Below are 144,179 nucleotides of genomic sequence, written 5' to 3'. Positions count from 1 at the left end.
TAGGAATTTGATAAACATTGGAATTAGTTCTGCTGAATCAGGTCTGGACTGTTGGTCTGTGTTCCTAGCTTTTGTTTCCTACCTTCAGATTGATCTGGGCTGTTGTCCCTCCATAATGTTTGTAGCATTTTGTCTTAGCTTTCTAATGAATCTAATTTCATTGAATTTGGAGATCTATAACTCAAATTATGTCTTAAAAACCCAGCAAAGGTCAAGGTTATATTAATGCTGGAAATTTTCTATGTCATGAATCATAGGTTTATTTGGATAAATGAAGGTATGAATTATGTGTGATGAAGTTCTCTTCATTCTTTGTATCCTTTAAGATTTATTTGACAAAAATAAGACATAAGTTTGAAAAGTGTTGTTGTGGATATGTTTAAATGGATATAAATTGGAAAAGTGTGGAATTGGTTTAGATAATGCATGATGAGGGTTGAAATTGATACTTTTGTGCATAAGAGTTGTGTTAGCATGCTTGATTGGAGAAGGAAATTCCTCCCCTTGGTACCACCTTAGTGTAGTAAAGCTTACTTAATTATTTTATATATATGATATAAATATGATTATTTGATAACTTTTATATATTTAGAGTTTTAACAAAGAAATGGGTATTTAAGGTGTATGTGCTTTGAATTTTGAATAAGAAAGTTTTAAAAGAAAAGGAATTTATGATAAATTTCCTATATTGAGTAATTATGTTTAAGTATATGAGTTACTTAAGTTCTAAAGTAAGCTTACATGTATGATTTCATATGATAAGAAATTGTCTATGTTAAGTAATTATGTTTAAGTATGATTCTAAAGTAAGCTTGCATTATGAATTTAAGAAGACTAAAGAATAAGACAAGTTTTCTGATAAGTGATATGAAGAAAGAATTAAAACAAGGATTTTGGGCTCTAATATACTTAGTGTGAATTTGATGCGTGATTTGATTTTTATTCTATCTGATGAGCATGCTCGGCATTTGATGCCATTCTGATAAGAAGCTATGATCATATGCTAGACACGTGGGTGTCTTCTGTTCTGTTAGGGCGGACGCGCTCTATATATATTCTGAATCTGATGGCAACCTAAGGCCATTCTGAATCTGTTCTGAAAACTTATCTGCTTCTCTTTCTCCTAAGTGTATGCGAGCCCTATGGAAAATATCTGTAATACAATTAAACGAATGAGATCATATTATTTTAGTAAACATTACTTTGGAAATTACTGATTATGTTATCAAATGAATTTTCAAAACATGATATTTCGATACATAGTATTAAAAATAAAGAGTATATGTATTGGTATAATGTTTAAGTAATGAATTTATGATTTGAAAGAATTAAATTATTTATGTTAATAATTATAAGTTTATTTGAAGGAACCAAAGTATTTATGATGATAAAATGTCTTAAGTAAAGGATTTATGGTATAAAGAATTAAATTCTTTATGTTATTAATTACTAGTATACGTGCTATTTGTTTTGCTATAAATGGAAATGTATGTTGAATTTTAATGCATTTATGATTGTAAATAATTTTATGAAATTTGTTTTAAAGTAAGTTGCTATCGCAACTTGGTAAGTATGTGAATTATGAGCACCACTGAGTTTTATACTCAGCGCGTCGATTTTTATCACGCGTAGGTTGAAGATGTTGTTGCTACTTGAAGATTAGAAGAATAGTATCAAAGCAGAAGTGACTAATTTGGGAGTAGTCGATTGAGATTTATATAATGAAGAATTATGGCATGTATAATTGTTACATTTCCAGATATTATGTTATTTGAAATATAATTGAAGTATGTAATTATAAAGTATTTTGATGTATATATTTGGAGAGAAGAATAAGATTTATTAAATGATTGAATATGAAATATTTGAAGTCAGTTGATATGATTAGTTCATTAAGACTTGATAGATATAATGAATGCAATTAATTGATAGATCTAAAATACTATTGAGGATTTATTCAATTATGAAAATATAAAAGTGTTGTTATATTATAAAGATTATTTGGAGATGTTGGAAGTTTAGAGTTTAATTGGGAGTATTTTGTATTCACATGTTTGGCGAGCTCAGTTTTTAAAGGGATATTCTTACAATATTTCTGTAGGAATTTTCCCAATGTATATAAAAAAAAAATGCAAGGAAAATGAAATGAAATCGCTATTATAAAAATAAAAATAAAATTTACTCGCTAAACTTGTGAATACTCAGTTACTTCTAATTCATAATTTTAGTTTTATGATTTATATGTTAAGTTAAGACGGTGTCTCCGGCACCGAACGTGGCATCCGCCGTCGGGTCTCTCGGGACTAGGTGGCGGGTGTTACAGCAAATTTATAATAAGAAATACTTCTCATATAAAAGAGTAATACTAGTAACAAAGTGAAGAGAGGTACGGTATTATACTTGTCTTTCTACCTCCAACCATCACGCTTTTTTTTCCACAAAAACCTCCTTTAATGATTTTAAAAGGACAATTTCACTTCAAATCTCCCTTTCTATAACAATTTCTCTTTGACTAATTTAATCTATTAGACTTTCCACTTAATCCATATCTTCTATCCCAAGTTCTCCAAGACCTTCTTTACGTTCTTCCTTTAACTTATTTCCCGAATTATTTAATGCACGAACACTAACTAAAGTAGTAATCTTACAATGAAATAGGAATGCCATTTGAGGCAATTAATTCTAATTTCCTAAACGTAAATCTTATATCCCATAATATTCTTCTTATTTTATACTAAGGGTGTTTAATGTTTACACATTTTCTTAACTTACACTACAAAAAAAACGCACAATTGCGACCGATTTTTGCGACCGACTTAATTCGGTCGCAATTTTGCGACCGATTTGCGACTTATAAGCCACCGGTCGCAAAATTTGGCGCTGAAAGTTCCCGCGAGAATGGTTAATGATTTGCGACCTCTGTACTACGGATTTGCGACCGATTTTGCGACCGATTTGCGATTAAATGTTCTTCTGTCGCAAAACTTCGCGCGTAAAAAATGGGCCAAAGTTCTGAGACCGATTGGAGACTACATTGCGACCGATTTTTTGCGACCGATATAGTTAGTCGCAAATCGGTCGCAAATTTTGAGCCTAGTCAAACGACGTCGGCTCATTAAAAATTGCGACCGATAGTTATAACACTTGCGACCGATATGTCGGTCGCAAAATTTAGGGCTTTAAGCGTCGGGCCCTCTCTTTTTTCTTTCTTCTTCTTTCTCTCTTCTCCTTCTCCTCTCCTCTCCTCCTTCCGCAGCGCCACTCCGGCCCCTCCTGACACCGTTCCAGCCCGCCTGACGCCGGCAGCCCCGCTCGCTTTGCACTCCGGTCAGCCTGTTGCAAAAATCTGAGGTTAGTTTTATTTTGCGATTAATTTTTCCAATTTTTTTTTTTTTTCGATTTTATTTGTTTTTATTGTATTTATTTATGGTTGATTTTGTATATAGAGTTGCGATTAGAATTTTTTATGGTATTATTATTATTATTATTATTATTATTATTATTATTATTATTATTACTGTTCTTATTATTATTATAATTATTTGTATTATTGTTGTTGTTATTATTACTAATATTATTAATATTATTATTATTATTATTATTGTGATTGTTATTATTATTATTATTACTACTGTTCTTATTATTATTATTATTAGTATTATTATTATTATTATTGTTGTTGTTGTTGTTATTAATATTATTATTAATGTTATTATTATTATTATTGTGATTGTTATTATTATTATTATTATTAGTATTATTGTTATTGTTATTGTTGTTGTTATTATTATGATTAGTATTATTATTATTAGTATTATTGTTGTTGTTATTAATATTATTATTCTTAATGTTATTATTATTATTATTGTGATTGTTATTATTATTATTATTATTAGTATTATTGTTATTGTTATTGTTGTTGTTATTATTATTATTGGTATTATTGTTACTGTTGTTGTTGTTATTATTATTATTATTGTGAATGTACTTGTTATTATTATTATTAGTATTATTGTTAATGTTGTTGTTGTTATTTTTTTATTTTAATTTAACATATATATATGCAACTTAAATAAATTAAAAATTGAGAGTTTCAGTCAACAAAAAGCCGTAATTATATATTGTTACATATTTTATTTAAAAAACGAAAAAAAATTTAAAAATTGTTGCTATATATAAAATTAATAACCCTTAATATCCAAGCAAATAGATAAATATCATTTTATCATGCAAATTTGACTAAATTGAATTGAATAAAATAGAACGCGCCATTAATATTTAGGAAGAACGACATTTGGAGATACATTCGAGTGATATCGAGCGATAAAAATTTTAATTTTCAAATTACATTAATTTCTGCAATTTTACCGATGGGTGATAATGAAATTTAGCAACAAAATTGAATGTGATTAGTGAGAACGCCAAATTTTTTTCCTTATTCAATCTCTATTTTTATTTATCTTTTCTAAAAAAACATTTTATTCATTAAAAATTGCATTTTCTTTTTGCTTTAAAGTTCTATTTTATTAATATAAAATCTAGTAATCAATACATATAAAACTATTGTAAATATATAGTAGAATGATTTTTACAGTTGTTATTAGGAGAGTAAAACAATATTTTAAAGGTTCTAAATATATTGTGGTTGATTTATTATATATATTTTTTGTTAGGACTTTTAATGAAAAATGTGAAATTAACATTTAGTAGTTTTTCTTATTTCAACATTTATTTACTAAAAAAATTGTTGAATGTATAAAAAAATAAACTCATTTTATCCATCAAAATTTCTCAAATCTAATAAGTGATCTAATTTTTAATAACTTATAAAATACCTTTCACAAATTCATCAAAGTTTAAAATTGAACCGAAATAATTAAATTATTAAAAAAATTTAATCAAACTTTGATAGATACTTTAGTAGACCATTTCAAAGTCTGCAACCAGTTTGGAAAAGTTTCAAAGTTTCAAAGCAAGTGTCATTTCAAATATACAGAATATAAATATTATGGGATTGAAAATGAAAGCAATTTTCTTTTTATTATATAATATTTTACATTTTATTCAAGTTAATCGAAAAAGAAATATAAAAGAAATATGCAAATGCGATGTGTACTTAAGAGTTTTCAGTTTTCAATATATGCTCCAAACTACAAAAACTAATTGTAAATATCTTAAAATCAGTGTATACGTAGTTGATGCATAAAAACTAACTCTGTGAAAGTACTGAACAAAAATAATAACAAGTACAAAAACTAATTGCTCCAATTTTTTTTTTTTTTTTGAAGAATAATTGGAATGTATATAAATAATTTTTTGTGTGTTTAGGTTATTACATGTTCTTAATTATTGGCAACTCTTTCTTGAGAAGTTTTGGCTGTGTTTTTCTTTATTTTATATTATTGTCGTTATTTTTCTTAAATATGTTTTTGACTTAAAATGAATGATGAGTTTGGATTGGAGGCCTAGTAGTGGCCATTTTGCCTTTGGAGAATGTTGGTATGATATAGAAGTGTTTATTGATTTGTTTTTGTATTTGAGATTTAATTGTGTTGTGCCGAAATGCTGCCGAATTTTTTTTCCAAAAATTCAATATGTAGAATAGTACACTTACCTTTATTACAGTAGTCTTTGTATTCAATAAATGAACTTAGTGATTTTACATTTATATATAATTACCCTTATTATAGAAATAACCTTAGTTACTTATAAGTATTGTAAATTGAACATTACATTAGGTGCATGTTTTAAGGATGATTTAGACTAATGCAATTACATGACACGACCCTTTATAAACACATTGTTAATTAGGTAAAAAAAAATGCAAAATAATCGAGATTGGATGTACTGGAGGTTCGAGGTCAATGGGATATTAAGACAAGAGTTTCTGCAAGGATTGGAGGCGTTTATACAGTTTGCAGTTGGTAATCCCAGTTTTATGGATGGTAATAAGTTGAGGTGTCCATGTAATCACAAGAAGTGTCGAAATCGAGCCTTCTTAGACATCGATACAGTGAAACTTCATTTGTGCAAACATGGGTTCGTGGAAAATTATTACGAATGGATACATCATGGTGAAGCTCGAGTTGCCAGTGGATCAAGCCACTCCATTCCGGTAAGTTTAGAAGTTCAGCCTTATCAATTTCTGTATGGTAATCAATGCAATGATATGGTAATCGATGCGAGTAGAGTACAATGTGAATGGGATAATATGGAGGAATCGCCAAACGTAGCAGCACAACAATTGTTTGACATGCTAAGTGCAGCTAACAGTGAACTGTGGCCTGGATGCAAGAATCATTCAGTTCTGTCTGTTGTTGCACGATTACTACACATGAAAGCGGAGCACCATTTTTCAGAAAGGTGTTACGATGATTTTGTGCAGTTAGCAAAAGAAATGTTGCCTGAAGGCCATTCAATGGTTGATAATTTTTATCGGACAAAAAAATTAGTTCGGGGGTTGGGACTACCGGTAGAAAAGATTGATTGTTGTCGTAATAATTGTATGATATTCTGGGGTGTTGACTCGGAATTCAGAGAATGCAAGTTTTGTAATCTTCCAAGATATCAACGGCGAGGTCAAGGGACTGGTAGAGAACAAAAAGAGAAGGCTTTCAAGAAGATGTATTATTTCCCTCTTACTCCTCGCCTTCAAAGATTATATGCATCTAAGGCGACAGCTGAACACATGACATGGCATGCTTTGCATGAATATGAGGATGGTATAATGACTCATCCGTCAGACTCTGAAGCGTGGAAACATTTTGATAACATTCATCCTGTGTTTGCTGCTGATATGAGAAACGTGAGATTGGGGCTTTGTACTGATGGGTTTCAACCGTTTGGCCAATCAGGACAGCAATATTCATCATGGCCTGTCATTGTGACACCGTATAATCTACCACCGTCAATGTGTATGAAAGATGAATATGTGTTTTTGTGTGTTATTGTTCCTGGGCCTACTAATCCAAAACAGAAAATTGATGTGTTTCTGCAGCCTTTGATTGCTGAACTTAATTATTTATGGGAATATGGGGTTGAAACATTCGATGTTTCGACCAATCAGAATTTCATAATGCGAGCTGCTTTGCTTTGGACCATCAGTGATTTTCCAGCTTTTGGAATGTTATCTGGGTGGAGTACGGCTGGCAAATTGGCTTGTCCTCACTGCATGGAAAACACTAATGCATTTACACTAAAGAATGGAGGTAAACAATGTTGGTTTGATTGTCATCACAAATTCTTACCAGAATCTCACCCTTGGAGGAGAAATCGACAATGCTTTAGAAAGAACACGACTATTGTTGAACCCCCTCCACTTGTGAAGTCTGGAGCACAAATATTACAAGAAATTGAAGATCTGGGGCTTATGAAAGTTACAGCGTTAGGTGCAGATGAGGTAAATACAAGAATTGGCAGGAATAGCGGGTGGAAAAAGCGAAGCATCTTCTGGGATTTGCCATACTGGAGTTCACTTCTTATTCGTCATAACCTTGATGTCATGCACATAGAAAAAATGTGTTTGAAAATCTGTTCAACACTGTCATGAACATTGAAGGGAAAACCAAGGATAATGCAAAAGCGAGAGCAGACATGAAGGAAATTTGTCGTCGACCGGAACTCGAGCAATCTGTACTTACTGGTAAGTTTCCGAAGGCATGTTACCATATGTACAGTAAGTATAAATAATGTAAAGATTCAAAACTTGACGTGGGCCGTTGTTAAATCGTACTTATGCTAATATGGTTCGTTGATAAATAGGAAATATATCAATCTTCTGCGGCTTCAAAATCTCAATTTGACTGATACTGCAGTTGATGCAAAGCTGGACACGGAATTTGCAGAATGGTTCAAATATTATGTAAGTTACTTTCAATGTACACAACACGGAATGTACATTTATTAAATCTGACTCATGTCATTACTATTTCCCATAGGCTCGAAGCTCGGAAAGCGATATTCGTAACAGATTTATTACGGATCTGGCAAAGGGGCCATTACCGGTTGCTAATGCCTACTCTGGATACTTTGTAAACGGTTACAAGTTTCACACTGAGGGTTATGGGAGAAGCAGAAAGACAATGAACAGCGGTGTGTGCATAAAGGGATCAAACTACAGTGACGTGTCAAACGATTTTTATGGGAAATTGGTTGAGGTTTTGGAGTTAGAATATCCAGGCCTACCAATGAAGTGCACAATCTTATTCAAATGTGAATGGTTTGATCCTCCGCCAAACATTGGCACGAAGGTTCATCCTAAGTATAATCTGGTTGATATTAATCAAAGAAGAAGATATACAAAGTATGAACCCTTTGTTTTGGCAATGCAAGCTGCACAGGTGTACTATGTCCCATATCCATCGTTTAAACGAGATAGATGCGATTGGATGGCAGTGTGTAAAATCAAGGCTAGATCAGTTGTTCATGCACTTGAAACGAAACAATCTTCTTCACTCGCACTATCGGAGGCATTTCAAGAAGTTAGGGTTGAAACACAACTGATGCAAGTTGTTGAAGATTTAACAGATAGATTGGATGATGAAAGCCGATCTTATGTTGAAATAGGACCATCAGATGATGAAGAGGAAGAAGATCAAATCATCATGGGTTCCTTAGAAGACGAATATGAAGAAGAGGAAGCTGATGAAGAGGAGGAGGAAGCAGATGATATTCAAGACACTTAAAACTTAGAGCAATTTTACTGTTACAAATTGATAAATGTATATGTAATTAATATTATTAATGAAGAATTTCAATGGTATTAACTTTCTTTACTCATATTTACCACATGTTCTACAATTCATATAATTGTATAAATTCATTTTATCTAGGTTCTGATATCTGCAGTACAGATGGCTAGAGGCAGACCGTTTGATTCTGACGCGTCCGGCAGTGGTTCGCGTGGAGGTCATGGCCCTGGACGCACTGCCCGTGGACGAGGAGGGTCGATCCCTCGTCCTTCGTCAGGTACGTCTGGGGCTTCGTCATCTGCTCAGCGACCAGTACTGCCGCCATCACATCCTTCTTCAGGTACGTCTGGGGCTTCATCCTCTGCTCAGCGTCCAGTACTGCCGCCATCACAGCCTTCTGCTCCTTCCTCTTCTGCTCCTTCCTCTTCTGGACCAGTACAGACTCCAGCAGCTGCACAGTCACCTACTGTGCAAGGTAATCATAAATGTCATAACTGTCATTTTAATTATATATTAATTATCTAAAAATTTATAACATTTGTCATTTCTTTTGCAGCTTCATCAGATCCACGTATCACCCTCAGTTTGGTAGCGGGACAGTAAGTACTTATTCAAATTTTCTGCAGGCATATTTTGTAATTATATTTTGTACTTATTCATAACTGTGATGCTTTCGTGTAATTATATTTCACTTCTGTTTTTTTTTCAGCATATATCCGTCTTCTCGAGCAGCGAGGCAAATTTTGAAGATAATCAAGCTACAGCTGCATAAAGAAGGATACACATGGGATGCCGTACCACAAGAGGCGAGAGACTTTTATTGGGAGGAGTTCCAGGTACTCTTTGGTTTAAGTTATATCATCATTCAATGTTTACAATTCAAGATATATCCTTAGTGTTTAAACGCTATATTTCATTTTTTTTTGCAGAAACATTTCATATGGGATGAGGCCATTACGGCTATGCTGAAAGTAGCCTGGGAGAAGATATGCGCCGATCGATACGCTGACTTCACCTATAGGATGAGAAAAAGGGGTAAGAAGCAGCAATGCGTGTCTCAGGAGATATGGGAGAGCTGGCAAAAGGCTTGGGAGGATCCTGCATTCAAGAGAAAGCGGGAGATATTTGCACAAAACAGGCGCAGTGAGACTGGCGGTGATGGAGCAGGACCTTCGCGACACACAGGCGGATCTATATCTGCTATAGAGACAGCTCGATTATTAGTAAGTGAACTAGTCCCTTTACAAGAAATTGATGTTTAATGAAAGGACACTATATATATTAATATATCATGCATAAAAATTCATTACAGGCTAAAGAATTAGGTCGTGAGCCCACACCGATGGAGGTGTTTACATACACTCACACGAAGGACCACGATCGTAATACCTTTGTCGACAGGCGTGCGCTGAGCGTCAATGTAAGTAACAATGAATAATATTTACATTTACCCTCTAATCATTGCGAAGATGTACAAAGTTGAATATAATAAAGCTTGCAATTGCATTGATTAATTAATTTTTTGTTTTCAGGAGAACTATACTACAGCTCGGGAGCGTATTGTTACTTCTCAGACCGATGAATCCGAAGCTGAGTCAAGAATTGACGAGGTAGCGCTTTATCTCGAGGCTGTAGGGGGCGAGAAGAAGAGGAAGGTATACGGCATCGGGTCTCAGGCATCACAGTTTTACACTGGCTCAGCAGCTCACGCTTCTACAGCCAGCGCAGCACGACAGCCGGAGCACAGTGACTCGCACTGTGATGATGATATACGGGCTCAGCTTGCTGATCAGCAGAGACAGATTGCAGAGCTTAGAGCGCATGTGATGCGGCTGTCCGGTGAGCACCGTGATGGTACTTCTCCCTCTGATCCTGCGCCTGCTACAGACCGACATGTTTCGACGTCTCAGCAGCAGCCACTATCGGCTCCTGATCCCGATGCTGCAGACGATACCTTGGTCACCCCTCCTGGCGCTACATCACATCCAGCAGGTACTCCTCCCGGCGATCCGACATCGGGAGATCCGACATCGGATCCTGCAGATGAGCAGCAGCATATATAGATTTGATTTTGGACTTTTATTTTTTCATTTGTATTTTCATATTTTAATTTGTTCAGAACAATAAAAGTTACATTTTTATACTGTTCTTGAATAGGTTGTGTGATATATATGCATTTATGTCAACTTTCACAGGTGCAGAAATATTTTGGTTTCAAAATAATATTTTATTTTTTTTATTTTTTTTTTCATTTTTGCGACCGATTTGCGACCGATTTGATACCAAAAGTAAAAATTATGAATTTATTATTTGCGACCGATTTGCGACCGATTTAAAACAATTGCGACCGATATTCTGCGACCAAATTTGCGACTGAATTTCCAATTAAACCACGACCAAAAATTGCGACCGATTATTCAATTTTGCGACCGATTTTATCGGTATCTAATTTGCGACCGATTGTCTCATCGGTCGCAAAATTATTTTGCGACCAGTATTTTTGCGACCGACAATTGTCGGTCGCAAATCGGTCGCTACATGAAATTAGCGACCGATATTGGCCATTTTGCGACCGATTTGTCGGTCGCAAAATGGCATTTTTTTTGTAGTGTTAAACTTTTATAACTTTACCGGTTTGTATCTGTTTATACCAAGTGTTTAGAATCCAGCAATCAAGATTTCTAGTTGTATATACCAATTCAGTCCGTAATACCACCCGACTCAAAATTACATAGCTTGAGGAGGCAATATTTGCTCAAACTGCCCATTAACATACTAAGTTCTCGATATCCAACCATGCCCATACTCTACTAATTTATTCCATAATTACATTCTATCTATATTTATAACATATTATACCTTGCATGCTTAAACACTGCATAAATACTATCAGCATCAAGAATTTCACAGTTCCTAAGATGGTATTGGTGCCACTGCACTAACTTAGTTTGACTAGCAGGTATAGCTCGGCATTAGGTTTATCCATCCACGATATGAGATTTCTGTCATTCACTTATGGCACGCATCAAGTAAGGATACCTTCCTGCAGTTGAACAAACTGATTTAGATACACCTACTATGCATCACGCTCATGTTGCAATTGTTTTAAATCTTATTCACCCTGCCTATTATTCATTCATTTATTTATCATTTTCAAGATTCTTATACAATTCATGTTGCTTCTTAATTAAATCATGTCCTTGAAAATTTTCCAACAATAACATCGCTGAGGTATTGCACTCCTCCAAGTCTATCGTAAATGTCTATCACCTTCACATTGTAAAGTTTATACCTAACATAAACTAGAAATATCATTAAGGAATAGTTTCAGCTTTAATTGTGTTCTCGTCATATTCTGTATCCCAATTGATTCCTTCAACACCTGAGTCACCATACACCAGTCTTCACATGGACCTAACTACCGAACTATTCCTTTTTAACCATAAGGTATGTTGCAACCTGTCATTATCACAATATTTTATTCATTTTTTCGCAATTGCATCAATTACTAAGGAATTCAAAACAGGTTTACGTTGACTCCACTTCATATATCAATAATTCTCACCTTAATTGATACCTCAATCACTCCATGAGTAATTTAAACTAATAAATTATCTAACTGACACGCATGAGTTGGCGTTCCAACATAATTAAAATGTAATATTAGTCATCTCATTACCCGTCCAATAATCTTATAGTTTATGTTTTCAGTTCTCGAATACTTGTGTGTATTCTCTTTACTAAATTCGTTCAAATTTATCCCAAATTCACTGGTTTGTTCTTATACCAATCTGCAATATTCCAAATGACTAGTAAATTAAAACCCCGCTGGCTTATTAATAGATGAAAATGCTCCAAATACCTTTATGTTTTACTAAGATCATAATTATAACTTTCCTTTCTCCATCCAATAAAATAAGCAACTTACAAAAATGCACTACGTAATAGGAATTTCTTATTTTAACTATTTTGCATCAAGAGATTATATTTATTCACATTCATCATCATCTCAAGCTGAATCCCATGATTATTTACCAACTCTCATTCTCAGTTATTATTATCCACAACACTTGGCACTTGCACATAGTATATCTATAGGCTTCATATATAAATTCGATTAATATAACTCAGTAAATTACTATTATACCTTATAATAGTATTATTATTACCATTATTACTATTATTATTATTATTATTATTATTATTATTATTTTATGTCATATATATATATATATATATATATATATATATGCATGTATTATTATTATATTTTTTATTTTTTTATTTTTTTATTATTATTATTTTTATTATTATTTTTATTTTTTTTGTTCTGATTAGGACCCATACATTACTTACTCGGTATCTCCTATCCCTACCAAAATTTAGTTCTCAATATCATAGATTCATACTCTAAGTATTAATTCAACATTCAATTAAAATGGTTTTGCCAACCTAAGATCATTAAGACTCTTAACTAAATTTCATACTATATACAATAAGTAATCAATTACGACACAAATTTAATGCACCTACACATATATCTTATGTCAAGCACAAATTTTTAACAAATGAATAGATTAGTTGCTTCCATATCAAACTCAGCCAAATTTTCCTAAATAAGAACTAAAATAACTGAACATACTTATTAATTCCAGATATGATTAAAGTTAATCATTTAAATTAAAGATTTTTTTTTTTTTTTCGCATATAAACAGTACCTTGGATTAAAGCTAATAATTATCACAATCGCCTCACATCTATCGTCAAGCTAAAATCATTTTATTTACAATGAATTATTCATTCCTCTCTATCCCTTATATTCAAATTATATTCAAACTATACTTTTTCTAATATAATTAATGCCTAATATAATAGCGTTTCAATTCCAAAACCACTAATTTTCGTTATTGTATTCTATACGCATTTTCTTATACTTGATCCATAATTTAGTCTAGCTTATTAAACATCCTACATGTACTAGGATCTTAACTATACCCTACCTAATACACTTACTACATACTAAATTTTCACCGTATTACTTCCTGGGTCATACTATTTATCCCTTAATTGTACACTACCTTCATAATTCTGTTGACGATTCAATTTAATTACCCAACTTATCATTTCTCTACCACACACTCCTTTATATCCCTGAATGTCTTTAGGATTAGGTCTTTTTCTTTTATAGATACCTCATATAGATTCATAAATCTTCCACGACTTGTAAATACTTTTATTCACTATTAGCAATTCTTTTCTATCTTAGCAATAATTACTCATAGACTCTTGATTGTTTTCGCTTATAATTTATTCCTATACAAGCTTAGTGACATCAACATGAACCATAATTTTTCTATATTCATGAAATTCCAAAGTATAGAAATTCTTATCTTAAATCCCCTGATACATCATTACTCCTATTTCTATCAATCTTAATAACAATGATTCCTGATTTGTCAAAACTCTAAATACTATCCTCATTTAAATCATACTAATTTATACTCCTCACATTTCTGTAATTGATTCTTTTCTTAATATCATTACAATAATAGGACTAGATCCATTCTTGCTTATCTAATTCATTGGTATAACATCAATTCAATAATTGAACAATTATCCCTCCGATGTCATTCATCAATACGCTTAACTGTTATGGCTCACTATTTATATAACATAATTATCTTAATTTCTTAATATAAGTCATTTACTTCTTCTCGGATCATAGAATCTCTCATTGAACAATAGTCCTTATTTATAACTTACATAACATCTAGAATGCAACCATTATTTTAAATATAAAAAGGCTAAATCTCATTGAATTTAATTCATAATCATGTCTTATTAAACCATAAGGTGCCACAATCCACACAATATCCGTCACTAGGCACATAAAGATTAAAGTAATTTATCTCTTACTAAGAATCACAATTTACCTTTCTTATAACCACAATAATTTATATTATTCCCTATATTCATACACTTGAAAGAAATAGCTGATGAATACCACAATACACTTTACTCCACTAAGCAGTAATTACTTCTCATAATTAAAAAGCACTTCATATAATAATTCCAACAACATTACTTTTTATGAAAAAATCTCATAATCATTTATTATTGCAAATCACACCAAATCATTTATTATTTAAACCTTATAAATATTATTTATGTAATTACACCAATTAATATATATGTTCCATCCAGAAGAATGTTTACCTCAATAGTCATAATAAATTCCACCAACCAACATCACATAAACTTCATCAAATAAATATGCTAAAATCAATACTCTAATTAAATAGATCCTAATGTCCTTGAATCTGAATCATCTAGTTTTCTTATTAATTAACACCAACAAGTTATTCTCAACATACTCTTTCCGCAGGCACACATATACTCTCATTCGTGTATTTTCCTGTATATATTCCACATTCAACACATATTAAATAACACTAGCGTACTTTTATCATTTACTTAAACCTATTAATCATATATCACTTATCTTCTTACATAATTAAATTACATATGTTATTCCATAAAAGAAAATTTAAATTTTTGAGCTAAGGACACAGTTTCCAGAAAGAGTACACTGGTTGATCAGGCCACTGCACTTCCTTCTAATTTCTCCTGTGTTTCAGAGCTAATTAATTATTTTTTTTAAAATATCATTATCTATAGATATAATTACATTTCACCATTTATTTATTTATTTATTCTCATTAGTTACTTTATTTATGGTTATGCAACCGCCTTAGCGCACAGTGCGTCCACCTGCACTAAGACCGTCTCTTATCTAATGTCTCTCCTTTGTTGGTTACGGCCGATCCCAACGTAGGAGTTTTATATTCAATCTCCTATGTTCCGCAATTGATTCCTAAGGCCCAACTTATGCTCTGATACCAACTTTGTCACGACCCATTTCCGTGGGCCAGACCGGCACTAGGACCTGGGAGGGCTTAAGGCCCTAAAGCCCGTAGTAAACCTAATTTATTTAGATCTCACATTCTTTTCATACTTCTGGATTCAGGCCCATTAACTTAATTCACATATATATCCAAAATACAGTTCATATATTTAATAAGGACTTTTATTATTTACTTACAATCCAACTAGAATACAATTGCAGAACTCTACCTTTACATTTACATCATTATTTCTATCATTAATAGTCTTCTATAATAAGTGTTTCAACTCCATAGGGCTTTCCTTTCTTTCTATTACCTAAAAAAAATAGTAGGCAGGGGTGAGTGCCAAACTCAATGAGTAGGGTTAGATAACCCTCTCACCCCACACAATCACACAAATGCTAAAATATTTTAATTTGGTCACTCGTTTAGTTATATGATCATGTAGTTTGTCACACAAATGGCAATACAACAGCAATCACAATTATTATCACCTTCATATAATCACATCATGTGGAAATTAGTCAGTGGCGCCACCTGAAACCCCAACGAGCCGTCCTCACACATGGCTCGCCCTCTCATACATGTGCACCAGGGAACCGATCCCCCATACAGCCAACTGGTCTAATCCTCACATGACCAGTCCTCTTATTGTTTTTCCATTCTCTCTTTTTTTTTTATACCAACAGGAGGCATCCCGGTCGTCTCCATCAAATCTAGATTATCAGGCGCACACAACAGGAGGCCACCCTGCGGGCTGCGATCAAATCTAGATCATCAGGTGCGCCCAAAGAGGCTACTCTGTGGTTTCCATATAATCCATATCATCAGGTGCACACGGGGGCGCCGATCTTCCATTTACCCGGCCGACGGTCAAATTCCATATCATATCATATTCAAGATCCATATCATAGAGACCGTCCTCACAAACCCATGGTGGCCCACTTCATCCCAATTTCCACACAAACAAGGCACAGTATATTCACAGCACAAGTAATCAAATAATTTTTAATATCAACAAATAGTGCATCATAATATGGCAATTCAACAAAATAATGCATGATAACATTTAGCCGTGAATGCATGAATGCAAGCGGATGATACTAATTATTTAACACTACTCACAGTTATTTATTGTCCATAATAGGTTCCTCTTTATTATTGCCCGTTCTCAGCTTTGGTTTCGACATTCAGGAGCTTCGCAAGCATCTAGAAGGAAATTCTAAGTAAGAATTATAATACAAGAAATTAAATCCTTATTCGCTAAATAGTTAAAGTCAGTATTTAATTTATTAAACTATATAAATTCGGTACTCTTGTTTATTGGTTTATTTGTTTATCTCTTTCATATAAGTGTCGTTGGTAATTTAATGTTCCATAATAATGATAATATTAGCAACATTAGTCAGTGGTATTAATTATATTAAAAATTTTTGTTATTCCTATTTAATATTTTAACTAGTCCAGTTTTTTAAAATTCTCTTTTTCAAAAATTCCAACATTACTATCTCTACATATCGGACTGTCCTAATAATCACACATTACAGTATAATTGACTTATACCACCAATGTACTTTAATTGTTATTTTCCTTTTCTAATTTAATTAACCATAATTAACAATATCTACGTATTAATTTGATTGATAATTTGAAATTTAAGCATTTTTATTTTCTGTGAAAGTCTTTATTATCATTTAACTACTTAGAAGTCCGATTCTATATATGATATTCATATATCTCAATTATCTGTATTTAAATTCATAAAACTCCAATTTTTACTAATTCAATTAATCTTATATTCAATTAATTAATTAATTCGCGTTTTGAACTTTATACTGAAAATGAGTAATTAGGCCTTACAATGTACCAATCACAGCTCGAATTTTGTTTCCGTGATCCGCGCCAAGAGGGGGATCATTCTGCCTCTTGAAGTCCTCGTCGGACCGCCGCCGTCGCCGCCGTGCACGGTGGCCGGAAAATTCCAACAACCCAGAATTTAGCCACGATCATACCTTTCGACTCAAAATTCACTAAGGAGTCCATTTCCGGCATTGGTTTAGTGAGATCAACCCTCTAGTTGGTCGAATCAAGCTTGACAGCTGCCCCTCACCACCGTTCATGGTGGTTCTAGTTCCTTCCACCAAAACCCTCCTTTCTTGGACGGAAAATGTTCACACAAGACGGAGGAATCGATCGGAGCTCACCTTGAAGCTTCACGTCGTCGGAATCGCCTGGTATCGCCGGAGATCGAAGGATGAGGACTGTCGATGGAGACAGTCTCGTTTCGCGTCACTGGAGGTCCGATCGGAGCGAGGGAAGGCTGGAATCGTGCCCAGTATCGCCAAAGGAACCGATCGCCACTTCATCCTTGCTGAATGGTGGCCGGAAGCGAGAAGGAGAGGAAAGAGGGAGGAGTCGCGCGACTGGAGAAGAAGAAGGAAGAAAAGAAGAGAAAAAGAAAGAAAAGAAAGAGGTCTCTAGACCATTCCGGTTCGATTCGAATCGATTTGATCTAATTTAATGATTCTTGCTCGATTTGCAGGTTTTTCACTTGATTTTCAGATTATTCGTGTGGTTTTCAAAAAATCAATTTGATTCCCGGGTTCGATTCGATTTATTTTAATTATTTAGTTAGGTTAGAAAACATTTCCTCCATTCACTCAATAATAATAAAAATAGTAATAGTAATGACATTTGATTTTAGAATAATTAATTTATATATATTTATAATAGATTAATCACTGGTGTTTCATATTATTTCTTGAAAATTTTAACTGTTCTCAAATCAAAAATTTCCGAATAATCTCTTTTGGGCTTGGGCTCAATTCGAAAATTTGGGCTCGAATTGAGACTATATTACATTTGCAGCCCACACGGCCGAAATTTGCGATTTTTGATTTAATAAAAATTTAAAAGTTTCGAAAATAAAAATTCGGGGTATTACAATTTTATAGCGAGTTAATTATTTTTTACATTAATTCTAAAATAAATCAAATTAATGAATTTTATCATTTTTCATTTTACTTCTTTTTTATTTCTCTCTATAAATTTTAACATTTTTAATCTATACTCTTGAACATATGTCTATCTACTAATTTTTACTCTAATAATTAAAAATCACAGTTATATTTTTTTAGTACTTGCACGAGGTATCCAGGCTCACGCCTGTTTTAACAGTCTATAAATCTGACTAATCCTCGCTTACCCTCGGAGGGGCTGGCCGAGGAAATTTGCGTTGTGGAGGAAGTTTGCGTTGCGAAAGAAGTTTGCGAATAATCAAACCTATGACATAAGTCATGGTCATCAACAACTATATTTTTGTTCATTATTGATATATCTTAACACAAGCTAAGCTAATGCGGAATCTATTCTGGGCGTGGACCAGGTGCGGAAGCAATTCCAACGGCCGCAGACTCTTCAACTGGCTAAGACGCTGAAGCAATCTTAATATTTTTTTAATAGTATAATAAAAAAATTTTCATTAATAATCTATAAACTATATATATATATATATATATTTTTTTTTTTTTTTTCAATTGTTTACTTTATTTTTTTTGCACGGAAATATTGCTAGTAATATAAAAATATGGGACAAATAGAAAGAAAATATGATATATATATATATATATATATATATATATCATTCTAACATGTAAAATAAAAAAATTAAAAAAAAGGAAGGATGATAAAATTTATCCTCCTAAAAGGTTTTTGGTGCTTCAGAATTATTTTAGGTTGATTACTTTACAAATCATATTCATACTTTTGCAGTTAATAAATATCTTGAGTAATTTTTTAAATACATTTTTCTATTTTAACATTTAAGGGAAAAAGAGGAACTTAAGTATATACAGATCTCAAGTTGAAATGTCCCTTTTACATGAATCTCCGGTTCGGAACCGGTGGGAATCAAAAGTCTGCAGTCTGATTTTGGTTTCAAATTTGAGGCAGCGGTTTTAACTTTTGAGAAACTGTAAACCAGCGGTTCCAAAAACCAGTTGAAACAGACAGTTTTTTTTAACTGGTTAGAATCGATGGTTTCGATGGTTCAAATCGGCGGTTCCACCTGGTTTCAATAACTTTTTTTTATTTTTTCAAATCTTTTTGTGAAATCTCTAAATTAACCCTCCTAACAACTATATAACGGTTAGTTTTAAGAGTATTCGTGGAAAATTAATTTTTTGGATTTACTATAAATACCCCTTTTATTTAAAAATAAATAAATTAAGTTCAAGCCCTTTTTCTAAAAAAAAATAAGTTCAAACCTTTTTTTTAACAAAAAAATTTAGTTAAGCCTTTTTATTAATTTTTTCTTAAAGTTATTTCATAAATATTTAAATTTTAAATTTTCAACGAGAAAATATTCTCTAATTTTTTATTTTATAATTATGCGATTCGCTGGAAAATCAATCGGAGAACCGACCGGAATCGTAATTTTGGAACATTAAGTAACTGAAATCGGAACCGTAACCGTTCGATTCCAAATCGTAACCGAAACCATCAGTTTTCGGTTCGATTCCAAACTGTATCCGGAACCGTCAGTTTCCAATTCGGTTCCAGATCTAGATCTTTTGGAACCGGAACCGGCGGTTTTGAAAGCGTATCCACCCTGCTTTTATCAAACTCAAAATAAGTAAATAAAAAGAAAGCATTGAATGTATCAAGATTATACTCAAAGATATTATTTGAAAATAAAATTTAAATTACTTTAAACATAAAATATAAAGAAAATTTTAAGTTCCTTATAAACCAAATAAAAAAAATTCAACTTTAAAATAACATTCTATTTCCAATTTATGAGTGAACCAATCTATTAAGAATGTTAATGATCTGCCATAAACCATCGAGACCAATCCAAAATAATAATTTTTAAAAGATTAGCAGTTTAATTTAGTTTGAAAAATATATAATAAAAAAAAGGAAAAATGCTAAATTTAACCACCCCCCCCCCCCCCCCCCCTAACTTGGGTCTAATATCAATTTGTTAAAAAATCACATTTTTTTGCCAAAAATAATCTCAGTAATTTGCACAAAAGGATCAAATCACTTATATTTTACCTTACATCTTGGTAGCGCATATCACGCGGTCAAACTAAATTTTTAAATTAAAAAAATTGTTAAAATGCCTAAAATTCTTTAAACTACACATCACACCGTGACTTTTTCACTTTGTCTCTCTCGATTCTCATTTTCCTTTAACAGCACAACGATCTCTGCTATAAACTATGAAAAAGGAGCATCTTTTTTCTTTTATTTTGCTTGAGCAAGACTTGTTCAGGAAAGATAATTGACCGAGTTCTTGACTCTAAATCTCTAAAGAAAAAGAAACTCAGTTTTAATTTGATAATATTTTGTTTATGATGCGTCTTCAATGGTCGCTGAGGCAATTAATTGGGTTTGAGGGTGAAATCACATTATGGATTCACTGCTTTGACTGCCTCTGCTGCTGTGAACTTATTTGATAGGTTTATTTCAAGTTTAAACTTTGTTTCCAAGAGATAGGTACAATATGAGTGATTTGATCCCTTTTGTGCAAGTTACTGAGATTTTTTGGCAAAAAAGGTGATTTTTGACCAAATTGAATATTAGACCCAAGTTATGGAGCACTGAAAAGCTAAATGAAATTCTTCTGGAAAAAAAAAATAAAAAAAGCTAAATGGAACACTCGACAAGATTACAAGAATGCTATTGCTTATCATTGCAGCTGAAATAAAGGTCCAAGATCCTTTCAGATGTATCTTTTCCCATTTCTTCCATCATTGTTCATTTTCGTTTTCGCTTTTTTTTTCCCCATTTAAAAGATTTTCCAAGTTCAAATCAGTGACTAAGTTACAAAAACTTTCGTATCAAAGAACTGTGCATTGCCTTTCCAATGATGGAAAGAATGCCTCCACTAAATGATGTATTGAAAATGTAGTACCTGCACAAGTTTGACTGCTCCATCCCTTCAAGAGGGTATCTGCCAATACAAACCAAAAATGGCAAATACAATCTTCAACAAAATCTGAGATTCTCAAAAAGTCAGTTCAGAGGAAGATGAGAACTTACTTTTGAAGCATTTTAAAGCACCAATAATTGAGATTTGTGATCAATTCCATTGAATATGAAAGTCCCAGAAATAGGAACAAATTGTCTTGTTATAAGCTGTAAAACATAGAATGAATGCGATCTTAGGAATGTGAGAGAGTCACATGAAGATTAATATTATAGCAACTAGACGATACGGACTTAAAAAAGAAAAAAAAAAAAGGGAAATGGTTATATTTTAGATATAAAATATACAATCATTCTATTTTAAATTGTAAAATGAACTTAGAGATAAATTCATCTCACAAAAATATGATTCCAATATAATTTTAATAATATCAATCATATTTTCTTAGTTGAAATTAGCACATTGTAAATATTATTCATGAAAAAAATTGTTACTGAAGCTCAATTTCTTCATATTTTAATCACATTAGTCCTTGTAAATTTAAAATTTTTAAAAAATAAAACATGTATTTTCCTAATTGTGTTCAAGTGTCCAGCACTTGTAGGACACATGTTCTTGTTCCAAGAGTGTTTGACATGGGCCCTTCATGTGCCCTAGGTCATCATACTTAGGGCTCAAACAACAAAATATGCTAGGGATAAAACTGACCTTGATCACTTCTTGCGATGCAACTCCCCCGATGAAGGCAGCAACTGTATGGAGCTCTGAAGCACCGAATCGGCACATTTCATTGATTAGGTCCTCAGTCAAGGGAGAGCCGTTGCAACCCAAGTCACTGAGTAGACTAACAGCTGTAGTTTTTAATCGAGATATATCCTCATCCATTTCCCTGCAGGACAGCAACCATTGAGTTAAACTTACACATGCAGTGCTCTACTCATTATCTATTGAAATGAAATTACTGCTCCAAAAAGAGAAAAACAGGAAAAAAAGAAAGCCACTGGCTAGGCTATCAGGCATTACCCATCAAACTGCCCAGGAAAACTGTTATAATTAGCGGCAAAACGATCAACAGCTCGAAGAAGGATATAGAAGCCCATGGCAACACTGCAACAAAGGGAAGTAAAATACATCTCTGTAAGCAAAACAAATTGCTCTTCTATTTCCAAAAGGAGGGAAAGGAATTCGAAAGAAAGGAAATACGTAATTGGAGAATCATAAATATAATAATTGATGGGGGCCAAAAATAAAATAAAATGGAATTTGCTAAATATTTAACTAACAAACGGATTGCACTGTGATAATCTGATAAATCGACCTCAAATTCCCCTATCAACAGAGAGAATAGGGGTTCAAAACAGACTATTATGTTGATCCTTATTGATGATTTCTGGGTTCCCAAAGTCAGTTTTATCAGAGTGGAGGGATAGACAATGCAACTGCAACTTCATTTGCACGGAAATATGCACTTTGGTTTCACATCAGAACAATTCATCTAATTTTTGAAAAGGTTTCATATATAATATGGCTATAAACTGATCGTAAAATATAATTTGTTGAAGATTCAGTTGAGGAGAGTAACCAGAAAAATTGAAGTAAATTAAATTAAAAGTATAGACAATCATTTCAAACCCTCTAAACAAATCTAGGAACTCAAAACCAAATCAAAATAATTAAAACCCAGTACATCAAGCCTAATATCAGAACCTATCAATTTTCCGATTCACAAACCAACCCTTAAGATTATCAGAGTTTGTACACAAATCTTTAAGTTTCAAAATTCATTTTGCACATCAAGTGGTATTTGCAACGTAAAATCATAATAAACTCAAGGTCACCTGTAATCCTCATCAGTTAAATACTTCTGCAACCGCGGTAGGGAAGGATTGTTGAACTCATCCTCAATGATGCGGTATCTGCAAACCTACAGAATTTGAAAACTCTCACTACCCCCAGTCAAAGAATAATAATACGTATCTCAGAAGTAAAATAACTGAATTTTATAGTAGTTATGTAACATAATACACATTTTTAAAAGGAGAATTTAAAACCATTTTTAGTTATAGAATTTTGTGTTTTCATTTTCCAATTTTCTTTTCTCCATTTCCAAATTTTCTACCTTTCTATTTTCCAAATTGAAGACAGAAAACGTGTATATTTGTTCAGTTCCCCAATTCTTTGTTTCCATTTCCACTTTGTAAGATTTTAATTAGAATTTTAATATTCAATAACCATTATTTTGTTGAAAATAAAAAAAAATCTAAAAGTGAATACTTAAATAATTTTATTGTTTGGCATTAATGCATTTCACAAAAATTGGTGGCATTTAATTGAATTCCATGTTTTATATGTTTCGATCGGAAAAAATAAATTAGAATTCATTTCCATGGAATTCGTTATAACTAAACTCAAACTCTATTAAATTCAATTGAATTTGAAGTGAACTCCATAAAATTACACATGTTTTTGGATTAAAATGCCCATATCGAACCCATGCACAAAAGTAGTTGGTCCACCTTCTCTATTTAAGTTCATTATGCACTTATCAATGACACTAAGTATGTTGTAATATAAACAACCTATATGATGAGGCATGTGAATTAATTTTTATTAATATATTATTAATTAGTTTATATATTTGTTAATTATTATAAAACTATTAAGTATAAGATTTTGTTTTTTCTTTTGATAGAGTTTAAAATTATTATTTTTTAATGTTAATATTAAGGGTAGTTTAGGAAGTAAGGAGAAATTAATTCCAATTTTGAATTATACCAAACATCAACTATATGGAAATCAATTGAATTCTGAATTTTAAGTTGTATCATATCAATCACAAGAATTTATTTCTAAATGAATTTTAACTAGAAATTATTCTAAATGAGTTAAATAGCAAATATTCATATATTAATAAATGAGTTATTGAAAAAGAAATTCTATATAATAAAAAAGAAGGTATCATTAGTCATATAAACATATATTTTTCAATCTAGAAATACATTTCAATTTCAAATGCAAACTACTTTAGAGATAATATTATTAAATGCTTTGGTGTAAGAATATAAAATTAAGAGAAATTTATACATTAATAATGAGTTACTGGAAAAGAAATGTTATAAAATGAGGGATAGCATTAGTTACGTCTGATACTACCATTCTATTTCCAAAAAAAAGCTGGTTTAATAGTTAAATTTAAAAAACCATTGAAGTATATTATTACCATTACTAAAAAAGGAAGCAAAACAAATTGAACAAAGACAATTTTTTCTTTCAAAAAAGAGCCACTAAGATCCAAACACAGCAGCAAAATCATTAACATCCTTGTAGCTAACAGGACCAATATTCATAATATATAGACCTAGAAGTTCGAAAAAAAAAAAAAAAAGAATTCTGTTTCTCGGATTTGAACCCACAAAATGTATGTAGCTTGCACAAATTTAGTCTAAACTCTAAAGGAAACAGAGAGAAAAAAAAGTTTTCCAAGGCTCACTCTAAATTAAGAAAAATTGGAGGTCAGTAATTTTCCATTTGGAAAATTTTTACAACTAAACATCCAACTGCATTTCTCAATTTTCTTAGAAAATTTTCTGGAGAACAAGCCCTAAGGACCTATAACATCAAGACTAAGAAGTGATAGGCATTAAGAAAATGTCCTCACATAATTTGTGATGGCTGTAACATAAAAGCCTGTCTTTGTTTACTTAATGTTAATGACCATTTCTTTTTCCCTGTGATAGGCATTTAAGAAAATGTCCTCACATAATTTGTGATGGCTGTAACATAAAAGCCTGTCTTTGTTTACTTAATGTTAATGACCATTTCTTTTTCCCTGTGACAACTCATATCACTCAGACATGCATTTTTATTCATACTGTCTCAAGAGTCAAGACACTATCTGTAGTAATATTAGATATTTAATCTTCCTTTGTTTTACAGTAGTTATTGATGTTGATTGCTAGATAATCTATAAATCGTGAATTAAATTCTTCATATGATGCATTTCTTAAAATGCACCTGCGTTTCTTAAAATGCACCAGCATTTCTTAAAGTCTAATCTTCTTGAATATCTTTCACTTAATTCATTTCACATTTTCTACAAAACAGAAAATAAAATCAAACGAGCAGCAACAGGCAACAATTATTACATTACAGCTATGATGATCCATTTCCATTACATGCAATCATATAAGCCTGATAGTGGTTAACGCTGCAATTTAATTACATGCTAAAACAATTGAGCCTTCAACAATCGCAGCTATACTACTGCCATTGCAGAGTAAACTGGACGATTTTTGAGAGGCATCTTTTTATAGTTTGATCATTGGAATTACCAAAGAATCATAACACTAGTTATGTAATATATACAGTTTGGAGTTATTCTAGGATGCAATTATTTAACCAGAGACTTTGAATCTACATGGCACTTGCATATAAATGGATGGTCAACAACTAATAACTGATTAAATAAAAAATAAAAAGTTTAAGTTAGCTAGATAACGACAAAATTTATAGCAAACAAAGCGTATATCAAAAGATCACCTTTATTTTTCTAGCATTTTTGCAGAAGCTCTTTATCACCGTTTTCGAGATGCTATCAGGATCTCTACCAATTTTCTTCAGTATATTCCTCGTCCGTCGCTCAATGATAAGAAAATCAGCCTCAGCTTTTGCTTGGTAGGTCTTCTGCAAATTTACATAAAGCCTGCAACACATTTTATATGATTCTTATATAAACAAATTGTTATTCTTTTTCTCTTACAGAACCTGAAATCTGGAATTGAAATATAAATATGGACAATTTCTAGACACGTTACTCACTCAGTTGAAGATGTCATATCAGGTATTGAACCCTCAAGAGGAGCCTCTCCACCACCTTCATTCACAATGAACTCCTAGAAATGTGAGCAACTTCAAAAGTGAAATCTCATAAAATTTCTTGATGGAATCACATAATCAGATCCATTAAATTTATGCATATCACAGAATAAATTAGAAAGAGCAATGCACAGAACTAATCCTAAAATCAGCTCAATGAACTCTAAAGCAAGCAAATGAGTTTCCATCTGAAGAATTATATGAATTTTACAGTGAACACTATCAATTAACCATGATAAACTAAAGCAAACAGACTACAACAATCAAAGGTCCAAGTCATAATGTAATTTGTCACCTTTAAGGCAGCTAACATCACCCAAAAGTCAGAGGAATTAGAATCAACTTCAGTGCAGCCATCAGTAATTATCTGCTGCAGATCAGAACCTAAGATGAACAAGAGAGAGGGAGAGAGAGACACATATATGTAAACAAATTAGCAAAGATTCACATGGAATCAAATATTTTCCATGTCCATTATTAACGCCACATAGATCTCAACATCAAACTTTAAAAGATAAGATACTCTAAAATTACAGAAAACTAAAAATAAATTGAAATTTGTTATAGAGGAAAAAAGAATCTCCATGCACTTAAATTTTTCTGATTGTTGTTTCTCCATGCAAAACGAGTTTACATGGAAGTCACCAAATGTACTTCTGAAGGAGTCTCTAGCACATAGCACTACAGATGTCTTCATTTTTCATCAAATTAGTAATTGTGACGTTTAGTCATCAATTGATTCCCAGTTCAGAGGTCTGCATTTATTAGTCCAAGTAATGAAGGTCTTGGGAGTTTCTATATCAGGTTTTCCTGTATGGAGTTCAGAGAGAATATCAGAAGAACCTGCAGTAAATTTCCAAGGATTAGATCATTTCAAAGTCCTTCCAGGCAGGGTGGACTTCTCCAACACATTTTTTATTAATTTATCTTAACTCTATATTCTCATTTCCTAGGCTGCATCATTTAGTATCAGATCTGGTTGCTGACTTTGGTAGCAGTCATATCTTATCCTAATGATCCTAGTGTTATGACTGTAACCATTGGAGAAAGGCATGATTTACTTCTAAATTGCTCAGGAACCTCTCCAATTGAATTGCTCTTTTGGAAATTAAAAAAGAAGAAATACTGCTTCCAAAAAGACCTCAAACTGCCCCAGTTAAGTCTCAACAAAATGAAAGTTGAAAGAGAAAATATTTTTCTTACTTAAGGATATAAAGGATAAATTCTTGAACAGTTAGCAAAGCTTCTGACAGATTGCAGAAAACAATAGAAGATTGCAAGAAAAAGAAATTTGAAAAGGAAGAAATTAGAGTATTCAAGACGATGTTGAAGAGGCAAATGCTTTCATTTTTGAGAATAACCAGCAGTTGTTCAGTGCTCAAGAAATTTGATAATAAACAACCTGGTGACTACCTAAGCTCTACTCAACTCAACCAAGCTTTCCAAATTAGTCGGGATCAGGTATATGGATTATTTTCCCAATGTGTCAGACAATGAATGAGGTAAAGAAGCCTGTGAAAGTTCCAACACAAAGCAACACCACCATTGGTATTTGTTAATCTAACAAAATTAGATGGCCTTTATGAACCTTGAGATTGTGCAATCACAAGAATTTAAAACTTAAGGGCTACTTTTCCCTCAGCTGGAAGAGAATAACGCAGATTCATGTATGAAGAAAGGTCAAAATCAAGAACTTCTAGATATAGATGAGGACAGCCAAAACTTAGAAGATTGCACTATCAAAGTTGCATTTGCTAGGCTTGGGGTTTATTTTGTGATTTTGTATTGTACATTAAGCCACTAAATGCAGTCTGTAACAAGTATACATAAGTCAAAGAAGTTCTTTAGTTTTTCATTGTTAAACATGACCTGTAGGGGCAATTATCAGTTCTGAGCCTGCATTCATTAGTCTTTAAGTCTTGAAAGTTCCAAGTTCAACTTCTAAAAGTCTATACACAAGGTTTTATTGTACACTTATGAAAGCATGGAAAAATAAGAATAAATAAATTCCAGAATCATTAGAATTTTCTAGGATTAGAACTAATCGTGGTGTGTCCAAGGAAAATCTACTCCTCCCTCAATTATTCCCATCCTAGAATTCCATCCATTTTTTTTATGTTCTATTTTTCAGGACCGCATCAAAATCTTGCCAAGAAAATTTAAATCCATGCTTTTGACTATTTTTACTCACTAATTCCTCGAGGAGCAAAGACTTTGAAGGAGGCCTCGATAGCTTCTTTATAATTGTCTTCATCAATTGCAATCATCTGGGCTTTGAGAAGGTCCTAAACAATTCAAAAGCGTGAGTAAATTAAATTACTGGACATCAAAACCAACTGAAACAAACAGGCAAGCTAAGAACAAGATTAAACCTTGAATTGTTTTTTCTCATCCCGAGTTGATGGAAGGCTACCGCCATGAGCTTTGGCCCACTCCTCAGCCATCTTGACAAGAATAATTACGTAAGGTGTGTGCTTATGAGCAACAGGATCTACCACATTCAAGTCAATACTTTCTGCAAAACTGTTGCATATAATTACAGAATAAGAAACTTAAAAAGGTGTTACAACACCAATGCAGGTTAAGAGAAGTGATAATATATTTTTAACATCACATACTCCAGTAACACCATTGTGTCTGTGCACGTGAACTAAATTTCTGTACCTTTTGAGCTCAGGCCATGGGTTATTCAATCGAAGATCATCCAGAAAATGATCAGGCTTTGATTCAATCACTGTATGTTCCTGCAACAACGAAGTAAAGTCAATTTATAACTACTTGGATAAGATCTGATTCCCCAACAAGATGATTCCCATTTTTAAATTCTGCAATTGTTTGATTAGCCGATATGACATGTCCCCTGAAGAATTCATGCACACTAGACTAAGTATCTATTTTTTGACCAAGAATATGGCTGAGATGATTATTTTTGAAAGAAATTACAAGCAAATGTAGATATAAAGGGTTTAGTAGGTTATCCATCCGCTGTCCCCTTACTTAAATGATAGTATATTGATTGTAATCTTAGTTTGTGGAATATCATGGCAGTTCTCAAGTTCTGACAGATTACCTTCACACTGATTCTAACAAATCCAGTAAGGCCATAGGAGCGTGCAAAAATCAACATCACATTTGCCTCCCGACAGATTTTATCAAGCTTTACCATTGAATCTTCCACCAGCTGCAAATGATATTAGGAAAACTCCATGAAATATACCACAGATAAAGAATAAAGATATTACAGCTAGCAAATCAAGATATCCAACCATGAAATCAATGGGATTTATTTTCAAAAGCAGACATTGAGGAACCATGCAAGAACTTCAGAAAAATGGACCACAAATTCCATAATTGCACCATTGATATTGGCTTATCAAATTCATAACACAAAAATGTCAAAGCTTTGGGCAAAATGCATGAATAACTATGGCGAAGCACATTGCAATGCCAAAGATACCACTGTTAAGATTAAAAAGGTGGCAGAATGAATTTGATAAAACAAGAAATTCCTTCATATAAGTACTAATCTCTTTAATTTGGAAGCTTAAATTTCTCACAGAGATAAAATACCCCATGATGAGGATAATATTATGTACCTGGGTGGCTACTACCAACGTAAACTGAGAAAAAAAAGATGGATTTGTCTCAATTAATGCCTCAGGATGCTCTTCTATAAACTTGGCCTTGACAGCATCATTTAGCTCTTGAAGAAATGCACAAACACATTTTGCTTTAGATTGCCCAACACTTGATTCATCCACTATCAAATCAAAAGGAAAAATAAGCACAAAAACATAAAGATAAGCATATAGGATGTGATATCAGAAAAACATACCCATGAAATTGTTTCCGAGATCACCGATTTCAACTTTAGATCCATCGATCACTGTGATCGATCCAACCCCACCAAGAACAAGATTTTTTAATGTCTCAGAACCTGTAGGACCACAATTAAGCAGGCATATGCTTGCTTTCTCTAGGGCCGCCTGTCCTTGCTCACCCCATATCCTAAAATATCAAACAAACACTGATCTGCTAATTGGAATTTTTGAATGCAAAAAAACATCCACAAAGCAAACACCAGGCAATTCATTTTTCATATTTATCGTTTTCCATTTACAAACTTCTTGATTGCTATATCTCTGTTATTTGGCACATCAAAACTTCAAATACAAGATAGGAAAAAAAAAATAGAACAACACTTCAACCATATTAGATCAAGCATTCCACCAATTAATTTCTTCTCCTTTAAAAAAAAAAAAGGCCAGAAATTTAAAAGAACAAGTTTTTCTACACCACAAATTACTGACCATCAGCAAACACATATAAGTGCAACCAATGCAAGAACTTGTAAATTCTCAATTAGACAGTTCATTCCAACCCAAGCCTTATCAAAAGCAATTATGCTTTATAGCTTCCCTGCTCAATTTGACCTCTCCTCGCCACATTCCCTAACATAACACTATCATAAACCATAATCCATTATAATTCTACCCAGAAGACTACTGTCTACAAAATTCTCAAATTGCAAATGTAATAAACAATAAGAAAAGAAAAAGAAAAATGAACTTTTCTTTGGATAAGATATTAAGATACAAATAATGCAGCAAGCTATTTCTAGAAAAGAACTATCTTTAAAAACTCAATACTAGTTTATTCCTTTAACTTAAAATTTTCATTGAACAAAAAGGCATTAACAGAAAGCTAACGAGTTTTCAAATTACAGTGCTGTGATTAGGGCACGTAGAGCGAAGGAGAAGGAGAAGGAGATGGAGAAAGAAACAAAAACGACGGCGAGTGAGAAGCTAGAGAATGATCAGTTACCTGAGCTGGCGATCGTATTTGGTTTTTGGCTCCGCCATTAGTGTGTTCTTTTGATACTGTTAAATCTGAGGTTTTGTTTTGCTGCTCAGTGCTAAGCTCCGCTTAGTAGCTACGCAGTGGTGTGAGTTACTGAGTTCGGTTTATCGAGTTTGAGAATCGGCACGCCAACTCACCTCTTTCTTTTATATCTCTAAAGACTATGTAAATTGGATTAGGATTAGGACTAGTGGTTATTTAAAATGGTACAAAAACATATTTTTCTTACAATTAAGTCCTTTAATTTTAATATTCTTTTCGATTAGACCTCATAAAATCATTAATTTGAGATATCAACCCATATCTACGTGGAATTAAATGACATTTGGAGTATTGTTTGGGAGTTGGATTATAAGTTTTTGTTTATCCACTAATAAGGTACTTTTGTTTTCAGCATAAAGCTTTCAAGGTTCAATGAGACAGAAATGAAATTAAATTTAAATTATCAAAATATAATAAACTTTTGAATTATACTCCTTCTGTCTTATAATTTTTATTTTACTTTTTTTTTTCATCCGTCCCAAAATTATCTTATTTCCTTTTTAAAAGTGAATAATATTTACTATTTATTTTTATTTAATTTATATTTTTAACAATAAATATAATAATTAAATTCTTAGATTATTATTAATTAAATATTAATATAAATAAAATTAACTTAATCTTCCAATAAAATTTTATCTAATCAAATAGTTGAATTTAATATGTATTATTTAATAATTTTTATAGATACTAATATAAGAGTATATTAGGAAAAAATAAATAAAAATTTATAATTTAATCATATTAACTAAATTTTTTTAATCTACAAATCAAAATAGAACATAAATCATGGGACAGAGTAACAAATTAATGTTTTGTAACCATGATAAAAAATTTATATCTAAATTAAAAATCGGTTATTTTTAACTCTTTCTTGCAATGAAATTTCAAACTTCTATATATTTAACATAGTAACCAATTTTGTTTTGGTTTGTATTTGAAGTTTCGAAGGATAGAAGAAATCAAGAACAAAAGAAGTTTGAGTAGAGATAAATAGTGTGGAGAGAAAAAATATATTCATTTGTACTAAATAAATTTATGAGATTGACTTGGTTATAATCATTTTAAAAAAAATAATAATATTTCCTCCGTACTAAAATAATAATGACAAATGTTTTTCATGCAGTTTAAAAATAGTTAGTTAAATTAATTTAACTATTATTTCAAATTTTATTGTTTAATATATATCTTGAAAGACTCTAAAATTTATATATTAATATTTTATTAAAACTTTCAAAACATGATGAATAATTTAGTACCAAGATTTCAAAATTAAATATCTTAAGATTTTTTTTCTTCACTATCTAGTAAATTGAATTAATATTAATTATACACACAAATTATTATATAAGGGTAGTATGAAAAAGAGAAAAAAAAATTCTAAAATATAAATAGAACTATTATTTTGCGATACCAGAAAGAAAAGTGGGACTATAATTTTAAAATTGAGGGAATAATTTGTTCCTATATGATTGCCACATAAGTAAGAGGGAAATTTGACGGATTTTTTTTTTAGAATAAAGCTCAAATTGCCATCTAAATTTAGGCTCAACATTCAATTTGCTTAAAATTTAATTTTTTTTTATACAATTTGCCATTGAACTTGCACCAATAGAACAAAATCCCTTTTTTAAGAAAATTTTCTTTTTATGGTTTTAACTAATAAAAAATCACTTAAAAAATTTAAAATTAGAACAAAAAATATAATAATAATTATAACAATTTACAGTATTTGTTAAAAATAATTTAACAAATATTTCATTTAAAAAATTATAGAATAAGAAAAAGATTTTTCATATATTGAAATATTTGGTTAGGATATATTTATTATTTTGTTGTTTGATTATTTTTTTCAATTATATGTGATTCAGATCAAATATTTAATTATATTTTAAGATTTATATCAAATAATTTATTTTTTGGAATAAAAATTGCGCATTTTGTACTTTTCATATAAGTTCAAGGGGTAAATTGTAAAAAAAATTAATTTTTAAACAAATTATATGTTGTGTCTAAATCCAGAAGCAACTCAAACCTTATTTCTATTTTTTTTATCACTAACCAAATATCTTTTCCCACTCTCTTCCTTAAACCTCTTTCTTTCTAGTATTTTCTTCTCAACCTAACAAGTGAAAATAACTTTGATTTTTCAACTTATTGCAATTACACCTTGTGTTTAAGGTTTTAGCAAAATACACCATAAAATAAAACTTACCTCTTGTTTGGAATAAATAAATTTCATAAAGTTTTGTAAAAATTCATTAACAAATCAAAATTTTTATGTTTGATATGAAAAAAAAAAATGAAAAATCCAATTCTATGAATTTTTTTAAAGCCAATTCTGTGGATCTGAATATAATTAAACCAAATTTTATAAAAAAAATATGAAATTTCTAAATAAATTCCACAAATTTAAACAACCCAAAATTTTATGATAAAATTTTTTATCTTTCTAACATTCTAAAATTATTATTTTAAGGGCATTTTAAGAACAAAAGCAAATGAATTTTGAATTTATTCTAAATATAAAAAACTCATTTACAAATACATTTTGAATTCTTATGGTTAAAATAAAATGCAAACATGTCAAATTTAGAGTACTTTTGCATCTCAAAATTATTAATTATCTGTATTTTTTTTCTCTCTCAATAATTTCAATAAGTTAAAAAAATAGTTGCAGAGAGACAATATCGAGATGATTTGCTTGCACAAGGATCAACATTAGAAACATTTTCCACATGTATTTGCATGAAACACAAGCCTTTACGCTATTGGCGAGAAAGAAGCAAACGAAAGCCTTTATGCCATTTGCATGAATACCAAATCCAAAATGGAAAACAGACTTGCTATTTTCTTCTCTTTCTCTTAGCCTGACTTGTCTCCTACACCAAAGCATGGGCTTGAATTTTCTCCAGCACTGGATTTGCTTCTTTAATCCACACTTATTATTCCATCAATGTCAGAAGCAAAAAATTATATATAAATTTCCATTACAATTCAAAGAAATTAATCAAGACCTTGCTATTACATGGACTTAAAATTCTAAATGATCGGATAGAATAGTCCTCGAGATGACAAAATTTTCTGTCAAATGTTACAACAATTTCTCAGCCCTTCTGACCGAGCAAACCGCTATCTTTCTTACCAAAATTTTTGCTTTCAATATTAAAACTACACCCAGAGAGCATTACATAAAAGAACGATTCCTAGTTTCCTACCAAAATTTCTAAAGCTTCATACTCGAGCAAATTCTCTACCAGAAATGCTAGTATCAGGAACTTCACAAGTGTTGCCGTTGTAACCAGTGATGTTCACAACAATTATATTGTCTGTGTAACCACAAAGGCTCTGTCGTGCTACGTATATGCAAGAATACTTACTGCATCTCTACGGGTATGTTTGATCACATTGGATATACTTGTAATTGACATCACTCTGCAGTTGCAATCCTCTTCTCCAATAATGATTCCAAAAATGCTGAACACAGTTTTGTAAGGGGTGGAAGGTTATGTGATGACCCACTAAATATGGTCTCCCATGGCCTCTCAGATGGTACAGATGGAGCCCATGAACTCTGGACTCTTTTTGGGTCAAACTCTGGAAGCTCACCATAGACAGATGTGTACCCAAATTTCCCTAACATAGAAAAGAGGATGAGAAAAATAACAAGCAGCAGAAAGAAATCGTACCCATAAAAACATAGGTTTCAAATGAAGGCATTTGCGCAGTTTTTTTTATGGTATTAAAAAAAAAAAAACAATAAAAAAATACCTTACCTCTCTCATCAAATTATGACTTGTAAAAACTAAATAAATTTGAGGATTAAGTTGAAATATGTGTAAGTTTAATTTAAACCCAAAATAAAATATGAATTCAAACCATAAAATTAACAAATAGTGTAAACTGAGATGCTCCGTTGACTAATTAAATCACTATAATAAAAAAAATATGATGAAAAACCAACATTCAGGAGACAAAATGATTGACTTGACACAACACGTATCATATTTAACAAAAAGATTGGCATATATAAATGAAAATAGATGATAAGGAACTTCAGAAGTAATGATTAACACAGATTAAGGACAAAATTAAGGAAAGTCACCTGCTTCTTCAAGGTCAGTAAAACCATCCCGTTTAATTTTGAGAAATTCATCGGCTTCTTTCCCATGTGGGTCAAAAAGAACATACTCATGATCACCATTTAAGTATGCAAGCAAGGATTTAGGTGGTTTCCCATCAAACATGTTTTCTGTAAAAGATTGATTCACATGAAGGAAAGCGAGAGCTCCTCCCTTGGCCTGCAAAACAGGATAGTAGATCAGAATAGTAAGTCATTTAATGCACAGATATTTAGCCCATGCAAAAGAACCAGATAATATGTAACCAACACATGGCAGTAAGAATTAGATTATCTCATACCATGCCACCAAGAACATATCTTTTAGGCATTATTTCATAATAATGAATCCTAAACCACAGGGGAATGTGCAGAACAGGAGGAAATTCTGCATATTGTTATCCCCCTTAAAATTCTGCACCAAGTGTTGTGTCTATTGGTATTATGAAATCTAACTTTTAATAACCACAGTTTTGAAATCCAGACCGAACAGGCTGGTTCAACCAGTTAACATACGAATAAGTCACATTTCCACTTCAGGTTTAGCATTTACCCAGGATTGGTCAAACCGATCTGTTGACCAAGAAACCAGCCAGGTTTTGACCATCAACCAGGAAACCCAGATGGGTTTGACATGTCTATCAGTTTGCTTTCTCAGCATGCAAAAATGAAATTTTAACCACAATTGTTTTACTAAGTCTTCTAATAGAGACCAGTGAGACTATCACCTCCAAACTACAATGATTTTGTTGTAAAATTATTTTTCATGTTTTATATGTTATCATTTTTCTCAAATAAAATATTCACTTCAATTTATAAAAATACTTTTACTCAACCTTCTTACACACTTTTATTTTATTTTTTTTAATTACAGTTTGGAGTGAACTGTAGTTTATTTAAGTTAACTTATGATCTTTAATAAATTTTACCAATTTAAAATTATTTTATGTGATGTTTTAATTTAATTATGGTTGAACCCTTGTTCGACTTGGGTTCAACCGATGACCTTTAACCCTCTGCCTTCTGCAGTTCAAAGACACAGATGCATCTTAGACCTTGTTATTAACCCAGTAAATGAGAGTCAATACAAAGCTTTATGGACAACTCTATTGAATAAAGCATACCGCTCTAACCAAAATAATTAAACAAACAAAAAAACTACGTAAAATACCAAAACAAAATATGCAAAAAACTCAAATTGTTAATTCATCATCAAGTTTTACATGAATCAAAGCAAAAGTAGAACTACTGGAGGCACCAGATGAATTAGATTCAATAATGCATGTGGCTAGGACTGGGACAGATTTTTACCTTATTCACCAACCAGGTAGAAATCGGAACAGGATCTGCTGCATTAAAAAGTAAAATCACTCCATCCCTTCCTCTAAAAGTTCTTTCATTAGATTTGTCGTATTTAGATGATTTAGGAAGAAGGACAAGAGCAGCGAAAGAAGATAAGTCTGTCTCAGTGGCTACAACTGCACCAATTCCTACACGGCATTAGGTCAAAAACATGAAAGAATAACAAATGTTGAATTAGACCATAGTTTTATAATTATTTCCAGAAGCAAAACCCCTTATGCATCACTCACCAGAAAACGTTAAAAATCTAATTCAATAAACCTGATAGCATTTTGCATAAAAACATTGGGGTATTCTGCAAATACGTTTCAAAGACTAACACTCGTCATAAAGCTAGCAATTAGACAATGTTCCTTACCCTCCTAAATATTCATCATCATATCAATATATATATATATATATAATCTTAGACAATGTGTGAAAGAATCCAGTAAAAATAATAATAGTATACTTTTTTTTGGCACTTCATTTTTAGATGTATCAAGTGAAGCTGAATAAAACATTTGGAGCTCAAATATTTTTATCTTCCATGTTAAATGGTTGTTGAATTAGTCTTGCCTTCATCGTCCTAATAACTCAGAATAATTAAAACCTTTATGTAGTCTATAGATTATGACTATTTTTCCTGAAAATAAGAAGTTTGATGTGAAACAAATTTTTGTTTTACAAATTCTGGAAAATTTTAAATAAGATCAGATACATGGGAGGAGCTAGGAATACGCTTTCTATGAGTAATTAGAATTTTGTATTTCTAGAAAAACCATGTAAATTTGAGGAACTTCTTAGTTTTTGGATTTTTAATTTGTTAGTCTCATTATAGCTATACTCAGAAATCAAAAGGTGGTTATAAAATGGAAGATTAAAAGGTCTATTGGTATTGGAATTCAACATGTACTTAAGTTAGTGTTACATATGTTTGATCAAATGCAATTTTATAGTTTGATTTTTGATAACCTTCTCCAGACATAGCTAAATAGTAGAATATAATCTTCACATTCTGTGAATTTGCTATATAAGAAAGCTAATAGCCACAAATTATATCAACTAGTTCAATAAGCGAAATATGTGAATTGAGTATATACGTTTATTATAACTATATTCATAATTATGCCACGCAGAACAATGGTACACAAGTAGTTCTGATGATTGAAGCGTCTCTCCTACTTTCAGACAAATACCATAAAATTTCAGATTAAATTTCTCAAAAGTCAAAAGTGGCTGAAAATTTGAGCAGTAACCATGAGATTAGCAGTATTCTAGGAAGTAAAAAAAACATCACAAGGTAGCAATTTCAAGAAAATAATTCATCCTAAAAAAAAAAGAGATCTTCACCTTCTACATGAAGCCCGTATGACCAAGATATAGAAAGCTTTGACATGCTCCAAACAGAAAGTTGCGGCTTTGAACCCCATGATACAGAAACAAGATACTCGGACTTCCCTACAAACGAGAGGGTCACAATTGGCTGCAAGAAGTTCCATAAAGCATAGTTAAAACAGTATCTACCATAAACGCAAGATGGAGAGACGGAAGAGATTTATCAATGCAGCATGGTAAAAAGCCATAGCATGTGAAATCCAAGAAATTTTACGTTTCATCGTTTGACAGAAAACAAAATTAATGGAATTGAAAGGTATTTTGGAATAAAATTAAGTGGTTTAAATTCCATCATTAAATGGTGGAATTGAGGTCGGAATTTATCAATTCTATGGATTGTGATCTATTTATTCTCAACCAACCAAAGGAATCTATCAAATCCATGAAATTTTTAAATTCCATCGATTCAAATGACTACGAAGGCTATATCTTGTTTTGTCTTAGCAGTTTATTATTATTATTTATTTACCAATAAAAGTTCCTTGCTTAATAGTAAGAGAGAGTTGAAATTTTTAATGCTACCAACTAAAAATTTTTAAAAACATGCCCCTAATTGTTTCAATGGTTATGATTGAGCAGGCATCAAAATGGACAGTTATTTTTGAATAGTAGTAACTCCTACCAGCACCACAAGTGAAAACTGAAACCTAAACATAGGAGGAAGTTACCATTATTTAAGAGACAAAATAGCAAAAAACTCCACGCCATGTCCTTCAATATTGTGAAAGACCATTACAAACAATTAAGCTAGGGAAAATTCCAATGTATCTCCCGATTGAACAAAATTAGAATAGTTTTCATGCATCAATGCAGATCTGTCGTGCATGAACATATTTGATGTATGTGTGGTTGTTTGGTGCACAGTGCATGTCAGACAACAATTGTCAAATGTCAAAGAATCACCATGAGAGTCTCCCCAATTACTGCCACAAGAACATTCTTGTCAGGGTCCCATAATGTAATCACAGTTTCAGCAGCAACAGCAAGAACAGAACCATCATGAGAAAATGCAGCAGCTGTCATTGGCTTTTTCCTGTGAGTAAAGAAATCCAAATGTGAAAAAAAGGGAAAAAAAGATACTAGGACAGCCAAGTTGTGTCCCCTAGCATAAATTTCATGATTATAATAGATAAGCCAAACAACAAAGAAAAGAGAAAATAAGTATAGCCACCGAAAGAAAAAGGATAAGGAACAGAGAAATGAAGGTGTGACTTCAGGATATGCTGAAATGCAATGATTTCAAATTCTCCCAGTGTTATCAGAATCTTACAATTCACAACAGGAATCGTGCGATTCGATTCAATTTTCATACTAAACGATTCGAATTTTATGGGTGAATTGGAATTGACCATGAATCTTACGGTTCGAATTGATTCTCATGTCCAATCATTATCTTACCCAACAAAACAAGTGGAAAAAATCAATATAGAGAAAGAAAAGCAAGAGAATATAGCTATGTTAGAAGATCAAGATAATAATTTGAAAATGATAATGAATGAATATGGATTTGGATAGGAAATTTAATGGCTTGACAGTTACTTTGTTTTAATTTTAAATTTTAACTTCATAGTTTGATATTTTGAGCTTGACAACTACACAAGTCATTAGGTTCTTTTTCATTTTGTGCTTAGTACATGAGGAATTGAAATTTATTTAAATACATTATTTCAATTAAATTTTTAGTATATTTTGATAAAATTAAAGGAAATATATCCATAACTATATATACACTTAATTTTGAAAAGTTTTTACTGAATCTTATGATTCGATTCGATTCTCGATTCTCAATTCTAAAAATAAAAATTTCGATTCTCGATTTGACAACTTGGGTTCTCCTATACAGTGCGCGAGTCATTTTTGTGGCAGTCCTATTTACTTATCCAATTCATGGGGCGACAACATAGTTCAAATCTCAATCTATAGTAGCAACTTGAGTTACAAAACTTCCAAGAGTTTTCCTTCCTTTTCAATACATGCTTAAGGACTAGACGGTCAATTTATTCTGAACTAGAGAATACAAATTTTGTGCTATCCTAGAGAAAGATACGTTTTGCCATTAATATACTCAGCAGAAGATGGTATACATTTAGAGTTAGGTTTTTTGAGAGCAGATTGAGTTGGAGATGAATATAATTAAATACAGAAAGTTCAGATGAATATATGGAGTGAGCAAAGATCAATTGAGTGAAAGAATATTTTCTCCTATTGATTAAGAGATCCAAATTAGATGGGGACTGAATATGCAAAACAAAATATTCAAGATTATGTAATTAATTACTCCTATTAACTCAAAAGAATAGACGTATAAGAGAGATAGTGAGAGAGCAGTGTAAGATTTAGAAGAATGAAAATTGAGGGAATGAGTCTTCTTTTGGGAATTTTATTATTAAATGGTCTTGGATTAATTTAAACTAGTTACTAGTTAGTCAGTCAAGTACTGGAAAAGGCAGTCCGACAGAATTCCATGATTCATTAGCCACCCCATGGACTGTTAGCTGACTTACGTCTGATGTCAGCAAAAATTTGGATAGCAAACAGTAATGCTCAGATTTTATGAATGACTAGAAACTAACCCATTATTTGAGGAGTTATAAATACCATACTCTAGTTCATCTTTTGACAAATTTACATTGCACCCTATAATGTAAAGTTTCTCACAATAATGTAAAGTTTCTCACAACTGTGTAAAGGCAGTTCAGAAAATAAAAAAGGAACAATTAAATCCTCAGAAAACTGAAATCATACTTGTACGAGGCCACAGCATGGCAAGTCCATCTAGAATTGGTAAGCACTTGATCTTTCTGCTGAATACCATTGTTGCAAACCCAAATCTGCAACATTGGAAAGGAAATATAAATTTTGTTGGTAGCATATTACAAAAAAATTCCACTGTTTTACGTCTACCTTAAAGTCCCCGCCATATGAAGAGCTCACAGCCATGCAACGGGTGGGATGAAATGCAATTGAAGAAATGCCAGCATCCCTGTGAAATAAGCACTAATAAGTATTTGTTACTTCTGTGCAATGCATGTACAGGCAATATACTTGTGTCAACATATTACATTTAGAAAAATAGATATTGAACCAACACAGATACTTCACTAGACGGCATGACCTTTTCCAACACCCAAAATGAGCTGATTTTTCTTAGGGTGTCTCACAGTTTGCTTATCCAATCTGTGAACATCTCTTCTAAACTAAATCCAAGTGACAGATATAATAATTTGCTGGACTGAAATTAAATCAGTAAAACTAGTTATTTGATTCTTCTGATTCAAGTTAGCAGATTTTTCAGTTTATTCCTGTTTCCAATCCAAAACAATAAACTATTGCTAGATCTACTCTATCCACAACAATCAAATACCTTAAACATCCCTAATTTGCATAACCAAAAAGCCACTATGCAAAAAATAAGGAGACAAACCCCAATGCAAAAACCTATCATCTAATCTAAAAAATTGTAACCATAAAGAAAAAGGACAAATACAAATAGCTGAAGGCTAAGAAAATTGTCGATCTGAATGCCAGTAAACCTGCAAAATTGAGGAAAACAGATAATAAAGATGAGGCAGAATAGAAAAAGAGAAATCCTGTGGGTGAAATGACAGAAAAGATGCATCAGTTAGAGAATCTGGAAATAAGGAATAGAAGAGAGAAGAAAGAAAAGAAATAAATACATGTGTGGATTTTTTAAACAGTGTGAGCAAGAAAAGGGTCAGGATGAGGAAAAAGAGTGAATATGGAAGGTAAAATTTATGAGAGAGAGAGAAGAGGACAGAAAAAAGATAGGTAAGAAGGAGAAATTACTGTTTCTAGAAAATGGAATATAACAGAAGTTAGTGAAGTGGGCAGAGCCGCATTATGTGCAAGGAACAGTGGAAAATTGAGTAAATGGTAAAATCTCAAAAGAACATTGAAGACATCAGGCTTCGCCAAACTGTCAAAAACAAGGCCAATATCGCTATTTTAATAGAAACTCCACCTCATATGAGTATATAATATTAACAATTGATTCCATAAACAAAGAAACACATGAAATAACCAAATGCTGGAGGTAAAAATCAGTAAAACCAAACAATAATGTGCAGGTAAATATTTCCTTCTAGTTTTCCATTGCCAAAGAAAAGTGTGTTGGCCCATAGGGCAAGAACAGCATCCTCGAAAACCTTCCATAAATTTCTCTCATTTTCTCAACAAGTAGGCTAGGGCCAAACCTGTGGGGTTCATAAACAATGGTGGACAAGCTGAATGTCTTGTTATCTGATCCCAATGCCCAAAACTTAAGACAAACAAGTCCACCTAAGCCCTCCTCAGCAAGCTTCACTTCAGCAGTACTCATCATAGAGCCATCCAACGAAAGAGCAACTAAAGTCACAACTACCTATGGAAAACAATATTCAATTTATTAATTTTGTTTATCACAATAACAAAATAAATTCAAATTAAATGTATGAAAAGCAAGTTACTAGAGATAACAGTGCGAATTTAAATGACCATCGAGGTATCATCTCAATAAAAAGAAATAGCAAAGGAGCAACTATATTACCGTGACTTCATCACCAGGTTGATGGTTTCTTTCACAAACTTGAACCTGTTGGAGGCACATTTAGGAAGTTCAAATCCAACTCAACCAATTAATAGTCATAAAAATTGCAGGCAAATGTTTATGCCCCAACAAAATAGTGTATAAGCTGCACATTGACAGGATTGAGGTACATATCATGTCCAACAAAAATCAACAATAGAAAATTAAAACTTTCAGCTGGAAAAGAAATGAAACAACTAACTAAAGTTTCAAGGTTTCTTAAATAATAGTATGTTGTACATAAATATATACACACACATCAAGCACAAAAAAGAAACTGCCTATATCAGGAAAAACAAACAAGAGAATACTTTTTATCAAGCTCATTAAATGAAACTCAATAAAAATCAAATAAAAACCCATGTTGAAATCTTGACCTCAGAAATTCCACGGTTGTCAAACAGGCTATATAGCTGGATGCAATAGTTCTCCGCACGTAAGGCCACTAAGCCAGCATTGTGATCAAAGGCAACCCCACCACATAAATCCTTGTGTATCTCTTGAAATGAACAAGGAAGCTGAAATAAAGCACAAGAACTTCTTAATGGATTATTATTATTTCCCACAAAATGGCAATAAATTGAAATACATGAATGAAACTGTTAGAAAATGAACTTGCTATGTAGAACAGTGTTTTGTTTACACAGTATTTGATTGATTCTAGTAAATAGGAAGATACTTATCCTGAACATGCCACACTAAAGGTTAAAAATAAATCTTTTGTTCTACTTTTTAGGCTAGACTTAATGCAATCAAGATTACAGATAATCAAGGAAATAAAAGAATAAGATAGAAATTCCTGCATGAATAGGCTTGCATACCAAAACTAGCAATAGAATTACACAGGCAAACCTTTGCACCCTTGTCCATGAGAGATATTTGAGACATGCACTTCATTTTAAACAAGGGTTTCATTTTGGATGCAACAAACAAGTCATGAAATGTAGTTGATGATAAGACTCGAGCAAATCAATACTGCTTGTATTTGATCAAGGAGCTTTTTTGAAATTTATTGAATTCTCTTATTCTCCTAAGAAAATAAGGACAGTTCCTTGTTAAACTACAGTAAAAGTCACTCCTGAGTGGTTTGCTTTAGTTGTCAATATTCTGTGATGCTAAAGAGTTCACTGTTCATTGCATGCAACAATTAGAACCTTCAAATATATGTTTTTTGCTCTTTTCAAATTAGGCTATTTAACTTGCCCATATTTTGAAATTCCAGATTAATTTGCAAATTGCAACATTTAACACTATTTTCACTATTAGCAGCCTAGCTTAAATCTTGTTGTTTATTACCAAAAATAAGCTAATCCTTTTTCTTATATCTCATTTGATGATCTACATCCCAGAGAAAATGATATGCATCAAACCAAAAAAAGTACTGCAACCTAACAAGTTAGCATATCAATTAAATGCACTTGAATCCTACTTCATAGGAAACAACTCCATAGGAAAATTTTCAAGAAACAAGTTCCAAAAGTATATCATAAGGAAACAAGTGAGACCTTATTATGTCTCTCTCTACCACTCCCTTACTTCATTATCCTCTCTTTTTCACTCCCACTTTTTTACTGACCCCTGTACCATCAAGTCTTATCTTGATTATTTGAAATAAAAGTTTCTCCATAACTTTCCAACTAAGAAGATTAAAAAGACTTTCCAATTAAGAAGATTATAAAGCTCACTACTTATTTTCATGGCATGCACAACTAAACAGCTAATCAGATATAATCAAGCCAGCAAAGTCTGCAAACAGATAAAACTAACCTTGATCCCCGAAATGGACTTTAAAATTTCCATGGAAGGCATTTTCAATATATGAATTTGATTATCTGCACAAGATATCTAAGGAGCATAGTTTTAGGAAAGCTAATAAAACAAACTAATTTTTATAATTCTTTATCCTTGTAAAATGTGAATGAATTCCACTTACTGACGAAAGAGAAGGATCTGGAGAATCTGTGTAATATAGGAGTGGAGATCCAATTCGTGGCAAAAATTTCTTCTTCCCTGTGTCTAGTTGCCAAACCACAAGAACTCCTTCCTTTCCACCTAGACACCAATCACATTGTACATGAATAAACAATCCAGAGGATCAGGCCATTAAGAAGAATAACCAAAAAGGCCATGTCAATTATGTTCAGATATCGTCGATGGCTATATGATAATGAAGCACTTTCAATTGTTGCAATTTGCAATTGCAACACAAAACAAAATTAAACTATTTGCTAAAGTGGATCACTTTTATCCCAAAATTCATGTATATGACTAGCAACATCTACCAGAAGCAAAGTTTATTACGCATGAACATTAAGGAAAACATGACAAGGTGCTCTTCAAGAGTTAATTTACTACATGATATACCATATAACCCACCAATCAACTCCAATAATATCTGATAACAGGTCCATCCATTTTCCTCATTCAAGTTAAGCTACATGTATGACAGGCAAAAGAAGGTCTTACCCACATATCTGTATACTTTTTGTTACCTGAGTACAAATACGCTCCATCAGAAGAGAAATAGAGGAAGTTTACTTCAGCAGAGTGCCAATGCCATGTCGTGCAAGACTCAGCATCATCATCACCCCTCACTCCAGGTCTTTCTTCCTCATTATTCATTGATCTTTCACTCACTAGTCCATTGCCTGCAGAAAATATTCTATTTCCATAACCCCTCCAAATCAAAATTCTTCCTGTCACATCCCCTGCAGCAACAATTCTCTGAGTCGGGTGGAATGCCAGAACTGTCATTTTTTTTGTATGATGCAGTGTGATCTTTCTAGCCGCAGCACGCTCATGATCTGCACTAGGCACCTTCCATATGCTAAGCCGGCGCTTGCTACAGATTCCAAAATATTTTCCAGTGCAGCTAATAGTTATGGGTAGAGGTTTCTTTGTCTGTCAAAAATAACAAATAAAACATCACAAACCTAACATATACAGATGTAAAGCATCTTAGAAAATCGATCAGTCTACTGGTTAACAAACATTCTTTTTTTTAGAAAAAAAATCTTTAGTTGACAATATCCAAAAGAAGTACACAAAAAAATTGATGAAATCAGCAAGCATTTCTATTAACATAACCATCAAATAACCTAAAATGAATTCCTAAATTTAAATTAATGTCTCTTACTTTCAAATTTCAAACAGCTTAAGTGTTTATGATGACAAAAACTTGATGTATAATGAAATAATAACTAGAGTTTGAGTTCAATTATTTGAGTTTTCACCTCTGCCAAAATCATTCCAGCAGCCAGACGAGAGTCAGTCAAGTTAAATTTGATGACTTGTCCACGTAAACCTTTTGAGAACATTTCTGGTGCTTTAGTTTTTTCAGTAGACAAATAAGCAAAAACTTTAGGTGGCTTTTCATTGCTCTCAGCTGGTTGGCCTAATATTGATGGAATCACCTGAAAATAAGTTTAAAAATTTAAAAAAATAAAAAATAAAATAAAATAAAAAATTAGTGTTGCATTAAAATGTACAAGAAAAGAAAAGATACAAACATATATGTGTGTGTATATACATATGCTATTATGTCAATCCCACTGTTTGAAACAAAGACGCTGTAAATTTATACTGATATGAATTAACACACCCAGTTCCTCAAATACAACCAAAATTCCAAAATTTAACCACCAACCAATATCTAAAATCACAATGTTTATCTAAGCAAGCAGTTAGAACTAAAAATCAGCTAATGTTGACACTAAGTGCAAACTAAATTCAGTTTAAAAGAAATACCATGGAGAAAATAGGGAACTTAATATCGATAGTCTTGATCAATTCCGGCACCGAAAAATCCCAATACCGAATAGTCCCATCAAGCGAAGCCGTCCAACAATAGCACAATATCTTGCTCGCCTGAGTCGTAGCTGGCACCACAATCACTGCCGTCACCAGAGCTGTATGTCCTTCCAGAGATGTTACCTATGAAAAATGCATATGTTGAATTAATAAATAAAGGGCTTAGCTCTTTTTTTTTTTTTTTTTTCAGCATAAGAGCTTAGTTTAAAGAACAAACTTTGTAATGCAATATAACACTGTTAAATAGGGGAAAAAAAATACCTGTAAGCCAGTGGCAGCGCTGAAGATGGAGACGGAGTTTCCAGAGCAAACGAGGAGTCGCTTTGCATCATTGGAGAAGGCTGGCGGAGAAGAGACGTAACTTCTACCGCCCCGTATCATGCTTATTGGATTTTCAGGTTCAAATTACTGAAAAGAGAGCGATATTCAGTTTCAAATGCGTTGGAGCTGTCGTCTTCGGATGAAAAACGGTCGTCTGCGGCGAGTTGAGAGCAGTCGCTGCGCAGCGTGAAGCGAAACTCGACAGACAGTTGAAAGCAGCAGAGAACGCAAGAGCCTTCAAGGGACGAAGAGGAGGCGACGGACTGAAACTAGAATTTCCCTAGGTCAAAAACGACGTAGGTTCAACTAAATAACAGTCGCTGAATAATCTATAATCTGCAATCCATAATGTATAAATTACATTATCATTATTTATATTCTATTTTATTCTTATATATCATATTATAATATATAATTAGTTTTTATAACGTATGTCGCATGTTGTCGTTACTGGTTTATTATTTCTATGACGTAATTATTGATTATAATGTTTGTTTTATATTATTTAGATTTTTATAATATTAAAATAAAATGTGATTTCATGATTTCATCAAATAGCTAGTCAATAACACAGTTATCTATATATATTTTTTGAGATAAATGTTCCTTTCAAAAAAAATATATTGAGATTAATGCGAATATTTTTGAATTTTTTATATAATATTAGTTTATCTATCTATATTTACCCTTAATGAAATAAGAGAAAATAATGAGATTACCTATATTACCCTTAATGAAATTTAAAATATTTTAAAATGCTCTTAATGGTAGCCAATTAAAAAATTACAATTTATTAGTTGATTAGATATAATTTATAAAAATTATTTTTTAAGCCAATTATGTACAATCAGATTGTCTTTCTACTTATGTGAGGATTGACAAGTCTTGAGTTCTAGTCCTCTCGACTATAAGTGTTTCACTAATTTAATTATTGTGTATCTATTTCGCCCCATAAGGCCTCCTAATAAATCAAAAATAATTATTTTTAAATAAATACAGATAAATAATTAAGGACTTCAAAATTTAAAGTTTTATCTTTACTAAATTTATTTTTTAATGGACATATATAATAATGAGATATTTGAAAATTTTTTTATTTTATTTATTAAATATTTAAATCTTTTATAAAATATATAAAAAGAAAGAATTTTTTTTTGTGTTTATATGATTTGATTGGGTTTAAAAAAAAAACATAAATTTTCAAATAAAATATGTATAATATAATATTTTACTTAGGAGAGATAGAAAAGAAGAAAAAAGTATATCATTTTTATTAATGTTTTTGTTATTTATGTTTGTAAGATTTGATTGGGTATATTTTTCAAAAAGTGAATTTTCAAATAGAATTTACATAATTAAATCGTGATGGTAAACAATTGAAAGTTTTAATTTAAAAAAAATATTTTATTGATATATTTATATAAAAATATAAATTGAAATATATATTTTGTTAGGTGAATTACTAATTTGATTGTTGTGTAACTTGCAATATTATTTACGCCCATTAAGCTTCTTAATGAATCGAAAAAAATAATTTAAAATATATATATATATATATATATATATATATATATATATATATATAATTAAGTATTTCAAAATTTTAAGTTTTATATTTATTAAATTTATTTTTAATGAATATACATGATAATCCGACACTTAAAAATTTTTTTATATTTTATTTATTAAATATTTAATTATTGTAGAATATAGATAAAAAAGAAAGAAAATATAATTTCTTTATTAATATTGTTTTTTCTTTATGTTTGTATGATATGATTAGATATATTTTTTAAAAAATAAATTTTCAAATAGAATATATATATAATATTTTATTTAGGAGAGAGATAAAAAAAGAAAAAAAAATATTATTTTTATTAATATTCTTATTCTTTATGTTTGTCATATTTGATTAGATATTTATTAAAAAGTAATATTTTAAATAGAATTTATATAATTAAACATGAGTTGGTAAACAATCGAAATTTTAATTAAAAAAATATATATTGATATATATATATATACATTGAAAAGTTTTTTTTTTTTGTTAGGTGAATTTTGAAATATTTTTATTCTTACTAATAATTTTTGATTTTCTTTTTCGTTATTGAATAATTTTTAACTACTATCATTTTAATTTACTAAGAGATTTATATCTCTATTGCAATAAATAGATGGTCCACTAATGGTTAAGCATTTTTAATCTTTTTGATATTTTTTTCTTTTATATTGTAAATCTGTTTGACTTAAAAGAAAATAATATTTAGGAAACTGGAAAAAAAAAATTAGAATTACATATTTCTATTTTGACCACTTTTTGGGGTTTCGAGAATTTGTATTAACATATACTGCTTTTTCTGAAACACTGGGTAAGTAATACCGCTACTGTATTCAAAGTGATTTTCATTATCAATTCAGATCATCTTATCATTTTTTTTCTTTGTACCTAGCAGGAAAAATAATTTATTATTATTCTTCATTATAGTTGTATATACGTATTGATTTAAGATTTAGGGTAGGGGTTGGAGATTGAATTATGACTTGATTTTCTTTTTTAGCACCTATTAGGATTTTAAAAATCAGCATTTATAAATTATGAATTAAAGGATTAAGTTAAAGATTAAGTTGAACTTTATTTTAAAATCACTTCATTATATAAAAATAGAATTAAGTACATAATAAATAGCATTGCAAGTAGTTTGTATGCAAAATATAAACAAATTAACCACTTGTATTTATTTTTAATCTAAACAAAACTTATGATTTAATATTATATAGATAAAAAATGACGAGCATATTCAATATACAATGCACGTCATTTAAAATACTAGTTATAATAAATACACATAATGAAAATAATAGAAAATAGATAAAAAAGTTTATATTTAAAATATTAAGTAAAATAAGTATAACTAAACAGATTTTAGTCTTGATTAAACCCTAAAATATAAAGATAAATCGTAAGAAAACTTAAATCATAAATATAAATATAAAATGTAAAAAAGAACTTAAAATCCTTCTATTTTTTAATTAAATCTTAAAATTTATTAATTAAAGTAAAAATAAAAAAAATAATTATAAGAAATAAATTTGTTTTAATGTTTTAATTGAAAGCGCAGGAAATAGAGGAAATAAACAACATCAAGACAAGAAAAATGCTAAAAAATTATAAAAATTAAATCTTAGTATATATAAAAATAAAAAATTCTTAAACAATCATGAGATATAACTCTCTACTTTTTTCTTATACATTAGAGGTCCAATGAACCGGAATAATTTTATGGGCTACACGGCAAGGGACATTCCGAAAACTAAATAGACCACACCTAATTGGCAACGCTCTAGCGTTTTAGCTTCAATATATATTCAACAATATCATAATTATTATCTATATATAACATTTAAAAATTACTTACAAAGAGTGTTTGAATTGATGGAATGTAAAATTCATAGATTTTATCATATCACTTTGATTTATTTTCTTAATATAATATGCTTGTGTAAGAATGTATTCATTTTCTTTTCTAATCACTTTAATTTATCATATCACATCAATACATATTAGATCCAAATACAAGCAAGTCATCAACATATAAAGTAACTAAAACTTTAATTATTAATGCATTTAAAGAAAACACAAATTAAAATTTACGTGCCTTTTGTTTTTCTCTTTCATAATATAACCTGCATATTATTAAATATAATATTCTTGATTTCATTTATCTTATGAACTTTTTTCTTTAAACATAAGCTTTTGTGATCGACAATCTCTCTCTATATATAGTTTTAACACGCGGTGATGCAGGTATATATCCAGACTACATGCTTTATTCATTTAGTTGCCTTTCATTATTACTAAACGAAGGAAAAGTTCATTATCTAGGATTTGATTCTTTTTTTGAGATATGAAAAATGTCATTGTAAAGCTAGGGTGTAATAATCTTTTTCAATTTAGTTCAATTTACATTATATAGAAGTGTATGTGATAGAGTCATAGTGGTTTTGGTATTTAATAAATCACTGTTTCTTTGTATTTATCATGATTCATTTGCCTTTTCATATTATGCTCTTTTATCCTTTCTTTTAAACTCTTCTATTTTTCTTTTTTTTTTCCTTAAATTTTTCGTTTAGTGAAATTATATTTGTCTAATTCATTTTTGTTTTTTTCCATTCAAGTAGTTATCAGTTTTATAAATATTAAGACATTGTAGGCAAAATAATTTTGATATTTTTGTTTTAATTGATTTGTTTTTAGTGTCTATTTGTAATTTTAATCTTGAAATTCATTTTTTATTCATTTTCTTTCAATTTTCTTTCATTTTAATTTAAGTCACATGGCATAATTATTTAAAGCACCGTGTTACATATGTTAAATTAACCTAAAATATTAATAGAATCAATTTTAATTTTTCTTTCATTTTTCTATGTTTTATAGAATTAATATTTAATAATAATAAGTCAATTATATTTTAATATTAAATTATAAATAATATTTATGTATATTTTATTCATATTAAATTATTTATAAAAAACTTTATCTGTATAGAATTATCAATTATATGATATGGTATTTAAATTGTTTAAATTATAAATTTTAACTAAAACTTAGACATGCTTAATTAAATATATAATTATTTAAATAAATTTAATAGAGTAATCTGTTGGAAAACATCTTTTAATAGTATAATAAATAAATTTATAAAATACAATGTACAATAATAAAGTAGCGCAAAGCGTGGGCATTCAATTAATTGATACATAATTTGTATGCTCCAACATCTGTAATTTATTCCATTGAATTTCTCAAGTCTCTCTGCGTCTTGTTGGGATTTGGACAACAATGAAGACTCTCTAGGAATAATTATTATCCCTAAATTTATTGTAGAATTTTAGAAAATAAATAATTAAAGAAAAAAAATATATTTTGAAGAAAATATGTGGAGAATATTTAGAAAAAAAAAAAAAAGAAATTCATTTAGGAAAATAAGGAATTATTTTTAGGCAAAGCGTTCTCAGGAAACTATCTTTGGGATAGTAATTTACCCATTAAGTGCACAAGGTTAATTAGAAATTTCATCCCCATAATACAATGCCTCAATAAGAAATTAAAAGTGCACTCTTTTATTTATCCTATCATAATCGATCCAAAAAAATAGAAAAATATAATATCGTCTATTTATAGACTAAATAACCAATATTGAATCTTTTTAAATAAGGTTTTTGTATAAACGTGCCTCTTAGATAATAACCAACTCTGTATCCTTTCATAAACAGTGTATATGTTTATACCATTTTACAAGAGGTATATATATGTGCAATTATAAAATTGCTTTGAATAATTATTATTATTAGATAATATTATTGTTACGACCCAACTCCATGGGCCGGACCGGCACTAGAGCTCAGGTAAGTTTAAGGCCCTGAGGCCTGTAGTAAGCCTAAAACATTAGAATCTATTATCTCGGTATAAATTTCAACCTTCAGCCCATATGATTATGAAAAGTAAACCTCATCATTCTATTATTTCTCGGCCCAAGTTTATCTTCTACATCATCCTATAGTTCGGGCCCAGTTTACAATGCATCACATTCTAATAGGGCTTACAGAATTATTTTGTCTATGTTAATACACGACTAAATACATGTAAATCCTACAACTGTGGAGTCACTAACTCTTTGGTATACATAGCTCTTTATACACATAATTGCATAGTAAAATAATTATGGAACTATGGAAAATTTCTCTATTGCCCTGCGCCGAAGAAACATAGCCTAAATCGAATTAAAGAAAAACTTACTTCCTGAAAAAAAATCAAACAAGACATGTGAGTTTTCTAAGGAGTAATAATTATTGCACAACACACGCAGTCACACAAATGTGTAAATATATCAATCTAGTAATCCGACTAGTTATATGCTCATGCAGCCAGTCACACAAATAGCACATACAAGCACTCACAATCATTAACATCTTCATATAATCACATCACGTGGAAATTGGTCTGTGGTGTCACCGAAACCCCCGATGAGCCGTCCTCTCACATGGCCCATCCTCTCACGTGTGCACCAAGGAGCCGATCCCCTATACTGGCCGACCGGTCTAATCCTCATTTGACTAGCCCTCTCATTGTTTTTCCATTCTCTCTTTTCTTTTCCATACCAACAGGAGGCAACCCGGTCGTCTCCATCAAATCTAGATCATCAGGCGCTCACAACAGGAGGCCACCCTGCGGGTTGCGATCAAATCTAGATTATCAGGTGCGCCCAATAAAGAAGCCAACCTGTGGTTTTCCATATCATACAGATCATAACGGTAGGTGCACATGGGGGCGCCGATCTCCCATTTTCCCGGCCGACGGTCCAATTTCATAAGTCATCATAATCAGGATCCATGTTTTATCGACCGTCCTCACAAACCCATGGTGACCCACTTCATCCCAATTCCACACAAACAAGCATAGCACTATCACAACACAATTAATCAAACATTGCGATTAAATGCAGACATATTGATCGGTTGAACATCGTGATGCAATGCACAATTAGACATCCATTCTCAAATGCAATTAAATAATTAAATGAATAACATTAACAATAAACAATGATAAAATAAATAATAATAACAATAAACAATGATAATGAACATAAATAAATAATTGAATGAATAATAATGATAATGATAAAGTAATTAAAGCACCTTATTTATTATGTGTCAAATTATAGAAATTATCTAAATAAGCTTATTTATTATGTTATTACTTAAAATTAGTCTAGGTTCTATTGAAATTTCGGCAACATCTCCCCTAAAAATGGGACTATCAACCTGTTTCAATGTCCCAATAACGCTAAGTATTATTCAATCAATACACACAGCCCATCCATCGGGCAATTAAACAAATTTATTTCCCTTCCTCCATCCAAAATAATCACATCAATATTTAATCGTCAATGTCAAACTTTAACTTACAATATAACATTAAGTAAATAAATAAATAAGCAAATAAGTGAAAAATAGCTATTTGCTTAACCTCCACACGTTACTAGTTAAACTATTTAACATAGACCCTTAACAATCATATAAAACTATAGCTTATATATTCAATAATCATTAACTAAATTCGGAATTTTTCGATACCAAAATTATATATTACACATGAACTAATCAACCGCATAAATCATCTATAATTTATACATGTCTTTCTTTCTTCATACTATTACTAGAACCGAATTTCTAATCAAACTCACATATATATATATATACTTAATAGTTCCAAATTAACTAATTAACAAATTATATTTGTTTGATTATTCTTCCAAATTCAATTTAATTAACTAATAATTATTAAGTTTATAATTTATACCGAAAATAAAGAAACTGGTCTTAGAACGTACCAATTGAGGATCGGGCGACGATTCCATGATCAGCGCGAAGAGGAGAGCATTCTGTCTCTCGGGGCCTCGCCGGAGTGTCGCCGGCTGGTCACCGGACCGCCGCCACCAGCCGCCGTGTACGGTGGCTGGAAAGTCGCAATTGTCCAGAAATTTGCAAAATTACCACTACCCGACTCCAATTTCGCTGCTGGTTCCATTTTCGATGTCCGTTGAGTGAGATGAAACCTCTACCTAGGTGAATCGGGCTTGACAGAAGCTTGGCTATCTCCTTCGTGGTGACTTCGTCATCCGAGGTCCGTTGCCGTGATTGATGGAGGGGAAGTGATCACGTTGAGGAGAGGAAGTGAACGATGCCCTCGCTTCACGTTGAGGCTGCCGGAAATGGCAAGAATCGCCGAACCTTGAAGGAGGAGAGGCTGTCGAAGGGAGGTTGGAATATGCGCCGCTGCAGGTCCGATCTGCGTGAAGGGAGGTTGGAATCACGTCCACCGACGCTAGACAAACCGATCGCCACCTCACTCTGGTCGAGCGGTGGCCGGAGACGGAAGGAGAGGGAAGAGGGAGGAGGCGCGCGACTGGAGAAGAAGAAGGAGGGAAAGAAAAAAAAAAGAAAAGAGAAAAGGAAAGAAAGTGGCTTCTAGACCATTCCGGTTCGATTTGAACCGATTTGGTCTGATTTAGTGGTTTGGTCTCATTTTTGTTTGGTTTTTATGTTTTTCACTCGTTTTCGGATTATTCGTGGGGTATTCGATAATTCAAATTGATTTCCGGGTCCGGTTCGATTTATTTAATTATTTTAGTTGGGTCATAAAACATTTCTTCAATTTACTAAATAGTAATAATAATAATAATAATTAATAGCAATAATGTTAGATTTTTAGAATAATTAATTTATATAGTAATCACACACATATACATATACATTTTTAATAATTTAGTAATTAGTGCTCCATATTTACTCTTAAAAATTTCTAAAGGTTCTCCGCTCGGCAAATATTTAATAATATGTTTTTGGGCTTGAGCCCAACTCCGTAAACTTGGGCCCGAATTAAAATTAAACGATATTTGTAGCCCCGACAGTCGAAAATTCAGATTTTTGATTTAATAGAAATTCAAAAGTTTCGAAAATAAAAATTAAGGGTGTTTCAATTATTATATGCCAATTGTTATATATACAACAATGTCTTCATAATACATGACCATACTATATCAGACGTTCTTCTCTCATTTTATCATCAACTTCCGCTGCTGGTGTCTTTTGGCTAATGTGATCATTCTTAATCTTGTCCAACTTTATGTGACCACACATCCATCTCAGCATTTACATCTCTACAACATTCATTTTATAAATATGTTGTGCATCCAGTGACTAGTTTTCACTTCCATATAAGATTGCTAGTCTTATCGTTATCCTATAAAACTTACCTTTCACCGTGTTAGATATCTTCCTATCATTTATCACACTTATAATATTCATCCATTGTAGTTGAATTTCATGAGAAATATCTTCATCTATGAGACCCCTTTGGAACACAGAGCTTAGATGTTTGAATTGATTGCACTCGGGCACCACTGTATCATCTAACCTAACATCACTTTACTACCTTTTTTTTAAATCAAACTTACAGGGCATATATTCTATCTTACTTCTGCTTAGCCTAAAACCCTTCTCCTTAAGTGCCTCCTCTATGGTTCTCACTTTGGTTTACACTCTCACTAGTTCAATTAGACAATATTATTTGCGAATCACATGCACCAAGGAACATCCTCTTTTATATTATAGTTAGCTTATCCATTATTAATGTAGACAAGTAGACTCAAAGTAGATCCTCAGTGTAGCCTAACTATTATGAAGAATTCCTCCATATCCCCTCCGGTTGTTCTTCATTGATGATTGCATTTTTATACACATTACAACAAAATAATAAATTAACAACAAATTTTAGAAACAGACTGATTATTTGCTAAATAGCAATAAATTATAATTGGAATAGAGCCGCAAATCTTATATTAAACCCAGTAACGGATTAACAACAGAATAGAAAGAGATTAGAAATAAATACTTTAAAAATGAAAATTTCAATTTCTAAATTTTGCTAGAGATAAAAGCACTGCAAATTAGAAATAGGTTACAAACAAAATAGAAATAAAATTTAGAAATGGATCATTCATCCTTTGGCCAAATAACCTATGTACCATAGAAATGACATAGCAACAATTTAGTAATATCTCCTTTTGAATAAAACTTTTCTTGCGATAAGTTGAGATTCAAAACTTCAAAAATCTACTATTCTAAAAATTCAATTTAGTACATAAAAATTTAATGTACTCTTCAAGAATTTTCAAATTAAAGCAACAACCACCATTTCATAATGGAAAAGAACTGTTTGGTCTTATTCTTTTTCCAAGGGATAAGTAGACAGACTCGGCTCTCTAAACTTGAGGTGCGGACTAAATCTACCAAAATTCTCTTTTTTTTCTCTTCTCTTTTCTTTTATATTTAGATTGGAAGATATGTGATTGCCTATAATATCCATCAAGGGGCTAGAGGCAATACTCCCTCATTTTTCTTTATTTAGTTGTTTTACTTTATTGCTTTAAATATATACCAATTTTCTCATCTCACTTCCATTTATTAAAGTCAAATAATTGAGCATTTAGATCGAAAACCTAGTCTCAGAATCCTCTTTGGTTTTTCTGATTAGTAAACTTTTCTTAACTTGAGTCAAATCAAGTTTTTCTTAAATTTACCTCATAATAAAATTTAAGTGCTGACTCATAAAAACATTTCTGTAAACCTAACCCAAATAAGCATTTTGATCTTGTTTAGCAGATTGGACATGGTGCTCGAATCGGGGCCTCACAGTGGCCATAAAATATTTTAAAGCAAAATTTTTCATAGACACGCATTGCCCAAAACCATTACAACCGATCAAGTAATAGTCTTCACTGGTGAATAAATTCAATAATTTACTAAGGAATATGGTGTCCACATAATACGACTCTATATTACATGTAAGCAAATGCACAAGACGAATCGACTAATAAGTTGATCAAAGGATTAATACAAAAAATAGTCGACCAAAACCCTAGGGCTTGGCATGACTTGTTATTTAAATCCTTATGGGTAATCTGGACTGCAATTAAAATGTCCACAAGCATTATGCCATTCAAACTTGTATATGGGCAATGAAGCAACTATACAGATCAAATTAATGGCATCCTCCATCAGAAGACAATTTCAAGTAGAGATTGGCAGGGAAAATATAAATGTTTAATGTATTAATCTCAGAGAGATCTAGACGATAAGAGGTGGGCTAGTCTTGACCAAATACAAGCTCAAAAGAAAAGGGTTGAGTGGTCATGACATAAAAAGGTATGACTGAAATCCTTCAAAGAAGGTGACATGGTATGGAAAATCATACTGCCTATCAGCCATAAAGACCTGACTTATGAGAAATTGAGCCCCAATAGGGACGACCCATTTATTATTGAACAAGTAATTAAAAACGAGGCTTATCGACAGGCCAATCTTGAAGAGGAAATATACAATCAATACATTAATGAGAAGTACTTGAAAAAGTTTATTCCTTTAATATGGGAAGGAGTGGATCAAACGATATTTATGAAAAGGTGAGAGTAGTCAATTATCTAGAGAGATGTTAATCGGTCTAGTGTTCAATAGAAAAATGAACAGATAAATATTGAAAAACTATTCATTAAAATAAAATTTCATTACAATCAAATGACCGATTTACATCAAGAAACATGTCTTAATCGATCGATTTACAATCAGAATCCTATTCTAGCAATGGTCGATTCCTATATTAAAATGAACCTTTTCAAATCTTCAATGAGTATGGTTTGATTAGTCATTAGAAAGCCCTCAGCCTCCTCAGAGAATTGTCATTGAGCATGGAATCACCCAAACCTTGTGCCTTAAGCAACCCACCATTATTGCAAACTCAGTGGTGAAAGGATTGTGCAACAATCTATACCATTAACCCTCTCGAATCTTTTCTAAATATAAAGAGGGCAAATGAAGATATATATCCGTTAGGTTTAAAGAGGAAGATTTTGATAAACTAGGTTCCGAATGGTTGAAAGACCTATTGGGACGTATAGTTCCATGCAAATCTAAAATTAAAAGCAAAAAACTATCCAACTAGTGGATCTTTCTGAACTGGAGGGCGTTGAAGAAGAAGGCGCATTAAATAAAAAATTATGAGATAACTCTCATTCCATATGAAGCGCCTGGAATGTTAGGGGATTGAACAATCAAAAATAAAGATCCGAATCAACATGGGTCACTTGATCAAATGAAAAAGATTTTCTGACGATTTCGAGTGGAGATTCTTGAGGACTAAACCAAAGTTTCTTGAAAGACTTAATCAATTGATTGTTTGAGATCATTATATATAGTTAAGAGAGGGAATGAAAAAGAAAGATGATGGTGAAAGAATATAAGGGCCTTTTCTATTATATAGTTTGTTTCAAAGAAGACAAAGGGTTAAAAAGTGAAAGGTCAAAAGTATTAATGGTGAAAACACATGGGTAAGTGGATAACGAGTTTGACTCTTCGATTATCTAAAATCCTGCGGTCCAAAGAAGATCGATTCCTCAAACACAACGTGCGATAATTACAATGGAAAGCAGGCTCAGAAAGTGCACATGAGCCTCTAAATGAGTATCCAATAGAGACCTATGAGCAAGTGATGTTATTGACCTAGACCATTATCAAGGCCCAAGCATATAAGTCCAAGACAATAGCCTAGAGTAGAAAGACAAAGAAGACATCTATTAGAGGGTTTTTTGGGCTTGGGACCAATCATGTAAATATTATATAATAAAGGATATTTTATATTTTTTATGGACTGACATCATTTTTTATTCTAGAATATTTCTTGCTTGTGGTGCACTCGTAGAACTCATATAAATAGGGAGTTACCCCATTATAAATGCACGAATCTATATAAATAAACCGGTTGCGTAATCGCATTCAAGTCACCTTATGTCTTCCTTTCTTTTTTAACCCCCTAATTTCTTATATTTATCTCATGTCACTTTCATTTTTGCCTTTTTTTTTTTATCTCCTAACTCTTCCTATTTTAATTTCTTCATTTCGGACTAAATAAGCCCCAACTCGTTTATCCACCTATCCCAAGGCACTACTGATAGTCGCAAGCCCAACGGACCCATAATAATTTTTAGATCGAATAGTCATTATCCCAAATGTAAGCAGATCCTCAAAAGATTTTTCACTGGCATGTTTAATATCTAATATAGAATAAAGTGGCTTTGGGAGCAAGGAATGAATTCAATGACAAATTTTGAGATTCTAACAAAATGAAGCGAACCCCATTGAAGGAAATTAATAGTGGATTCTTATTGTTGTAATAGAGAGGTTTTGGCACAAATGAACAAAACCTTAATGTTGCACACTTAATAAAAGGACTAAGAGAAGGAAATGGTGCATTGATGGATAGTGAAGAGGAGGGGAAAAAGAAAATATAAAGGATTTTGTTGAATTTAAAACTTTAATATGAGAGGGAATTTTAGTCCATTTAGATGTATTAAATGGTGAAAGCCTTTTTTTAATAAAAAGACCAAATTGTTTGACAAGTATAAAACTCAGAAACTACTTATTAATTAATAAATTAAATCAAACTTTAAGGACTAGTTGATATGTTTTGCTTTATTTTGTAATATTGTACTTTATTATATGAGTTTTTATCCGACCAATAATTGACTGGCTTTCGAAGCATGCTTCAACTTTCAGCTTGGAGCTTATGTGTTCTGAGATCCCCCTCTAAATATTTTATCCTTTTTGACTCATGATGTAATGGGTGTTGCTTACCTTCGCTAGGAGGTTTTCCTCCGTTATATTACCAAAAAAAGAATAATTGTATTGTATAAAAACACATTAGAACTTATATTTCTCAAATTAATAAGTCATTTAGTTATTCTCATTGAAAAACAAATAATTGAAATTTCTATAATTAACCTTATTTCTACCATTCCAATTAATCAAACTACCTTAAATATGAGACTAAATATTTTTATTTTCATTCCCACTTCACCATTATAGATAACCAAATAAGTCTTTAGTGAGCAGTGATCAAAAATACAAAATACTCAATAAGTTTGTCCAATGGTAATTTGAATTGATATAACATCCATGGATTTCAAAAAATTTATGGAATGTAGAATTCATAGACTGTAAAATTAATGGAATTTCATATTTAATTATTCAGTTAAAAAACAAAATTACTTCCTCTGTTCTTTTTATATAAAAAAACTTTCTAATTTGGGTGTTTCTTTTATACAGAGAACTTTATTCAAAATGGAAACTTTAGGAAGGATGCTAGACAAAAAGTCCAAAATACCCTCATATTAGCCATGTAATTCGTGTGCAAATTGTGTTGTAATGAGGAAAGTGGTAGACAAAAAAGGAAAGATATTTAATGAACTTAAGTTTTCAAAGTTTGACTGGATGACTATTTTTCAATGTGTAATTTTAACAGTGTGCTCGACATTATAGATGTGAGCATAAATATGAACGACAATTTGTGTAATTATTCAAAATATGGACACGCAAGTGGATGGTTGCGCTATAGTTTTGAAAGACCCTTTTATATTGATATTACAAATTATAAATATCTGCACGAATTTCATTAACTCCGAATTACCTAATGTAATTTTATAATTTAACTAGGCATTGATAAAAATTTCGTCCTCATATTCTAAATAAGTTGTATAAAATGAAAAAAAAAAAACATCTGCGATAATTGTGAATTAGTTGTACACTATTTGAAATCCCCTTTAGTGAAAATAGATTAGTTGTACCCTATTTCTAGAGCGGCACCACTTATAAATCATCCTCTTAAACCTCCCCAAAATTCATTCCTTTTTTATAATCACCGGCTTGCGAGGCTTCATTGACGTCGTTCGACAGTCATATATGACGTATAGGAGCAAGAAGATCGACACTCATTCTAAAAAATAAAAAATGGCGACAGAGAAGGATGATTCATCGTCAAACCTAGCTCCAAGAAAAACTAATGTTTTGAATGGCATAGAAAAACTGTACTAAGATCGAAAAGCCAAAGCGAAACAATTGCGCACTAAAGGGTCATCTTCAAAATCCTTTTCTTCTCCTGAATCTGTAACAGCAGCGGCCGTTATTAAGAAAGTTGCCGCTAAATGAAAAAGTCATCATGTCTACAAACTCACCATATAAGAAGTGAAAAATGATTGTTGAAGAGCTTGAATCAACCGAATCAAAGGAAGAAGAGTAATCCGAGATGGGATTAGGTGATGAAGGCAGTAGTGGTGATTTCTTAGAAAGGTATGGGTTCATATCTCAGTCTAGACATGATTACTATAATCAGATAAAATGCATGAGAAATTATTATACGCGAAAATGATTGATTTTCTTGAACTAAAGGGTATAGGTTTAGACTTAGGTCATTACTTTGATCTTTGAATGCAAAAGTATATGTCTCTTTCGAATAATATTTACCCTAGGCTTATTAGGATTTTTTATGCAAATCTTTATATAGAATAGTAGAAACATAAGGATGGAGTTAAGCTTAATTTGATTCTACTAATGGTGTAGAAGTGAAGATTAATGAGGTTGTGTTACAAAAAAAATTTTGGTGTACCTGGCAAAGGTTATGATTCCATTTTAAAAGATCTTGTCAAACCCTCTAGCAGTAAATTTATCGAATTTCAAAGAACTGAATTAGTAGAGGATTATTTGAACAATGTAGTGGGCACCAGGATGAAAGTGATTCCTAGGTTGCTCCACTTGATTGTGTGTTCAAACATCTTGCTTAAGGCTGAAAGTAAAGATAATGTGACAGATGATGAGACTATGATTCTATGACACATTATCCACCATTCAATGTTGAATTTTACATCCATTATTATGAAAAATATTGCGAACAACCATAGAATTTTGAGCTCAAAGAAGTATAAGAGTTGGAAAAGTTGCATTCACTTGCCTTATGCAAGGTTGATTTCCAAATGCATAATGAAAAATGGTGTTGATTTGTCCCGAGAAAAGGGAGGCAACATAAAGCATATAAAGGAGATAAATGCAAGATACTTGAATTCTTATAATATAGTGAAAACAAAAAATAGAAGGTGGACACTTCTCAAATATGTGCAACTTGATGATGTGATTGAGTGTGGTAGCAAGAATGAAAATCATACTGATGATGGTGGCAAGGGCCTCTGAATGTTGATAGTAACTTGGAAGAAGTTTGAAAAAAATGGATACAATAAATTCTATGATGCACACTTTGAGGGAAAAGGTTGATCAAAACTATGTACATATCAAAGAACTTAAGACATCTATTGGTGACATTAAGAATATTATGCAATTCATGGGCCAGTTCACTGAGATTCCAGATACACCATTATATGTGCAACGCACGTCATACAAAAGACTAGTACTATATATAAAATGTATGATGGGGAATAATAGGATTCCCAATAATGGCCTTAATAAAATTCAAAACATTCTAAAATAACTTTATTGATGACTAATTAAATTTTGTTTTAAATATTATGCTTAAGAGATAATTAACGTTACGATAACGCCCTTAATAAAATTTAAAATGTTCTAAAATAACCTTATTAATGATCAATTAAATTTTATTTTAAATATTATGCTTAATAGATAATTAATGTTAACTATATACCAATTCAATTTTATTTTAAATATTATGCTTAATAAATAATTAACGTTAATTATATATTAATAAATATATTTTATATTTAATTATTTTAATATTTTATAATAAGGCTATACATGAAAATTTATTAAATATTCTTTTATTTACTATATATGTTTTTAATTTATACAATTAGGATTTAAATTAAATGTTAGAGCTAATTACATATTTCCTGTATTTATTATATACATTATTTTGCTCTATTTAACTTAATAGATAATAAAATAAATTTATAATCTATAATTTATTTATCTATACTATATATAAAAGTGAGAATGAGAGAGGAATAATGAGATTTTCTATATTGTCTTTGAAACATTTAAGATACTTTAAAATAATTTTAGTCGTAGCCAATTAAAAATTTTTAACAAGAAAATATATATAACATCTTGTAATTTGATTGGATGTTTTTTTAATAGATAAATACATATAGATAATTAAGCATTTGAAAATTTAAAATTTTACTATTATTATCTTATTATATCTTATTATGTTTTATTTCATTATATTATTAATAATAATTAAATAATTTTAATAATTTATTATTATTATTTATTATGTTATTTTATTTACTATTATTGTAATTTATTTTCAACATTATTATTTTAAATGAATATGTGTACATGTGAGGCATTTGAAAATTTTTATTTTTTAAAATTTATTTTAAATAAATACATCTGGATAATTAAGATTTTGATTTAAAAAGGGTATGGTTTAATTTCTTTAATTACAAATTGTACTCTAATTTGGTTGGCAGAAAAATAAGATAAAAATTATTATTTTTAAACATCTCGAATTTGATTAATTGTATTAATATTTTATTTAATTCAAATCATATTCTTTCTGTTAAGGAATATAATTTTAACCATACATTTTTGAAATGATTTTATGATTTTGATTGACAAAAAAAATAAAAATAAAAATAATTATTATTTATAAATATTTAATTTAATTTATTAGATTAGTTACTTATTCTATTGTTAAAGTATATTTATTTATTAAAAAAGATTATAGTAAAATTTATCAACAAAACATGTAAATTAATTATAAAACGTAAAATAAAAGCTACATGATGATTTTTATAAATCAGTTTGGTATTTAAACAAAAAATAAAAGTAACTAGCGTATAATAAAAACTATATAAATCAGTATGTTGAAGAGAATATAAATGACATATTTCATATTTGAATTGCTATTTTAAAGTGAGAAACAAATATATCAATTTTTTCAATGAGATATTAAATGCAAGATGTATAATTAAAATGAATTTTTTACTGTATATATAAAAATCACTATATTTATTGCAATCTAAATCAAATTTTTATATTTTAATTGTATAAATAAAAAGCTAAGCTAGCATAAAAAATGAGCATATAATGAGTATAATCAATGTGGATTGCACGTCATTAAAAACTAGTAACAAATAAAAGTATGATGGTCATTTCACTAGTTTTGCCACGTTAGATTATGATTTTCTAACTCAAGTATGATATGTCAATCCATGCAGGATGCTCGCTAAATATTTGTGGGTCCATTGATTGCTTAATCATATTTCAGGCCACCATGTTATCACTTTGACACTTAATTGACTTTTTAAAAAAGTTGAACCACTCAATTAAAAAGTGTTCCGTTCATACACTAAATTTACAAAAAGATCTAAAGTTGAGATACTAAATTTATCATTATCCTTGAAAATACGAATTATCATAATTCATATTTTCTACTAGCTAGTATTTAGAATGCGCGTTGCAGGTTTTTAAAACTCATAAATTTATCTTTTTTGTATATTAGCATTCCAATTAAGTTCAAATATTACTTAGAATAATTAATACCTAGAGTGATTAAAAAAGGAGAAAAATGGGCATAGAGTTTTGAAGTTGAAATAGTCAATGAAAGTCATTTACAATGTTAAAGTAAAAAAAAAGGTAAGAACTGGATGCCTTTAATTGAAAAACAAAATGTATGAATTCTACAAATAAAAGCATTAACGGGAAAAAAATTATGATCATGAAATAAATTAAATTTTTAATAAACTATTGAATTTGTACTATTTAATTATGATGAAAATCTCTAGTTTGAAATATTTTTCATTCTCAATTGAATTTACCTTTTGCTCATATTTTTCTAATTTCCTTATTTTCTTGCTTTTCCAAAGGGACGAAATAATACTTTATTTTCTTTTCTTCCTTTGTTTTGACTTACCATTCTAGCAATCCAATTAGGATTCAACAAAGCCATCATTAACAAATTTCAAATAACAAGGTCGTTGTGCCATATTCAACCACCCAATTCAAAGATCCAAAGGACAATCCAATAACCCCATTATTAATATAATATTCTAGTCATTTAAATATTACAATCTGTGTGGAATTGCAATTGTGAAATTCAACTAAATTATATTTTATGTATTCTATATACATATATAAATTTTTACTAAAGTGTCAACGACTCCTTTTTTTTTTTTGAAAAATATTTTTCTAAATGACTTATTTTTCGTTGTTTGGTTGCAATATTGAAAATTAATTAAAAAATATTAAAATCTTTAACTTATGAGACCATAAAAATATAAATACTAATAGAAATTTTTTATTTCAAAAATTTTATTGTTAAATATGAACAAAATTCACCACGATCCTTAATCTGTGCATCCCCATCACCATCATTTTTAGCACTTTTGTTCTTTTCATTTTGTGCATCAGGCACATCGTCAATTCTATCATGCACATCTTCATTTTTATATGTAATATCGTAAGTTTTGTTTAGATTAAAATAAATATAAGTGATTAATTTGTATTGTACTTTGCCCTGCAAATTACTTATAATGTTACTTATTATGTACTTAATTCTATTTTTATATAATAAAGTGATATTAGAATAAAGTTTAACCCAATCCTTAGACCTAATCTTTTAGTCCATAATTTAAAAATACAGATTTTTTAAATCCTAATAGGTGATCAAAAAGAAAATCAAGTAATTACTCAATCTCCAACCTCTTCTCTCAAACCCAAGTAAATATCTATATACAACTATAATGAAGAATAATAATAAATTATTTTTACTGCTAGGTCAAAAAAAGAAACGAGAAATGATCTGAATTAATAATGGAAATTGCTTTGACTACAGTGATAATATTATTTACCAAGTGTATCAGATAAAGGAATATATGCACATACATACAGATTCTTGAAACCCAAAAAGTAACCAAAACAGAAATATATAGTTCTAGTTTTCTTTTTTCAGTTTCCTAAATACTATTTTCTTTTAAGTCAAACCAATTTAGAAAATAAGAGAAAAAAATATTAAGAAAGTTAAAAATGCTTAACCATCAATAGACCATCTATTTATTTTAAGGGAGATAAAAATCTCTTACTAAATTAAAATGATAGTAGTTACACGAAAAAGAAAGTAAAAATTATTATTAAGAATAAAACTCTTTCAAAATTCATCTAAAAAAAAAACATTTCAATGTATAGATTTATAAAATATATCAATAAAATATTATATATATTTTTAAAATTAAAATTTCAATTATTTACTATCCCATGTTTAATTATGTAAATTCTATTTGAAAATTTACTTTTTAAAAAATATATCCAACCAAATATAATAAATACAAAGAACAAAAATATTATTAAAAATAATATACTTTTTTCTTTTTTTTTATCTCTCTCCTAAATAAAATATTATATTATATATATTCTATTTGAATTTTTTTTTAAATATATACAATCATATAAAGAAAAAACAATATTAACAAAAAAGTATATTTTCTTTTTTTATCTATATCTCAAAAGAATTAAATATGTAATAAATGAATTATAAAAATTATCATATATATTCATTAAAAAATAAATTTAAGAAAGATAAATCTTAAAATTTTAAAATGCTTAATTATTTATATGTATTTATTTAAAAAATAATTTTTTTATTTATTTGGAGATCTGATAGGCCGAAATAACATTATAGCCTACACAGTAATCAAATTGGTGAAAACACTTGTACTTGAGAGGATTCAAACCCGAGACCTCTCACTCTTCACATAAGTGAGAAGAGTAATCAGACTGCACATAATTGGCTGAAAAAATAATTTTTATAAATTATATCCAATCAACTAATAAACTGTAATTTTTAATTGGCCGTCATTAAGGTACTTTAGGAAATTTTAAATTTCATTAAGAGTAATATAAAAAATCTTATTATTTTCCACTGTTCTCATTTTTATATATAGTATAAATATAGATAGATAGTATAAAAAGAGGTGTAGCCTAGATACATCAATATGAAACAATAAAAGAGGCGAAAAAAAAAATCAACAAAACAAAAAGAATTGAAAATCTTGAATAAACAAATCACTTTCTTTCATGAACAAACAAAACCAATATATATATATATATATATATATATATATATATATATGAAAAGAAATAAAATCTTAAATGAAGATTTAAATTTCTTGGAGAGTCAAAATCTCGACCTTTACTCAAAACAATAATATAAACTTTTTTCCCTTTAAATTTTAAGACTAAATGCACAATTAATCACTTTAATTCCCTTCAAGCTCCCATAAACCCAACAACAAAATTACTAAATTTTGATTCAAAATTTCTAGAAAACAAAACTTCCTAATTCAAAAAAAAAAAAAAAAAAAAAAGAAAAGAAAAGAAAATCAAAATTAACATTAATTGAATAATACTTTTTTAGATTGGTAAGGTTTTTACAAATAATGCAAACAAGATTGAGCGTGGCCTTCGTTGACTCAAAGAAATTGAAGTGAGAAAGCTCGGCATGCTTTTGAGCCTCCTAAAAATACTTTAGTAGAGCACCACAGTCCCAACACTTCAACGATGCTCCTGTCGTTGCTTGATTTGTCAATGATGGTGGTAAAAAAAGTTATAATGTTATTTTGAGAACAATAATAAGGGCATCATGGTTATTTCTTTGGTTTTGCTCTGTCATATTAGGTTTTCCCAACTCATCTATTACATGTCAGTTAATATAGGATGCTAACTAGATATTTATAGATCCACTAATTGCTTAATCATATTTCAGCTATCACATTATCGGTAAACACTTGATTAGCTTTTTTTTTTTTTTTCTTTTAAAAAGTTAAACCATCTAATTCTAAACATTTTCCGTTAATATATTAAATTGACAAAAAATCAAAAGTTAGGATGCACTAAATTTATTATTTATCCTATTTTCGAAATAGGGTTTTTCTCTTTTTTTTTTAAATAACAAAATATAATTGAAACTATCATAGAATTTATTAATTTCATAATTTTTTTACCTATTTTTCATCAACCAAACAGAATAAATCTTGTAAATCTAAGAAATATTTAAATTTCACCGATCAAATTCCATCTGTCCAAATTTCTTACCTGAAACTGACCCGACCCACATTTTATTCGTTAATGGATCATGCTAGAATTGGGCCCAACTAGTACAAAACCCTGTTTGCTGGTTGGAACCCCCTTCCTTAAGCCTCTCTTAAAACCCTAGTCCCCTCCTTAAGCCTCTTTCTTACTAAAGAAAACGCAGCAGAGCAGAGAGCAGTGTCCCTCTCTCTTTCTTCGTCCTCCTTCGCGCATACTATTGCAGTAGAGGTAAAACCAATGAAAGTTCTGATCCTTATATTTTTTTTATGGTTATTGCTATAATGGGTCTCGTAAAAAAGAAAGAAAAAAGAGATTTATGGCTTTTGATTTAACGGTGTATATTGGTTCTGCGTTTTTGCAGTTGTGACGCAAAGATGCTTGTGTTATTTGAGACGCCTGCTGGCTTTGCACTTTTTAAAGTATTGGATGAAGGGAAACTCTCCAAAGTTGAGGTAACTATTGTTTTTCTCGGAATTTCCTTTTCTTTTTCTTTTTATCTGTTTGGTTGCTGGGAAAATATCTGATTAAGTGAGAGAAATATTTCATTGGCCATTTTTCGCCAGCTTGGCAAGTTTTTTTCTTTTTCTTTTTATTCTTTTGTAAAAATATAATTTTTTGTGTTGCAGGACTTGTCTAAAGAGTTTACTAGTGCGGACACAGCCAGAAAGGTTATTCACTCTTTCTCAGCTGTAACTTTTGAATTTTATAATGATGAAGCTTTATCTGATTTGCTATTCAAGTAGATTGAGAAATTTTTGAAATTTCTTGCGTTGTTATTAATTTGTGTGAAGTTCATTTAGATGAATTCTCAGTCTTCCTTATTTATATATAGTTAATTTTTTTTTTATATATATGAATGGTTCAGGTAGTGAAATTGAAAGCATTTTCCAAGTTTGAGAACACATCTGAGGCTTTGGAAGCAGCAACCAAATTGCTCGATAGCACAACCAGCAAAGGCTTACGTAAATTCTTGAAGTCTCACTGTGACGGTGAAATCTTGGCTGTAGCTGATTCGAAGCTGGGAAATGCAATCAAAGATAAATTGGTAATCTAGTGATTTTATGCATTCTTGTAGCCATTATAAATTGGTATTTGGTTTCGTTATTTAAGTTGGAGCAATTATGTCTTGTAGAAAATAGAATGTGTTCACAACAATGCGGTCATGGAGTTAATGAGAGGTCTGAGAGCTCAGCTGACTGAGCTCATAACTGGCCTACACGCTCAAGATTTAGCACCAATGAGCTTAGGTTTGTCACATAGCTTGTCAAGATACAAACTAAAGTTCAGTCCAGATAAGGTACTTCCCTTGCACTAATATCTTGTCCCATTTTGAGTTTAATCTCTTGCTGTTAGATTTCCACTCTATGGGTTGGTTAACTTGGTTGATTCTGCTGTCATTGTAACTTCGTGTTGCTGGATTTAAACTCTTTATTTCTATAATATGTGTGGTAGATCTTGATAAGAAAATTTTGAATAATGTCAATTTGATTTGATAAATTTTGGAGTTTTGATATCCCAAGTAATGCCTTGGATTTATGAAGGGTTGCAATGATCATAATGTTTGTTGCTGTGTTTGTAGGTTGATACAATGATCATTCAGGCAATTGGTTTGCTTGATGATCTTGATAAGGAGCTCAACACGTATGCAATGAGGGTAAGAGAATGGTATGGCTGGCATTTTCCAGAGCTTTCTAAGATTGTGCAAGATAACATTCTTTACGCCAAAGCAGTAAAACTGATGGGCAGTCGTGATAATGCTATAAAGCTAGACTTTTCTGAGGTAAATTTCTGATTTGATTAGTTCATTTGCATTCTAGTTGTCTTTAAGGCAGTTTACTAGATCCTTTCTTGTTCTTGTTTGTATGAATATACTGTTTCATTTATGCATTTTGGCTTCTGTCACATGCGTACTGGTGAATCTACTGACTAGGCAGCTTTGCCTACCAGCTGTCCTGGATTGCCTTGATCATCTTTAATTTTTAACTTCTACCTTAAAGAATATTTTCTTACCATGGAATTGCTTTTAAGAACACAAGAGCACTGTGATTAATTTTAGTAATAAGAAAGATAAAGACAATAATTGTTTTTGCCTCTTCTTTTTAATATTCTTTCCTTTTCCCTTTTTCATCTTGCTAAAACTTTGCAGATACTTCCAGATGAGGTTGAGGCGGAATTGAAGGAGGCTGCAATGATATCCATGGGAACTGAAGTTAGTGATGTTGATTTGTTGAACATAAGAGAGCTATGTGACCAAGTTCTGTCCCTTTCTGAGTACAGAGCTCAGCTGTATGATTATTTGAAAAGCAGAATGAATACCATCGCACCAAATTTAACTGCTCTTGTAGGAGAGCTGGTTGGAGCTCGCCTTATTGCTCATGGTGGTAGCTTGTTAAATCTTGCAAAGCAGCCTGGTAGCACAGTTCAGATTCTTGGTGCCGAAAAAGCTCTCTTTAGAGCTCTTAAGACAAAGCATGCGACTCCAAAATATGGCCTTCTTTTCCATGCGTCCTTGGTCGGCCAAGCTTCCTCAAAGATGAAGGGAAAAATTTCTAGATCTCTAGCTGCAAAAGCAGCATTGGCAATTCGATATGATGCTCTTGGAGATGGCCAAGATAACTCTATGGGATTGGAGAACCGACTGAAGGTACTTGGAGTTCTTTCTTGAAACTTTTCTTTCTACTCTCTCTCTCTCTCTCTTGATTTTCTTATACTATGATTTTGTAGCTTGAAGCACGGTTAAGGAATCTTGAAGGGAAAGAATTGAGTCGTTCTGCTGGATCTGCTAAAGGGAAACCTAAGATAGAAGCATATGACAAAGATCGAAAGAAGGGGGCTGGGGCACTGTTAACTGCTGCAAAGGTCGGCCTGCATTCACAAATCGTTTTTGGTTATTACTCCTTTGCAGGATATATTGTTTTTTAACTCCTTTTGCTTTATCTAGACATACAATCCTTCTGCGGATTCTGTTCTTGGGCAAACAGTGAGCACTGGGAATGATGAAGAAATGATCCCTGAAAAGACTGAAGAACCTGTTGAAGAAACTCCAGATACAGATGAAAAGAAGAAAGAAAAGAAGAAAAAGAAGAAAGCTAGCGAGGAGACGGCTTTAACAGCAAATGGGAATGGCAGTGCTCAACCAGATGCTGAGGAGTCTGTAAAGAAGGAAAAGAAGAAGAAGAAGAAAGACAAAGCTGTGATTGCTGAGGCACAAAATGATGGAGAGAATATAGAAGCAGGAGAAAAGAAGAAAAAGAAGAGAAAGCACACCGAACAAGATGAAGAGGAAACCGAAATGCCAAGCAAGAAGGAGAAGAAGAAGAAGAGGAAAAGCGAGGATTGATGAGATTCACATGGTATGAACAACAATTTTGAATTATTTAGGTGGCAGTTTGGTATATCCCCTATGTAATATTTTTTTTCTGCTCTCGTGTTCCTAATTTATCTTGGCATTTGTTAGCTGCATGTATCAGAGGAAGACCGATAATTACCATTGTATTTGGAGCTAGCTAGGAACTTTTGATGATCAAATTTTCTCAATCTACCCTCTCTCCTGAGAAAATGAAATGCTTGGATAATTGATGATGAACTAAATTAGTTTCATCTCTGATCTTATTGAGGTTGCAATTTTTAATTGACATGAGTTGCATGTATAAAAATGCCTCATCTTCTCTCGGTATTAATATGTTAGACTTGTTCATTTGCTGTGTATTTTGAATAATCTCAAGTTTTCGCAGTATCTTCTTGTAACACTTTATTTGTAGACTTTGTATGCTCTTTGTTTCTTTATCAGGTGTGGCTTTCCTATTCCTTTTGGCATTGCAAGCCTCAACCTGGAGAAAGTTTTAAACAAAAATTAATCAATTGTGTAACATTAATCTTGAAAATTTCATTCTTCTACGGATGTTATAGCAAAAGGCAAGACTATAAACATGCTTCAGCTTTTAGGGTAATCGACAAATTCCTTGATTTGTCCTTGAGGTTTCATTATGTTAAATTATTTAGTTATTTCATTTAAAGTGTCATTTTTAGCTTTAAGTCTATTTAATGTAATTCATGAAGGACTAAATAGTTAAACAATATTGGATATATTTTACATTCGGTCGGGTCTAAAGATTTATTTAGGGAACGAATAATCTAGTGCTATTCGTTTCAACCTATAAATTTTAAAAAATTGATACAACTTCATTCGTTATACTTGTAAACCTGTTGAATTGAGTTGATTTGATTTGGACTAGGTTGGGTTGATTTGTAAAAGATTGTGTGCTTCTCTAATTTTTTGCAAAAAATTAGGTGCTTTGGTTAATTGTCCATGGTATAAATGTACATTCATAGAGACTTAATAATTATATATGCATATCAACTTGTGAAAATCTCGCTATTTGACATAAGTTGTGTATGACATAACTCAATATCCTTAGCATACCCTCTTTGTGTTCTACTTTAATAGCAATAATTAAACATTTTACCTTATTCCATTTTAAATATTCGTTTAAAATTTTGAGAGTATGTTCATTATCTTTTTTCAATTTTATCTTTATTTATTATGTGTTTTGCAGCAAAATTTAATGGGGAACTGCAATTTAGATATTTCAAAATATATTTTTAAAAATCAATATATTTCAATTATTTTTTTAATCCTTATGAAAAGATCGAATGTTGCAAATAAAGTGGAACAAAGTAATTACTAATGTAAACCCTATCAAAATTGGATGGAAGAAATTGTAAGAAAAACTATTTGTTTTGGAGGAAAAAGAAGCAATCAGTGGATTGTTTTCGAAAAAAAAAAAAAAAAAAAAAAAAAAAAAAGCTTCTATATTGATACAAATTCTCGTTAATTGACACATGTATAAAGAAATTTAGTAATAGATTATTCAATCTGTTGCTCTATTCTTTATCTATATAGTATTTTTAAATTTTATTTTTTTTATCCATATCTATTTTCTATCCTATAACGTATTATACAAACTATGTAGTGATAAATATAAAATTATCTAGAAAAGAATTACAATTCAAATTCATGTACATAAAATTTTCTTTTAGTGTTTTTAATTTTTTTAAAAATAAAATTACTGCTTATCATTTGAATCGTGTATATAAAAATATCATATAAGAGTAGTTTTATAAGTATAAAGAATAGGTAATTTATTACAGGCATAAAATTCTTTTAATTAAGAAAATTATAAAAATATATTATTACAAATTCTATATTCCAATTTACAAATTAAAGGTTATAAATTTATGATACATGGACCTTTACATTATATAAATTCTAAACCAAACAAATTTTATTCAAAAGCTAGATGAGTACATAAAAATTTAAATTTAAAAATTGTAAAACATAATTTATGGTGAAAAATAATGAGATGTATAAGTGATAAGCTACAATTTATATAGTGAAATTTATACAATTTGATATTATATAAGGGTAGAGATTTATAAGTCAAACGGAGTTGTATAATTTAATTTTTTAATTAAAAAAATACTATATTAAAAAAATAATGAGATGTCATGTATATATGATATAATTTAAATTACATTATACATGATAAATGTTTTAACAATAAGAAAATAAAAATTTACAATTATTGATTAAAACTTTAAATAGTTTATTTTGAGTAAATGAATTTAAGTAAATGAATTTAAAGTATTGGACAATTATTTATCTTTGAATTTTATGTTTTATAGAATTATAGTTGTGTTGAAAATAGTAATTTTTTTTATTTATACAATTAAATAATTTTTTGTATTTCAATAATAAAAAGCTAAATGTTCTACTTTTGATAACTCATTCTATAGGTAACAAGTCATTTGATCAATTTCAAATTTAATGGTCTATATCTAACTAGTTTAAATTAAACGGTGAAAAAAAAAAAAAATTTGTATTAGCACAAAAATTTTAAATCTGTATTATAATTTTATAAATAAAAAAAAAAAAACAAGCAATGAGTAGATTGTTTAACAACCGACAGTTTTGGTGCACTTTTATTTCTTTATACAAAAATAAAGAGAGTGTTTCAGACACTCTTCATTTAGCATTGTATTTTTTTTACATAGAAATTTTTATTTTTTTACAATTTGAATGGATGTATTTTCTTACAATTAAATTTGTATTAATATATATATATATATATATATATATATATATATATATAATCTTTAAAAATTTTTACATTTTCTTTTTTAAATAAATATTTTTATGTAGATGATTACAATTAATTTACAGATAATTAAACCTTTGAAATTTAATTTTTTTGAAATTTATATTTATCTAAACTTTTTGCAATTATCTATATTTATATATTCTATATAATCCTGAAGCAAAAAACATTTTAAAAATGTTGACGCGGACTCTGCTTTTTCAACTTTCTATTTTTCTATTTTTATAAATTTTTGAATTTTTATTTTTTTCTTTTTTTTTTTCAAGTTTTAATTGAATATATATATATATATATTAAAAAATATTTTCTCTAAATAGATACATATCCCTTTGAATTCTTTTTGAATATTTTCTTATCTATAGTCATATTTATCTAAATGTATTTATATCAAACCTGAAATATTTATATTTCCTCAATAACCCTTTGAAGTCCCGATTTCAAACAGTTAGAGTACTTCTACAAATGAGGAAATTGACAGAAAGCGAAGCTGGTATCCAAAATTGCCAAGAAAAAGATAAATGAGAATGAGGAGCTGTCATGCTTATGGCTTAAGTAGTTTTGCGCTTCTAATATCAGTTTTTGTATTTTTTTTTTTATTTTTAAACTGTCTAGTGTTTGATTAATGACTACTTTATTATGGTTGTTATTTTTAATTTTTCATTTAAATGGATATGAGTTTCTCTGCCAATTTGTATGTATGTTTTATTTTTTAGAATCTAGAACTTGAAATGTTTTTCTTAATTAAAGAAAATAGATATTGCATATTGCCTCAATACATTTTTATTGCTAAAAGAGAGTATATTTTTGGGAAGAAATTTTATGGTGCAAAAGCTCTATCTTGTGATAAGGGGCAAATGCATAATATCACAATCGAATGTGATATGGTTGATATTAAAAGATCCATGATGTCACTATTTGGTAATGCGATAGGTCATGCAGTTTTCATGTTTCAAACTTGCCTATCTGCTGAGAAAATATGGTCTAGCCAATATGTTTTTGACCACTCTGTATTGGCTTGGTCGTACTCTCAGCAATTCAGGGACTACCAATTGCAAGGTCTTGATTTCTCACTTATATAGCATGCTTGCAAGAATGAATAAAAGTTCATATTTCGATTGTTAAGTTTTTTCGTTACCGCAATTCAAGAATGATGCGATAGAGGTACGATAATGCAATTATAAGTTTCTTTTCATTTCTCTTTTCAATTAACTTGTATAGATTTACTAATGAAAAGTAAATTAATTTTAATTAATTTTCTGATTATTTTAGTTTATTAGTTTATTTATATGGCATTCTGGTTTGTTCTTATTATATCAAAGGGATTTGTTGTCACGACCCGATTCCATGGGCCGGACCGGCACTAGGGCCCAGGTAAGCTTAAGGCCCCCGAGGCCCGTAGTAAGCCTGAAACACTAAAAATTTACTATCTCAATATAATTTTAAACATTTAGCCCATATTTATCAGTTACAACATTCCATAAATCGGGCTCAATTAACATTTCATCACATTTTTAATATGGCTCACATAATAATATCGTCTATGATAATACCCGACTAAATGTAAGTAAATTCTACAACTGCGGAGTCACTAACTATTTGGTATACATAGCTTTTTATACATATAATTACATAGTAAAATAATTATAGAATTAGGAAAAATTTCTCTATTGCCCTGCGCCGAAGGAACATATCCTAAATCGTATTAAAGAAGGACTTACTTCCTGAAACATCAAACAAAACATGTGAGTTTTCTAAGGAGTAATAATTATTACACAATACACGCAGTCACACAAATGTGTAAACATATCAATCTAGTCATCCGACTAGTTATATGCTCACGCAGCCAGTCACACAAATGGCAAATCACCAGCACTCACAATCATTTACATCTTCATATAATCACATCACGTGGAAATTAGTCAGTGGAGTCACCGAACCCCCGATGAGCCGTCCTCCCACATGGCTCATCCTCTCACATGTGCACCAGGGAGCCGATCCCCCATACTGGCCGACCGGTCTAATCCTCACTTGACCAGCCCTCTCATTGTTTTTCCATTCTCTCTTTTCTTTTTCATACCAACAGGAGGCAACCCGGTCGTCTCCATCAAATCTAGATCATCAGGCGCTCACAACAGGAGGCCACCCTGCGGGCTGCGATCAAATCTAGATTATCAGGTGCGCCCAATAAAGAAGCCGACCTGTGGTTAACAGTAACAGTAACAGTAGGTGCACACGGGGGCGCCGATCTCCCATTTACCCGGCTAACAGAAACAGAATCGGGATCCATATAACAGAATCAGAATATAACAGAAATCAGAATCAGGATCCGTATAACAGAAACAGTCTCACAAACCCATGGTGACCCACTTCATCCTAATTCCACACAAACAAAGCACAGCAATATCACAACACAATTAATCAAGTATTGCAATTAAATGCAAGCATATTAATCAATTAAACATCATAATGCAATGCAAATAACCAAATAAATAAATAGTATTAACAATAATAATGGAAATAAATAAATAAATATGTAAATCATTAAATGAGTAGTAAAGATAATAAATAATCAGAGCACTATATTTATTATGTACCAAGTTATAGAACTAATCTAACTAAACTTATTAATTATGTTGTTAATTAAAATTAATCTAAGTTCTATCGAAATTTCGGCAGCATTTCCCCTAAAAATTGGACTATCCACCTGTTTAAATATCAAAAATTTCATTCAATATTAACTCAATCCACACAGCCCATCCGTCGGGCAATCAATCAAATCCAATACCCATCCGCCTTCAATAATATATCACCAATCAACCATAATTTACAAATTAAAAGACCTTCAACTATTCTGGGAATATTATCAATAATTCTTTCATCTACTCTTTCTCCTTTCAGTACAAGTATGTCAACGTTCACCAAATAAATCTACAAATTATATTCTAAGCAACTCATATCATCCAATTAACAATATCATATATCAAACAAATTACACTAATCCTTAATTAACATTCAAATACATATTACTTAATAATATTAACCCTTATTAGTATTAACTTCATAGAAACTAAAACATCCTAATTATTATAAAATTCATCCATATAACTTATTTTGAATACTAACCAAATTTAATTACTTTGCTAACTAGCTAATTAAACCTTTCTAAAAGATCGTATAGTTCTTGTTTATCGACTTCCTTAATTTTTCAGCCTGAAGCCTAATTTCTAAATATACGTCAATCCACAGATCAATATCAGTTGATGTCAGATGTTAAAACTAATTATATATTCATACTCTACACGAAAAATGCAATATCCTGCCTCTTGGGAACTCCGGTCACCGGAACCACCGCTGTCGCCGCCGTCTATGGTGGCTGGAGGGGTGGTGGTTCTAAAATTCACCAATCAACGCCAAATCCTGTTGCAAATCCCAACTAAATCGCGATTTTATAGTCATTTTCTACCAATTATGTCATTATCTATCAAAATCCCAATTTATAAACCAATTAAAACCAAAGTTCAATTTTTCCTAAAACTTCCGATTAATTGCAAATTAATCAAACAAATGATTTGTAAAGGAATTAGAATGGGATAGTCAACCGACCTTGTTGGTGTCAGTCACCGGAATCGTTCGAGGTGGCCGGATTTGATCATCGCAACCTCTCTGTCTCCCTCTCTCTTTCCGTCGTGCGAGAAGTAGGCCAAGAGCATGAAATGGGTCGGATGGTTGTAATGGTAGGGACTAGAGGCGAGGTCCAGGTGGTGCGAATGAAGCTCCTTGCCGTTGATCGGTCGAAAAATGCGGGAGGAGGGGCTGAGGGTGCTGCGATCGCAGCTTCCTGCGACAGCCGCGCTAGCTACGCTAGCCTGAGACAACAGAGGTGAGGGTGAAGGAGAGCGGCACGGGAACGGCAGCGGGAGGCGATGGGAATGGCGTTGGCTTCAGGTGACCGGAAAGGCAAAAGGGAAAGGGGAAGGGGGTGTCGCGCGCATGGCGCTGGCGCCAGGAAGGAGAAGGGAAAAGAGAAAAGAAAAAAAAAAGAAAAAAAAGAAAAAGAAAAAAAAGAAAAGAGAAAAATCTTGGGCTTCTAGACCATTCCGGTTCGATTCGAACCGGTTTGGTCTAATTTCAATGATTCGGCTCGATTTTGTTCGGTTTGCAAGTTTTTCACTTGGTTTTCAAATTATTCGTGTGGTTTTTGAAAAATCAATTCGCGTTTCGAGTCCGGTTCAATTTATTTTAATTATTTTAATTAGGTTTCATAACATTCCTCCATTAACTAAATAAAATAAAAATATAATTAGTAATCATATTTGATTTTTAGGAAAATTAATTTATATATATACATAATAGATCAATTGCTGGACTTTTATTTTATTATTCGAAAATTTAACTGTTCTCGATTCAAAATTTTTGATATTATATTTGGGCTTGGGCCCAATTTGCAAAAACTTGAATTCAAATTAAAATTGTTCACTATGTACGGCCCATATTGTCAAAAATAGAAATTTTTGATTTAATAAAAATTCAAAGGTTTCGAAAATAAAAATTCGGGGTATTTCATTTGTACAGTACCATATAAAACATTCAAATGTAAGAAAATAGTAATATAAGCTAAAATGTTAAATCATTATATTTTATCCTTAGTTCAAGTCTAAATAAAATGAAAGCCATCGTACTAAACAGTTTGTGGGGAAATTAAACAAAAATATGATAGGGTAAGATAAAAGAAATAAAAGAAATATAATAAATAATACACACAAATATTAAACATACATATAAAAAATAGCACGTGAGTTTAAAAGTTTCTTTTTTTGTGTTTTGTAATGTCTTAAAACACATGAATTATCATAAAAAAAATATAAATTAAAAGGTTGCATTTGCAATTTTTTGAATTAATTTTATTATTATTTAAAAATTTTAAAAATTATATATTTGAATTGTCGATTATTATTAATTTATAAAATAATTAATTAAATTTTATATTCAAATATTGCAAATTTGAAATTGAATTTTAAAAAATATATATTTATAATTTATAAATTTATAGTTTTAAAAAACTAATAAGACTTAATTTTTTTTCTTTTAAAAAAAAACTAATAAGCACAAGAATTGGTGTCTAGAAAACCTCTATTATTCTACCATTTTTTTTTTAAATTATAAGCTTTAAGTCTAGATATGATTAATTAAATTGAATAATTATTTAATATAAATTAAAGATATTGTAATTTCAATAACATGATAATTTAATATAACAAAGCGCGGAAAAAAAAAATCTTTTAATAATTTTACTAAATACAATTTATAACATACTATATACAATAATAAAACAACTCATGAGAAAAACAAATCTTTAATATGTATTTATAAATTAAAAATTATCAAAACAATTTGTGTAAGCTCCACGTAGATATATATGTATGTAGCTTACACGGAAAATAAATTTGGGGACTTCTAAGAATTAGTATATCATTAGACATGTTGTGCATGATATTCACTTATCATTTAATGGAAAACACCATGAAAGCAGCAATGGACACACCTTATACGCAAGGGGGACTATTGGCCCCCTCATAAAAGAAAATTAATTTTTTTTTAAAAAAAAACATGGTATTTACACAAATGATTAACGTACCATGACCAATTCATTTCGTAAGGTTATTTAAAAAAATTATGTTAAAAATTATAATTAATAATATTAATAATAGGTCATTCAATTTATTTTGCACCTAATTTTATTTTTTTATGTAAAATTGATATTCCAATTTAATGCTATATTATTTAATATTATAAAAAAAATATAAAAAACGAGTAAATAATAAAAATAACAAAGTCAAATAACTACCGATTAGATAGTGATTTGATTAATTTTTTCACTTATTTAAAGAATATGAAATTTTAAGTTCGAATATTCTTGACAACTACCGTTAATTTTTAAAAATATTTATTTACTTCCAATGCGTGTTGATTTAATTTTTATGTTTGAATACGATCTTTTCCATGGCACGTCACAGCCTGCAGTTTACCATCGAGTTATAGACCAAGACAAGTAACTAAAATGCAGCCACGTATACAGCGTTGAGAAAAAAAAAATATTATATACTTTTCAAAAGAAATTTCTTAGAAGATTAACACGACAATTAAAAAACGCGTTGTGGACTTAATTCATTTCGAAAAACCCAAAAGAAAAAGGAAATTTCATTTTAAGCACTTAAATTTTAGTTAGTTGTATTTTAAACCCTTGTTATAAACTTTCCATTTAAAAATACCATGGAGATATTTATTAAATATAATGAGGAATTTGCTGATTGTAGTTTAGTATAAATGAGTTTTAAATATAAAATCATATTAAAAATGATAAAATATTATTTAATCCTATTGAATTTCATAAAACTAAAATTATTTTGAAACATAATTTTAATTTCAATTTTTATTTATCACTAACCAATTACTATCGAATTCTTTTAAAATTTTGCATTGAATAAGTCTTCAATGTTCTAAATTAAAAAGTGTAAGAGCGTCCATAAAAAAGACGATTGAGAGATCAATAGCGAAAAATTAAAAAATGGTGAGGATCAATAGAGAAAGATAAAAAAATTCTAGGGATGAAGCAATAATTTTTATAAAATGAAGTCCTTAAAAGAGTCTCTTTATTTTTCAGACGGTATAATTTACAGTGTGTGGTGGCTTTTGCTTGAGCTCTGCTGCTAGAAGAAATGGGTACTTATCGATTCCAAGATGGTTTCGGGACATTCCAACAGCAATCAGAAAGTGATTTCGACAAGTTCAACGAAGAAGCTAATTCTGCTATGAAATGGGCAGTAGCTGGATCTATTAGTAAGCAACTTCTATTAACCAACCATAGGCATAGAAAAGAGCTGCCTTTGTTTATGTTAGATTAAGCCAAATGCATAAATTTACCCCGTAAGTTATAGAAAGTGGAACTCCAAACTCAACGAGAGACTTATTATGTCCCTTGAAGTTGTGAATTTTGAACATCGCATCCCCCTCTTCGAACTTACAATAACAATTTTCTGATGTTTTTGATGTGTATTTGTAAAATATTCACTTGATGTATGATAGTATAATCTTCAGAACAATAAATTTTACATTTTTAAATTATTCAATAAGTGTCTAATTGATCTAGTCTATAACTTCAAGTGTTTAATAGAATAATCTTTGCAAGTTTAGATACTTAATAGATACAATTTGAAGTGTTTAATAGGTTAAAGTAATTGAAGCCATGATAAAGTTTTTTTATTATATAAAATGCAGGGGTGAATTTATGCATTGAGCCTGTTAGATTAGGGTCATGTTGGGGATTGATGATGCTCATAGTTATATCAACTGACAAAAAATTTTTTAATTTTTTTAAAAAATTTTTAGATTAGTGTATATCTTACCTATTCAATATAAATGATTTTAACCCTTTGCAATTATTGATGAAAATATGCAGTTCTTGGTGTAATATCAACTGTAGCAATTGTAGCTATAGTTTATGCTATTATTGATTGCTTGAAGAAAGCAGGAAGTGCAATTCCAAATTATGCAAGAATTGCTACAAGTGAGATTAATCATACAGCTTCAAAGAAAAAACCTTCATCAATTGATAACCACATATCCATACCAATTGATCCACAAGACTCACAAATTCAATTTCCAACAATAGAAAGATTCCTTAGCAATATGGCAAGAGAGAAACCTATTAGGTTCTCACCTCAACAAATTGAAGAATTCACTACTAATTGCTCCACCATATTAGGATCAGGAGGCTATGGAGTCGTCTTCCAAGGCGAGCTTCCAAATGGAGTGCCAGTTGCCGTGAAAATTCTCACAAACCATTCAAGAGATAAAAAGTTGGAAGAACAATTTATGGCAGAAGTTAGTACTATTGGAAGAACGTACCATGCCAATCTTGTTAGACTCTATGGCTTTTGCTTCGACCACTCAATGATGGCTCTTGTTTATGAATATATGGATAATGGATCTCTTAATAAATTTTTGTTCGACGAAACCAGAGAGATAGAATGGGAAAAGTTACGCGAGATTGCTATAGGAACTGCGAAAGGTACAGCGTATTTACACGAGGAGTGTCAACAAATGATTATACATTACGATATAAAACCTGAAAATATACTTCTTGATGATAGTTTGAACCCTAAGGTTGCGGATTTTGGTCTTGCCAAGTTATGTAATAGAGAAAGTAGTAAGGAAAACTTGAGTGGCGGTAGAGGAACACTCGGATATTCTGCGCCGGAAGTATGGTATAGGAATTATCCGGTGACTCATAAGTGTGATGTTTATAGTTTTGGGATTGTTCTTTTTGAAATTATTGGAAGGAGAAGACATTTTGATGCTAATCTTAACGAGTCTCGACAATGGCTTCCAAAATGGACATGGGATATGTATAAGAACCATGAACTTGAAGTAATGTTGTATCTCTGTGGGATTCAAGGGAAGGATAAAGACAAGGCGGAGAGAATGTGTCTTGTGGCTCTGCAATGCATTCAAAATTCCCCTGATGCAAGGCCTTTGATGAGTGATGTGGTGAAGATGCTAGAAGGAGGTATGGAAATAGTGCAATTGATTGAAAACCCATTTGAATCTGGCAGTCCAAACATTCCACTGTCTTTTGGAAGTGATGGAGACAACTATACGCATGTTTCTGAGAAATCTTCTCTCCGACCTAGAAATGGAATGGAAATTGAGTTAGCAAGTCGTTAGCTATGGTCTAAGTTTAAAGTATAAATGAGCAAAGCCGAGTTCGAACCTACTAGCATGATTTGAATTCTATACGAAACTCAACAAGCTTGAAAATTTTAGAGGTCAAACTCGACTTGAGACTCGAGTTCAATTTGAAAAATTTTGGACTCGAATAAGCCTAAAATAAATTTATATAAATGTATGTATAAATAGTTCGAAAACGCTCATGGGCTTTCGATTGAATATTATTAAGAGCGAGCCGGCCTAGACTCAGGCTTGAGCTTAATTTAAGCCAAATTTTTTGAACTTTTTTCGAGCCGAGCTCGAACAGTTCACAAACTGGAAATATCTTTATCTCTCTCTTTCCTATATTTGTACTTAATCAATTTTTTTTCTACTTCCATTATATGTAGATTTCATTAATTCAAGTTCTCTTTAAAGCAATTATTGTTCTATAAACTCTTTTTCTAGTATTGCTTCTATGGAAACACAATCATGGCTGCCATTAATCCTTTTTCTTCTATCTTAAACATGCTCGTCAAAATCAATTTAAATGTTTGCATTGCAACCAACACACAATTTATTTTATTACTAATGGTTTGCTTGGTATTAATATTGCTTACTTTGCTTAGCATAAATAACTGTTATTTAAGGCAAATTACTATTTGAACCTTATAGTTTGATGAAATTCGCAAATTAGGATTTTTGTTTTTAAAAAATAATATAAGTCGTACCTATGTTTGTTAATTAAATAGTCTCATTAAAATTTTTTGGTTTAGTCAACAAACTAAACTTAAATATAATACTTTTTATTCAAATGTCGTCGTTGAGGATCAGCAATCAAATTCTATTGCTAAATGTTATGTAATAATTTAATCTAAATACAGGGAAAGGTTATTATTTCTTTTGATTTTCTACATAGGAATTAGAATTGCTGATGTCTATTTTTTTTAAAAAAAAAAATCAAGGCATTTCTTATAGTGGTTGTATGCAATTTGAAGTTTTGTTAAGGGTAAAATTGATATTCCATAACAATTTAACGCAGAAATTAACAGAAGAACTATTTATTTGTATAACAGTAAAACGAAGGGATCATTTATTTAATTTTAAAAAAATAGAGGTCAACTTATCAATTTCACTAAACTAAAGATGCCAAATAGTAATTCACCCATATTATTATTATTGTTAAGCTACGGTATTCATCGAGTTCCAAGGATTAAGATTTTGTCAAATCGGAGTTGAAGGCTTGAAAGAAAAGTTAGTTAGGTTTTAAGTAATTTGTGCCGCATAAAATGTTAAATTTTAACATAGATTTATATCAATTTTTAAGTTTCTAACACAAACCCAAAGAATCTGTGTGGTGACAACTTCATTGTATTAATCTTGATAGAAAATATGTGATGTTTGGCTAGAAAGTTGACTTTCTCGAGAAAACTCCAATTGGGCCAGCTACTTTGATGGATTGCCTTATTATTATTTATAGATGTCTCATTTCGTTTTTAATTCTTATGCCTTTGCCTTTGTTTTTTTAGCAAATTTATTTAGTTGCATCGATTACTGTTTAGTATTTGATTTTGATTATAATTAGTATATAATCTTTATATTTTGACTAAATTTTTTAGATGTGTTAAAATATTTAGCTATTCCATAAATAAATATCATTTTTACCATTAAATGAATTCGCTTGAAGCCAGTCAGTTTTGATTTTATTTTTCGATTTGGTTTTGGTTCAGAACCGGTTGCTTATCTAAATAGCCGCGAGTATCATTGACTCATTGTTGATGACATGGATAATCACATTTCATGCTCTGGATCTTGGCCCGCAGGTTACATGATGTATATAATTAGTTACTCCCCGTTCTATTTTAACAGTAACATTTTTCTTTTGACAAGGATTAAGAAAATGATTAGAATTGATTAATATTCTAAAAATACACGGTGGAATGTCTAAATTATTTTTTTTAAAATATAAATATAAAAATAAATTACATCTAATCAATATGGATAAATTAGAGAAAAATAATTAATATAGTCTCAAAATCCTAAATGAGCACTTGAGGTAGAATAAGGTAAAAAGCCTATTTGTTGCTATTAAAATAGCACGGAGAGAGTATACTTTTCAAGGAAAGTTCTTGGAAGATGGACCACAAATAAAAAAAAACGCGTTCTGAACTTATTGGAATATGTTCTTAATGTGAAAATCTGGTTAGAAGAATTAAGAAAAGGCAAAAATCATTTCATGTATTTGAATTTTCCTATGAACTTTCCAAGTAAAAATAATACAATGGAGATATTTAAAAAATATAATAGAAAGAATGAAATTACTCCTTTTTTTTGGATATAAATGAATGAATTTTATATACTGAGTTTATAAAATAAATTTATTAGATTAAAATAATTTTGGAAAATAATATATATATATTTGAAATATATATACCGTTAAACCCTAGTCTACTAGTAAGCAACTTATAGTAGTTAAGTGATTTTCATTTTTATATGTTGGATTAGGATAATGTTATATTAGTTACGTGTTGCTCACAATGATAACAATTGGCTAATTGTGAAACCATGTGCAATGAGTCACGTTCATGATGAGACAAAAATCACTGTCCTATTTTATTATCAATCAACTAATAGTTTTTTCTATTTAATTTTTGCATTAAATTTTGATGAAAATATCAACTTTACCCTTAACAAGAATTAGAATTTTCTTGTGGATGCCACTACTAAATCATACACTGAGTTTTTTTCTGTCCTAAAAAAAATCACCAATTCTAATTCATAAAAGAAATATGATTATAATTATCTTCTTTTAAAAAAAGAAAATAGAACCATAGTTTGGGACATTCGAAAAGTAAAATAAGACAATAATTATAAAATGAAAAAAAGTATATGTTAAAAATAGAATTAGCAACGGACTTTTATGTTTGTCAATTTTTAACGACATTAGAGATGGATTTATATATTTTTCACTTTTAAAATTAATTTTAGTAATGGAAACCAACAAATTAGCAAACAAATGCCGAAATAAACAAACCAAGTAACGGATATTTCATCGCGAATTACCAACATGCTTTTACCAACCACGTTTTTTATATTCAATTAGTAAATACATTTACTAACATTTATTTTTCATTTAGCCACAAAATTCTATCATTAATTGCCAGGAAATTTTCTAGTGAATTTCTTTTACAATTTTGACAATTTTTTTAAAAAAATTTATCAATCGTACTTATTTATTTATTACAATTTCTTTTAGAGAAGAGATTTGCACTTCTTTCTGCGTAACTATCCAAATAATAACAGACTTTAGACAAAATCATCATAATTGTGACAACAATAATCAGAATTAGATTTGAGAATCAAATTTCAAGATATGGGCAATAATAAATCATAATATTTGAACGATAATTTATTTGCAAAAAAAAAAAAAAAAAAAAAGGAAAAGGGGTAACCACCGATGAGCTCTCACCGGTGGCCACCGTAGAAAAAGAAAAAAGAGCTTTTAAGTTTTAGATCTTGTGAGATAAAAATAGCTTTCTCAAAATGTAAATATGCATTTCTCCAAGAATATTACAAGATAAGGTCTTGAGATTCTTCAATTTTGAATGACTTCTCTTAAGCACTAAGTCTTCTAATTTTATTCAAAGCATTGTGTATTCTTCCTTCAAGCATAAATATTCTTATTGTCTTCAAAAACTTTATATGTTTTTCCTTTGATCTTAATTTCTTTTAACTCTTCCTCTAAGTTTTAAATGTCATGCATGCCTTTATTCCTAAAGTTTGCTTCAAGTTCTTTATTCTCAGCTTCTTGTTTGAACCTGCAATTCAGATGAGGTCAAGCGCAACATATATAATCTAATTCATTAGAGGTGAGTTATCATCAAAATCTAAACACATATTGTAACCTTGAGTAGCATCAAGCTATCAAGAACAAAAACAGAAGTTCACTATATATATATATATATATATATATATATATATATATATATATATATATATATATATTTCTAATTGTTGCCTCGGTTCAATTATACTCTTTTTTCTTTTACTACCAATAGTGTACTTCCACTTCCCGTTTAACGGTTAGATGAAAGATTAATCCCTTTCGAGTTAGAAAGCGATAATATTTAAAAACTCTCCTCAAGATGCTGACTCTATAACTCAATTCTGCGATCAATAAAGTGTGATCTAGTACGCTTTAACCACTAGACCAAACTATCTTGCATTAAATCCTTTTAGTGTATAATGATTCTATTTATATATCTTTCCCCTTTGTACAACATGTAGTACAAATTTTTCCAAAATATTCTTCTGATAGATTAACATAATTGAGGACATAATGAATTGATTCATTTGCTTTATGCAAATCATATAATAATCATTATTTCTTGCCTATCTACTGATGTATGACACTTTTTTTTTTTCTTTTTTGGCTACAAAATGAATACCATTCCATTTTCTTTTCAAAAAGTAGACATTCTTTTTTTACTAATAGTAGTTCAAAATGCAAATTGAATGGTCAAAGTCTTAGTAAAAACAGTAAAAGGATAAGGACAAAAGAAAAGAAAGAGTATAATTGCAATTTGCTCCAAAATAGAGAGAATATATTCATATTTTACTTTGATATGTATTGCAAGAATATGGTATCTTTCTTTGTCTATTTGATGCCTTATTTTGGATAATTCTATTTCCTTTTGTCCTTTTTTTTTGTCTTACTCCTATTATTTATCATCTTTGAGAGGGAGGGGAATGGAGTTCAAGAAGTGATTGGAAATTGTACAAAGCACGTTCGTTTAGGCTTGAGTTCGCTACTTTTAAAGCTTGTCTAAGAACTGTAATGCCAAGTGGTAAAACTCAGGAATTCAGGTAATAATTGGATTCAAAATATATATAAAGTAACTTTTTTTTTAATTACTGTTTCATCTTCTAATCCCTTCTTTTATCTTATTTTCCTTGTGAATAGAGTTTTTGTGGCGACATGGAATGTGGGAGGAAAATCTCCTCATAATCGCCTCAATTTGGATGATTTACTTCAAATCAACTATCAGTCAGATATATATGTTTTAGGGTCTGTATGCTCTCTCTCTCTCTCTCTCTCTCTCTCTCTCTCTCTCTCTCTCTCTCTCTCTCTATATATATATATATATATGAAACAAATTTTTTTTCTTTTTTATTGAATAGGAAAGTGCGAAATTATTTATGAATTTAAAATTTTTTTATGAAATTCATTTATACGAGGTTGATGTAAGATTTCCCTGAAAACAAAAGTGTTCATGTACAAGGAAAATTGAATATGAGATAAAAGTAACATCGATTTTGTAGTAAAATTACATATGTAGTTTTTAATTTTAAGGACAGTTTAGAGATTCTACTATATACACTATTTATTCTTAGAAAATCAATGTATTTCAATTATTTTCTTGATTCTTATAAAAAAATGAAATGTTAGTATTAAAATTGAATAGAGGGAGCACCATTTATCTCAAAATCAAGAATAACTTGTGAAGATAGTTATTACTACATTCGTTCCATAATACTTGTCAGACTTGAGAAAATAGTTTATTCCAAAATACTTGTCATATTTATGGTTTCAGGAGTGATATCTTTTTTTCTATGTTTACCCTTTATACGTGACCAATAATTATTACTTCAATTTAATGGTTTTCTTAGAGAATTAATATTAAATTAAGGATAATATAGTCAATTTACTAAATCATTTATGTAACTTAAACAAATTTAATGGTTTTCTTAAAAGATATAAAATTTCAAATGTGAGAAGTATCATAGAATAAATGTAGTATATCTTACATAAATAACATTGAAAAAAATATCATTTATTACTCCTTAAAATACTCAAGACTATCTATATTTCGGGACAAAACAATTATTCTAAAACGATTTATATTTTAAGACAAAGTGAATATTTTATTTACATTTTACTAATTGCTTTTTCTTCAACTCAGTTTTCAGGAAATTGTTCCATTAAATGCTGGAAATGTACTAGTTGCAGAAGACAATGAACCTGCTACAAAATGGCTAGCATTAATCAATCAATCACTAAACAAGCCACAAAAAGTTTTTTCAAGAGTGCCAAAATCCTTTTCCCAACTTAGTACTTCACTTTTATTCCAAAAGCCTTCTCTTAAAAAGGCCTGTAAGAATTTTAGGACTGAAAGTAAAAGCAGATTGAAGACTTGCAATTGCAATAACAATGTATTGGAAAGAAAGAATAGCAAAGATTGCTGCTTGTGGCTCCAACCAACAAATTTTAGTGAGGATGAATTTTCCATGGAGATTGATGATGATGGAATTGATAGCTACGGTGGCAACCAAGTGAAATACAGCCTTATCGTGGGTAAGCAAATGGTAGGGATTTTTATTACTATTTGGGTGAAGAAGGAGCTTGTTCAGTATGTTAGCCATTTGAGGATCTCTTCTGTTGGTCGTGGCATTTTGGGCTGCTTTGGAAACAAGGTATAGTAAGTAAATAGATAGTTTGCTTTTTTTTTTTTTTTTTTTTTTTTTTTTTTGGTATAACCTGGAGGAAAACTCAAGCCGTAGAGTACAAGCTTTTGGCCCACCCAGCAAAATACACTTCCCGGGAATCAAATTTGTATTTTTTCCCTTACCAGAATTGAGGCTGCTTATCACTCCAATCAATACTTTGTTGGTAAACCGATACTTTGATTTAATAGTTATTAAAACTGCATTCAACAATAACTTTTTAAGTAACTTTTAGCATTTTGATCGGTAAAGGTAACATAACATTTGAACTAGCTTTTGGAGGTTAAAGCAATGTTTTATAAAAAGTTAATTCATGTAACGATTAGCTTTTAGCGTTTTATAAAACGATACTCAAATATTTAACAGCTAAATGCTATTAAAACAACTAACAATTACCAAAATAGCTAATTTTACCAAATAAACTCTAAATTTCAGATAACTTGCAGGAATCGGCTAACCGGAAAATCCAATAGTTTCTTGCAAAAATCAGACAGAATCAAACTAAAACCGAAACCCTATAATGGGATTCCAATTTTGATTCCATATCTAGGGACACTTGAAAAACTGCCAATTCAGTTCTGGTTCTGAATTAGTGGTCACTACTAAACCACTACTGGAGGTGTAATGTAAGGTTGGGTTTTTGTCGTTGCAGGGATGTGTATCTGTAAGCATGACATTCCATCAGACAAGCTTTTGCTTTGTGTGCAGTCACTTGGCATCAGGAGAGAAAGAAGGAGATGAACTTAGAAGAAACTTGGATGTGATAGAGATACTTAAAAATACACAATTCCAAAGGATTTGCAGATCATCTAATACTCGAGTGCCTGAGAAAATTATTGAACATGAGTAAGCTTTCCTTTAAATCCTTAAAATAAATCATTAGTATTGTCCTTTAGGTTAATTTTAAAATAGTTCTTCAAATAACATTAATATATTTTTTTGAATTTTACAACACCTTAATATTTAGCTAAATCTTTCGGCATTGATCAATTTATCCATTAATGAAATAAACAAGTGAAAAATAATTTTTTTTTTGTTTAAAATAAGAGTATTTCTAACTATATACTGGAAAATGATAAGGTGAAAATAATTTTTTTTTTAAAATTTATATTTTCATTAGTCTAGTCTATAAATGGGTCTATAAACTAATAAGTTTAGGCAAGTAAAATCCAAATCTTAATATTATGTTTTGGTGCTTTGCATATCCATATTTACTAAAGTTCAATTTCCGCTTGAAAAAAAAAAAAATGTCCCTAGCCGGGTAATATGGTTTGGGGACTTGAATTACAGGATATCTTTGAGCGACTCTGAAACTAGAAAGCTTCTGGAGCATTATGACTGGAATCCATTATTTGACAAAGATCAGGTACTTTGAATTGAATCAAATTCGAAAAGAATTGAATCGAATTAGACTTGAGGGGCATGAGCATCTAATCAGCTTGTTTTAAATCGTATTAAATCAGTGAAAACTAAATAGACTTAACTTTTTTATCTAGAAAAATTCCAGTTGAACTGAATTTTTCATAGAATCAAATCAAATCAAATTGAATCAGATTGTTTGAATTCAATTTCTCAGTTTGGACTTAATGTAGGGTTTTTATATTTTCAATTTACATAATAACAACGGAATCGAATTGAAAAAACTCAATTTTCTTAAAATGAAAAAAAAAAATCAAACTAAATGCTTTGAAAACTAAATCCAACTTAGTTTAATTTTTGGTTATATATATATATATATATATATATATATATATATATATATATATATATATATATATATATAGCTATTCATTAGAAGCCAGATGTGTCGCAATGAGATAGTCCTTTCCTCTGAACAATGTTAAAAAATTAAATTAATTAAAATTCTTTTGGTCAAATCGTAGCATGCTCAAATATAATTCGCTACTTTGAATTTTAATAGTTAAAAATTGAGAGAGAAGCTGGACGTGTTTTCAAAGGATGGAAAGAGGGTAAGATCTATTTTGCACCTACGTATAAATATTCCTGCAACTCCGACACTTATGCTGGTGACACTACAGACACCAAAAACAAAAGAAGAACTCCAGCTTGGTATGTATAATCATGAAACATATTATTCTTAATTTTAATTTTAATTTTAATTAATTATTGTATAAAATTAACAATTTTATATGTAACTTCATAATATTTATTGAAATTTTTAAATTTTAAATTATAAGATATATGAAAATTAACCCATGGCAATACCTTGTTATTAAAAAAAATTAAATTAAATTTGCAATCTGCAAGTAGAACATTTTTTGAACGTTAATTAATATTTACAGGTGTGATAGAATACTTTGGCATGGAAATGGAATACGCCAACTTTCATATGTACGTTGGGAATATCGATTTTCCGATCACCGGCCTGTCTGTTCAACGTTTATTGTGGAAGTAGAAGTTACAGATGATGAACTGAAGAAGAGATCATCAAGCTTTGGAAGTGAAGAGTACTTACCTCTGACTAGAAAATAACTTCCTCAAGCAATATGTGCATTATTATTATGTGTGAGAATTCTCAAATCTAACTTAAGAGTCTTATGTTTTTTCGGTTAACGAGGCCCTAACAATATTTGAATAGTTTATTCGATAAAATTAACCGTTTTAATAGCTGTTAGCTGTTTAATAATGTTTAGTTGTTAGCTGTTTGATTAGCTTTTTCATAAAATACTAAAAGCTAACCGTTATATGGATTAACATTTTAGAAAAAACTACATTAATCTTTAAAAGTTAGATAAAAAACTATGTTATCGAATGTTATAAAAACTACTTAAAAAGTTGTTTTCGAACATATTCGAAACCTTAATCTATTAACTGCTGTGTTTGTTTTGAGGTTTTTATATGAGAAGTTTTGAACAATTCATGGATTTGGTACAATTTCTGTTTTGACACAACAAAATAAGATAAATTCTATATATTATTTAGAATATTTCATTCACTACCATTTCTCATTTTGGGGTTTTTGAAATGTCATTTGGAAATGGAATTTTGTCAACCTCCTCATTCTTCTTTAATCTAGTGGATTGTAACCTAATCTTATAATATACGCCAATAAAGTTTAAGTTCGTGTACACTCTATTTGGTAAATAAATTTGAAATATAAAATTTATTCACAAATGAATTTTATGAATTCGTAAATGAATTTTTTTTATTTGGAATAAGTTTAAAATTGAAAATTCATAATTCTTGTTAAGCAATTTGTCTCTTATTTCTTGTTAAGCAATTTGTCTCTTATTCACTATTTTGCCTTATGTTAAAATAATTTCACCAATCTATTATGGATATATGTGTGCTTACTTCGATGGTAATCGTATATAATAACTGTTGGCAAGCTTTACATATGGAATCGACAGGAGAAAACTGTTGAAAATGTATATAGACACACATATACATGCACATAGCCATTGCTTGGTCCGACCATTGATTTATAAATTCATATGTTTGTCGTTTGGAACATACGACAACTAAGGCCGGCCAAGAATGGATATATCATATATGAATTGCTGGACGATTATGTTCATATATAATTGAATCCAATTAAAGTAAAAGTGTGTTTGGTAAGTTTTTTAATTGGCAGCTGAATGACTCCATCAATTACATTTTAGAGTTTTTTTATATCAACTAGTAGCTGAATTGTATTTATAATATTTTGAATTTTATTAACCTCATAAAAATAATTACTAATAAATAAATATTTTTTGTGATAATTTTATTTATATTATTAAAAATAAGTTTTTCCTTAAACATTATTGTAAAATTTTAATTAATATTTTTATTTATATAATACATTAAAATAAAAAATAATATATTCGCCTTAAATTAAAAAATGCACACATATATACATTATATGTCATGATATATAAAATAATTATGCCTTTAATAGTAATTTTATATTTTAAAAGCAACTATTACTCTGGAAGGGTGAGATGGGATGGCACTGATCCCTTCTCTCTTAATCAGAGATGGGATGGCACTGATCCCTTCTCTCTTAATCAGAGGTTTTAAGTTTGAGTCTTGGGTGTGGAATCACTTTAAACACTTGGGAGGGAGTTTGTGGGCTTATCCGGTGCGAATTCGGATTATTGGAGCCACTATCAGTCGCCAGATATGAACCAAATGAACCCTAAGACTTTTAACTATTAATATTATTTATTTTTTGTGAAAAACAAAATGACAAAAGTGAGAGATCTCGAGTTGTCCTTTCGACTATAAGTGTTTTCACTAATTTAGTAAGTGTAGAGGAGGGCTACACTCTGTTGTATAGCCTGCAGTGTTTTCTCGACGCATCGAGCCTCTCAATGAATCAAAAAAATTTCCATAAGCCTAAAATTAAATGGTGAAAAAATTACATTATACCTTCTTACGCGTTTCCTTTGTTTTTCATTATATAGTATACAACCACACTCCAATCTTATGTTTCTTTTTGTTAGGAATTCCCAATTACAACAATACCTCGTGAAGAGCTTGAATCAAAAGTAGTTGTAGGATTGCTCCATACTAATTGAGGATGCAAATCTACTTGTGGGAAAGGGTTTGATGGAGTCGGAATCTCAATCAATCCTTCTAACATTTTCACTACAACACTCATCAAAGGCCGCAATTCAGGCCTATATTGAACGCACCAAAATGCGACTTTAACCATTCTTTCTAGTATCTCTTTACTGTTCTCCTCCATCCCACAAATTACTATAATTTCTTCTAAATTTCCTTTCTCAAAATTTTCCCATACCCATCTCGGAAACCATTGTTCAATTTCGGTAAGATTTATTTCAAAATTTCTTCTTTGTCCGATCATTTCCAATAAGACCATTCCGAAACTATAAACATCACACTTATGAGAGACTGGATATGGCATCCACAACTCCGGCGCAGCATAACCTGGAGTTCCTCTTCCTCTAGTCATAGTTACATAACTACTTTCTCTGTTACACAATTTTGCAAGACCGAAATCAGCCACTTTTGGATTAAAATTTTCATCTAAAAGAATATTACCTGGCTTTATGTCGTAGTGAATTATTCGTTGTTGACATTCTTCGTGTAAGTAAGCAATGCCTTTAGCCGTTCCAATTGCGATTAAATGAAGTTTTTCGAGTGCTAAAATGGTGGTTCTTTTCCGGAATATGAAATTATCAAGTGACCCGTTACTCATGTACTCATAAACTAAAGCTCTTAGCTTTATTTCAAAGCAAAACCCAACTAATTTAACAAGATTGAAATGGTACAATCTTCCTATTGTACTCACTTCTGCCATGAACTGTTCCCCAATTGTTTTATCCGAGCTTCCATTCAAAACCTTTACTGCAACTATTTTTCCATTTTCGAGAACTCCCTTATAAACTGTTCCGAACCCTCCTGATCCCAGCAAATTTTCAAAATTATTAGTTGCGAGCCTTAGATTTTTCGAGGTAAATCTTATAGTTTTCTCTCTTTCTATATCTTTAAGGAATTTGTCTACGGTAAGACTCGGAAATTGGGGGTCGTTAGTACTATTTGTTTGAGTGATGTATGTTGTAGTACTCTGAAATTGCCGGTCTTTACTATTTGTTGCAGGCAAGGTGCACGCCATAACACATTTCCGCCATATAAAGAAAAGAAATGAAATCACAATGATTCCTGCAATACGCCACAAAATTTTTAAAAATAATTTTACCTTTTAGGGCCAGTAGTTAAATTAAAAAACAAAAAATGCATTTGCAGTTGTTTTCAAGTAACATAATTAATCTGAAGGATTACAACCTAATTAATATTATAATATGGGCAACAAAATTTAAATTGTATATTAAATAAATAAAAATTAAATGTATAACCTGCATTAGTAATTAAGGGTTAGGTTGCTTAGTTTTTTTAGTAATGAAAATTTATCTTAATTTTGTTTATCAGAACTGTGGGAAGAGCTTTCGAGTTCGATCCCACTAAACACATCTGCAGGGAAGAGCGAGAAATCTTAACTGTGACTAACCTCTGAGCCGTTTAAGGGATCCCTAATAATGAAGTTCGGATACTGATAGTTTACACAAAAAAAAAATTGCCCTAACTTTCTTCTTTTTTTTTTTAATAATTCTTCCCTATTTTAAAACTCAATTGCAATTATACCTGCATCTCAAATACTTTTGTTAAATTAAAAAAAAAAATGAAAAAGTAATAACGTTTTTGTTAACCCGAGTTCAAAGTTACTTTTTACTTATTCTCTCACTTCCCATCTTTTTCTTTTTCTTTTTTTTTTTTTCTCTCTTTTCCACTTACCATATCCTATTCTTTTTCTATTTTCTCTCATTTATAAATTTCCTTTCTATTCTAATCTTCAATTCTTTCTTTACTCTCTCTCTCTCTCTCTCTCTCTCTCTCCTTCTTCTTCTACTTCTTCTACTTCTTGTTTTCCTTACAATCTTCACTTCCTTCTCTCATTATCCTTTGAACTTTCATTCTCTCTCATTCTTTTTGTTTTCCTTTCAATCTTCACTTTCTCTTTCTCTGGACAATAATTTTTTTATTTTTTTTAAATAATTTTAATTTTTAGCTGAACTGTTTCATCTGCGTCAATAATAATAATAACAACAACAATATTTTTTCTCTCTGTCTACCTAAGAAACAATTTCTTTCTCACAACTGATGTATGCTTGCCCCAAGAAATCAAAGAAGCAAAAGGTTAGATATTGTTCTAATAAAGGAATGGTTGGTCCAGGGAGATAGATGGTTATTGGAATGGAAATTAAGCTAAAATAAATAAATATATAAAAAACAATAGGGACTTGATTTACTATTTTGCCTCAAGAAATAATAATATAGACAAGAAGAGCTTACCTGCAAAACCAAGAACGATGCTTAAGAACATTCCAAGTCCTACATCCATTTGCATCCCACATCAAGTTTTTGATACAAGAAAAGCTCTTAACAAAAATGGTAGATACAGCACAAATGCAAGTTGCTATATATGTGGAATTGACGCAAGAAAAGTCTAACTACATAAGTTAGCCCCTTGAATCTCAAAAAAAAAAAAAAAAAAAAAAAAAAAAAAAAAAATATATATATATATATATATATATATATATATATATATATATATATTTCACCGATTTGAGCACATCAATTTATAAAATTTCAATTATTAAAATATTTTAACTTACAAAATAATTCTATTAGATGTTCCAGCTAATGAAATTAGATCGATTAAATACTTTGTTTTAAGAAAAAAAAGTTTTCATTTAGAGAAAACTGTATACAGATATGAAATTTAGACTAATACATTTCTATATTTTTGTATAAGAAGTCTAATAATAAACCATTTATACACACAATAAAAAAACACAATGTTAATTTGAAGTATCTAATCGAGTTGACAGAGTAATAATATTTGTGCTATAGGCAATAAAAAAAGCACAAACTTGCTTCACTTGGTGGCTATTCATAACAACTGTTCGACTCCATGGTCTTTTACAAGTCAGATCTAATTATCTTCAAATTTTTTCCTTATATTAGATAGTAGATCTACACTTCGTTCTGCATAACTATCCAAATAACAAAAGACACCAGATAAAATCACCCCGTAACGATGATAATAATAAATTAGAACTAAATCTGAAAATAAAATCTCAAGATATTAGACAATAATTAATCCAATATTTGCACGAAAATAATTCAGATATGTATACATTAAATACTTTTAAATAGTTGATCGGAATATGAAAACCATTTCTCTAAAAGCTAAAGTAACCACACATTCAATCCACGTTTTGGATATGAAACACAAAAATCGTAAAAATTATAATTATTTACCAAAGTTTATAATTACAGTGACATTAATACATCTTCTCTAAGTTTGAAGTGCCACTTGGTTAATATTATAGAATTAAGGCGCAATATTTATACATTTGGCCCAGGAGAAAAATTTAACAAACTACGATATGTGACCATTGCTTGTTTGTTGTTTACATAGAAAAAATATTTGTTTACATCTGTTGTATAGAACTACTCATACATTAATCTAATAATAAATCATTATTTAGAAAAATTGTCGCATTTTTTTTAGCTAATTTGTCGTTATTTCCCTAGTAAGAAGACGATGATATCCTTATGTGCATTAAATAAATTCATTAGCTAAATTTATTACCATTTGTCAAATACGTGACAAATGAGGCCGGCCAAGAACAGACATGTTAATATGCATTATTGGATCATTATATTAATATATGTTTGATTCCAATTAATTCAAAGTAAGTTATTTTAAAGCATGGTGGAAGGGTCTAAGTCAATTAGGCTGTGTTTACTTAAAGAAAATCGTTTTCTGTTTTCTAAGAAAACAGTTTTCTTAAAAAATAAAAATTAGAAAATAGAAAAATGGAAAATGTGTTCACTTGGTAACAATATAAAAATTCTATTTTAATTTAAAAACTTCAAAAACATTATTTATAACTTTTTTCATAATTAAAATAAAAAACTATAAACTAACTTAGAAATTTTTTATTTGAAATTTTTAAAATTTTTAATTATAGATTATTTATAATAACAATAATATCAATTTTTATTATTTTGTAAAATTTTTTAAAAATAAAGGATATAATATATTTGTAATAATAAAATGAATTATATATTAAAGCATATATAATTTTTTATGCTATTTAAATATTTTTATTTATTCAATAAAAATATTTTATGGAAAAAATTATTTATAGATAATAACGTCATCTACGAAAATGTCATTTTATAAAATGGAAAACAGTTGAAAAATATATATTTTGTTATAAAGAAAAATTGTGAAAAACAACTTAAAACTGTTTTTCAAATCTTAATTAAATTTTAGAAAACTGTTTTCTAGTTTTTCAAATAGAAAACTGACTGATTTGAAACAAAACTCTTTTTCCAATTTTCTTAGTAAACTTTTCTAGAAAACTACTTAAGTTTTCTACATGTGAACGCACTCGTAGTTTTCACGTAGAATTTTTATTTTACTTATTTATTTTTATTTTGAGTTGATTTTTATATTTAATTATAAAATTAATTACTATTTAATACATGATTTTTTTTGGTAAGAAAAGAGAACTAATAAAAGCTAGCTAGCACACCCCCGATTGAAAGCAACACCAGCAATATCACAGGAAAGCCATTCATGGAGGCCAGTAGGAGGGTCCACCAAAATGTGAATACCTAAAGGAAAGGAGGAAGCAAATTTAGACAGCCAATCTGCAGGGGCATTTGCCTCCCGATACACGTGCACCAGTTGGGCAAAAGGGACAGTTTGCAGCAAGGCACGAACCTGCTTAATCAGGGATAGCAGACTCACCGGAGTTTCCAACGATCCTTCCACCACTTTTACAGCAAGTTGACTGTCACTTTCCACTAGAACATGGGAATATCCCTGTTGGATGGCTAAAGCAATGCCACTATGCAAAGCCCACAATTCCGCCCCTAGCACTGACGTGATTCCAATATTAGCAATGAGACCAACCTGCCAAATACCCCTCATATCTCTAATAAGACCCCCTGCATAAGCATGTCCAGGAATCACTGGAACAGAGGCATCAGTGTTGAGCTTCACAAAATTCATAGGAGGAGCCTGCCATACTACCCACTGATCCTTTGCAACCAGACGATCATTAGCACAACCAAGCTGAGAATCCAACAAACTATAGTCTTTAGCAGCAGAATAGGCCCGAGCGACAACCTCTACTACGGATCTAGCACCTACTTAATATCGGATATTTAATGCAATTCACAAATTAAAGGTGTATTTTTTAAATCGAATTAATTGGCTCCTATTTTCTCTAATTACTTAATTATTATGTTATATTTTTGGCTAATCGTAAATAAAGTATATAATTAAAAATATAAATATTTCTAAGAAATAAAGGGAAATTCACTGGTAAGTAATTAGAAATTACTGTGTTCGTTTCAAAATATAAGTCGTTTCTGACTGTGATTATTTTGTCCTTAAATATAAATCGTTTTGAATATTTTAAAAAGTAATAACTAATGTTTTTCCAATTTTATAATTATTTATATTGATTTTGAGATAAAAAATAATTAGTCAAATTTCTCTTAGTTTTGTTATAATTTAAAAGAAGCAATTATTTTCTTAATCCCTCTGCGCAAATTTTATATTCAAAAATACACCCTTTTGAACTTTGCTGAAACTGCAGAGATTTTAGGAACCTCCATGCAGTTAGATCCCTACCAAATCTTCTCAAGCTTCACATTCCCCAACTTGCTTTCCTTATGGAGAGCAAGTTGTCTGATAATGAGATGAAACAAATTCAGTTATTTTGTGGATATAAATTTAGATTAGATGTTAATTTTTCCATAAAGAAAATTTATATGGCTGACAAGTGAATATGATGTGTCATAAAAATAAAAAATAAAACGATATCATTTCGCGTCAAATCCAAGCCATTTTAGTTTAAACAACATATGCTAACCACATTATAAGATGATAAAGGCTTCCAAAAGGTTCAATACAAAAAATTCATCATGCACTTTTTAGTGTGACAATGTGTGAGATTATAAAAAAAAAAGTAAAATTTAAGGTGCCACAAGATAGATTTTAAAATTCAGGGTGCCACTAAATTTTTTTGTTAAACTTCAAGAGTTAAATTAGATAATCAATCCTTTCAAAAAGCTATATATAAGTTATTTGTATAAGATGATAGGGCCCTTGAGTATGGAACTCCACCTCTTTTAGGGTCTGTTCGGTAAAATTAGTTGTTTTGATAACTGTAGAAAGAATGTCACACCCTGGGTACAATCCACACCATATTTGGTGCCTCATCGGGGGGTAATAGCAATTCAGCCAGAAAAAGGAGAGCTAGAGAGATCTATTCCATTCTACCCCAGTAGAAGCCGAACACTAGCCACCAATATCATTCTCTGAAGCCGATGGCGAGTTCGTACATACCCCACACGATGATGCCCTAGTAATTAAAGGAATTTCTGAAAACATTCTAGTAAAAAGAATCTTGGTGGATAAAGGTAGTGCAATGAACTTGTTGACTATGGAGGTATTCAAGGCCTTGAAACTAGATCATGTAAGGCTTAAACCTGTTCGAACCCCTTTAATCGGCCTAGCGGAAAAACCTGTGCAAGTGTCTAGGTCCATAAATATGATCCTAGAGCTCGAACTGAAGTCTCATCAAGGAAACTCAAATTGGAATTTATGGTGGCAAACATTCACTTTCTATACAATGTTATATTGGGTAGGCCAGCCGTATATGAACCGAAAGCAGTCGCATGTATCAGATATCTCACCATGAAATTTTACTCCGATAAAGGCGAGGTCGTTGCTATTGGGGGAGACCAGAAAGTGGCTCGAGAAGCATACATGAGAGCACTAAAAGGGTTACCTTTTGCCCTACCAATCATGTGGATGCTAGAAGAAGAACCACCCACAAAATCAACCGAACACTCTTTGATATCCCCAGACATAATGTAGACTCTAGCCCTACACTGGTGGGTGAGCTAATCACATGAGAGGTGAAACGGGGGGAAGAACTTAATGTTGGGAGTCAATCTACCAAGAGAAGTGCAGGCTAATATTAAGGCGGCACTAGAAACTAATGTTCGCAGCTTCACCCGGACCGCAGAGGACATGCTCAGCATTGATCCGAGCTTTAAACCAATAAAGCAAAAAAAGCAGAATCATGGCCCAAAGAGATAACAGATTATAGCAAGCAACGTAAATAAACTTTTGAAGACAGGTTTTAGAAGAGAGGTGAAGTACCCAAAATGACTAGCGAATGTAGTTTTGGTACCAAAGTCCAATGGGAGATGGAGATTATGCATTGACTTTACTTATCTGAACAAGGTGTGTCCCAAAGATCCTTACCCCCTATCCAATATTGATCAGTTGGTAGATTCAACAGCCGACTATGAGGTATACAATTTTATGGATGTAGCAGCTAGATACCATCAGATAAGAAGGAATGAACTGGATGAGAAAAAGATAAGCTTCATCACTGACAGGGGAATTTATTGCTATCAAGTCAAGCCATTCGGATTAAAAACGTGGGAGCCACATACCAAAGGCTAGTAAATAGAAGTTAGACCTACATGAAGCGTTTGAAATCTTGAATAAGATTAATATGAAACTTAATCCAGAGAATTGCATATTTGGAGTTAAGGTAGGGAAGTTCTTGGGTTTCATGATATCACAAAGAGGGATTGAGGTGAACCCTGAGAAGATTAAGGCAATCCTAGAGACGCAGGCACCTACTAGCATTCATGAGGTTCAACAGTTGAATGGTCGAATTATAGCCTTAGGGCGATTTATCTCCTGCTCAGCTAAGAGCTGCATGCCTTTCTACCAAACCCTAAAACAGCTGAAAGGTTTTCAGTATGTTGAAAATGTCAGCTCACCTTTGAAAAGATTAAGGATTTCTTATCTTCCACTCCCCTTCTGAGTAGACCCAAGAAAGATAAGCCCCTATATTTGTATTTAGCTGCTACTGAAAACTCGGTTGCCTCAGTATTAGTCAAAGAAGAAGAAAGCGAACGATATCCTATTTATTACATTAGCAAAGTCCTCCGGTGTTCCGAGATGCGGTATCCAAATATTGAACAACTAGCATCCGCCCTCTTGACTTCGGCGAATTGACTGCACCACTACTTCCAATCTCACATTGAATTGTCCAAACTAACCACCCCCTGAAAAAGATCCTACATCGAGCTGAAACTTCTGGAAGATTAGTAGAATGGTCAATCAGATTAGGGGAGTTTGATATCAGGTATACCCCTCATACTGCAATGACGGCGCAAGTACTCGTAGACTTTGTGGCTGAGTTTTTTGGCGAAGAGGAAAAGGGCAAGCCTATAGCCCCGACTACAGTACTTGGCAGTTGCACATTGATGGGGCCTTAGGAAGCTCAAGGGTTGCAGCATGGATAATCTTAAAAGGGCCGGGGAAGATAAAGATATAGTACGATGTGCGTCTGATCTTTTCAATAACTAACAATGGTGCCGAATACAAGGATTTAGTCACAGGACTTAAGCTAACCCTTGAGGTACGAACTCCAGTGTTCCATGTTTTCCTAGACTCACAGTTGGTAGTCAATCAAATTACAAGCACATTCACCACCAAGGAGCTAAACCTAGTCAGGTATCATTCTCTAACTTTGTCTCTCTTAAACAAGTTAGAGTAATAGGGCTGTGTTTGGAAGATAACCTAAATAGAACTGACGAACAATAAGGAAGCAGATTCATTAGCTAAAGCTACAACTGACGAATAATATGAGTCAAGTGAAGTCCTTATGTCCCAAACTGAGGGCAATTGGATGAGCCCAATCATGGACTTCTTGTAGAATAATGTTCGGCCAAGTGATAAACAGGAGGTGTTCAAACTTTACAAGAAAGCAACGAATTATGCAATGAAAAATGGAGAACTCTACAAGAGATCAAAATCACGCCCTTGGGTAAAGTGTGTGACTGAAGAAAAAGGCAATTATAACATAAAAGAGATCCATGAAGGTATTTGCGAGGCACATGAGGGCTCAGACGTCATGCTTAGAAAGATTCTGCTATTAGGATGCTACTGGCCAACAATGAAGAAAGATGTTCGTCAGCATGTTCATTGTAACACTTGCCAAAAATATGACCGAGTGTCTAGAAAACCCTCTTTAGAGCTACAGCCATTAGGTTCGGCTTGACCTTTTGCTCAATGGGGGATAGACTTTCTAAGACCTTTTCCTGCAACAACATGGAAAAAGTTCACAGTAGTTGCAATTAATCACTTCTCCAAATGGGTAGAAGGCAAAGTCCTCAACACCATTACTCCAGCTTGGGTCATCATCTTTTTCAGGAACAATGTGATATTCAGGTATGGCGTGCCTCACAAGATTGTCACTGACAACGGACAGCAATTTGACTCACGTGCCTTTAAATCTTTTTGTGAAGACTGGCACATCAGACTCCATTTTACATCAGTAGCTTACTCGCAAACCAATGGCCTTATCGGAGTTACCAACATAACCATCCTGCAAGGCTTAAAGAAGAGGTTAGACAGAGAAAATCCTAACTGAGCGGATGAACTAAATAGCGTACTATGGGCTTATAGAACTATACCTCGCAAAGCAATAGGGCAAACCCTGTTCTCTTTAGTATATGGGACCAAAGCAGTGGTGCCAGTAGAGATAAGCATATCTAGCAAAAGAACAAGAGCATATGAAGAGCTCGGCAGCAACGAGAGTCTCAAGATTAGCCTACACTTAGTAGAGGAGCGTAGAGAAGATGTTGCGGTCCAAGCTGAACCATACAAGCAAAGGTTGAAGAGATACTTCAACAGGCAACTTCAAAGCATGCAGTTCAAAGAGGGAGATAGTGTATAGCGAAAGGCAGGAATCACCAAAAACTCGGCAAGCATGGGTAAATTAGGGCAGACTAGGAAGGACCCTATAAAGTCTCAAAGTAGATAAACGGGAGCATATACAAGCTAAGGAGGATCGAAGGAGCTGAACTGCCTCGGACATGGAATGTTGATAACCTAAACAAGGCATATTGTATATCTATCTAACTTGTAATGTGTAAGGTAATTTTTACATTTAAATAATAGTAAGACCTCAGGTTTTTCCACTTAATGTCTCATGCCTTTCAAATATAAAAGAGGCATGACACATTAAGTTTTTCCTGAAGAATCATCCTTAGAAAATTTTCCTTCTTTCTAACTTGCATACCTAGTTCGCCCGTATGACCTAAGCGGTCCCTTTCATTAAGTCCATAGCTTGGGCACACGTTGTTCGCCCGTATGACCTAAGCGATCCCTTTCACCAAGTCCATTAGCTCACACATATATAGCTCGCTAGAATTGTCTTAAGCAGTCCTTTAGCTAAGTCTAGTAGCTCAAACATATATAGCTTGCCAGAATTGACTTAAGCAGTCCTTTATCCAAAGTCCAATAACTCGGACATACATTATTCACCTTTGCAACCTTTTAATTAAACTCATCAAACTAAGCCCATCACTCCTAATACAATCAAAAGAAAAATACTACTAAGGCAAAAGAAGAAAATGCAACACTTATAGAATCAGAACTGCCTTCATTGAAAATAAGATTGTTACATAGCTTTATTATAAAAGGTTTCTTACATAAAATAAGTACAAAAAGATCCCCCTATAGCTAAATACAAAATAATTCCTAAGCTAAGCATCTTGCCCTGAAGGCAAATCTCTAGCAGGGCCTCACCCTTCCGAAGAAATGAAGTGAATATCTGCCTAGATATCCACCTGTTGCGGAGGCGAGCCATCCACGATAGGATCTTCTAGTAAAGGATCACCTCAAATCCCTTCGGCACCCTCCTCCTCCCCTTCCTCTTCATCATCGGAAATATGTCGTTCACCCAGCTCCAGTCCTTGCTCGGATCCTAAACCTTCGACTCAACTATGATTTTGGTCCTAAGGCTCAAGCACACCTTTGCCAAATCTTTTACTATTGCCCCCTCCATATTCCGAAGTCCCTGTAGCTCCTCATCCACCTCCTTGGCTTTGCTCTCCAAATCTTTATTCTTGGCCAATAGGTCCCAGTTCTCCTCCTTTAACTTCTCAAGCTCGGCATCTCGAGCATCTATATCAGCTTTGTGCCGAGCTTCCTGCTTCCTCATAGTAGCTTCAGCGCTTTTTAACGCATCTTCCATTTGATTCTTCTTTACTTCCATCATGGTATAACCTCATTTCAGCTTAGTTATCCAAGCGAAAGCTCAAATTGTTGGCGTTCAGTGCCTATAATAGGCACTGATTGACAAAATCTTTCATCACCATGTCATCCATATGATCGAAATAATGAACATCTACTGGAAAAAGACAGTGGCGAGCCATCTCCAGGCCAGGCCCATCCTCTTGAAGACTGAAATTCGCCCCATACTTCTTTATAAAATAGCCTCAGATATCCGAAACCCTCGCCAGCTCTAGGAGGCACAAGAGGGGGAATAGGGATCGACGAGGCTCGATTGTAGGGCTCAAGTGGGTAGGCTTGAAATGGGAACCCCCCAAAACAACTTCAGCCTCAGTTGGCTAAGGATCCAGCATCGCTGGAGGAACTTCTTTCCTTGAGCTATCAGCTGCAGCCTGTTTTTTCATCGCCTCAGCCACCTTGGCCATCTTAGAACTCTTAGTCTTCTTAGGAGCCATACCTACACAAAGCTAAGAAGGAAAATTTTTAAAATGTCAGTGTAAAGGACTAACGTGTAATGCGACTAAGGATAAAATTTACCAGTGAGGGTAGGGTTCGGCCTTATAGGCCCACCAGGAGAACATACTGGATAACCACAGCTATCACCTGCCTTAGGTTAACAGTAGCTAGCCCTAGCCTTTATTAAGTCCACAATAATACAATCATAGGGGTTGGGTAAGGCAGGCAGATGGCGAAGGGGATCGTTAGACCACCAGTTCGGCACTTTGAACCCTCTTGACCATTTAACAATAAAGAACTTAGATCTCCAGTTCTTCAAGGACGAAATCTTAGAATTCTTAGAAAAGACATTGCAATCTTTCTTCGCTTGAAGGAAACAATGATCCTCATTAGGGCAAACGGAGAAGTAATAAAGCTCTCAAATTGCCAGAGCTATTAAAGTGTGTCCATCTTGGCGAGCTAGGGCAGCTATGGCACATAAGAACCTCAAGCCATTGGGGGTACATTTGACTAGTGGTGATATTATATTCATTGAAGAATGATCTCAAAGGTTCAAACAAAGGAAACCGAACCCCAGATCGAAAACTTTCTTCATACATCATAATAGAGTCTTCATCCAATGGCTAGGTCACCCTCATATTCTCTAAAGACCTAATTAATTTATACTTTGGTGCAATACTGTACATAAAACATATACCCAACAGCTCGCCCTCGTCAAAATCAGAGGAAATGCCAGGGATCCTAACATTCTCCTTTCTACCTTTGACCTCACTCGCCCCTGAGTCTATATCCTCGAAATTCTCATCTCCAGATTGATCATGTAATACTTGAACATCCTTGTCCCAGAGGAACTCATGATCCCAGCTAACGAAAAAAAGAAAAATGAAAATATAAAAAACTTACTTGGAAGTTGAGGGAGAAGGAGTTCTAGAGAGAGACACTCTGATGCTCGGGAAATGGAAAGTGAAACAAATGAAGGGGGATAGAGGCCTTATATAGGCCAGGTGAGGCACTGAAGAGTCCCCTCATGAAATGAAGCAACAATTCGGGTGCCCCCCCCCCCCCCCACCAATGCCTCATTCTCGTCGTAATAAAAGATACCATCACTTGTCAGCCTTCACAAAGCAATGCAATAAAAGCTTGCCAAAAATAATAAATAATAATAATAACAGACAATAAAAAGACATAAGTACTATATTTGGACATAAAATGACCACATAAATTAAGGGAGACTACTATTAACATATAATAATAAAATATATCAAATTAGACTCCTAAATAACCTCTAACTAATAGATAATATATGATTCGTAATCATTATCCTAACACGATAATCCGGAATCTTGTATATATACCCAGATTTACTCCAAGGAAAGGTCATTCTTTTCACAACTTAATATACCCCAAACTCTGAGAGTTTAACAAGGATGAATGGAAATAATGCAATATTTATAATAAATCCAAAGCTTTTACTTTCAAAATACACTTAAAATTAGTCATTTATAGTTGTTGTGAGGGTTACCTTGGAGTTCTTTACTTTTTTTTTCAAAAATATAGCTGTTGGAACCGAGTGAAATCGCTAGTTCTAATTGTCACAATAAAAAAAAATTAAAAACTTTAAAACCGCCGGTCGCAAAAAAGAAGGAACCAAAACCAAATTGCAAACTCACAATTCCACTTCCTTTTTGTCTGGTTCCATCGCTTCCAAACCTATTGTTGGACCGATTCGAACCTTAAAATGGTCACCCCTGAATCAAACTAACTATGAGGTCCCAAACATTATGATTGCCTTAATACTTTAGTTCATTTTTTTTGGATGGAAGGACCACAATATTAATAAATTATAAATTAAAAACCTCAAAGTTAATTTTTGAAAATAGAGATCTTCATATGTTAATTTTTAACTGTGATTTCGAAACCAATTCTTATTTTCCCCTAAAAATAGCTTGCTAAAACTATAAATAAATGCTTATACATATGAAAAATGGAAAGCATTTTTAGTGTAATATTTCCGTTAAAAATGCCTTTAATTATATTACACTAGATTTTGTTATGAATTATCAAAAAATGACAAAGATTTCATTTAATTATGATAAATTATATTTAATTTAATTACAAGTTACTTAAAAAAACAGTTTTAGTATAAAACCTTTGAAGTTTGAAATCTTTAATTTGCTTTGAAATTTAGGATCTTTATCTTTATAAAAATGGTAATTTAGCATTTTAAATATTGAATGTCGAACAATTAATTTTAAGCTTACCAACTTGCAATTGAAAAATAAAAAACAGTATAAAGTGTACTTGAAACAACGCAATTCTTAAAATTATTTGATACTTCATCATTTTTAAGCTTCTAAAATTCTTTTACAAATTAGACAAACTTTAGAAAAATGTACTACCAAACGTATTTTAGTTCTTTTATCACTATTAAAAACCCTGACTAACTAAAATTTATAATAAACCCAAGTAGAAGGATTATGTTTCCATCCGACACAAATATAAGGTACTATCCAATTCATTTTTCAAAATGAAAAAAAAAAACCAAATTATTAATTAAATAAAACTTTAAGTACCAAATTGTAATTTACCTATTACTTAACTAATCCAAATAATGGATTTCAACTTAAATCCATGAATCCAAACAAAATATACAAGTATTAATAGAAATAGGCTAATTCTAGAAGTAGCCAACAAACAGGGCTAGCAGAGAAAGCTAAGTCCCTTTCCTTTTCATCATAAAATATTAAAGCAATGTCTAATCATTAAAAGGAAAGCTTCGCTACAACATACTCAAGCTAATGTCTTAGTTTAGTACAAATACAGCAATAATACATCTCCACAAATTGGATGGATTACAAGAAAAAAGACATGCACAAAAAAATACTTGTCAAGAGATTACGTAACTTATAGCCTAATGCACAGCCAAACTCAGTCAAATTGCAAACTGGAAGATCCCTATATGCTCAGACAATAGCTCATTATAAGCATTCAGACGCATTTTTGTCGTTCTATATATTAGGTATATAGATATGGTATACAAGGTGATTCCATCCTTGTGTAATTTGAAAACTGCATACCAACAATCTTTTGGGTCATGCATAAATATCAAGTAATTATTACTCCCTCTGTCCCATAATTTTTGTCCTATTTTCCCTTTTTTCGTCTCAAGTTATGTCCTATTTTCTTTTTTAGAAGTGAATAATATTTGAAGTTTGTTATTTTATCCTTTTTTTAATATGCATCTTTATCAACAACTTTAATAGTCAAACTACTACATTGTCATCAATTAAATATATAAACAAAGTAAATATCTTAACCTTTAATCTCCCAATAATCAAATGTTTGATTATTTTTAAGAACAAATTAATAGGATAATTTAATTTTTATGGATATTAACATAAGGGTATATTAGGAAAAAAATGAAACAAAAATTATAGTTTAACTATATTAATTAAATATTCTTCATCTATGTGCAAGCTAAATCAGGACAGGAGTCATGGGACAGAGGGAGTATATGGCAAAAATGAAAACTGATATGAAACATCATTTACCAGCCCAAACGAGCTACACACTCTGTACTTTGCTTGACATTTCTTTCGCTTTTGCATCTTCTTTTCCCTGCAATCCAAGAAATTAAGATGTTTTACATGGTAAGGTATTTGTATACTGCCAATGTATGAGGAAGAGTATCATAAACATTAAGGCCGATAAAACCATTTTAGCGAATAAGCTGCTAATGGATGGTGAGGACAAATAACCAAATCCAAAATACATTGAACAAACCACTAATACACAATCACATTGACAGATTGAACCATTACACTGTCAAAATGCCAAATCTGCAGTTTCCATCAGAAAAAATATGAGTAAACTGAACCGAAGGATAACGCAAGTCTCAAGGTATCAAATGATTTAACAACCTAACACCATTTATCTATAGTACTTGATAATGAATCAAATTGGAGAATAACCATTTCTTCTTTTTGTTACCCGTTTTAAATTCACGTATGTAAAGGATAAAAGAAACAGCTAGGTTCTAGTGGAGTAGAAGGAATCTTCTTGGACAAAATCTAGTGTCTTCCCTGAAAACAAATATAAAGAACATCTTTTCACTTTTCTTATTCAATAATATGTTTTACTATCATTAACTCTGAACTGTGAATGACCAATAGAAACGGCGTCTTTCAAGAGAAGGGATGGTGGGGAGGCGGGCAGGTTTGGTTTGGTATTCCTTAGAATGAATCAGTGTCACAAAATCAGTGTTCCTTTAAAGAATGGTAACAATAAAAGTTAGTGCATAATCTTATTCATTGGTCAAAGGGATATCAGCACCACACAACCTTTTGCAGTACAAGGCCAATGAAAACATTAAACAATACACAACCAACCAAAGTCTAAAATCAAGCAGAATTTAACTTTTTCACCAATAATTTAAAATAAAAAAATAAAAAAGAAGAAGAAAAGCACGTTAGAGTGTTATCAGGCATTCCCAGAATTTTGGATATCAGAAGCAGGTTTCCGATCCAGAATTAGAAATAACTGGACCAATTTATAAATTGTCATTTATTTCCTTGAAAGGCAGTAATTATTCTTTAATGTGGATAAGTTCACCTTCTCCTTTACCTGCACTCTCTCTCCCTTCAAACAAATATATAAATACCTAAAGGCGTCAGGAATGGTTCTGTGCTGCAATCCCCCTTGCAAACAAGGGGATAACTGGGAGATCTTAGTTATTGCTATTTTTCACTTGATAGTCAGAATTGACTTTTAAAATAGATAAGTATATATTGTCTGCCCTGCTCCACATCCACCCACCCATTGCCTCCCGATAAAACAAACAATAATATTGTGCTACAATCAAATGTCAAATAATTGTGAAGAGATGGAAGGGCATGTTAATTGACATTTACCCCTCCACAGAGAACATACCCATTAACATAAGGATACGTGCATTTGAATATAAAGATCTAAAGTCACCAGGTACATGCCCTGCCCTCTTTGACCAACAAGATTGAACCCCAAACATAATAATCAATCAAACGCCCTGAAACAAATTCATGTTTTCCACTTTAAATTGCAGAGTAATCCTTCCCTTCAAAACGATTAATGACTGGAATACGAGCACATATAGTTGAAAACACTTCTTGAAAGCTACTTCTAAGAAATGCTTAAGGTTTTGCAATTCATCATTTAGCAAGAACCTAGCTTTTCCTAATGAACTTTAAATGCATAAATTTTGACAGCAGGAGCAAATTTTTATCCCCAGATGATTCACCTATTTAAAAAGACCCACTTACTTACAGATTAAGGGATGCGCCTGTGTGTGATGTTTCTAGCATTACAAACCCTAAAGCATGGTAATTAAAGATGTAAGGCACACTAGGTGCTAGATTCTAGGCAAAGGGGACTGCCTGAGTAAGGAGAGGTGCGAAAAATTTAAAAAAAAAAAAATTTGAAACACAAATCTGAAAATTATATTATAAGATATCAAGGGAGAGCCTAGATTGCAGGAGGTGAGCCCTAGATAGAGAAGTAGAGGCTACATCACAAAGCACATCACTGGTTTTTATATTTCATTCTATTTCTTTTATTTATTTGTTTGTTTATTTTATGTAAATAGTAACTTTATATTGAAAGAAAAACCTAGGTGACTTGTTCAGGGAAAAAGAAAATCGCAAACCCTGTCTTTCTTCTGAGGTGATCGCCTGAGTGAGGGTACCCACTTAAGACATTTTAGGGGCAAGCCCCAAAGAGGGTCCGTCAAACTTGTGTGAGCTTCACCTTGCTTTGCAAATTTAATTCTTACACAATAACCATCATCAGCAATTCTCATTCTTAAGGTTATCTATGAAAGCCACAAGTAGTTCTTAATGTGAAACAGATCTGCAAGCAAGTAAGAATAATTTCCAATAATTTGCACACTACATTTAGAATATCTGATCAAGGGGATCCTTGCATATTAAAAGATTTATATACGATCCCTTCTATAGACCATTGTTGCTATCAAAGTACTATTTCTCTACAACCACTCCTTTAAAACTTGTCATTCTTTCCAGGCTCACTTGATGAATACAGTCCTTTCATTTCCGCAAAGCATATATTTCCTTTAGATAACTGATCGGGCTTGTAAAAGAAATAATAAAACTAGAAATTCACAATTTCGAGATGCTGAGAGCAAGACATGAGTTGGATGTTACTTTGGATTTAAAATCTGTTTGCGCACACGCAATATTCACTAAGAAGTAGCATACTTGCGAGTCAAGTTCTTCAAGGCAAAGCATCACAAGCATATTAAAGAGGCTAATTTCCAGGAGAAGCAACAGCTCAGCTGACTAGGCTGGTAGTTTAATCTAGGTTACACAGCTAACACCCAACAAAAGTATAAATAAAGACCTAAAATTAACATTCTGTTTTAGACCAAGTAGAATCATCACCGAGCTCTCTTTTAAAGTTTATCATCGCCAAAGAGAGAGTTTAGTGTTATTATAGAAAATTTCACAGCATTGCATAAACACCTTTGCCTGTGAACTGATAAAACACGTACAAGAAGAAAATTTAAAATCTCATTTCATCAATGCAACTAGCTTTCTGAACTGATATCAACCAACTGATAGTGAGTGAATTATGCAATGAGATTGATAAACCAATTAAATCATACAATGCTTTAGAACGTGCTACATGCCGGAAAGCCAGAGAATAATTATGACAATCAAACTATATATAAAACAAAATCATTGCACATAAAATCTTGGTTGATGTGGAATGAAGCTTAATGAAGCAAGTAACTAAAAAAGAAAAGCCATATGACACAAAAAGAAATTGCTTCTAAGTTACTTCCCTTGTAACTTCAACAATAATTTATGCTACCAAACTTAACACTGATAATTAATTCTAATGCTGAAAAAAGATATTGCAAAAAGAAAACAAACTTGATAACAACAATGACGGCAATTATAATTCTAACTATAAATGGATAGGGATTAGGATTGTGCCCTTGAATTAACATTTGAACATAACAAATTTTAGAAACATCATAATAAAGCATTGATGAACAAGAAGATACTAGAAAAAAAGAAAAGGAATCAAGCTTACCAATTCCTTGTTCTCATAATAATCATCCAAAGCCCATTGATACTTGGACTGATTTAACCCAAACCAACGTGCCAAATGCTCATCTAAGCTCGAATGCGCTGCAAAATAACACAAAATATTAATAGCAAACTCTTAATTAAGCTTTTCCCCAGATTCTAAAAACTAAAAAAGCATAGAATCTACTATATTTTGTAAAGAACAAAAAGGTCAGGAATAGCCCAAAAATGATTAAGCAGAATTTTTCTCTTAGCTCAATGTTCAATTTTCAATATACCAAGCTCAACTCAAATAAGCGAGAAACAAAGTATAATGCACTGAAACAGAAGGAAATAGGAAGAAATGGCACACCGTTTTGCACTTTAGTAACAGCATTTCTGAAGAACTCAGAAACGGACCCATCTGATAAAGAGTGAACAGAAACGGACTTCTCGATTTGCGGAGGTGGGGGCTGCACAGGAGGCGGTGAAACTACTTTTTTAGGAGAATGGAAGACCGGCTGGTCCATCTCCGCCGGTTTAGGAGTGGACGGAGGAGTCATAAACACTGTGTACGGCCCAATTTTCCCGATCATGGGAGGAGGAGTAGATGGGTCCTTGTTGATTGGCATTGTAAAGAAAAATGAGAAGGAAAACGAAAGAAAATGAGAGAAAACGAAAGAGAAAGGAAGGAATTCTCTGTTCTTTTGAAAGAGCAAGTGAAAGAGTAAAGAGAGAGAGAGAGAGAGGAAAGAATCTAAAAGGGTTGGGTTTTAGACTTTTGAGTAAGTGAACTGTGAAGTGAACAGTGCACACAAACCAAGTTGTTAGATCTTTGTCTTTTGATAAGTACTACTGTTTTTTTTTTATTCCCTTTTTTTTTTTTTTTATCTTTTCGTTATTTTAATTTGTTTCTATTATTATTTTTTTTACTGTATTTTTTGTTTAAGAATATTTGTAGGCACATGGTTTTGTCTGAAATTTTTTTATAAGGCATTTGTAGACTTATGTAAACATAGACCGTACATTTATGTAATCTATAGACTTAAGGGAAAGGTTGATACTTCTATTTTTACCACATATATATATATATATATATATATATATATATATATATATATATGTGGTAAAAATAGAAGTATCAACTTATATAGTTTTTTTTTTTTGAATATTTGGAAAAAAGATTTGAATCTAGATCATTATCAGATTGTATATGCACTTACCACTAGACTATATCTTAATGTGTCTATTTATATATTAAGTACATGCCAACGGGTAAACATTACTTATGAATAAAATATTTCATTTCCATAAAAATATAATTTGATTGTCACACGTTAAACAAATGAGGTCAAACTACAATTTTTGTTTTTTTTTTTTCAAGTAAATGGTAAACGGTTGGGCAACGCATCCAAAAAAATTGGAATTCTCAATTTGCATTTACTTAAACTTGTATGGTTTGAAGTTGGAAAAGAAAAATAAATTTAAAAAAAAAAAACAATTTGAGTATAGTAAATTAATTAGTTCAGTAATTTGATCCGTAAATGGTAAAACTCCATCAATAATTTGATAATCGATAAGTAAATATGTAAATGGATCGGTAAACAATAGATACTCAAGTAATAAGTCAGTAAATTGGTTAATGCAAATTCGATAAACAGTTAACTACATCGATAAAATGTATATCCCTAAATAAAAGTGCATATTTAGTTATTTACTTTTAAGATTTAATTTATAACATAATACTATATTTATTGATAGACGTGAATATTAAATAGTGGTAGAATAGAAATTTGTAAAAATTATATTTTTTAAAAAGGAAAATAAAAATGCAATTTGAAACAAATAAAAAAAATGAATTGATTTAGCACTTGCAAACTTAACTAAGCATATAATCAAATAAAATTTCCAAATTGTAAGGAGGAAGTAGAGATAGTGATAGATAGTGTCCAATTTTGCAATATCTATATGGAATCTGCTAATAAGAACTAATATTGCATCAAATTGGATTCGAGTTCATATTAGATCAGACAAAGTTACTATGTATAAAATAACTAAAAGAACTCACTTTAAAAAATTAATTGAACAAAGTTAGATCAGTTGGAATCAAATTAGAAGATCTCTAATACAACAATGAATTGCTTTAATTTATTTATCACATTTAATCTATGAATTTGATGTGTCAAAAAAAAAAAAAAGAAACTGTCTATCACGCTCTTTGTGTTTAAAAGCTTTGTTAAACAGCGTGACTCAATTTTTTATTTTATTTTATGTCTTTGATCAAAAATTTATTCATACGCTGAAACTATTTTTTTTTTTTTTCATGTATTGAAAAGTCATTTTTAAAATCTAACATTTATGAATACAGTTTAGTCACGTCACTGTCAATTTTTATTTATTAAGATAAATAAGCTATAATCAATGGTTGGATTGCTGGTACTTTTGTTAACTATTTTGTATCCGTTCCATCTTCAAACAAATCAAAATTTGCCAGCACCAGTCGCATCGGATCAGTTCAGACACATGGAGCATATCAAGAAGAATATGATCCAAGGAATTACCAAGGTCATGTGGGGCCTGTGTTTCTTTTTAAAAAAGAAAAAAATATTAACAGTAAGACACCTTTAATTGTTAGCGTTTTGAGTATTAGACTACAATATTCTTAACTTTTTACTGTGAATAATTCATTTTTACTCGAATCAGACAGATAGACTTCATATGATAACGAAAGCTAACAAAGGAAATAAATAATTAATACAAAAATCAAGATAAAATTGCTGCAAAAAAAAATTGATGAAATAAAAATTTACAGTGCAACATAAAAATAGCACAAACTTTCTCTTTTTTTTTTTTTTTTACTTTAGTTTGATTGACGGAGGATAGAATTTCATAAAATTAAAATTTAATTTTTACTTGTAAAATAAAAATTATCAAAAGATGAAAGCTTAACATAACACAAATAATAAATTTCAAAAAAAAAAAAAAAAAATTATATAGCTCATTAATACCAAACAAGATCTTAATTACATTTGAAACCACTACTTAAAATAAAAACAAGAAAAAGAACATATAAAATTAAAAACTTGAATCCCAAATCAATATCACAATCCATTTTATTTGAAATTATTGATCATTTAGAGGGAAAAAAAACATATCTACGCAACTGAAAATTGACATTGAAAAAGCAAGCAAAAACAAGTTCAAAAGGTGGAAGAGCAGCAACATACACATGAAATTTGTTTAGTTACATTCCAAGCACTAGCAGTAGTACTTAACTCATTATAAACATGCACTTGTTTCTGTTTCAATTCTTTGGTTCAGATTACAGAACTGAATAGCAAAGCATGGACATAACAAGATCACTAAGCCTACATTATATCAATACCTACCTGTCTACCCAATACTACTAACCTATCAAGGAAGGAAGAAGAAGAATTATCCAATGTGCATGGTGAAGAGGAGAGGAGTAAAAGAAAAAAAAAAAAAAAAAAAAAAAAAAAAAAAAACGAGTTTCAAGTCACCTTATGGAAGTTCACCTGGACAGCCAGAACAACCTTGCACAAGAAGGATATGCAATAATTGACAATCACCTAATACAAAAGGTCCTGACCAAACCAACATTTGTCAAGAGTTATTAGTGACTGAAACAACAGTTTCAACTGAGTTTCCAAGAAATGATCTCACAGTCCAGAAATTTAAGGCTTCAGGTGATTCCTTTGCCTCAGCTTTTCAAATACTCTTTTTATTTTTGTGAATCAGATAACAGAGCTAGCCAAGGACAGCTCATGGAGCTCACTTAGCATCCACTCCTCGCCAGTTTGACCGCCAAGGACTATTGCCCTTGTCCCTCCTACCACACATGTACTATGTCCCCAGGCAAAACGTGGAGGTCGCCCTGGTACATTTAGAATCCTCCACGTAGGTTTTTCATCGGTAGGGTCCAAAAGATAAAGTTGGGAAGCAGAATGAAGACCAGCAACTGAGCCACCAAATATCAGGATTCTACCACCTGGAAGGCTCACAGCTACATGATCAAGCCTTGGAGGAGGAGCTATGCCACCTGGGTTTCCAGCACCAGGCATTCCGCTCCCAGTTACACACCTCCAACAAGGCTCCTCCTCACTTAGATCCATAGTGAAAACATCACTGGAACGGAATCGAAGTGGACCACTCTTAGCCAAACCCCCAAACATCAATATCTTCCTGCCACCATAAACTGAAAGAGTATGACCCAGCCGTGAAGGTGGGGTCCATGCTACTGGTATCTCCCTCCAGACTGGTTTTTCCATTGATAGATCAAGCAGAAATGTGTCACTAAGAAGTACCCCAGAATCTGCACACCCACCTGAGACTATCAGCTTGGTGCCATCAAGAGTGCAGGAACTGTGCCATGATCGTGGAAGTGGTGGAGCCAATCCAGAAATCTCACGCCAAGTTGGAGGCTTGGCATCCAAGTCCAAAACAAAGACATCATTGAGTAAGCCTTGCCTTCCACAACCTCCAAAAACCACCAAATGAGACCCATTAACACAAGAGAGGGTGTGACCCCACCGTCCAGGAGGAGGGGAGCTCACTTGCACATGTTGCCACTCAGGGTTGCTGGAGTTCAAATCCAGTACAAATGTGTCATTCATCGGTTGCATGTTAACACCTTCCCCACCAAAAAGGACAACCCGATTTCCTACTGCACAAGCGCTAAAATTGCATCTTGAGGGTTCAACAGCACCTCCAACAGTTAGCTTTCTCCAAGCTGCTGCTTCAAGAGTCGTCAATTCTCTTGCAAGGCGGCCCCATCCAAGTCTCTTTGCACCAGGAACAGTTTCCAAAACACGAGTTGTTTCACTACCCCAAGCATTCTGACAAACCATTCTCCAAAGGTCCTCATTCTTCGTCAGTTCATAGAGTCGCCTACACACTGATCCAATAGATGCAATGTCTCTTGGAGTTAAACGTGAAAGTATCTTAAGAGATATCACCTCATCGCTCAACTGCAGTATCCCACAAAACCCACGACAAACATTGCGATCCCCTGCTGGAGTAGGACGGTAGGTGGAAAAACCAAAACGAAGCTTATCAGCTGATTTTAGAGACTCCTTTATTGAAGAACCAGGCACGGGCCCCAGATCAATATTTGCTTCTGTGAAGAACTGGATTCCGATAACATGAGTAATTGTTTCATCATCTCCATATATAGGAGTAAGCCGCAACCTGTTCATTAGGGGAGATCCATCTTTTCTGAAGTTCAATAATTCACCTTGGAATTCAATTCCCTCTTCAAGGCACCTTCTTATTTCTGCAACAACTGTGGAGTCCACTAGTGAATGCCTTCTTTTGGCAAATGGTCCTCTACATTGCAAGAATCGGCTGTAAAACAAAGCCAATATTCAGCATGTAAGCTGTGACGAACATGAAACCTAAAAATTTTAACAGTTACAAGATATTACACACACATACACATGGAGGAAGGGGATGAACAATATTGGGTAGAAAGAGGGAGCAGCAGCAAAAGTTCATGTACTCCTAAAAACCTAACCCACCTGGAATTGCAGAGTTGGAGAAAGAAAACTAATCCACTTGGAATTGCAAAGAGCTGTAGAAAGTACTACACAGCTAGACTATACATACACATCCAGACTAACTTTCAGTATTTAAATCAATTTTGACAATGACAAACACACATGAAGGCACAAGTCTTATCTTACTAGTAAATATAATATTGACAATAATGGTAATTAAAAATTAATTGGGTGGGGGAAAAAGCACCAAAAAGGATAATAAACTTTCATAGCTATCACTGAAAAATGAAATGCTGATATAGGAAGTCCAACGCTCTATTGAGTCAGATATATGATATCTCTAAATTCCTTGTCCAATATGCTACAGATCATTAATTATTAAATGCCAAGTTATAAGCATTCAGGACCAAAGTACTTCACACATTTATTATAATTACAACAAAAATAATGAAAACCAATTTATAGAGCGCTGTCATTAATTTATTTATTTAAAAAAAAAGGAAAAACAAAAAGGAGGCCCTAGGAAGAACATCAATAACAAATGATCCTAAAATAAGTATGGTAATTTTCCAATTTTTCTTTTGAATTGAACAGAAAAATGTATTTCATCACAAACATAAAGCTTGAAGCATTTAAGAAAAAAATTCTTGATGATTATAAAATTCATGCATAATGCAAATTGAAGGCTATTATATAGTTTAGTGGCAACAGTTTAGGCATAAAAGAGGTTTAATGTTTGAGGCCTCCAAGCAAACACATAATACAAAAGAAAGCCCATCACCATAACAAACTCCGGAGTCTCTATTTCAGTGTTACAATTGTGAAATTTCAGAACTTAATGCAAATTCTATTTCCTGCAGTCACTAAGCAATTAAAACAATTAAATAACTAACATATCAAACCTGTTACTTAGTGCCTTTCATATTAAAAAACAACATTTGTTTATTAAAATAAGAAAAGGAGAAAAATAACTTGATTGTGGATTAAGAAATAAAGCAGGGGATTCTACTGATATAGGTATGTTATATGTCTGTAAAACTTCAAAAATAAAGTTGTATCATACTTTCAAAATCCTCCAGAAATCAAAACAGCATAGAAGGTATGACAATATCTACAACCAAAATTGCATTATGCAGTAATTCATTTCAGAATTGTTGCTTTTAGTGATTTCCAATTTTAATCAGTACAATTGAAGGTGTTTGAGAAATAATGGCACAGTTGATTCACTTTAGAAAAATGGAATGGGAATGGAAAAGGATGTCTCTTATTTTAGGGCTTCCATTCCAATCTTAGTTTTTCAATGATCAAATATGATTCAATGGTAATCTCAAATATTATACTTTAAGCTCCAACCGTTCATGGAAAATATTTAACCAAGAACACGTTTTTTACATTCAAGTATTTGGGCACTTAAAAAATAGTCAACAGAGTTTCATGTCGGGTAAAGAGATAACCAGTGGTTATGAGGTTATAATCCAACAGAAAATCAAATAGCTCAAGCCGTTTAGTTGCTTCTTTAATAGATGATCGACATAGTGAATAGACTAGATACTTATTCATTAATCATATACTTACATGACGCCAATAAAATGTTTTTTTACCTTAAAATTTTGGTTATTGGATAAGAATGTAGTATATACTTACATGAACCCTAAAGTAGATAGGTTACATACCAAAAGTGATCAATAATTGACCAAAAACTATTTTTTTAATTCTAGCAATAGATTATATGGTAGTAAACCAATACTTGAAAACATCCTAATGAGGTTATATTTTGTGGTTCTCACCTCCATGGTGCTTAAAGACATTTTACAAGAAATGATGACAAGGATAGTGGTGAAAGCTATGCATATCAACCTTAATTGCAGTAGTATAAACCCAAGAAAGGTCCAGAACCCTTCACTATCTAGTTACTTAGGAGCAGAAGAAGGGAAATTAAAGCATTTAGATATTTAACGCCCTCAGGGAAACTTAAAAGGACGATGAAATCATTGGAGAAGTTATCACTTCTAAGGTTGATAGTCAAAGCCCCAAGGAACAACTGTTTTCAGAAAATTGAAATTTTAAACGCTTCTAAAAATTGAAAACCTTCATTTCTCTTATTCAACTAATGAAACCCCAATGAATGGAACCAGAGTCATAAGAACTCTTGCAGTGTTAAAAATGCAAACTTGGCCCAAGAGGAATGTAATTCTAATTCTACTAAAATCGATACATAAGGAAAGCCACAAAAGGAACAAGCATGAACAACTATAAATTACTTCCAAAAATTAGAGCTAGTATTCAGTCACTTCATTAAATTGCTATCAAACATGCTTATTGCACAAGTTGTCAGAGGTTTGCGCTGGTCTCGACTCAAATTAGCGGTGTAGGCATGCTAAAGCTTAGTTAGTGAGTCCTTGGACAGTCATTTCTCTTAACCACTCAAAAGATTTGCAAGTGTTGGCAGCACTGTACTACTATGTTAATGAAGAGAAAAAATTACAATGAAGAGACAAGGATATTCTATTAGTTATCCCATCAGAACAAAGAGAAAATTCATTGAAAATGGAACAGTAAATCAATATGCAGTCCCAGTTTCCACAGAGATTGCACATATTTTGCTGATAACATGAGGGCAAAAAATATATATAACACAAATAGTGAAAGCAACATGCATTTTTCATTCAAGTAAGGATCTGAACATAAGTTCTCAGCAGACTGGAAAAACCAGCATGGGCTTTTCACAATCCTAGCCTAAGTTCAACCCAAAGAAGCAAAATGGCTCACCTATTCCATTTTTTTTATTTCTATTTTTCATTAGTCAAGTTGACCAACTCTGGACATTCATCAATGGATATGAACCCCCTTCTAGCATACATGAACCCCTTTCCAATACAATACAATGTTGGCAGATATAAATAATACAACATTTAATCTCCACTGAAGCCTTAAATGAGAAGGAATACAATCTCAATTGGTTTTTCATGGTCGACGTAGTAAAAAAGTTCAAGTAAAGCATCAACACTTCATTTGGCACTCTCCATTTCTGAGAAACGAATACAAATAAGGACCGTTCTTTGCCCTTTTTTATATGACCGTAGCCAAAACTAAAAAGGATAAGCGCACCTAATATGTCACGAGATTAATTCATTCAGGCTCCCTTCTGAAACTAAAGGACAGCATACACATAAAACTTCCATCGTTTTTTAATGCTGCTGAAATAACTTGGATTAAAAAGGATAAATTCCTGAATACTCATCTTGTATTATGATCCACAGTTTGCATTAATGTAAAGTTACAGTATTAATTTAGAGAATTTGTCAATACCCAACACATCATGCTTCACATATATCATTAGATGGTACTTGATAATACTGGATTATAAGGAAAACAGGTAAAATTGCAACAGAAAATATAAAATTTAAGAAAAATGAAACATCCATGTTGTGCATAGGATGAAAAAACAAGAACTAGGTGCACAAATTTCTAAGGAACTACTTGATGTTGAAACTCCGGTTATCTTGTACTTGAAAATTCGTACTGTTCTCCTTTAACACTTGGATAAAAACAGAAATTTTCAGAAGTTCAAGATGCACACAGACATGAATATGTAGATTTATTTCTTCCCAAGCTTGCTCTTGTTTATGCTTGTAGTGCAACCTTCTTACCTTGTTTTTTTTTTTTTTTTTCAACTAAGCCTTAAATTGTTCTTTTTGATTAGTCAAAATTAGTCCAGGACAGCCCTTATTTACCTCTGTTCTAAATTCTAAATCACTAACCCTCCACTAAATTTCATGTATCACAACACAAAACCCTTGCAAGTCAAAAATACCCAACACGATAACACAATACTGTTCCTAACTTCTGCTTGCTCGAAACATCCGGATATATCAACAACTTGATTAATTTCATACTTAATTACATAACCTTTCCCTTCCTTCTTGCAGCTTTAGACACACAAATAGCATAGCATTTTCCCCACCCCCCTCAACTTTTCTTAGTAAGTTCTCTTTCTCAACAAAAATCCACAATCACACTTGAAAAGCTGATAGTATTTTCCTAAAAATTCCAGCAATTATCTTGTTAAGCATTCAATCCTACACCGCCAATCCCACATCTAAGACAACATAATCAGCCAAATAAACATTGAACCTCTTTTCCTACTAATTGACAAACTATAAAGATCATGCTCCCAAGACATTTTATAAGCATGAGGCAGATTTCACAAAACTGTTTTATATTTTAGCTCAGTCTCATGTTAACAAAAAAAAAAAAGATTTATCTCACAATATAGACATCCGCAAATAGTAGTCTCATAACAAAATGTTCAATATGTGCAGCAAATGGAGTGCCAAAAAACAAAAGGGTTAAAATGCATAGCTGCTAGCGTCTTTCAACACTTTGAAGCAAGAACATCTTATTTATCCAAAAGATTCCAAAAGCCCCAGGTGGAGACCTTTGATGGAATAACAAGAAGCATGCTGTAGCTATGATAATAAGGATCATCCAAAATTAGCTCATCCATTTCTCTTATCTAACAGAGTCTAAGCTCGCCAACTCTCTAAAATTCATTGGAAAGGCGAACACAAAGGTAAGCATTCATTTCCTAAAATACATATATAAAAATCCAAAACAGAAAAGTGGGTTTTAAACAACCAAATTAAAGAACCCTAAAGAGCTAGAAAGAGCAAAAAATTAATCGAAATAAACAAATTCCAATCAAAATTGCAAAACTCTACACTTGAATTAACAACTTCAAATAGAAAAAAGAGCACTAACCAGTTACGCCCCAACACTTCCTCAGCTCGATAGCCAGTAACCATCTCAAAAACGGTATTGACATAAATAATAGGATGGTCAGGCTCAAGTGCATCAGTGACAACAAACCCACACGGCGCCGTTTGAATCAAATTCCCAACGGGAAAAGGAAGCGGACCACCACCATCACCATCGTTGAACGTGAAACCCTCATCTTCATCACCGCTCAGATCCGAATTGCTGTCCCACTCCATTTGAAGAAAACAGGAAACAGAGAGAAATTTATCTAACCCATTAACGAATAGAAGGGGGGAAAAAAAGGTCACCAAGAAATTACAAAGATCTTAAAACAAACAAGTGGGTTTTTCTAGAAAGTTAGAGAAGAGTAAGAAAGTGAGAAAGAACGTTTTCGTTCTGTACAAGGTATATGAAGATGGCGAGACAACGAGTGGTAGGCAACGCTTGCAAATTAGTTATTTTTAGCTATATGAGAATGCGAGAGAAAGAGAGATGAGTCGGGTCTCTGTTTGGGTCTTGTTTTTTTACAAGTGATTCGTGAAGAGTCGCTGAGTCACCGCCTTTGGTTTGCTGAGACAAGGTTAGGTCTGCCGTTGTTTGTTTGAAAATTTTTATCTCTAAGCAAAAAAAGAAAAAAAGTAGTTCGTGACTTACAGTCAAATTAATATATAGTAATCTCTATTTCCAAAAACTTATTATAAAATTTTTAAATTATAATTTTATTAACACTTTGGTCCTTCCGTCTGAAAAAAAGACTAAAGTATTAATGAAAAATTATAAGGAAAGTATCAAAGTGTTGACAATTATCATTCCTTAGAAATCTTGTAGTTAGTTTGAGTATAATTTAGAGACTAATTTCTTAGTTAAATTGACAGAGGCTCTTTTGGATAAAAGGATTAATGTGTTAACAGAATTATAAATTAAGGATCTTACAGTTAATTTTTAAAAATATAAATTTTCATAGGTTAATCTAGCTATAACTCGAGAACCAATTTATTTTTTTCATATTTTAATATAAAACATTATAATTAGAGAAGCAGTGGGATAATTTCATTAAAAGTATGTTTGGTTTGATTTGAACTAAGAGCTAATAGCCAATAGTAATCACTTGTAACTAGCAGTTTATAATGATTCATGTGAAATATAAAAGAAACTATTAAGATTATATATATATATATATATATATATATATATATATATATATATATATATATATTTTTTTTTTTTTTTTTTTTTTGAACCAAAAAATGAGCTCAAACCGATAAAATAACCGATAATCCTTCCGAACAGATAATAAACAGTTACGGAGAGAGTGGATCCCCCTATCTCAAACCTTTGTGAGGGACCACAGGCCCATACTCTTCAGTCCCTTTAACAAAGAAACAAGAAACTGAAGTTACCACCCTCATTATCTTTGAAATCCATGCTTCCGTAAAACCCATCTTGACCATAATTAACTGCAAATATTCCCATTCTATACGATCATATGCTTTGCTCGTATATATTTTCAAGGCGATAAGACCTGATTTCCCATGTGTTTTCCTTTTAATAGTGTGAAACATTTTATAAACTACAATAATGTTATCTGTAATTAATCTATGAGGAATAAATGCACTTTGGGTTTCTGAAATAAGAGAGGGCAGCACCTATTTTAGACGATTTGCTATACCCTTGTAAACAATCCGATCAACAACATTACTTAAAGAGATAGGCTGCAGATTAGCAACCATTTTAGGAACAGATTTTTTGGGAATTAGAATCACATTTGTACGATTTGAGCCTGGCAAACCCGAACCTGCATTAAACAACTCAAACAAGCTGCAGTTACATCAACTCCCACAACATCCTAGTAATTTTGAAAGAAGAATGGATTCAAGCCATCCGATCCAGGAGACTTATCCAGATGCATTGAAAAGCAAGCTTGTTTCATGTCTCAGCCATAAACGGAGCAATCAAGAACTCATTTTGATCATTTGTAACTCGACAATCGGCATAGGAAAGGATTGGAATTGGATCACCCTGATGAGAGGTAAATAAATGTTGATAAAAATTCAGAACAATTTGAGGAAGACCCGAATCCCAATCAACCTAGGAACATTCATTATTTTTAAGTCGAGAAATAAAATTCTTTCGATGCCGATTAGAAGCCATAAAATGGAAGAATTAGAATTAGAATCTCCTTTTGCCAATCAATGTTGTTTGATTGTTGCTTCTAGTATAGCTCATTTTTAAAAGCAAACTACTATGTTGCTCCTCCATTTGTTTGAGCAAAAACATATTAAGGGTAGGTTGCCAATGCAAAAAATCAAGTTGTTGTTTCGCTTGGCGAAGTCTAGGTCGAAACTCTTTATGATAATCTGCTAACCATGAGAGAAGCAACTTAGAGCAGGAGAGGCAACACGACTATTTAAATAATTTAAGGAAGAATAGTCAATCCCTTAACTACCACTTGCTAATAGTTCTCCTCCACAGTCCAAGAATTTTCAAATCTAAACCTCTTCTGAACATATCTTCTGAACTTGACTCCAATGCATAAGAATAAAGGAAGGTGATTAGAAGAATCGGTTGGTAATACATAAACCTTTGCCATTTTGAAAATCAAAATCCATGCACTACAAGAGACTGCTCTGTCTAACCGTTCACGTAGAACAACTTCGTCATCCCTTCTATCTTCCCACGTGTAGCGAGGACCATCATACCCCATGTCATGCAATCCACAATTTGTTAAAACACTTTTGAAACCTTTTAAAAAAACTGTGGATGGGAATTATTGCCCTGTTCTCCAAGAGATACATGATGTCATTAAAGTCCCCAATTACACACCAAGGCAATGAAAATTTTTTCTTTAGGGAGCGAAGCAAATTCAACCCTAAACTCCTTCTGCCCCTATCTGAATACCCATAAAGACCGTTAGACACTAAGAATTCATACCCTTAATATAGACTTGAATGTCTATATGATGATGAGAATAACTAATCAACTTAGCTAACTTAGATTCCTTCCATAATAAGGCTAAACCACCACCAATGTCAATTGGGTCCCCTATAAAAGACTCTATATAGCCCAAAGCTCTCCTTACTTATAATAACTTTTCTTGCTTTATTCTAGTTTCCATAAGGAAAATAAAATTGAGTTTCTTATCAGACACATAGTCCTTCAAGTCCCAAACTGTATGTGGGTTCCCAAGCCCTCGACAGTTCCAACTTATGGAACTCATTGGGCCAGGCAGGCCTAGGAACCAGAGCCCCAAGTTCTTTGGATCAAGCTCGATAGCTTCGGGGATTACTTCATCATCCATCAAACTTCTTTCACATGAGATTCCTGCTCTAGCCTTCTACATTTAGGATCTGTTATAATATGATTCCTGCTCTAGCCTTCATCATATATATATATATTTTTTTGAATCAAAAAATGAGCTCAACTCATATTATTCATATCAATAAATAAAGGTGCATACAAAAAAGGAGGGTATACCCCCCATGAAAAACAAGTTATAAAATTTGTCGCCCTAACTATAGTATGGGCAATATGATTCGTTGGCCTTCTAATAAAACTCTAAGAAACATATTGAAGCTCATCAAGTACAGCTTTACAATCAATAATCACCAAACCAAATTAGGAGTCATAACTGCATGGAGATTTTAAAGCATCCACTATAATCTTTACAATCAGTCTCCACACATATAGGAAAAAAATGGCAATGCCTTCATCCATCTTAAGGCTTCTCTAAAACACATAGCTTCCCCAACTGAGGATCATGAAGGCCCGGTTGAATAAGCAACTGGCCCGCACATCAATGGCCTTGATTATTTCTTATAAGCATTCCCAAGCCATAAAAACCAGAAGACAACACTGCTACATCAATATTACATACAAACTGACCTAGTAAAGGGACCTTCCATACATTGTGCTCTTGTTCACCTAAGACAACATGTGCTTTGCGTTGCGATCTCACTGCTTTCCATTCTAAAAGAATAGCACGAGCTCTACTAATGATAAAATGTGGTTATCAAAAAAATCGATGCCAAACAACCTCATTTCTATGCAGCCACAAGCTCCAAAATACCATAAAAACTTCCTCCTGAGAACACTTAGCCATAGAATTTAAAACTTGAGAAAGCCATGAATTTAAAAAATGGAAGAGCTCCAACCTAGTGATGATAAAAACCAAGCTGATTGTTTATGAGAGCATTGATACAAAATATGCAAAGTGGTTTCTAGATAAATACCACAAACTGGACAGACTTCATCAACATCAACATGCCTTCTTTTCGAGTTTGCTTTACAAGGAAAGGAATCCCGCAACACTCTCCACACAAAAAGTTTTGCTTTCTCTGGAACCTGCACTTGCCATAGCTTGTTCCATGGAAAATTTGAGATCGCGAAATCTTGGTCCACCATATCCATAGCCATCTGATATCCTTCCTTGACTTGATATTCACCCCTCTTTTTCAGCCATTGAAAAACCAGTCATCAACTATAACTCTAGAAGATATAGGTATTTGTAAGATAAGATCTGCATCTCTCGGGGTAAAATGATTACGAATTAAAGGCTCATTCCATTGACAACTGATAATCAAATCTGACACCTATGCAACTGATGATCTGCTAAAAAATCAGTTTGAATAGTAGGCATAAATTCATCCATCAATCATGGCTCTCTCCATATATTAAGGGTAGAACCATCTCCTACTCTTCGCCTGTATTCCCTAAGTAAAATAGGACGTAGAACACATATACTTCGCCATATTTAACTTGGATTATGACCCACTTCAGCCTCAAAAAAGTCAAATAACGAGCCTTTAAATTCTTTGAAGGCAAAAAACTAGGATAGTTCAACAATCTCCAACCTTGCTTGGCTAGAAGGCGAAAATTGAATTGTCAAAAGTCACGGTAACCAAGACCTCCGTCCACTTTCGGAACTGTCAGCTGACGCTGTTGAGGCCAATGAAGTCCATAATTACCAATATTCATTACTCCAAAAGAATCCATTCATGAGACATTTCTAATCCTTATAAGTATCCACCGGGAGCAAAAAAAGTGACATCAAATAATTGGGTATAGTTTGAGCTACCGTTCTTAACAAAACATATTTTCTAGCTTCGGATAATAGTTTTGATTTCCAACCCTGTAATCTTTTAGTCACCTTTTCAATAATAAAATGAAAATTTTCTTTCTTATTTCTTCCAATTACCGAAGGCATGCCTAGATGGTTACCATGAGACCCCACCTCCTGAACCCTCAAGCATTCACAGATAGAATTTCTCAACTCTACTACCATATTAGGAGAAAATGATATTGCAGATTTTGAAAATTTCATTTATTGCCCTGAAGCCATTTCCTATAAGTGTAGGCAATGCTTCAACTGTGCTACCTCTTGAATAGTAGCTTCTGTAAAAATTAATGCATCATGGGCAAAAAATAAATGTGAAACAAGAATAGATCCCCTCACAATTGAAGCTCCATGAATTCTATCTTGAGCCTAAAACTTAGATAAAATAACCGATAATCCTTCCGAACAGATAATAAACAGATACGGGTAGAGTGGATCCCCCTATCTCAAACCCTTATGAGGGATCACAGGCCCATACTCTTCAGTCCCTCTAACAAAGAAATAAGAGACTGAAGTTACCACCATCATTATCTTTGAAATCCATGCTTCCGTAAAACCCATCTTGACCATAATTAACCGCAAATACTCCCATTCTATACGATCATATGCTTTGCTCGTATATGTTTTCAAGGCTATAAGACCTGATTTCCCATGCGTTTTCCTTTTAATAGTGTGAAACATTTCATAAGCTACAATAATGTTATCTGTAATTAATCTATGAGGAATAAATGCACTTTGGGTTTCTGAAATAAGAGAGAGCAGCATCTATTTTAGACGATTTACTATACCCTTATAAACAATCCGATCAACAACATTACTTAAAGAGATAGGTTGCAGATTAGCAACCATTTTAGGAACAGATTTTTTGGGAATTAAAATCATATTTGTACGATTTGAGCCTAGCAAACCCGAACATGTATTAAACAACTCAAACAAGCTGCAGTTACATCAACTCCCACAACATCCCAGTAATTTGAAAGAATAATGGATTCAAGCCATCCGATCCCGGAGACTTATCCAGATGCATCGAAAAGCAAGCTTGTTTCATGTCTCAGCCATAAACGGAGCAGTCAAAAACTCATTTTGATCATTTGTAACTCGACGATCCTCATAGGAAAGGATTGGAATTGGATCACCTTGATGAGAGGTAAACAAATGCTGATAAAAATTTAGAATAATTTGAGGAAGACTCGAATCCCAATCAACCTAGGAACCATCATTATTTTTAAGTCGAGTAATAAAATTCTTTCGATGCCGATTAGAAGCCATAAAATAGAAGAATTTGAATTAGAATCTCCTTTTGTTAATCAATGTTGTTTGATCGTTGCTTCTAGTATAGCTCATTTTTAAAAGCAAACTACTATGTTGCTCCTCCATTTGTTTGAGCAAAAACGTATTAAGGGTAGGTTGCCAATGCAAAAAATCAAGTTGTTGTTTCGCTTAGCGAAGCCTAGCTTGAAACTCTTTATGATAATCTGCTACCCATGAGAGAAGCAACTTAAAGCAGGAGAGACAATACGACTATTTAAATAATTTAAGGAAGAATAGTCCATCCCTTAACTACCACTTGCCAATAGTTCTCCTCTACAGTCCAAGAATTTTCAAATCAAAACCTCTTCTGAACATATCTTCTCAACTTAACTCCTGAGCATAATAATAAAGGAAGGTGATTAGAAGAATCGGTTGGTAACACATAAACTTTTGCCATTTTGAAAATCAAAATCCATGCACTACAAGAGATTGCTCTGCCTAACCGTTCACGTACAATAACTTCGTCATCCCTTTTATCTTCCCACGTGTAGCGAGGCCATCATACCCCATGTCATGCAATCCACAATCTGTTAAAACACTTTTGAAACCTTTTAGAAAAAATCGTGGATGAGAATTATTGCCCTGCTTCTCTAAGAGATACATGATGTCATTAAAGTCCCCAATTACACACCAACACAATGAAGATTTTTTCTTTAGGGAGCGAAGCAAATTCCACCCTAAACTCCTTCTTCTCCTATCTGAATACCCATAAAGCCTGTTAGACATTAAGAATTCATACCCTCAATATAGACTTGAATATCTATATGATGATGCGACTAACTAATCAACTTAGCTAGCTTAGATTCCTTCCATAATAAGGCTAAACCACCACCAATGCCAATTGGGTCCCCTATAAAAGACTCTGCATAGCCCAAAGCTCTCCTTACTTGTAATAACTTTTCTTGCTTTATTTTAGTTTTACATAAGGAAAATAAAATTGAGTTTCTTGTCGGACACATAGTCCTTTAAGTCTCAAACTGTATGTGGGTTCCCAAGCCCCCGACAATTCCAACTTATGGAACTCATTGTGTAACATCCCTTCCCGGTCCACCCATTAACCCGAATGAACCTAGCCGAGGCGCTACAATCTAGTTGAACTTATGTCCTGTCACGCTAATATCATCCTGTATGGTAAATATGAATACAAAACACTCCTAATTAAACTCCAAACTTCCACCATCTTCAAATAATCGTCATAACACAATAACACTTTATATATTTTCATAACTGTATAAATCCTCAATAGCATTTAATATCCAGCAATGAATTGCATTCATTATATATGTTAAGTCTTCATGAACTAATCATTCCAACTATTTTAAAATATTTCATATTCAATCATTTCATAAGTATTCTTTTTATCTCCAAATACTTACGCCAAAAATAATTACATGCTTCAATTATATTTCCAATCACATAAGCTCTAAAAAAAATGTAATAATTATACATGTCATAATTCTTAATGATACAACTCTCAATCTAATACTACCAAATTAGTCACTTCTGTTTTGATAGTACTCTTCAAATCTTCAAGTAGCAACCACGATCTTCAACCTACGCGTGATAAAAATCGATGCGCTGAGTATAAAACTCAGTGGTGCTCATAATTCACATATCTACCAAAGTTGCGATGGCAACTTACTTAAAATACAAATTTCATAAAATCATTGATAATTATAGAATCATTAAATTTTAACATAAATTTACATTTATAGCAAAGAATAAACTTCTAATTCATAACATACATAATTTAGTTCTACTTATATCATAACTCCTTTACATAAACATTTAATCACATATATCATGATACTTTCATGATCTTACCTGCTATTCATTATGTTGTATGAATTAAATAAATAAACATGTAAGCACACATAACATTATATTTTCATTATCTTACTTGATGTTTATTATGCTGTATGACTTATGTACTTTTTAGTCAACATTGTATAAGTTATAAATAATAAAATCTCATAACTGTATGGCTCCATAAGATCTAAATAAATAAACTTGTAAGCACACATAACATTATACTTTCATTATCTTACTTGCTGTTCATTATGTTGTATGACTTACGTACTTTTTAGTCAACATCGTATAAGTTATAAATAATAAAATCTCATAACTGTATGACTTCATAAGAGCTAAATAAATAAACTTGTAAGCACACATAACATTATACTTTTATGATCTTACCTGATGTTCCTTATGTTGTATGAATTCTGCAACTTTTATTAAAACTTAGTGGATATCTCAACGAATAAAGAAACATGTAAGCACATAGATATGTATAAATAAACATGTAAACACATATGGATAAATAACCATGTAAGCACACATATCATGATACTTTCATTATCGTACGTGCTGTTCATTATGTTGTATTACTTAAGCAATTTTTAGTCAATATAACTGTATAGCTCCATCAGGTTATAGTGAAACCAAAGTGATAAGAGGAACTATATGAAATTGGATGCATACTGTATGACTGGGCTACTATGGCCCATATATAATCATATCCACTCAACTGCCTGTAGCCGGAGTACCAAACTGTATGGGGCGCAGATCTGCTATCCTATGTCGCGACATAGCCTTATCTACGTGGTTTCTACCTAACCTCAATGGAGCATATTATCGGTATGTCAATAGTATAAAACAAAAGCATATTAATTGCTTCATAAATACATAAACCATACTATTTACCTGCATGCTCATCGCCTCGCAAAGTGGGCAACTTGTATTATGTTAGTTCATATCATTTGCATGATTGCATTTTGTTTTTATACATTTGCTCGTGTTGTCTTTTTGTTTTAAAATGATTGTAGGAATACAATTTGAGCAAAGGAATACAATTGCATAGAAAAAGAGTTCCAAAAGGGCATCAGAACACAAGTCGCGAGCGAGACATGAAAATTCGCGAGCGTGAGAAGCACACAAGAGAGTCAGAGAGTTTATAGGCACAATTCGCGAGCGCGACATGAAATTCGTGAGCGCGAGAAGCACACAAGAGAGTCAGAGAGTTTACAGGCACAAATCGGGAGCGTGACATGAAACTTGGGAGCGCGAGTCGTATTTCCAGCCCGCGCAATTTGTACTATTTTGGTCATATCTCTCAATTTATAACTCCGATTTGGGTGATTCAAAAACCCATGGATAGCTAAAACATAGAGGAACAAATAACTCTTCTATGCCACTTCCTAATTCCATCGTTAAATAGGGTTAAAATTAGGGTGAATTTACTGGTCAGTTTTCCAACAAATCTGTTCAGCAAGAAATCAATATCTACTTCATTTAGTCATATCATTCCATGCTTTCTCACCATTTCTAGACCTCTTACTCAACACTCAACAACATATCTTCTCATTATCAACACGCTACACAAGTTCTCATGCAAGGAAATTTATTACACTTAAAGAGATATCAAACCTTCACTTCAAAAGCTTGAAATCTTCTTCTTAGCTTCCTTTTTTGTTCTACCTTTGAGCTCACCTCTCCTATACATCAGAACTCTTATGAATAATCTAAAATATCACTAAATTAGAGGTTGAATAAAATAGAGCTTCAAGAAATTCTACTTGGATAAAATAGAGGTTGAATTTAATGCTTGAATACCATTTAAAATTGATGAAGATCAAGATGAAGAAGGTGGAGAAAGAAGGTGAGTAAAGGAGATGAAGAAGATAAAGATGAAAATGGGAAAGTGAAATGGAAGTCTCGGGTAGGCTCCAAAATATCATTGATTGTATGTGAAAAATTACCAAATGGTATCTCAATTGTCAATAGATTACAACTTAATACCTAAACTTGATCCTTTAGTGCAAGTAAGTCCTAATCCTTATACTTTGATCTTTTTGCTTCATTCAAGTAAGTCCACTTCTTTTCATTATTTCAGTTACATCTCATTCTACCCCACTCTGGACTCTAATGGCTCGAACCTGATTTTGGGTCAGCCCGACTCGACTCTATTCAACGACTCAATTCAGTAGGATGTCACAGGTAACTTACTATTTCAGACACAGAAAAATGGGGCGTTACACATTGGGCCAAGCAGGCCTGGGAACCAGAACCCCAAGTTCTTTGGATCAAGTTTGGTAGCTTCGGGGATTACTTCATCATCCATCAAACTTCTTTCACATGAGATTCCTGCTCTAGCCTTCTACGTTTAGGATCTGTTACAATTCAGGCATCATTAACGTGTGTTACAATAAGCAACACATTAGAATATGAAAGTGATGATGTGATATTTTATTTTTTCATTTATAATTAATCTTTTTTTTCATCTAATTATTAAATAATAGAGTTACAAACTAATAAATCAAATGGAGGATTCTAATATAATTAATATTTTTTTGCATTTAATAAATATTAATTTCTTGTTAATAATTTTTATTGTATAAAAAACAAACGGAGTTATAATAGAATCATAGTTAGTAAATATTAATTAAATAATATAGTTATATTAACAAATAAAATTAAAATATTAATTTCAATTCACTAACATTTATATCATTAAAAGTAAATATTCTTATACCTCATTTAATTTTAATATATGAGAATTTCAAAGAGAAAAAATAAATAATTAACTAAATATATCAGTTGAATTACAATAATTTACTTATAATAATTAATTGTGCTAATTAATGTTTCAGTTCATTATTTGAGAATTTCAAAAAGAGTGTATAATTTTACCTTTTATCATTTAATAAAAAATGCACAAGCAAATTATTTAAATTAAATAAACACAGTATAAATCACAATAATTTGCTTCAAAATTAAATTCAATTTAATTAAAAAATAGAAGATTATATTACACAATCCGCACATCGCGCAGGTATATGATTATATATACACACACACACTCACCTAAAAATTATATTTATTTAAAAACACCATAGTTGAAAACATAAAAATTAGGAAGATAAATATTATTTTATGAAAAAATTCAAAGTAAAAAATCAATAAAATTCAAAGAAGATTGAAGATAATTTATAAATATTGAGTCTGTGTGTTCTCTTCCCATTGGATTTTCAAATACAAAGAAACAAGACTATAAATGAACAATCTCTAATATTCAAAACCTGCAAGTCATGTCTGTCTATAATGGTTTTTTTTTTTTCGAAGTGGCATATATCTATTAAGAAAAGAGTTTTTTTAACAAAAAAATATATAAATAAAGGTAAAAAAAAAGCCAAAATATTCTAAAAAAGGAAAAATAGAATGCTAAATAAGAAGAGCGACACGTCAGCATTTTAAAAATATTTTTTTGCTTCAGTATTATATAGATATATGTAGATATAGATATTTCAGTACCCCATTAGTTATGATAGTTCATCATACTGATTAAATTTTTAGTTTATTATTTAAGAATTCCAAAGATACTAAACTTTGTGATACAGACTTTGAATACCACATTAATTAGGACAATAAATTTTCAATTTATAATTTGAGAATTTAAAAGGTTGTAAATTTTAAAATTAAAAAATAATAAATTTTAACAATGAATTAACATAATAGTATTAGCCTTCACTTTCTCTTTATAAATTTGGGAAGCGTTTTCACTAAGAAAAGGACACCATAAGCAAAGAAACTATGCTTTTTAATTATTTTTTTTCTATTTCTATGTAGTTAGTATCCATAAAAAATTGCAGATGCATATTCTACTTCCTTAATAATCATTTAACTTTTTAAAATTATTATTCTTTCAAAAAGCCATATAAGGATCAAATCTCGGAATCAATTCTCATCTTATGATGAAGAATCTTATAATGACGTTTGATGATTTGGTATGGAACAAGTTAAGGTTGAAGAGTCTTTCATTTAAATAAAGGTAAGTTTTTTAGTTTTAGTTTTTTCTTCTTTCTACATATTTCATGATTTAATTAATAAATATTTAAGAAATTTTCTTATTTTTTTTACATATTTTACAAGAAATTAGCTACAAAAATGATAATATTACTATAATTGGATTGTTTTTGCAATTTCAATCAGAGTTCCGAGATTGGGACTCACATTGAAGCACTCGATTGATGTGGGTGCAGGAGTGATAGATGTCGATTATAGGGGGCCCAATTGATTATCAAAAAAACAATTACTCCTGAAGTTGTGGATGTCAAGAATTTGGATACTATATAGTAAGGGGTGAAGGAGGGTTTGGCTCTACTGGTATTTGAATTTGGATACTATAGTAAGGGGTGAAGAAGGGTTTGGCTCTACTGGTATTTGAATGTGGTCGAACACTTTGTAAACCCATACACATTATGTGCAAAGTAACTACAACAATCTAATTTCATCTCCTACGAAAATGTAAAGAGAAGTAACTACAACAATAGCAATTTATCCAATTTCATCTTTTCGCAGAACTATGATTTTTTTGCAGGGTCTAGATTATAACAATTTGCTATATATGTGGTAAATTCTGAGATTTGGATATTTTTATACCTTTTAGCGGTGAACTATTAACATGTGCGTTGATATTATAAAATCAAAATTTTTTAGCATTTTGTAGAATCATACATTTTATATCTCTGCACATAAAAAAAAAACATATATATATATATATATATATATATATATATATATATATATTTGAAACCTGGCTACCAATAGGGCTTATAAATAAAAATTCATTTCATATAGAATTTTTGGTAAATTTATTGTTAATTGTAATTATTGGTAAAACTATTGACTATCATAATTATTATAGTTTATTAATTTAATTGATGCCCATATTTTTTCAACCTCATTCATAATATAAATTAAAGAGTTAAATATACTATAATATATTATGTTGAAATAAAGTCTTGAAAAAAATATAAAATAAATATTATGTTGAATACATCTCAATATTTGACATATTAATGTTTATTTTTTAGATTTTACATGTATAATTCAAATTCAAATTTAAATTCATACGCTATTTTAGAGTTAAATTCAAAACCTATCCAAATAGAATAAATAAGAGATAAAAATATATAAAAAATATATTTTAAAATTTTAATTTTTGAATGCTCAAATAAACAAATATTAACTATTATTATTATAAAACTTTATTTAAAAAATTTTTCAATTATTTTTATCCACAAATAATTTTTTTTTAAAAAATAATAGCATAGTTCAATAATAATATTTATTTAAAAATTATATAAACACCGCGCATAGCCAGGAATAATGACTACTATATATATAATTCCGAAGCAAACTATCCTTTTTCCAGCACTTTATTTATATATATATATATATATATATATATATATATATATATATATTATATTATACCACTCTGTTTCGACTTACTGAGTTAGCTCTCAATATTATGATATCACCTATTATCGGAGTACTAGAGGGAGTCTCATATCATTCGTGTTATTCATTATTTCATATTTATATTGATTTTATTCTTAAAATTTTATTGGTTGATTGAAAGAACTTATGCCTTTTGTTTTGATTTAGGTATAGTATTAAATATTATTATCTAAGTTATTTGATATTTTAAAATTATAATACAACATATTTATATTATTTCTAAAAAGAAAAATTAGCTTCATGAATTGTTCAAACAATTTTTACATAAATGTGATTGGTTTTTTGCTTTTCTTAGATATTACATTTGACAGAAAAATTATACAATGGAAGTTACAAAATTGCATATGCATAACATGCAAGTAAACCATTGAGGTACATAACTCAAAGATATGGAATCATAAATACCTCTAGAACGAAAGAAACCATCACTGATTTTGATTCCTACTTTCACATCAATAGCTCCCGCACCAACTGCTCCTGCTCTATCGAAACTAAAATCATTTTCGTTGCAGTCTTCTGCTGTGTGAGTAGGTTAATTTTTTATAGACTGTCTCTGTTGGTAAATAGTTATTGAGAGGGAAAAACTGATTGTAATACCCGAATTTTTATTTTTAAAACTTTAGAATTTTTATTAAATCAAAAATCCAGATTTATGATAATATGGGCTGTTAAGATCGAGTAATTCTAATTGAGCCCAAAGTTTTACGAATTGGGCTCAAGTCCAAAAATATATTATTTAGAATTTTCGTTTGGGTAATACTTAAAATTTCGATGAAAATAAAATGGAAAACTAATTGTTAATCGATTAAAAATGTGTCTATATATATGTAACTACCATATAAATTAATCAGCCTAAAATTAAAAATCTTTGTTATTAATATTTTATGAATAAATTGAGAAAATATTACGGAACTGAACAAAATAATCAAATAAATTGAACCGGACCCAAAATCAAATTAATTTTTCGAAAACCAGATGAAAAATCCATAAATCAATTGAAAAACCAAGCTAAAACCATGATTTAAACCAAACTAGACTCGAATCGACCCAAACCCCATCCACCAATTAGAAAATTCTAGAAAAAAAAAAAAAAAAAAAAGGAAGAAAAGAGAAACGAGAAGAGAGACTCAGTGGTCTCTCTCTCGCTCTTCTCTCTCAACAAACCCCCCCTCCCCTTTTCTTCTCGTTCTTCGACCACCGGCCGCCAAATCCGGCAAATAGATACTCTAAAAATATCTACTCGTCGCAAGGAGTTTGATTTAAACTTTGGTTTGCACGATTTGAGCCCGGATTGAGCGAAATCTCGACCGAAACGTTTAGCACCGTTGCAACAACTTCTCCGGCGATTTCCCATCGTTTCCGATGACGTGAGGCGTCGAGGTAGGTGTTGATCGACTCCTCTCTTCTTCCTCTTTCATTTGGTAGGCTCCTCGTCGACTGTAATAGCCGGAATCGGAAAACCCAAAATGGGTATCACCGAACCTTTCCGGTCAATTTCCGGCCAAATAGTTCACACCCACCTTGATTTGAATACATATTAGTGATCCTCTCATCGAAACGAATAAAATGATGTATCGTTTGTCAATTTTGGTGAAGGTTAAATTTTTCGGCCACCGTGCACGGCGGCGACAGCGGTGGTCCAGCGAGGCTCCGGCGAGACTCCGGCGAAGACCCCGAGAGGCAGAATGATCTCCTCTTCGCGCGGATCACGGACATAAAATCTGATTTTCAATCGGTACACTCTAAAGCTTAATTCGCAATTTTTGAATAAATCTCGAATTAATTAATTAATGAACTTAATTAAGTATTAAATTAAATTAAATTAAATTAAATATTGTTAAATATATTTCATGAAAATTAATTATAACTATAAGGTTGGTACTAAAATATATATTCCTAGCTAATAATAACTTTTAGGAATTTTATTAACAAATAAATAGTTATAGAACAATTAATTTTAATGGGCTATGTGAATTAAGTGACTGAATAAATGACGGTTATGGCGGACGGGATTAGTGGATATGAATTTGCCCGATGGATGGGCTGTGCGTGTGGATTTGTGAAAATTTGATAAATTGGGTAGTACAGTTTATAGAGGAAATGCTACCGAAATTTCAGCGAATACTTAGTAAAGAAATCCGTAATAGATAATACGACTAAAATGATTATCGTTTGTGATATTATATTATCAATCGTATTATTACTATTAATAATATTATTATGATTAATATTCGTATTCTTCTTAGCGTTATTATAAAATATTACTTAACGGATAACTAAACGTTTTATTTAAAAGCGATAAATTAGAATAAATAAATAAATAAGGAAACCCAATATATATCTTAATAAGTGAATTAAATGACTGGAAACCAAAACTAATAAACGAATATGAAAAAGAATCTTTCAAATTAAACTTCTTACTTAGAATTTTATTGTTTATTTTAGAGGTTTATAAAATCTTGAAATGCAAGGACAAAGGCTGGAAGCATGTGGCTAGAAAGGCAGTCCCCTTAGAGGACAATAAAGAACTGTGAGTAGTGTTAGATAATTCGCATCATCCGCCTGTATGCATGCATTCACGGCTAAATGTTATCATGCATTATTTTATTGAAGTGTCATATTATGATGCACTATTTGTTGATAATAAAAAATGTTTGATTACTTGTGCTATGAATATACTGTGCCTTGTTTGTGTGGAATTGGGATGAAGTGGACCACCATGGGTTTGTGAGGACGGTATGTGATATGGATCCTGAATATGATATGATATTGACCGTCGGCCGGGAAAATGAGAGATCGGCGCCCTCGTGTGTACCTGATGATATGGGTTATATAGAACCACAGGATGGCCTCTTGTTGTTGCGCACCTGATAATCTAGATTTGATTGTAGCCCGCAGGGTGGCCTCCTGTTGTGAGCACTTGATGATCTAGATTGGATGGAGACCACCGGGTTGCCTCCTGTTGGTATGGAAAAGAAAAGAGAGAGAATGGAAAAACAATGAGAGGACTGGTCAGTGAGGATTAGACCAGTTGGCCGTATGGGGGATCGGCTCCCTGGTGCACATGTATGAGAGGGCGAGCCATGTGTGAGGACGGCTCGTTGGGGTTTCAGGTGGTGCCACTGACTAATTTCCACGTGATGTGCTTATATGAAGGTGATAATAATTGTGATTGCTGTTGTATTGCCATTTGTGTGACAAACTGCATGATCATATAACTAAATGGGTGACCACATTAAAATATTTTAGCATTTGTACGATTGTGTGGGGTAAGAGAGTTATCTAATCCTGCTCACTGAGTTTAGTACTCACCCCCCTTCCAACCTCCCCAGGTAATAGATGGAAAGAAGAATCTTGGAGTCCAAACGAACGAACGAGATGTGGATTGATAAGAGTAATAATTATTGAATATGTAAATGCAAAGGGTAGCGAATTATGGAGTAGAGTTCCGCAATTGTATTCCAACTGGGTTGTAAATGAACAAATAGAGTATAGACATTTATTATTTGGATTGTACTTTGGATATAATCGTGAAATAAATTATTGGGCCTGAATCCACAATTGTGAGTAGAATGCGAGTTTTAAATAGTACAGGCTTACTACGGGCTTCGGGGACCTTAACCCTACCCAGGTCCTAGTGCCGGTCGGCCCATGGAAATGGGTCGTGACACTGATATAATGAAAAACTGATGCCTAGGTTTGGCTTAAGTGTCTCGTATATATTTTTCAAATTACAAAATAATATTTATAAAATGATATATATATATAAAAATATTTATAACCATGTTTTAATATTATTTTTATTTAATTAATCTCTCAATCAGCTCTAATTAATACAGGCGCAATGGAGACCCACAATAATAAAATTAATAAAGTAGTTTATTATAATAATGCTTCTATACAATTTATAAAATATTATTATAATAAACTATGAATTATTCCACTAAAAATTCATAATTGAACTCCTTATTAATTTCAAATCTCTTAACATTAAAATATTACAAACTCCTTGTGTTTTTTTTTTTTTTTCAAAAGGGACAAACTCCCCATGTTAAGATTACAAATACATGTTAATTAAATTATCAACTATGTTATTTAATTGATAATTTAATTCCTTAAAATTTCCACTTAACTTATTTCATGTGGGATTCAAAATCCACATGCAGAGTTTACATAATAAAAACTTATAAATTTCTTAAGAAGTATCGTGAATCTCTATAATGAGACACGGATTCTATTAATGAATTGATATTTCACAAATGCATATTATTGTTGTCCAACTTACTAGTTTATTGCTCCATAATGAAACCCATGCTTTTAATGAATCAAAACAATAGGTAACATACATTGCTTAAAATAACTAAATCAATATTAAGAGTAATAAATATAATTCTTAATGAACTAGAGAATTTGTTTATTTAGTCTGTATAAAAATACTAGTTCTCTAGTTGGTCCACGTTTAATTCATACAATATGTATCAGCAGAAGAAGTTGGAATGTAACCATTCTCATAATCAAGATAAATTACATATAATCATGTGCTACAATCATACTGATGATTTGTCAACTCCACCTTAGATTGTGAATAAAATTTTATATCTCAAATGAACAAATGATTTAATCTTATATGTACATAATAAATTCTATACATCAAATCACCCACTAGTATAAGATAAAAGACAAATATTTATAAATACACAGTAAATGATTTATTAAATGTAAATTATTCAATAAATAATTATTCAAAAAGTTATACTATTCCAAAAGTATGGTTAATAATATAAACTCTATCACCAGTATAGGTGGATTTGACAATTGACATTGTGCCGTAATTTCTTGATTTCTTCTTTTGTAATAACTTTTGTATATTCATTTTGTTTTTCTTTTCGGTATATCATATATTTAGTTTGAAAAAAGAATTGACACTCTATTCTTTGAAAATTTCTTTTTTCTTTTTTTTTTATATTCTCTACATTTTTAATTTATTTCTTTAATTAATTTTTTATTAGATATGTAGATATATAATTATGATTTTTTATATTTTCAATTTATTTCTTTCATTAATTGTTAATTAGATACATACATAGTTATGCTTTTTCAAATTTTATGTTGTTTAGTATTTTGTTACAACTATCTATCTTATCTATTAAGAATCATATATGCAGATGGAAGTCATGAATGACAACACAAAAACAATCAGAAATAAACATTCAAATTGATACCGGTAGAAATAAAAATTGTAAATGATTGATATAATTGGTGGCCATCGTCTTTGCCATTGATGAGTTGCTCAGGACGGAAGAGCTATCAATAAGCTCCAGTCTTTACTTCATCAATAATAGTTGGCTCAAGATCAACAAACACAACACAGAGTGACGTGCTTCCTTGTACTAGTTTCACTGAAAATGGTGTTGAAAGTAATTTAACACCACAAATTTCAAAAAGGAAAAATGATGTCATAAAACAGTTGAGAAAGAATTTAGGTTTCTACTTTATCATATATATAATATAATACTTTATTGTTTTAAGTTAAAAAATAAAATAATCACCCGTGCTATCCATACCCCATTAATTAATATCAATTCTTTGACGTTGAAGAAAAAAACAAAAATGAATATAAAATTGAAGGAAAATAAATTTGGAATATATAATATAAATGTTTTAGAAAACATATTCTTTTGCTCATATAAGAATATATTTGGAATTAATTATTTATAAATATAAAATTTTAAATAATAATATAAATAAATTTTTATATATAGTAATAAAATAATATGGACAATGCGAGGACCTTGATTTAGTTAATGTGATAGATATTTTATTATTCTAACATATTTATGATTTATGTCTTTTATTTGTTTTGGAGTTTGTCATTTATAAGAAGTGATTGAGTAAATATTTTATAATGATTTTTTGAAAAAAAATTTATCTAAGACAATAAAAAAACAAAGTTATATAATATGCGCATCACGCTTATACATGATTAGTTGTAATAGGAAATGTATTAGATTAAGATATATTAGATTTTAAAATTTAAATGGTATTCGATCTAGATTTTTTTAGAATCTATTAAAATTTTATGGTATTTAATTTAGACTATAATAAAATCCATAAAAATTTAATGCTATTTAACTATGACTTTTTAAAAGTGTATACAAATTTGATGATATTTATAAATTGCTAATTTGAAGAAGGATTTTATAAAATTATTGATTTCATTGGATTTTAGAATGTTACGTATAAATAAAAGAGTCATTTACAAATTCATCCTCCAAACCAAGGGTTTTAAAAATCTTTTAAAATCTGACAAAATCTTAATCCAATATGCACGTCTTAAGGTGTAAAAAAATATATTAATTATAGGATTAATTTCCAATTAATTAATGTGTCGAGAATTTGATATTTTGGTAAAAATTAATATTAACATTATTGCAAATTTTTCAGAATTAATTTGATTATTTTTTGAAATTTTTATGGGTTGATGTCAATTAAATATTGATTTAATGAAATAAAAAAATGAAAAAGTTTTGAAATAGTCGAAGAAATGAAGAACACGGTCTATCGTTGTTGTGGTGGACTGCCAAGCTCTATGAGCCACATGCAGCGAACCTGTCTCGATGTGCGTTGCCTCCTTGCGCGAGCTCTAGTAGTAGGCAGGTCCTAGTTGATAGTGGTTGATGGTTTTTGATTTTAAATTAAAAAAATATTTAAACCTGTGATTTTCCAGCAAGACAGTCGTCGTTCAGTTAAGGGACGAGAAGTCTATGGTCTTCCGACCACATTATAATTGTTATGGAAGTCAAGATGACTGATGACGACGATGACCATTGCAGATCTTTTACTGTTGGCGACGGTAAGATTTTAACGAAAAAGAAAACAATTTTGGAGAAGATTCATTATCGATGACGATAAGGTTTTAATGGAAAAAAAAACGAATTTTGAGAAGATGACGCATTTTATTTTTTCGCCCGTCATTATTTTTCAATTGGGTAAAAAATTTTTTAATTTGTTCAATTAGGTTCTGAAATGAATTTTGATTGGATATATAAAAATGGCTAATATATTGTTTCACTTTCAACTTTAGGTTTTGCTGTAATTTCACTCCGATTTGACCTTTATGCCAATTTCAGCCTGAACTTTAACCTTATGTTGCAAGTTCACTTCAATTTGACTTTTATACCAATTTCACCGTGAACTTTGACATTTTGTTGCAATAACAACCTAAATTATAATTA

At 31.3% G+C, this 144,179-nt stretch overlaps 8 protein-coding genes and 3 long non-coding RNA genes across 16 annotated transcripts in view; 5 read left to right on the top strand and 6 right to left on the bottom strand.

Moving 5' to 3' along the window:
- LOC149494392 (uncharacterized) overlaps nt 1-1,862 on the top strand; it is a 3,106-nt gene extending 1,244 nt beyond the window's left edge. The window contains exon 2 of the long non-coding RNA XR_016322034.1: nt 1,633-1,862. This is a non-coding gene — a long non-coding RNA (uncharacterized LOC149494392). The remainder of the gene's footprint in view (nt 1-1,632) is intronic.
- A 19,407-nt stretch (nt 1,863-21,269) lies between these two features.
- On the bottom strand, nt 21,270-31,426 carry LOC105636447 (NEDD8-activating enzyme E1 regulatory subunit AXR1). 2 transcript variants are annotated; one of them, XM_089725170.1, is made up of 15 exons: nt 31,230-31,426; nt 30,241-30,432; nt 30,002-30,165; nt 29,476-29,586; nt 29,070-29,149; nt 28,778-28,928; nt 28,597-28,690; nt 26,701-26,789; nt 26,349-26,422; nt 26,070-26,232; nt 23,369-23,454; nt 22,554-22,637; nt 22,239-22,419; nt 21,644-21,739; nt 21,270-21,554 (listed from the first exon to the last, which is right to left on the bottom strand). In XM_089725170.1, the coding sequence occupies exons 2-14, from the start codon at nt 30,242-30,244 to the stop codon at nt 21,656-21,658; spliced, it is 1,365 nt and encodes a 454-aa protein (XP_089581296.1). In that variant the 5' UTR covers nt 30,245-30,432; nt 31,230-31,426; the 3' UTR covers nt 21,270-21,554; nt 21,644-21,655. The 2 variants fall into 2 exon arrangements, with proteins under 2 accessions (XP_089581296.1, XP_012075110.1); XM_012219720.4 differs by having other exon boundaries at nt 30,241-30,413.
- A 2,840-nt stretch (nt 31,427-34,266) lies between these two features.
- On the bottom strand, nt 34,267-47,176 carry LOC105636448 (Transducin/WD40 repeat-like superfamily protein). 2 transcript variants are annotated; one of them, XM_012219722.4, is made up of 16 exons: nt 46,823-47,176; nt 46,499-46,684; nt 45,985-46,164; nt 45,244-45,652; nt 44,685-44,803; nt 44,519-44,596; nt 43,129-43,269; nt 42,713-42,757; nt 42,381-42,547; nt 41,071-41,149; nt 40,912-40,997; nt 39,070-39,199; nt 38,122-38,254; nt 36,739-36,917; nt 35,413-35,608; nt 34,267-34,943 (listed from the first exon to the last, which is right to left on the bottom strand). In XM_012219722.4, exons 1-16 carry the CDS (start codon nt 46,940-46,942, stop codon nt 34,738-34,740), a joined length of 2,454 nt encoding a protein of 817 aa, XP_012075112.1. In that variant the 5' UTR covers nt 46,943-47,176; the 3' UTR covers nt 34,267-34,737. The 2 variants fall into 2 exon arrangements, with proteins under 2 accessions (XP_012075112.1, XP_012075113.1); XM_012219723.4 differs by having other exon boundaries at nt 36,739-36,905; nt 46,823-47,175.
- Nucleotides 47,177-68,462: 21,286 nt separating this feature from the next.
- LOC105636449 (putative nucleolar protein 5-1) lies at nt 68,463-72,024 on the top strand. Its single transcript, XM_012219724.4, has 9 exons — nt 68,463-68,617; nt 68,751-68,841; nt 69,016-69,057; nt 69,255-69,434; nt 69,522-69,686; nt 69,969-70,169; nt 70,536-71,033; nt 71,114-71,248; nt 71,331-72,024. Exons 2-9 carry the CDS (start codon nt 68,764-68,766, stop codon nt 71,727-71,729), a joined length of 1,698 nt encoding a protein of 565 aa, XP_012075114.1. The 5' UTR covers nt 68,463-68,617; nt 68,751-68,763; the 3' UTR covers nt 71,730-72,024.
- A 4,084-nt stretch (nt 72,025-76,108) lies between these two features.
- Nucleotides 76,109-78,493, bottom strand: LOC149494391 (uncharacterized). Its single transcript, XR_016322065.1, has 2 exons — nt 78,151-78,493; nt 76,109-77,964 (listed from the first exon to the last, which is right to left on the bottom strand). It is a non-coding gene; the product is annotated as an uncharacterized LOC149494391 (long non-coding RNA).
- A 2,718-nt stretch (nt 78,494-81,211) lies between these two features.
- Nucleotides 81,212-83,714, top strand: LOC105636450 (rust resistance kinase Lr10). Its single transcript, XM_012219725.4, has 2 exons — nt 81,212-81,384; nt 82,004-83,714. Exons 1-2 carry the CDS (start codon nt 81,264-81,266, stop codon nt 83,269-83,271), a joined length of 1,389 nt encoding a protein of 462 aa, XP_012075115.1. The 5' UTR covers nt 81,212-81,263; the 3' UTR covers nt 83,272-83,714.
- Nucleotides 83,715-86,985: 3,271 nt separating this feature from the next.
- On the top strand, nt 86,986-92,385 carry LOC105636451 (DNAse I-like superfamily protein). Of its 3 annotated transcripts, none has more exons than XM_020680244.3 (8): nt 86,986-87,122; nt 87,995-88,119; nt 88,217-88,321; nt 89,217-89,727; nt 90,410-90,603; nt 91,015-91,123; nt 91,679-91,827; nt 92,061-92,385. In XM_020680244.3, exons 2-8 carry the CDS (start codon nt 88,091-88,093, stop codon nt 92,248-92,250), a joined length of 1,287 nt encoding a protein of 428 aa, XP_020535903.1. In that variant the 5' UTR covers nt 86,986-87,122; nt 87,995-88,090; the 3' UTR covers nt 92,251-92,385. The 3 variants fall into 3 exon arrangements, with proteins under 3 accessions (XP_020535903.1, XP_020535904.1, XP_020535905.1); XM_020680245.3 differs by lacking the exon at nt 86,986-87,122 and adding an exon at nt 87,324-87,444; XM_020680246.3 differs by lacking the exon at nt 86,986-87,122 and having other exon boundaries at nt 87,740-88,119; nt 91,048-91,123.
- Nucleotides 92,386-94,155: 1,770 nt separating this feature from the next.
- LOC105636486 (G-type lectin S-receptor-like serine/threonine-protein kinase At1g34300) lies at nt 94,156-95,382 on the bottom strand. The gene has a single exon (XM_012219763.4). The coding sequence runs from the start codon at nt 95,339-95,341 to the stop codon at nt 94,202-94,204; it is 1,140 nt and encodes a 379-aa protein (XP_012075153.3). The 5' UTR covers nt 95,342-95,382; the 3' UTR covers nt 94,156-94,201.
- Nucleotides 95,383-108,561: 13,179 nt separating this feature from the next.
- On the bottom strand, nt 108,562-113,756 carry LOC105636452 (hydroxyproline-rich glycoprotein family protein). 2 transcript variants are annotated; one of them, XM_012219728.3, is made up of 4 exons: nt 113,318-113,756; nt 112,970-113,067; nt 109,429-109,495; nt 108,562-108,961 (listed from the first exon to the last, which is right to left on the bottom strand). In XM_012219728.3, exons 1-3 carry the CDS (start codon nt 113,574-113,576, stop codon nt 109,442-109,444), a joined length of 411 nt encoding a protein of 136 aa, XP_012075118.1. In that variant the 5' UTR covers nt 113,577-113,756; the 3' UTR covers nt 108,562-108,961; nt 109,429-109,441. The 2 variants fall into 2 exon arrangements, with proteins under 2 accessions (XP_012075118.1, XP_012075117.1); XM_012219727.3 differs by having other exon boundaries at nt 108,562-108,946; nt 113,318-113,755.
- A 2,743-nt stretch (nt 113,757-116,499) lies between these two features.
- LOC105636453 (adagio protein 1) lies at nt 116,500-123,657 on the bottom strand. Its single transcript, XM_012219730.4, has 2 exons — nt 123,222-123,657; nt 116,500-118,308 (listed from the first exon to the last, which is right to left on the bottom strand). Exons 1-2 carry the CDS (start codon nt 123,452-123,454, stop codon nt 116,700-116,702), a joined length of 1,842 nt encoding a protein of 613 aa, XP_012075120.1. The 5' UTR covers nt 123,455-123,657; the 3' UTR covers nt 116,500-116,699.
- Nucleotides 123,658-138,047: 14,390 nt separating this feature from the next.
- Nucleotides 138,048-140,517, top strand: LOC149494390 (uncharacterized). The gene is made up of 4 exons (XR_016322025.1): nt 138,048-138,324; nt 138,541-138,679; nt 139,390-139,474; nt 140,277-140,517. It is a non-coding gene; the product is annotated as an uncharacterized LOC149494390 (long non-coding RNA).
- Nucleotides 140,518-144,179: the final 3,662 nt, after the last annotated feature.

This window comes from Jatropha curcas, chromosome 8, assembly GCF_041381405.1.
Source record: "Jatropha curcas cultivar XTBG-Jc1 chromosome 8, XTBG_Jcur_1.0, whole genome shotgun sequence".
Taxonomy (NCBI): domain Eukaryota; kingdom Viridiplantae; phylum Streptophyta; class Magnoliopsida; order Malpighiales; family Euphorbiaceae; genus Jatropha; species Jatropha curcas.
This window is presented reverse-complemented; position numbering and strand designations above follow the sequence as displayed.

Bases quoted from the DNA above. Each gene is read 5' to 3' on its own strand.
- LOC105636447 (XM_012219720.4), bottom strand. From the start codon at position 31,267: ATGGCGGAGCCAAAAACCAAATACGATCGCCAGCTCAG. The intron at 28,929-29,069 runs GTACAGAAATTT...TATATGCAACAG, and splicing joins CCATGGCCTGAGCTCAAAAG to TTTTGCAGAAAGTATTGACT. The intron at 22,638-23,368 runs GTGACCTTGAGT...CCTTTGTTGCAG, and splicing joins TTAACTGATGAGGATTACAG to TGTTGCCATGGGCTTCTATA.
- LOC105636448 (XM_012219722.4), bottom strand. From the start codon at position 46,942: ATGATACGGGGCGGTAGAAGTTACGTCTCTTCTCCGCCAGCCTTCTCC. The intron at 44,804-45,243 runs GTAACAAAAAGT...ATTGGTGTCTAG, and splicing joins TGGAGCGTATTTGTACTCAG to GTGGAAAGGAAGGAGTTCTT. The intron at 41,150-42,380 runs GTTTGGCCCTAG...CTTATTTCACAG, and splicing joins ATTGTTTATGAACCCCACAG to GGATGCTGGCATTTCTTCAA.
- LOC105636449 (XM_012219724.4), top strand. From the start codon at position 68,764: ATGCTTGTGTTATTTGAGACGCCTGCTGGCTTTGCACTTTTTAAAGTA. The intron at 69,058-69,254 runs GTTATTCACTCT...TGAATGGTTCAG, and splicing joins GTGCGGACACAGCCAGAAAG to GTAGTGAAATTGAAAGCATT. The intron at 70,170-70,535 runs GTAAATTTCTGA...AAAACTTTGCAG, and splicing joins TAAAGCTAGACTTTTCTGAG to ATACTTCCAGATGAGGTTGA.
- LOC105636450 (XM_012219725.4), top strand. From the start codon at position 81,264: ATGGGTACTTATCGATTCCAAGATGGTTTCGGGACATTCCAACAGCAA. The intron at 81,385-82,003 runs GTAAGCAACTTC...GAAAATATGCAG, and splicing joins GGCAGTAGCTGGATCTATTA to TTCTTGGTGTAATATCAACT.
- LOC105636451 (XM_020680244.3), top strand. From the start codon at position 88,091: ATGCCAAGTGGTAAAACTCAGGAATTCAG. The intron at 88,322-89,216 runs GTCTGTATGCTC...TCTTCAACTCAG, and splicing joins TCAGATATATATGTTTTAGG to TTTTCAGGAAATTGTTCCAT. The intron at 89,728-90,409 runs GTATAGTAAGTA...TTGTCGTTGCAG, and splicing joins TGGGCTGCTTTGGAAACAAG to GGATGTGTATCTGTAAGCAT.
- LOC105636486 (XM_012219763.4), bottom strand. From the start codon at position 95,341: ATGGCGTGCACCTTGCCTGCAACAAATAGTAAAGACCGGCAATTTCAG.
- LOC105636452 (XM_012219728.3), bottom strand. From the start codon at position 113,576: ATGCCAATCAACAAGGACCCATCTACTCCTCCTCCCATGATCGGGAAA. The intron at 113,068-113,317 runs GTGTGCCATTTC...GTTATTTTGCAG, and splicing joins TGTTACTAAAGTGCAAAACG to CGCATTCGAGCTTAGATGAG. The intron at 109,496-112,969 runs GTAAGCTTGATT...CTTGGATTGCAG, and splicing joins ATTATGAGAACAAGGAATTG to GGAAAAGAAGATGCAAAAGC.
- LOC105636453 (XM_012219730.4), bottom strand. From the start codon at position 123,454: ATGGAGTGGGACAGCAATTCGGATCTGAGCGGTGATGAAGATGAGGGT. The intron at 118,309-123,221 runs GTTAGTGCTCTT...TTTGTTTTACAG, and splicing joins GAAGTGTTGGGGCGTAACTG to CCGATTCTTGCAATGTAGAG.